This window comes from Ranitomeya variabilis, chromosome 5 (genome assembly GCF_051348905.1).
Source record: "Ranitomeya variabilis isolate aRanVar5 chromosome 5, aRanVar5.hap1, whole genome shotgun sequence".
NCBI classification, from domain to species: domain Eukaryota; kingdom Metazoa; phylum Chordata; class Amphibia; order Anura; family Dendrobatidae; genus Ranitomeya; species Ranitomeya variabilis.
Genome location: NC_135236.1, coordinates 299,165,866 through 299,290,021, shown reverse-complemented (window position 1 = coordinate 299,290,021; position 124,156 = coordinate 299,165,866). Strand labels below are relative to the sequence as shown.

General features: G+C 47.1%; 1 protein-coding gene and 1 long non-coding RNA gene across 4 annotated transcripts; one reads left to right on the top strand and one right to left on the bottom strand.

The window, feature by feature from the left end:
* The first annotated feature begins 13,129 nt into the window (after positions 1-13,129).
* Positions 13,130-104,372, top strand: GDI2 (GDP dissociation inhibitor 2). Its single transcript, XM_077264471.1, has 11 exons — positions 13,130-13,391; positions 33,067-33,174; positions 33,303-33,402; positions 33,528-33,662; positions 36,537-36,735; positions 61,352-61,483; positions 84,441-84,540; positions 90,104-90,275; positions 90,415-90,559; positions 96,740-96,794; positions 103,472-104,372. The coding sequence occupies exons 1-11, from the start codon at positions 13,347-13,349 to the stop codon at positions 103,619-103,621; spliced, it is 1,341 nt and encodes a 446-aa protein (XP_077120586.1). The 5' UTR covers positions 13,130-13,346; the 3' UTR covers positions 103,622-104,372.
* Positions 20,567-54,003, bottom strand: LOC143775852 (uncharacterized). 3 transcript variants are annotated; one of them, XR_013215719.1, is made up of 4 exons: positions 53,821-54,003; positions 36,060-36,173; positions 31,198-31,312; positions 20,567-20,660 (listed from the first exon to the last, which is right to left on the bottom strand). It is a non-coding gene; the product is annotated as an uncharacterized LOC143775852 (long non-coding RNA). The 3 variants fall into 3 exon arrangements; XR_013215718.1 differs by lacking the exon at positions 20,567-20,660 and adding an exon at positions 52,660-52,699 and having other exon boundaries at positions 30,843-31,312; XR_013215717.1 differs by lacking the exon at positions 20,567-20,660 and having other exon boundaries at positions 30,843-31,312.
* Positions 104,373-124,156: the final 19,784 nt, after the last annotated feature.

Sequence of the window (124,156 nt, the reverse complement as noted above, 5' to 3'; positions counted from 1 at the left end):
GTCCGTTCCTGTGAGGTCGCAGTTGTTGAGGACAAATGATGGGTGCTGGTCTGATTTTCTCTTTCTCCTCTGGAACACCATGGTGTTGGTTTTCTTTAGGTTGACCGGTAGAGCCCAGGTGGAGCTGAATTTCTCTAGGATTTTCAGGTTGTCCTGGAGACCTTTCTCGGTTGGTGACAGCAGCAGCAGGTCATCTGCATACAGCAGGAATTTCACCTGCGTGTCGTGGAGGGTGAGACCTGGTGCTGAGGAGGATTCCAGGACGGTAGCCAGCTCGTTGATGTAAATGTTGAAGAGTGTTGGACTTAGGCTGCAGCCTTGTCTGACCCCGCGGTTCTGCTGGAAATAAGCCGTTCTTCTGCCGTTCACACTCACGCTGCAGCGGTTCTCGGTGTAGGAGCTTTTGATGACATCATAGGTCTTTCCTCCTATTCCGCTCTCCAGCAGTTTCAGGAATAAGCCCGGGTGCCACACTGAATCAAAGGCCTTTTTAAAGTCCACAAAGCAGACGTATATCTTCCCATTCTTTGTATTGTAGACGTGTCTCTGAATGAGGCTGTGCAGAGTGTAGATGTGGTCAGTGGTTCGGTGGTTCGGCATGAACCCTGCTTGGCTCTTGCTGAGGACGTTGTGCTCGGTGAGGAAGGTGAGGATCCTCTTGTTCAGGATACTGTTGAACAGTTTTCCCAGGTTGCTGCTGACACATATGCCTCTGTAGTTGGCTGGGTCATACCTGTCCCCACTCTTGTGGATGGGTGTGATGAGGCCTTGGTTCCAGGTACGAGGGAAGTAGCCAGCGCTCAGCACAATATTGAAGAGTTTAACCATTGCAGCCTGTATTTCTGGTGGGCTGTACTTCAGCATTTCTGGTAGGATTCCGTCCAGGCCACTGGCTTTTCTACATCTTATGGAGGAGAGTCTCTCGGCTACTTCCTGTAGTGTTATAGGTGTATCCACCGGGTTTTGGAAGTTTTTGATTTTTTCCTCCATTGCTTTTAGTTTCGCCATTATGTTTTCCTGTTCTTGGCTTAGCTCTTCCTTTGGAATGTCTTTATAGAGGTCTCTGAAGTATTGGAGCCAGAGGTTGCCATTTTGGATATGGGTGTTGTTTTTCTTGTCTTTGGTGCCCATGTGGTTCCATAGTTCCCAGAAGGAGTTGTCTTGGAGGGCGTCTCGGAGTTGGTTAAGCTTGGTAGAGATGTAACTCTGCTTCTTCCTCCTGAGGAGGGTTTGGTACTGCCTTTGTATGGAGTCATAGGCTTCCCTCAGACCCAGGTGGTTGGGGTCTCTGTGTTTCTTGTTGGAGGCTGTTCTCAGGGTCTTCCGTACAGCTTTACATTCTTTGTCAAACCAGCCATTGACCTGTGTTTCTTTTGGTCTCTTGTAGTCGACTTTTTTAAGGTCGGACAGTCTGGCCATTGCGTAGAATATATTGTTGAGGTCCTTTGCGGCTTGGCTCACTCCCTCTGGGTTTGGCTTGTACTTAAGGTTGTAGAAGTGGTGCAGCATCCGCTGTATTTCAGGTCTGCTGGAAGCTTCTTTATACTTTAGTGCCGACATTTTGGACCATTTATAGGATGGAGGCCGGGTGAAGAGGCCGCTCTGCTGTGGCTTGAGTGGATGGTTTCTCTGTAGATTTCATGTACAGAAGAAGTTGGCTGTGGTCTGACAGGTGCGTTTGTGGGGTGACTATGAGGGCGCTGACATCTGCCAGGTTCAGATCTGTAATGGCATAGTCTACTACACTCCTCCCTACATGGGAGTTTAGTGTATACCTTCCTAAGGAGTCACCCTTGCTTCGTCCATTAAGGATATGAAGTCCTAAGCTTCTACATACGTTCAGGAGCTTTCTGCCACTTTTGTTGACTGTAGTGTCATAGCTGTTTCTCTCAGTGTGTACAGGGTCTTGGTCGTCATTCTCTGCTCCAAGTATGTAGATGTTTCCATCCGTGGTCAGGAAGTCTCTCTCTCTCCCTGTTCTTGCATTGAGGTCTCCAAAGATGAGAACTTTGCCCAGGGCCTGATAATGGGTGGCTTCTCTTTGTAAGATCTCGAAGCAGTCTGGATTGAAGTAGGGGGACTCTGGCGGTGGTATATAGGTGGCACAGAGGTGGACATCAGACTGGCAGGTGAGGATGGAGCTGCTGATTCTGATCCATATGTGGCTGCCTCCTTTCTTCACCGGTTTGATGTACGGGTGGAGCTCCTCTTTATACCAGATCAATACTCCTCCTGAGCCCCGGCCCTGTTTGGTGTTTTTATTTTTCTGGGCATGGACCGAGAATTCCTTGTATCCAATAGGCACCAGGGATTCGTTTTCGGCTCTGGTCCATGTTTCCAGGAGGATCTGAATGTCTATATTTTTCAGTCTTTGTATAAAATCAGGGTCCTTTGTTTTAGATCCAAAGGTTGAGGCGTTGAGACCCTGAATATTCCAGCTGCTGATTGTAAGTGAAGACATTCTTCAGTGTATTTTGTGTGTATATACCTTGTAATGAGTATAGCTGTGTGGGACAAACTGGATTTCTGACTGTTTTATAGAAGTGCTTGGTTCCATCCAGTCACATTAGAATTCTGCACAGTGTATATATATATATATATATATATATATATATATATATATGTGTGTGTGTGTGTATGTATATATGTATATGTATATATATGTATGTGTATGTGTGTGTGTGTATATATATATATATATATATTAATATTAGATGGTGGCCCGATTCTACTGCATCGGGTATTCTAGAATATGTATGCGTAGTGTATAGCACAGCCCACGCAGTACATTGTGCAGCCCACGCAGTACATTGTGCAGCCCACGCAGTACATTGTGCAGCCCACGCAGTACATTGTGCAGCCCACGCAGTACATTGTGCAGCCCACGCAGTACATTGCGCAGCCCACGCAGTACATTGCGCAGCCCACGCAGTACATTGCGCAGCCCATGTAGTATATTGCCCAGCCACGTAGTATATTTCCCAGCCACGTAGTATATAGCACAGCCCATGTAGTATATAGCACAGCCCATGTAGTATATTGCCCAGCCATGTAGTATATAGCAATGTGGGCATCATATCCCTGTTAAAAGAAAAAAGAAATAAAATAAAAATTAGTTATATACTCACCTTCCGGAGCCCCCGGATCCAAGCGAAGCGGTTACCGACGCTGCTCGTGCGCTCCGGTCTGAAGAGTGCATTGCGGTGTCGCGAGATGATGACGTAGCGGTCTCGCGAGACCGCTACGTCATCATCTCGCGAGATCGCAGCATGGACCGGTTACCGGAGCGTCACGAGCGGGAAATGCCTGTTGTCGATCCGGGGGCCGACGGACGGTGAGTATATAACGATTTTTTATTATTTTTAACATTAGATAGTTTTACTATTCATGCTGCATAGGCAGTATGAATAGTAAAAAGTAGGTCACACAGGGTTAATAGCAGCGGTAACGGAGTGCATTACACCGCGGCATAACGCGGTCTGTTACCGCTGCGATTAACCCTGTGTGAGGGGAGATTGGAGGGGAGTACGGAGCGGGCACTGACTGCGGGGAGGAAGGAGCGGCCATTTTTCCGCCGGACTGTGCCCATCGCTGATTGGTCGTGGCTGTTATGCCACGACCAATCAGTGACTTCGATTCCATGACATAGGCCGCAACCAATAAATATCCGTGACAGAAAGGACAGACAGACGGAAGTGACCCTTAGACAATTATATAGTAGAGATATATATATATATATATATATATATATATATATATATATATATATAATTACATACTCGGGATGGGTCATATTAGTACAGAATTGGGGACATTACCCCTGTAGCAATATCAGCAGCAGTTCCCCCCCATAATAGTGCATCATAACATTTTTTGCTTCAATTTTTTTTTCTATTTTCCTCCTCTAAAACCTAGGTGCGTCTTCTAGTCTGAAAAACATTTGAATCCATTTACAGAATTTGGGACCAGAAAATTTTTCCAAGCAAGCACAGAGGAATGGCCATTCTGATTACTCAAAAGCCTAGGCAGCATCAAGTGAAGCCAGGGCCCAACTCTCCTGTATTAATTAACTATATTGGACTATACTGTAATGAACGAGCCCGTATGTGAGCGCACTACAAAAAGCGAGCCTGTATGTGAGCTAACGACAAGGAACAAATCCATATGTGAATATACAAGGAGTGAGCTAGTATGTGAGTGCAAAATAAGGAGCAAGCCCGTATACGAGCGCACTACAAGAAGCCCATATATGAGAGCACAAGGAGTGAGTCTGTACATTGACGCACTACAAGGAGCAAGCACATATGGGAACACACTACAAAGAATGAGCTCACTACAAGGAGCGAGCTCATGTGAACGCACTACAAGGAGAGAGCTCGTACGAGCGCACTACAAGGAGAGAGCCAGTATGTGAGCACACTACGAGGAGAGAGCCCTTATGTGAGCGCACAAGGAGCGAGCCCGTATGTGAGCGCACTATAAGGAGCGAGCTCATATGTGAACGCACTACAAGGAGAGAGCTCATGTGAGCGCACTACAAGGAGCGAGCCCATATGTGAACGCACTACAAGGAGAGAGCTCGTATGTGAGCGCACTACAACGAGAGAGCTCATATGTGAGCGCACTACAAGGAGCGAGCCCTTATGTGAGCGCACAAGGAGCGAGCCCATATGTGAGCGCACTACAAGGACCGAGCCCTTATGTGAGCACACTACAAGGACCGAGCCCTTATGTGAGCGCACTACAAGGAGCGAGCCCTTATGTAAGCACTTCAAGGAGCGAGCACTTATGTGAGCGCACTTCAAGGAGTGAGCCCTTATGTGAGCGCACTTCAAGGAGTGAGCCCGTATGTGAGCGCACTACAAGGAGCGAGCCCTTATGTGAGCGCACAAGGAGCGAGCCCTTATGTGAGCGCACTACAAGGAGCGAGCCCTTATGTGAGCGCACTACAAGGAGAGCCCGTATGTGAGCATACTACAAGGAGCGAGCCCTCATGTGAGTGCACTAAAAGGAGCGAGCCCTTATGTGAGCGCACTACAAGGAGAGCCCGTATGTGAGCATACTACAAGGAGCGAGCCCTTATGTGAGCGCGCTACAAGGAGCGAGCCCTTATGTGAGCGCGCTACAAGGAGCGAGCCCTTATGTGAGCGCACTACAAGGAGAGCCTGTATGTGAGCACACTACAAGGAGAGAACCCGTATGTGAGCGCACTACAAGGAGCGAGCCCGTATGGCACACTACAAGGAGAGCCCGTATGTGAGCGCACTACAAGGAGCGAGCCCTTATGTGAGCGCACTACAAGGAGAGCCCGTATGTGAGCATACTACAAGGAGTGAGCCCTCATGTGAGTGCACTACAAGGAGCGAGCCCTTATGTGAGCGCACTACAAGGAGAGCCCGTATGTGAGCATACTACAAGGAGCGAGCCCTTATGTGAGCGCGCTACAAGGAGCGACCCCTTATGTGAGCGCGCTACAAGGAGCGAGCCCTTATGTGAGCGTACTACAAGGAGAGCCTGTATGTGAGCACACTACAAGGAGAGAGCCCTTATGTGAGCGCGCTACAAGGAGCGACCCCTTATGTGAGCGCGCTACAAGGAGCGAGCCCTTATGTGAGCGTACTACAAGGAGAGCCTGTATGTGAGCACACTACAAGGAGCGAGCCCGTATGGCACACTACAAGGAGAGCCCGTATGTGAGTGCACTATAAGGAGCGAGCCCTTATTTGAGCGTACTACAAGGAGAGCCCGTATGTGAGCGCACTACAAGGAGAGCCCGTATGGGAGCGCACTACAAGGAGAGCCCGTATGGGAGCGCACTACAAGGAGAGCCCATATGGGAGCGCACTACAAGGAGAGCCCGTATGTGAGCGCACTACAAGGAGCGAGCCCGTATGTGAGCGCACTGCAAGGAGCGAGCCCGTATGTGAGTGCACTGCAAGGAGCGAGCCCTTATGTGATCGCACTACAAGGAGCGAGCCCTTATGTGAGCGCACTACAAGGAGCGAGCCCTTATGTGATCGCACTACAAGGAGCGAGCCCTTATGTGAGCGCACTACAGGGAGCGAGCCCTTATGTGAGCGCACTACAAGGAGCGAGCCCTTATGTGAGTGCACTACAATGAGAAAGCCTGTATGTGAGCGCACTACAAGGAGAGCCTGTATGTGAGCGCACTACAAGGAGAGCCCGTATGTGAGCGCACTACAAGGAGAAAGCCTGTATGTGAGCGCACTACAAGGAGAGCCCGTATGTGAGCGCACTACAAGGAAAGCCCTTATGTGAGCGCACTACAGGGAGCGAGCCCTTATGTGAGCGCACTACAAGGAGAGTCCGTATGTGAGCGCACTACAAGGCGAGCCCTTATGTTAGCGCACTACAAGGAGAGCCCGTATGTGAGTGCACTACAGGGAGAGAGCCAGTATGTGAGCGCACAAGGAGAGAGCCAGTATGTGAGCGCACTACAAGGAGAGCCCTTATGTGAGCGCACTACAAGGAGAGCCCGTATTTGAGCGCACTACAATGAGCGAGCCCTTATGTGAGCGCACTACAAGGAGCGAGCCCTTATGTGAGTGCACTACAAGGAGAGCCCGTGAGCGCACTACGAGAGAGCCCGTATGTGAGCGCACTACAAGGAGAGCCCGTATGTGAGCGCACTACAAGGAGAGCCCGTATGTGAGCGCACTACAAGGAAAGCCCTTATGTGAGTGCACTAAAAGGAGAGCCCATATGTGAGCGCACTACAAGGAGAGCCCGTATGTGAGCGCACTACAAGGAGCGAGCCCTTATGTGAGTGCACTACAAGGAGAGCCCGTGAGCGCACTACGAGAGCCCGTATGTGAGCGCACTACAAGCCCTTATGTGAGCGCACTACAGGGAGCGAGCCCTTATGTGAGCGCACTACAAGGAGAGCCCGTATGTGAGCGCACTACAAGGAGCGAGCCCTTATGAGAGCGCACTACAAGGAGAGCCCGTATGTGAGCGCACTACAAGGAAAGCCCTTATGTGAGCGCACTACAGGGAGCGAGCCCTTATGTGAGCGCACTACAAGGAGAGCCCATATGTGAGCGCACTACAAGGAGAGCCCGTATGTGAGCGCACTACAAGGAGAGAGCCCGTATGTGAGCGCACTACAAGGAGAGAGCCCGTATGTGAGCGCACTACAGGGAGAGCCCGTATGTGAGCTCACTACAGGGAGAGCCCGTATGTGAGCTCACTACAGGGAGAGCCCGTATGTGAGCTCACTACAGGGAGAGCCCGTATGTGAGCTCACTACAGGGAGAGCCCGTATGTGAGCTCACTACAGGGAGAGCCCGTATGTGAGCTCACTACAGGGAGAGCCCGTATGTGAGCTCACTACAGGGAGAGCCCGTATGTGAGCTCACTACAAGGAGAGAGCCCGTATGTGAGCGCACTACAAGGAGAGAGCCCGTATGTGAGCGCACTACAAGGAGAGAGCCCGTATGTGAGCGCACTATAAGGAGAGAGCCCGTATGTGAGCGCACTACAAGGAGAGCCCGTATGTGAGCGCACAAGGAGAGAGCCCGTATGTGAGCGCACTACAAGGAGAGCCCGTATGTGAGCGCACTACAAGGAGAGCCCGTATGTAAGCGCACTACAAGGAGAGCCCGTATGTGAGCGCACTACAAGGAGAGCCCGTATGTGAGCGCACTACAAGGAGAGCCCGTATGTGAGCGCACTACAAGGAGAGCCCGTATGTGAGCGCACTACAAGGAGAGCCCGTATGTGAGCGCACTACAAGGAGAGCCCGTATGTGAGCGCACTACAAGGAGAGAGCCCGTATGTGAGCGCACTACAAGGAGAGAGCCCGTATGTGAGCGGACTACAATGAGAGCCCGTATGTGAGCGGACTACAAGGAGAGCCCGTATGTGAGCGGACTACAAGGAGAGCCCGTATGTGAGCGGACTACAAGGAGAGCCCGTATGTGAGCGGACTACAAGGAGAGCCCGTATGTGAGCGGACTACAAGGAGAGCCCGTATGTGAGCGCACTACAAGGAGAGCCCGTATGTGAGCGCACTACAAGGAGAGCCCGTATGTGAGTGTCACGATATGGTATGAAATATCATATAAGTAGTTTCTCTTGCTAGCAAGCTGTGGGCTAAAAAAGCCCCCCTTCCCTTTCACTCAGCCAAGAGCTGCCTTGCCAATGTACATTGGGGAAGAGCGTTTTATTGCCTAAAGGAATTTTTACGACCTAAAGGAATTTTTACGACCAGGTTAGAATCTTCCTCCGGCAAGAACTGGATTCTACGTCTCTAGAACACATGGAAGTTCTTTGTTTTGTATTTGTAAGATATTACACTAACCGTTTAAGTTAAGAACACGAAAATATATATTCTTACTTCCCCTCGCTGGATCTACCCATCCCTCGAAACACGGGCTTCTAACTCCATCTAGTAAAGAAGTAGGGATTTGTCTGTAAATATGTATCCCAGATAGGACATATTTGATCTCATTAGAATGCCCACGTTAATCCGAGATGAATGCTGGGTTGGTTACGACTATGACATGTTTTGTAGCGAAGTTATAGAAAGTAGATAAATTTAAGATTGAAGTACTCAGAATGTAGAGAGGAGGGTCTGGATAAGCCAGCCTTTCTGTGATGTCACTAGCTGCAGGTTTTAAGTTTGTGGCAGGCTCCCCAGCAGGACTTCTTGTCTTTTCCTGTAGAGCCCTGAGCACGTCCAATGAGCTGGGACGTATGGTTGCCTGCAATGCAATGAACTGAGAATATGTGTTATCTTTTCTCCTTTAATCCCCTTTATGTTATAATTACCTTGTACATATTTGCAATTGTCTCATTTGTAACATCTTTGTAAAATATTTTGATAAAGCACTGCCTACATTTTGTGGGGTATAATAATAATAATAATAATAATTTTATTTATATAGCGCCAACATATTCCGCAGCGCTTTACAACTTATAGAGGGGACTTATACAGACAACAGACATTACAGCATAACAGAAATCACAGTTCAAAACAGATACCAGGAGGAATGAGGGCCCTGCTGCTCGCAAGCTTACAATCTATGAGGAAAAGGGGAGACACAAGAGGTGGATGGTAACAATTGCTTTAGTTATTTGGACCAGCCATAGTGTAAGGCTCGGGTGTTCATGTAAAGCTGCATGAACCAGTTAACTGCCTAAGTATGTAACAGTACAGACACAGAGGCTATTAACTGCATAAAGTGTATGAGAACATGATGGAGGAACGTGATTATGTTGTTGTTTTTTATTAATAGGCCACACAGGGGTATATTATTTCATGGCAGTTCTTTCTCCATGCTCTAAAAACGTACCCTAAGTCTTCTGAAGGGAATTTACGCTACTGTTTTGGGTTAGCTTCGGACCCGTTTAATCGAAGCTGGTGGCAGTAATACCGTGTACTGTGCAGGCCTTTGGGTGTTGTAGCGACTGCGGCATTGATATTATTGTTTCTGCCTGAGTGGGAATAGTTTATCGCGTCGCTGCAGCGGGCCCAATAGCCAGTACAAAGCAGGCAGCCTTTCTGGCGACTACTTACCCTAGGTGCAGTACCTAATCTGACCTGACAGTAAGGGGGGAGCCAGAGAGCTGCAAGTGTTAAGTGGAACTGTAAGCGGGATATACACAAATCCCTGCAGTTGATGGTATATGGAAGAGCAGTGGGATACCTAAAATAAGCCCCTGCTGTAAACTAAGAGGTCCCTAGCCTTGTGTGTTTTTTCATCACATTGTGGCAGTGGAGGGATAACTAAGATAAGCCCCCTGCACATGTGATAGCCGTCTGTTGGTCTAAAGTCACCCTAATCCGTGACATATTGGTGACAGTGGTCAGGAATCCCTGTGGATTTCGTGACCAATTGGTGGCAGCGGCTAAGGGATTGTGACAGTGAGCGCACTACAAGGAGAGCCCGTATGTGAGCGCACTACAAGGAGAGCCCGTATGTGAGCGCACTACAAGGAGAGAGCCCGTATGTGAGCGCACTACAAGGAGAGCCCGTATGTGAGCGCACTACAAGGAGAGCCCGTATGTGAGCGCACTACAAGGAGAGCCCGTATGTGAGCGCACTACAAGGAGAGAGCCCGTATGTGAGCGCACTACAAGGAGAGAGCCCGTATGTGAGCGCACTACAAGGAGAGAGCCCGTATGTGAGCGCACTACAAGGGGAGCCCGTATGTGAGCGCACTACAAGGAGAGAGCCCGTATGTGAGCGCACTACAAGGAGAGCCCGTATGTGAGCGCACTACAAGGGGAGCCCGTATGTGAGCGCACTACAAGGAGAGAGCCCGTATGTGAGCGCACTACAAGGAGAGCCCGTATGTGAGCGCACAAGGAGAGCCCGTATGTGAGCGCACTACAAGGAGAGCCCGTATGTGAGCGCACTACAAGGAGAGCCCGTATGTGAGCGCACTACAAGGAGAGCCCGTATGTGAGCGCACTACAAGGAGAGAGCCCGTATGTGAGCGCACTACAAGGAGAGCCCGTATGTGAGCGCACTACAAGGAGAGCCCATATGTGAGCGCACTACAAGGAGAGAGCCCGTATGTGAGCGCACTACAAGGAGAGCCCGTATGTGAGCGCACTACAAGGAGAGAGCCCGTATGTGAGCGCACTACAAGGAGAGCCCGTATGTGAGCGGACTACAAGGAGAGAGCCCGTATGTGAGCGCACTACAAGGAGAGCCCGTATGTGAGCGCACTACAAGGAGAGCCCGTATGTGAGCGGACTACAAGGAGAGAGCCCGTATGTGAGCGCACTACAAGGAGAGCCCGTATGTGAGCGCACTACAAGGAGAGCCCGTATGTGAGCGCACTACAAGGAGAGCCCGTATGTGAGCGGACTACAAGGAGAGAGCCCGTATGTGAGCGCACTACAAGGAGAGCCCGTATGTGAGCGCACTACAAGGAGAGCCCGTATGTGAGCGCACTACAAGGAGAGAGCCCGTATGTGAGCGCACTACAAGGAGAGCCCGTATGTGAGCGGACTACAAGGAGAGAGCCCGTATGTGAGCGCACTACAAGGAGAGCCCGTATGTGAGCGCACTACAAGGAGAGCCCGTATGTGAGCGCACTACAAGGAGAGCCCGTATGTGAGCGCACTACAAGGAGAGCCCGTATGTGAGCGCACTACAAGGAGAGCCCGTATGTGAGCGGACTACAAGGAGAGAGCCCGTATGTGAGCGCACTACAAGGGGAGCCCGTATGTGAGCTCACTACAGGGAGAGCCCGTATGTGAGCTCACTACAGGGAGAGCCCGTATGTGAGCTCACTACAGGGAGAGCCCGTATGTGAGCTCACTACAGGGAGAGCCCGTATGTGAGCTCACTACAGGGAGAGCCCGTATGTGAGCTCACTACAGGGAGAGCCCGTATGTGAGCGCACTACAAGGAGAGCCCGTATGTGAGCGCACTACAAGGAGAGCCCGTATGTGAGCGCACTACAAGGAGAGCCCGTATGTGAGCGCACTACAAGGAGAGCCCGTATGTGAGCGCACTACAAGGAGAGCCCGTATGTGAGCGGACTACAAGGAGAGAGCCCGTATGTGAGCGCACTACAAGGAGAGCCCGTATGTGAGCGCACTACAAGGAGAGCCCGTATGTGAGCGCACTACAAGGAGAGAGCCCGTATGTGAGCGCACTACAAGGAGAGCCCGTATGTGAGCGGACTACAAGGAGAGAGCCCGTATGTGAGCGCACTACAAGGAGAGCCCGTATGTGAGCGCACTACAAGGAGAGCCCGTATGTGAGCGCACTACAAGGAGAGCCCGTATGTGAGCGCACTACAAGGAGAGCCCGTATGTGAGCGCACTACAAGGAGAGCCCGTATGTGAGCGGACTACAAGGAGAGAGCCCGTATGTGAGCGCACTACAAGGGGAGCCCGTATGTGAGCTCACTACAGGGAGAGCCCGTATGTGAGCTCACTACAAGGAGAGCCCGTATGTGAGCTCACTACAGGGAGAGCCCGTATGTGAGCGCACTACAAGGAGAGAGCCCGTATGTGAGCTCACTACAGGGAGAGCCCGTATGTGAGCGCACTACAAGGAGAGCCCGTATGTGAGCGCACTACAAGGAGAGCCCGTATGTGAGCGCACTACAAGGAGAGCCCGTATGTGAGCGCACTACAAGGAGAGCCCGTATGTGAGCGCACTACAAGGAGAGCCCGTATGTGAGCGGACTACAAGGAGAGAGCCCGTATGTGAGCGCACTACAAGGGGAGCCCGTATGTGAGCTCACTACAGGGAGAGCCCGTATGTGAGCTCACTACAGGGAGAGCCCGTATGTGAGCTCACTACAGGGAGAGCCCGTATGTGAGCGCACTACAAGGAGAGAGCCCGTATGTGAGCTCACTACAGGGAGAGCCCGTATGTGAGCGCACTACAAGGAGAGCCTGTATGTGAGCGCACTACAAGGAGAGCCCGTATGTGAGCGCACTACAAGGAGAGCCCGTATGTGAGCGCACTACAAGGAGAGAGCCCGTATGTGAGCGCACTACAAGGAGAGCCCGTATGTGAGCGCACTACAAGGGGAGCCCGTATGTGAGCGCACTACAAGGAGAGAGCCCGTATGTGAGCGCACTACAAGGAGAGCCCGTATGTGAGCGCACAAGGAGAGAGCCCGTATGTGAGCGCACTACAAGGAGAGCCCGTATGTGAGCGCACTACAAGGAGAGCCCGTATGTGAGCGCACTACAAGGAGAGAGCCCGTATGTGAGCGCACTACAAGGAGAGAGCCTGTAGCTGCAGTGTTATTTCTATAAATACATGTTTCTTACACCTTTCCTTTGTCTGTGTCCCATAATGCACCATGCTGTAGGTATAACCTATTCTGTGTATTTTTTCCGTAGGCTTCATTGTACAATAACGCATCTTTTCCCTGAACCGTAGGCACAGTGCGTGCAATCAGTGGTGGGGCAGTCTTCTCCCGGCGCACGCACTAGTCACTTCTGCATGTGGCAGGATTTCATTCCCTTGTCCCTCCCTATGGAGTGTGGATGTGGATCACTACGCGCTCAGCAGCGTGCTGTCACCGCTGTGGACGGGGCACGGCATCTTCTTGAGGAAGCCCCGCCCTAAGTCCTTCATCGTCCAATCCATTCATTAGGTAGAGACGTTTCCGGAAGTGACACCTCTCTATAGCGGCGAGTCTGTGAGGCTGCCCTAAGACTCCCTTCTTGGCTCCTTTCTGATTGGTTAACTAGTGACGTTCGAGCACGTAGGGAGTGGTGTCCGTGCGCGCTCCCGCGTTCTCTTTGCCTGCGCTTCCGCATCCGCCGTAAGCGCAGTGTGTGAGCGCGCTCCCGACTTTTCTTTGCTGACAGACGCCCGAGTCACCCGCAGCCGAGCACCATGAATGAGGAGTACGACGTTATCGTGCTGGGGACCGGCCTGACGGTGAGCATGGGTGCACTTCTCCCTGTGCCCGCCACACGGGCCACACCCCCGCCTGGTGGCCTCCAACTTCCTGGCCACACTTCCCTCACAAGGCCTGGAGCTTCAAGGCAGTGCCCGCCCGTGAGGGCGCATCTGTGGGTCTGTGTGTGGCTGGAGAACGGAGCATGTGCACTTATGTCTGTAGGAGCAGTACTGGGGAGCGGTGTGTATTGTCAGGGAGGCGCCCACGGGGAGCAGTGTACTGATGGGAGAGGTGCCTGTGAGCAGCGACACACCATTATGGGGGTATGTTTGGGTGGCGGTGCTGCGGTGGGGGAGGTGCCTGGAATTAGCACTGCTTCGGCTGGTGGGGTGGCTGGGGGTAGCTGTGCGCTCGTAGGGTAGGCGCTTGTGCATAGCGGTGCTATGGTAAGAAAGGTGCCTGGGGGGATGTGCCTGGGGAGTGGTGGTGCACTGGAGGGAGGGGGAAGTTCCCAGGGGAGGTGCCTGGAGGTGGTGATGCACTGTTGTAGGGGAAGTTGCCCGAGGGCGGTGGCGCATCGTTGGGGAAAGGATGTGCCCGGGGGTGGTGCACTGGTGGGGGGGGATAAGTGCCCAGGGGTGGTGGGGCAAGGTGCCAGGGGTGGCGGCGCTCAGGTGGGGGGTTTGTCTGGGGGTGGCGGTGCACTGTTGGAGGGGAAGGTTCCCGAGGGCAGTGGTTCATTGGTGGGGGAGGGATGTGCCTGGGGGTGGTGGTGCACTGTTGGGGGGGAGGTGCCCGGGGTGGCGATGCATCGGTGGAGAGGAGAGGTGCCTGAGGGGTGGCAGCGGCGCATCGGCAGGGGGGAGGTGCCCGGGGTGGCGATGCATTGGTAGGGGAGGTGTCCTGGGGTGGCGGGTCACCAACCCAACAGCCGCGAGACATGCTGGCGTGGGGACTAGAACATGTTTCTAGCACACGAGCATGCTGGGATAACACCTTACCTGAGCATGCCCGCTCACCACTACATGTTACACATGAGCTCCTTGCCATTCCTCCAGCCGGATCCTTCTCACATTTCTAGGAATAGTGTTGTGAGGCCCTTGCACACATCAAATGGTCTTTGATCCTGTGAAAACTGGCCTATTTAGTCAGCCACCAGTTGTTCAAGTTCTCCCACATAAAAAGATGAGAGGCCTGTAACTGACAATCATAGGTAGACCACAACTATGAGGGTATGTGCACACGTCAGGATTTCTTGCAGAAATTTCCTGAAGAAAACCGGAAATTTTCTGCAAGAAATCCGCATGTTTCTTTTCGCGTTTTTTTTCCCGTTTTTTCCACATTTTTTTTTTAGCATTTTGCAAGCGTAATTAGCTTGCAGAATGATAAATTTTTCCAAGCGATCTGTAGCAGCTACTCGCCCTCACCCTCTGATGGCCCCCGATCTCCTCAGCTGTTGCTCTGTGTAGTACCTGCGATGACGTCACGGTCACATGACCGCGACGTCATTGCAGGTCCTTCACACAGAGCATCTATAGGAACGGAAGAGAGAGCATGCACCGATGAGAGGCGGGAAGACTCCGGGGCCATCAGAGGGTGAGTATATCACTATTTTTTTTTAATTCTTTTTTTTTTTTTTTACCAATTATATGGTGTCCAGTCTGTGGAGGAAAGTCTCCTCTCCTCCACCCTGGGTACCAACCGCACATAATCTGCTTACTTCCCACATGGTGGGCATAGCCCCGTGCGGGAAGTAAGCAGATCAATGCATTCCTATGTGTGCGGAATCCCCGCGATTCCGCAAATTAATGAACATGTTGCTTTTTTTTTCTGCAATGCGATTTTTTTCGCAGAAAAAAAAGCAACATTTGCACAAGATATACGGAATACACTGAAAATAATGGGAGGCATATGTAAGCGTTTTTTTTTGCGATTTTTATCACGTTTTTATAGCGATAAAACGCGAAAAAAACACAATCCTGAACGTGTGCACCTACCCTGAGAGTCAAAATGAGAAAACAAATCCAGAAAATCACATTGTATGATTTATTTTGCAAATTAGGGTGGAGAATAAGTATCTGGTCATTAACAAAAGTTCATCTCAATATTTTGTTTTATATCCTTTGTTTGCAATGACAGAGGTCAAACTTTTTCTGTAAGTCTTTCCAAGGTTGGCACACACTATTGGTGGTATGTTGGCCCATTCCTCCATGCAGATCTCTAGAGCAGTGATGTTTTGGGCCTGTCGCTGGGCAACATGGACTTTCAACTCCCTCCAAAGGTTTTCTATGGGGTTGAGATCTGGAGACTGGCTAGGCCACTCCAGGACCTTCATATGCTTCTTATGAAGGCACTCCTTCGTTGCCCTGGCGGTGTGCTTGGAATCATTATCAGGCTGAAAGACCCATCCACATTTCATCTTCAATACCCTTGCTGATGGAAGGAGGTTTGCACTCCAAAATCTCACGAAACATGACCCCATTCATTTCATGTACAAGGATCAGTCGTCCTGATCCCTTTGCAGAGAAACAGCCCCAAAGCATGATGTTGCCACCCCCATGCTTCACAGTAGGTATGTGTTCTTTGGATGCAACTCGGCATTCTGTCTCCTCCAAACACAACGAGTTTTGTTTCCACCAAACAGTTCTACTTTGGTTTCATCAGACCATATGCCATTCTCCCAATACTCTTCTGAATAATCCAAATGCTCTCTAGCAAACTTCACAGGCCAGGACATGTAAGCAGGGGGACACGTTTGGCACTGCAGGATCTGAGTCCCTGGCGGCATAGTGTGTTACTGATGGTAGCCTTTGTTACAGGGTCCCAGCTCTTTGCAGGTCATTCACTAGGTCCCCCCGTGTGGTTCTGGGATTTTTGCTCACCATTCTTGTGATCATTTTGACCCCACGGGGTGAGATCTTGCATGGAGCCCCAGATCGAGGGAGATTATCAGTGGTCTTGTATGTCTTCCATTTTCTTATTATTGCTCCAACAGTTGATTTAATCACACCAAGCTTTGTTCCTATTGCAGATTCATTCTTCCCAGCCTGGTGCAGGGCTACAATTTTAATTCTGGTGTCCATCGACAGCTCTTTGGTCTTCATGATAGTGGAGTTTGGAGTGTGACTGTTTGAGGTTGTGGACAGGTGTCTTTTATACTGATAACAAGTTCAAATAGGTGCCATTACTACAGGTAATGAATGGAGGACAGAGGAGCCTCTTAAAGAATAAGTTACAGGTCTGTGAGAGCCAGAAATCTTGCAGGTTTTTAGGTAAACAAATACCGTACTTATTTTCCACCATATTTTGCAAAATAAATCTTGCCAAATCGGACAAGGTGATTTTCTGGATTTGTTTTCTCATTTTGACTCTCATAGTTGTGGTCTACCTATGATGTCACTTACAGGCCTCTCTCATCTTTTTAAGTGGGAGAACTTGCACAATTGGTGGCTGACTAAATACTTTCTTTTTTTCACCACTGTAAATGTTTCAGATCACCAAACAAATGTAAATATTAGACAAAGCTAACACGAGTAAAAGCAAAATGCAGTTTTTAAATGAAGGTCTTAAGGGAAAAATTAAAATCAAACCTACAGGGCCTGTGTAATATTGATTCGCCTAAACCACCCTTAAAACATAAATTATCACATCCAAATTCCGTAGTAACACCTGTTCTCAATCAAGAAATCACTTAAATAGGACCTGCCTGACATCATGCTGCGATCCAAAGAAATTCTGTAACAAATGAGAAATAAAGTAATTAAGATCTATCAGTTTGGAAAAGGTTTTAAAGCCAAAATTAACCCAAGAGTACCGCAATAACTCATGCAAGAGGTCACAAAAGACCCCTCAACAACATCCAAAGAACTGCAGTTCAGTTAAAGGGAATCTGTCACCCTATTTTAGGCCTATAAGCTAAGGCCACCGCCATTAGGGGCTTATCTACAGCATTCTATAATGTTGTAGATAAGCCCTTGATGTAGCCTGAAAGATAAGAAAAACATGTTGATTATACTCTCCCAGGGGTGGTCCTGGTTCGGTCCGGTCCGATGGGCTTCTCGGTCTGGGTCTGGTACCTCCTATCTTCATACAATGACATCCTCTTCTTTGCTTCCTGCCGCGGCTCCGGCGCAGGCGTTCTTTGCACTGTTGAGGGCAGAGCAAAGTACTGCAGTGCACAGGCCTGGGCCTCTCTGACCTTTCCCGGCGCCTGCGCACTGTAGTACTTTGCTCTGCCCTCAACAGGGCAAAGTACGCCTGTGCAGGAGCCGCGGCAGGAAGCAAAGAGGATGCTCTAAAATTGTCCTGTGCAGGAATGGCCCCTGTCCAGGAGGTGAATGTGTGTTGTTTTCCCCAGTAGTGCACAACTTCTTTAAATGCAGAAGTCATCTAATCCTCTATGGCTGCTCTTCATGTGCCGTCAGCAGAAGACGGACACGATTTACAGCAGCAGATCTTCCAGTGGACCGCCTTTACTACAGAACTTTACTTTATATTTGCTTCTTATGAACTAGCAGGCCATGTATACATTTGCAGTGTTGCTTCCAGCATCACTTGCAGATTTCTGCCTGACTTCTCTTTGTATTGTGTGGCACTCTTGTTGAAGATAGTCTTTGTGTAGCACCAGTAGGAAATATATCCTGCATGTACACATGGCTTTACCCCACTGCACCTAAGTTCAGATGTTTGGTCCCCACATCTTATTTGTGTAATGAGCCATGATTACTTCAGTCGTCCTATCATACAGGTCAGACTACTGTACATACACGAGCTGAGTGTAGGGCAGTAGCTTATTCATAATCACTGAGCTGGAGATTAGGAGGATCCCGATACCTGGCCCGCATGTCACAACACATGACTAGATCTCAAAACCTTTGTACCTTAATGTCATCAGCTGTGTCTGATCATGACTTTCCACTCTTTATGCCACATTAAAATAGGAAATACAGGGTGCCAATAACTCCCATCGTGCACACATTTTTCTTGAGATGTTCAACTGTGATGGCTCTGACCATTTAGTCTGTCATCTTTTATTCTTGGACGTTAGTTGCTTAATAGAAGTCATTGTTGGAATAGGTTTAGTGGGATTGTTAATAACCTCTTATTTGTGTCCTGTGAGGTGGAGTCCAGGAAACTGGTCATGCAGCTGGCATCGTGCCACATCCTATGTGTTTTGACTGCATAATGGAGTGTTTCATCCAGAGCTGACGTTGCCCAGATTTCACTCAAATCTCCATTATAAGAGTTAATTAGTAGAAGTAGGATGTGTTAGGGAACAGTTCATTTCTGTTGGTACAATGTATATTGCAAGTTTGGCTTGTGTAAGTGTATGATCCATGCCCCTATCATGTTACATCGTGCCCACGTCAGATCCAGTTTGTGAGAAGGTAGTTGCATGTCTTCTGTCTGTGATGTCTGACTATGAAATGCTTACCAGAGTGCAGAACTCTGTTTAGATAGTGAGAATTCTTTGTAAAGCGGGAGGACTTGTGACCACCTTGTTACTTTTCAGTTTGAAGAACATAGGATCTGCAGATATACGAGAGCTGCAAGTGCCCGATGGTACTGCTGCCGCATAGTCCGAGCTATGTAAATCTGCTTCGTTTTTCTCTATTCTCACCCATCATTGTCCTAAAAGATCTGTCATTTGTGATTTCTGTCGCGAGGCGCAGTTAATCTCTAGGTTTCTAAAGCCCACCGTACAGTATAGATGGATATCACACAAATGGCTGTTTGGTTGATAGTGGCCTTCCCCATACGCAGGAGCACTCTCCTTGACTGAGCGCTCCCCTGTTCTTTGTGCGAGAACCACAACCCAAGTAACCTGGCAGTGGCCTCTCTGCCAGAGAGCAAAAGAGTTGCCAGATCCTTCACTCTTCTGACTTTAGATGTGCCCCACATTACACATTATACTATCACAGTCGTACTGATATCGTTGGGTTCGAACAAAATTAGTCTAGTCTAATATTTTGGGGGGGGCTGTAAGTTCCATCTTTTTTTTCAGATGGTCTTTGGGAGCATCTATTTCTATTATCATGGTATGCCTTATTGCCATTGTGATCCCTCCTTCTCGTTTCAGCATACGTTGGCATGTTTCTGGGATACTGTAAATGTTTAGCTGCAGACGTTTCTCTCAGTGATATCCATGCATTCTGACAGGGGTTCCTAGACTGGCCTCAGAACTGATGAGTAAGATCTCTGGCGGTGTAATAATTAACAGTAATCCATGTTAATAAGCTATTATAGTGACTCTCCAGCCTGCTGAATTGCATTTGTTAACTTGTACAGTGTGAAAGGTGCCCCTATTCTCTCCCCCCCCCCCCCCCATATATTCAAAGGGGTTGTCTGGACAAAATGAAAAGTTCCATAGGGTGCTTAGAGCTGACAAAAAAAACTTTTCCACCGGCACCCACCTGGATCCAGCACAGGCCACTCCATGGACTGCTGCAGCCTGTGATCAGTTGCAGTGGTCACGTGACCTGAACAGCTATCATCAGAAAAACATCCAGTGACATGTTGCTCAAGCCACAGGGTCAGCAGTCCTGCTGCTGGTGGAATGGTGACTTCTCCTCTTCCCGTGTCAGCGAATAATATGGAGCCTGTACTGGCTCTAGGTTACTACCGGTAGGGGAGAATTACTTAATTTTTTTCCAGCTTTTGCGGGATGATATCACTGACCTCTGCCCTATTGGAGACTGCGCCAACAATCTCTAAGTCTACGAGCCCATGATCAGTAATATTGGCTCTCTGGAAGCAGCGTGCTTTCACTGCGTCCAAAATGCTGCAGTGGATAGGATTAATAGAAATCCAATGCCCTTAAAGTGCTTCTTTAAACTGCGCAAAATAACCTGCGGGGTGTGTTTTCTTGCCGCAGCATGTCAAGTTCTCTTGTGGGAACTCTCCATCTTCTGTGTGGAACTTCCCCATAGATTTGCATTAGACACGGAAAATCTGCAGTTAAAGAGCACATGTATTGTAAATGCGTTTACGCAGGTGTGTTTAGTCTGTTTGGGCCTAATAAACTTTAAAAAAAAATTACGTGGGGTACCCCCAATACTGGCTCTTCTCCCGGCTGTTTCCGATTGCCCTGGTGTAGTGGCAATCGGGGTAGTGGTATTGATTTGTCAAAAATCTCACCTGGCATCAAGCCCTGGGGTTAGTATAGGGAAGTGTGTATCAGACACCCAGTAATAAAGAATAAAAGACTTCGCCATACTATTCCTCAGTTTATTGAAAATAATTGAAAGAAAAATCTCATGCAGATCTGCTGTAATCCAATGAAACTGATGTAGTCCAGAAATGGACACCTGAAAAACATAAGACAGAAAAACATAAGACAGAAATAGAAACAAGACTGTCCCTACTTCACCAGTTTATTACCCAAAATATTGCCTTGAAACTCCAATGTAGTCCACATTCCTCACATTCGGTGTCTGTGAATAGCAGTGAAGTGACTGCTATTCACAGACACTGGGCACTCATGATCGTTGTCGTCACTACCCGGCGACTGTGAATAGCTGTCACTACTGCTATTCACAGACGCTGGAGCTGCTTATCTTGTTTTCTCTAGTCACCTTCCACGACAGCAGTATCGGAGGATGTCTCCCCGCCCTAATAGGGGACAGGAACAGAAAGAGGTTAAATACCCCTCCCCTTCCTGCAACCACCAGTGTTTTTCCTGTCCCCTATGGGGCATGAAGAGGTTCTCCGATAGTGCTGCCGTGGCCGGCGAACGGGAGTACTGGTTACCTGACAGCCGGGCAGTCGCGGTCGGGAGCTCCGCTCTCCTCCTCCTCCAGACTGCTCCCATCTCCGCGGTCCCCGCGTGACTTGGGACCTCCGCCCGCTCTCCCTGCGCCACTTTCGGGTGGTAATGCAGAGCGGTGTAGTGCTCCGGGGTCCTCCTTCAGCTCCCCGGCTTCCTCCTCTCCCCATGCTGCTGCTGGGTTGGCGCGCGCGCGCTGGAAGTGACGCGCTCCGGGACTTCCGGTTTTTCGAACTGGAGCTTTGGCGCGCGCCGGCCGGCGTCCTGAGCCTGGGAACATCAGCGGCGACCAGGGCGTGCGTCTCGGACCCCCCCCCTCCCCAGGGACACTATCGAGGGAGGAGCACCAAACTCGCTGGAATCTCGGTAAGACTACTTATTCCTGACTGGGGAGCCCTCCTAGTGAGACGTCTGTCTGTGACTGTACCTCTGACGTTATGGACGGCGACAAACCCTCTCACTCTGCCACTGCAGAGCCCAGCGCGCACCCCTCTACTGTAAGTAGTGGGATGATGTCCCTTGCTGTCCACTCGTTAAAGTTTAAGCGGCTCAGTCCACCTCTCTCTCGTTCCAGGGAGACAAGGTCACTGGCACTAGGAAGCCCAGCCGCAAGTGTGGTGCTTGTGCAGCCAAGCTCCCCTCAACATACACAAAGAAGCTCTGCCAACCATGCACAGACGAAGTGCTGCGTAGCGAGCAGCCTTCTTTAATGGATAGCATCAGAACCCTCATCAGGCAGGAGGTTCAGTCCTCTATGGCAACCTTCTCTCAAGCCCCGACTCCGCAGCCTCCCCCTCCTAAGAAAAGGAAATTGGTCCGGGTAGCCTCAGACTCTGACTCTGGCGAGATACATACCTCAGGTTCAGAGTACAGCTGGGAAAAAGAGGGTTCTACTTCTACTTCTGCTCCCAAATCTGATAGTAGGAAGTACCTCTTCTCCGAGGATTTGGAAGAGTTAATTTCCATGGTGAGAGGCACCATGGGGGTAGAGGAGGAGATGGAGGACCATTCCGTGCAGGATGATATGTTCGGGGGTCTGAAACCTAAGTCGGTAAAGGGATTCCCCATACATGAAAACATCGAGAACCTTATCCTCCAGGAGTGGAGCCTGCCAGAAAAGGGGCTGAACGTCCCATCTGAGTTCAAAAATCGCTTTCCCCTGGAGGGAGATTGTTCTTTATTTGATATGCCCAAGGTGGATGTTCAGGTGTCAAAGGTAACTAAGAAAACGGCCCTACCCTTCGAAGATTCCTCCCAGCTGAAAGATCCTATGGATCGTAAAACTGAGAGTTTACTGAGGAAATCTTGGGACACCTCAACTAACTTATTGAAATCCAACGTGGCCTCAACAGGTGTGGCCAGATCGTTGTTTCTTTGGCTTCGTACCTTAGAGAACCACCTCGTACAAGGTACATCCAGGGAGGACATCCTTAATTCTCTCCCCTTGCTCCAAAAAGCAACCGGATTCCTCGCGGACGCCTCCGCGGAATCAGTTCGGGTAGCCGCTAGATCCGCTGTCCTTACAAACTCAGCAAGGAGGGCCCTGTGGCTTAAGTCTTGGGGAGGAGACATTACCTCAAAGTCCAAACTTTGTGGTATCCCTTTCCAGGTCCATCATGCCTTTGGACCAGCCTTGGACGACATCCTGGACAAGGCCTCAGACAAAAAGAAGGTCCTTCCAGAACAAAGGAACCCGAGGAAGCGGTTTTTTCGTCCCCCTCGTGAACAACCACCCCAACAGAACTATAGGGGAAAAGGCAAAACGGGGCGATGGAGCTACCCCAAAGGTGGGAAAGCCAGAAACATCTTGGTCCCCCAGCCCCAGCAGTCCTCTGAAAAGCAATGACTGCTCCCAGGTCGGGGGTCGACTCTCGGATTTTCTCTCCAGGTGGCAGGAGATCACCAGGGATCAGTGGGTCCTGCGTACCATACAGGATGGCCTAAAATTGGAATTCGAGAGTCGTCGTCCTCACCATCTAACGATCACTTCTCCACAATCTCCAAAACTTCAGGAGGCTCTGAGGTTGGATATTCTAAGCCTGCTCCGGGAAAAAGTGATTTCCCATGTACCACATCGGGAAAGAGGAGAGGGTCATTACTCCCATCTCTTTCTGGTGAAGAAACCCTCAGGGAAACACCGTATCATCGTAAACCTGAAACCCTTAAATCAGGTGATCTATCAGATCAGCAATCCCGCTGATTGGACAGAACTGGGTAATGGCCACATTGGACCTGAGGGACGCATATTACCATGTGCCAATACATCCAGACCACAGGAGGTTCCTCAGGTTTGTCATTTCCCAAAACAAACGGATCAGCCATTACCAGTTCAATGTCCTTCCTTTCGGAGTATCATCAACTCCACGGGTCTTCACCAAGATCATGTTGGAAGTGATAATCTTCATCCGACAACAGGGGGTCTGCGTCATTCCATACTTGGACGACTTCCTCCTCATTGCCCCATCAGCTTCTCGCCTCAATCAGGACGTGACGAAGGTTCTCAATATTTTAACGTGTCTCGGGTGGATTCCGAATCTGGCAAAATCAGATCTCCGGCCATCTCCGCAGAAGAAATTTCTAGGAGTTCTTCTGGACTCAGAGAAGAGAATGTCCTTCTTACCCAGGGACCGTCGGATCGATCTTGTCCACAAGATCTCCAGATTCAGAGACCAGAAATTCCCAACTCTTAAGAGATTCTATGTCAATCCTGGGTTCTCTAACATCATGCATCCAGGCAGTCCCTTGGGCCCAGGCCCATACAAGGATTCTTCAATCTCACATCCTGTCGTATTCAAGAGGACACCAGATGGCTTTATCCAGGAAAATCCCTCTTCCCACTCATGTAAGATCCTCCCTCTCATGGTGGCGGAACCCCCGGAACCTACAGCGGGGAGTCAGCTGGGATCAGACCCCTCTCCAAGTACTTACAACAGACGCAAGTCAGAGAGGTTGGGGTGCTGTAATCGAGAAATCCCACTTTCAGGGTTTGTGGTCCCCAGAGATGAGACGCAGCTCCTCAAATCTGAGAGAGTTAAAAGCAGTGGAGGAAGCGCTAAAAGCCTCATCGGCCCTCGTCCAGGGTCACCATGTACGGGTGATGTCCGACAACATGACCACTGTCGCCTACCTCCGACACCAAGGGGGCACGAGATACTCAAGCCTAAAGTTAACTGCTGGAAGGATTTTTTTCCTGGGCAGAGAAACACCTCCTGTCCATCTCTGCAGTACATATAAAAGGGCTGGACAATTCTCAGGCGGATTACCTCAGCAGGAGGGACTTTCATCCTGGGGAATGGTCCCTAAACCAGGAGGTATTCCTATCCTTGGTCCAGAGGTGGGGAACCCCCGAGGTGGACCTGTTCGCCAGCAGACAGAATACAAAGTCAGACAACTTTTTCTCCCTAAGCACCTCGAACGAGACTCAAGGACTGGACACATTCTCACATCCTTGGGAATTTACCCTAGCATATGCCTTCCCGCCAATCCCATTGCTATCCCGAACATTGCAGAAAGTCCGGATAGATCAGGTCTCAACGATTCTGATAGCCCCATTGTGGCCAGGAAGAAGCTGGTTCAACGCGTTAACAGACATGTGCCTGGAAGGTCCAATCCTACTTCCCCAGAGACACGACCTGCTTCAACAGGGTCCTCTATTTCATCCAGACCTGCACAGGCTGAAGTTAGCAGCCTGGTTTCTGAGGCCGAGATCCTGAAAGCCAGGGGGCTCTCTCAAGACGTGATTGAAACCCTACAAAAAAGTAGGAAGCCGATAACTAACGCCATTTATGGGAAAATATGGAAGAAATTTTCTTCATGGTGTTTTCCGAACAAACCAGATCCATTTAACCCAGAGATTGCTCAAATCATTCAATTCCTCCAGAAGGGCTTGGAGATGGGACTCTCACCAAGTACCCTAAAGGTCCAAGTGTCGGCCCTCGGGTCTTTCTTTGACCAAGATCTGGCAAATGACTGATGGATCAAACGGTTTATAGCTTCAGCTACAAGAATCCGTCCAAGACGTCTCATCCACACCCCTCCGTGGGACTTGAATCTGGTCCTAAAGAGTCTGACCAGTGACCCTTTTGAACCCCTTTCAGCCTCCAACTTAAAAATCTTGACCCTAAAAACAGTCTTTCTGGTGGCTATCACTACCGCCAGGCGTATAGGGGAGATACAGGCTTTATCAATCCGGGAGCCATTCCTGACCGTAACTATGGACAGCATAATCCTGAAATTAGATCCTTCCTTTATGCCTAAAGTGGTCTCTGAATTCCATAGGAATCAAGAAATCATCTTACCCTCTTTCTGTCCGAATCCATCTAACCCAAAAGAGGAAGTCTTTCATACCCTGGACGTCCGCAGAGTGGTCCTATTCTACCTTCAACAGACAGAAAGTTGGAGGGTGGATCAGAATCTATTCGTCCAGTGTTCAGGACGAAATAAATGCAAGAAGGCAGCCAAAAGTACAATAGCAAATTGGATTAAACAGGCCATTAGCCTTGCCTACTCATCCCAGAATCTGACTCCTCCAGCTTCTCTAAAAGCACACTCCACCCGTGCAGTCTCAACTTCCTGGGCAGAGAGGGGTAGCGCATCTTCAGAGCAGATTTGCAGAGCCGCCACCTGGTCGTCAGTCCATACATTCACCAGGCACTACAGGCTCAACTTCAATAGGGACCTATCGTTTGGCAGACGAGTTCTCCAGGCTGTTGTCCCTCCCTAAAGAAATTAGCGGTTGGTATTGCTCCGATACTGCTGTCGTGGAAGGTGACTAGAGAAAATAGAATTAGAACTTACCGGTAATTCTCTTTCTAGGAACCTTCCACGACAGCACTAATTTCCCTCCCTATCTGATTTATGTATTAGATGTTTCCTGCACTTAAGTGGTAACTAAACATGCTACTGTGTCCAGAAAAAACACTGGTGGTTGCAGGAAGGGGAGGGGTATTTAACCTCTTTCTGTTCCTGTCCCCTATTAGGGCGGGGAGACATCCTCCGATACTGCTGTCGTGGAAGGTTCCTAGAAAGAGAATTACCGGTAAGTTCTAATTCTATTTTATGTTTTTTTCAGTTATCAATTTGTGGACTACATCGGATTTGTTGACTACGTCAGACCTGCATGGGATTTTTTTTTCGTTTTCAATAAATTGGTGAACGAGAAATAGTGTGATGGAGTCTTTATTCAAATAGTGGTTTGTTTGTTTTTTGTCATTTTTATTTTTTATTACCGTATATACTCGAGCATAAGCCGAGACCCCTAATTTTGCCACAAAAAACTGGGAAAACTTAAAGGGAATCTGTCACCGAATTTTGGCCCTATAAGGCTATGTGCACACTTTGCGGCGTCCTCCTGTGGGTTCTCCCGCAGCGGAATTGATAAATCTGCAGGGCAAAACCGCTGCGGTTATCCCTGCAGATTTATCGCGGTTTGTTTTGCGGTTTCCGCTGCGGGTTTACTCCTATACTATTGATGCTGCATATGCAGCAATATGCAGCATCAATAGTAATGTTTTAAAAATAATAAAAATTGGTTATACTCACCCTCTGACGTCGCGATCTCCTTGGCGCTGCACGCGGCTCTCCGGTTCCAAAGATGTTGTGCGAGAAGGACCTTCGTGACGTCACGGTCATGTGACCGCGACGTCACCGCAGGTCCTGCTCGCACAGCAACTGAGACCGGACAGCCGCGTGCAGCGCTGAGAGGTGAGTATAGCATCATTTATATTTTAATTCTTTTTTTTTTTTTTTTACCACAAATATGGTTCCCAGGGCCTGGAGGAGAGTCTACTCTCCTCGACCCCGGGTACCATCTGCACATTATCCGCTTACTTCCCGCATCGTGGGCACAGCCACATGCGGGAAGTTAGCGGATCAATGCATTCCTATGGGTGCAGAATCGCAGCGATTCTGCACAAAGAAGTGACATGCTGCGGGTTGTAAACCGCTGCGTTTCTGTGCGGTTTTTCCCGCAGCATGTGCACAGCGGATTGCGGTTTCCATAGGGTTTACATGTTACTGTAAACGCAATGGAAACTGCTGCGGACCCGCAGCATCAAAATCGCTGCGGATCCGCGGTAAAACCCGCTATGTGTGCACATGGCCTAAACTGCTGCCACCGCCATCAGGGGCTTATCTACACATTCTGTAATGCTGTAGATAAGCTCCCGATGTAACCTGAAAGATAAGAAAAACAAGTTAGATTATACTCACCCAGTGGCGGTCCCAATGCGGGGCACGGGTTCGGCGCCTCCCATCTTCATACGATGTTGTCCTTTTCTTTGCTTCCTGTCGCGGCTCCTGCGCAGGCGTACTGATTTGCCCTGTTAAGGGCAGAGCTAAGTACTGCAGTGCGCAGGCGCCGGAAAAGGTCAGAGGCTCGGTGCCTGCGCACGGCAGTACTTAGCTCTGCCCTTAACAGGGCAAATCAGTACAAGTACTGCCGTGCGCAGGCACCGAGCCTCTGACCTTTTCCGGCGCCTGCGCACTGCAGTACTTTGCTCTGCCCTTTAGGCTACTTTCACACTAGCGTCGTACGATGCACGACGCATGCAGTGAAAAAAAAAACACAACGGGGGCAGCGGATGCAGTTTTTCAACGCATCCGCTGCCCCATTGTGATGTCCGGGGAAGAGGGGGTGGAGTTCTGGCCGCGCATGCGCGGTCGGAAATGGCGGACACGACGCACAAAAAAAGTTACATGTAATTTTTTTTGTGCCGACGGTCCGCCAAAACACGACGTGTGGCAATGCGTCGCTAATTCAACCCTATGGAGAAAAAACGCATCCTGCAAGCAACTTTGCAGGATGCGTTCTATCTTCAAAACGACGTGCGTCGTACGACGCTAGTCTGAAAGCACCCTAACAGGGCAAATCAGTACGCCTGCGCAGGAGCCGTGACAGGAAGCAAAGTGGACGACTTCGTATGAAGATGGTAGGCGCCGAACCTGCGACGCCAACCGGACCGAACCGGGACCGCCCCTGGGTGAGTATAATCTAACTTGTTTTTCTTATCTTTCAGGTTACATCGGGCTTATCTACAGCATTACAGAATGCTGTAGATAAGCCCCTGATCGGGGTGGCCGCAGTTTATAGGGCAAAAATTAGGTAACAGACTCCCTTTAATGACTCGAGTATAATCCTAGGGCGGGAAATGCAGCAGCTACTGGTAAATTTCAATAATAAAAATAGATACCAATAAAAGTAAATTGAGACATCAGTAGGTTAAATGTTTTTGAATATCTATATTGAATTAGGAGCCCCATATAATGCTCCATACAAAATACACCCCATATAATAATAATCTTTATTTTTATATAGCGGTAACATACTCCGCAGCGCTTTACAGTTTTGCACACATTATCATCGCTGTCCCCATTGGGGCTCACAATCTAAATTCCCTATCAGTATGTCTTTGGAATGTGGGAGGAAACCAGAGTGCCCAGAGGAAACCCACGCAAACACGGAGAGAACATACAAACTCTTTGCAGATGTTGTCCTTGGTGGGATTTGAACCCAGGACTCCAGCGTTGCAAGGCTGCAGTGCTAACCACTAAGCCGCAGTGCTAACCACTAATCCACCGTGCTGCCCAATGCTATAATGCTCCATACAGTTCGTGATGGGCTCCATATAATGCTCCATACAAAATACACCCCATAAGATGCTCCATACAAAAATATGCCCCATATAATGCTGCACAAAGGTTGATTATGGCCCCATATGCTGCTGCGATTTAAAAAAAAAAAAAAAACAAAAACAAAAAAAACACTCACCTCTTGTCCTGAGCAGGCGGAGACACCGGCACTTGCGATATTCATCTGTCCCCCGTTCCACCGCTGCGCGCCGCTCCGTCTTCTGTCTCTCTGCACTGACTGTTCAGGCAGAGGGCGCGCACTAAACAAGTCATCGCGCCCTCTGACCTGAACTTCACAGCCAGAGGACGCGGAAGACGGAGCTGCACGTGGCGCTGGAGCGGGGACAGGTGAATATCGCAATGCTCACTCTCCTGGCGCGGTCTGCGCATCCCTGCTTCTGATGTGATGGTCTCTCCGGTGCCTGCAGCTTGTTCCTGTGTTCAGCGGTCAATGTTACCGCTTATTAAAGTAATGAATATGCACTCCACCCCTATGGGAGTGGAGTTGCGTCCATAATCATTACTTTAATGAGCGGTACCACGTGACCGCTGAACACAGGAAGAGCTGCCAGCGCCCGGAGACCATCGGAGAAGCAGGGACTGTACCGGGAGCAGGTGAGTGTGATGTGACACAGACGGACCGGTGGGGGTGACTCAAGTATAAGCCGAGAGGGGCACTTTCAGCCTAAAAAAATGGGCTGAAAATCTCGGCTTATTCTCGAGTGTATATACGGTACCTGTTTTAGTAATTGGGGTACACCCTTTCATTACTAACCCCGCGACTTGATGCCAGCTGTTATTTTTGATAAATCACAGCTGTCATCAACTACAATTATCCCGATTGCCACAACTCCAGAGCAATTGGGAAGAGCCAGGCAAAGCGCCAGAATTGGCACATCTAATGTTATGCGACTATTCCGTTATTTATGGTATTTATTAGGTTAATACATGTACAGTAAACTGCACCCGCATGATACTTCGTTATCCATGAGATATATAATATCTACCTCATATCGATCTATTCTCCCATATCTATCTCTTTGCACATCAAATCTAACATACAAAAGAGACGCAAAAATGCAAGTAAGCGGAGTTGCGGGATTCATGCGGAAATTCATATTCGTGGAATCCTGAACAAACACTGATCATGGAAACGTATCCTAATATTATTTTAGCCCATTCCAGGGTGGTTCATACTATCACTTTTCTCTGTCTTGTGGTAGAGTGGTCAGATTATGAAATTACTTCAATTCTTGTAACTTTATGCCATAGTTATTTAACAGAAATAAAACGATGGAATTTCATAGGAAATGAGTCTGTGATATTTTCTTAAAAGCGACTATTGGAAAACCATTTCCTAGTAGTTAAAGGGAATCAGTCAGTAGGATCAACCCTCCTAAGCCATCTATATGGGCATGTGGTCATATGAAGCTGAATAAAATACCTTGATGTCTATCTGATGATTTATTCCAGAGTTTTTGTTGTATGTAAATGAGCTGTTAAGATCTATGGTCCGGACATAGGACCGGAGAATCAGCCTTCAAAGCTCATTTTAAATGAAAGGGGACACTTCCAGTTTTAGACGTGTAACCTAACACAGGCAGTAGAACTAAACGGTCTCCTTACAAACACGTTAACAGCTTCAGCTCTGCTGTATTGCAATGCTGGCTGCTGTGAGATGGAAGATGAAGTGGTGAGAGGAACCTGCAGTTGTGTAAGGTATAATCACACACAGCTCTGCAGTGAGATCAGGAGAGCAGCCATCACACATCACAATGGTAAATGCCCCCTTTCACTTAAAATTTAGCTCTCGTGCAGATCAGTGTCCAGCCCATAGATCTTAACAGCTCATTTACATATTAGGCCTCTTTCAGACTTCCGTTTTTTGCCATCCGTCGCAATCTGTTTTTTTGGTGAAAAAACGGATCCTGCAAAAGTGCAGGATGCGTTTTTTTACCATTGACTTGTATTGGCGACGGATCATGACGGATGGCCACACGTCGCATCCGTCGTGTTTTGGCGGACCGTCGGGACAAAAAAACGTTCAAGTAAACGTGGTTTTTTTTTTTTGTCCGTCGTGTCTGCCATTGCCAAAACTCCGCCCCCCTCCTCCCCGGAGTTGAGAATGGGAGGCGGATGCGTTGAAAAACTGCATCCGCTGCCCATGTCGGGGCACAACTTTCACAACGTCCATCGGTACGTCAGCCCGACGCATTGCGACAGACCCGTACCGACGGAAGTGTGAAAGAGGCCTTAAATAAAAAAAAAAATAAAACTCTTGGATTTCTCTGGAATAAGACATCTGATAGCAAATATCAAGGTATCATTTTATCCAGCTTTGTATAACCTACATGCCCATATAGACTGCTTAGGAGGGTGGATTCTACTGACAGATTCCCTTTTAAAATAGATCTGCATGGAATAGAAATAATTCTCTTCAGAGAACTTACATTGATGCCAGTGGTGGCACATCCTAGTTTTTCCTGGCTCCCCATATGGTACAGCAGTCTGTGATGGACGCGTGCTGTTTTACTACCCGCTTTATTTCACCTGGTGTGTGGCTCCCTAGCACCCAAACATGGAAAGAAGAGACGTAAGAAAGATGAAGGGAACTGACAAACTTTACATAGAAATGAAGTTTAAGCATTAACATTTTACATGAATCCTGTCTGTAATTAGAAAAGAGAAAAACACATTTGGGGAAGTTTAATTTTTCCTTCTATAAAGTTAGAGCAAAATTGGTAAAAACCAGATTGTCACGATGGAACAAACGACTGCTGCGTGCTAAGCTTAAAGGGATTGTCCACTACTAGGACAACCCTGTTTCATTTCCTATATTTGGCCCCGATAAAGTAAAAATGCTCTCCTCCCATGTTGGTGCTTTGTCAGCGGTGTTGACACTTGCTCTCCCAGGGTTCACTTGCGGTTATGACACATGAACTCTGTTCTCAATCACCGCTAGTGTCGCTGCCTCCAAATTGAGAAGTGTTGGTAATCAAGGAGGAGTGAGCGGCCAGCTGCAGCTCTTGCCTCCCCTATATTACTTATACATCTGAAGACTGGGACGGGGACACCAGTGCTGATGGGGTTCACTTTTGATACCAACCGCATCTGAGCCCTGGGAACGCGAGTGCCGGTAGAGCAAGAACGACTCCGGCATGGGAGGCGAGTGTATGGTAAGTATTTTTAGTTGATCAGGCCGAACATGGGGAATTAGAAGGGGTTGTCCTAGTAGTGGACAACTCCTTTTAAGTTGTATTTACAGTGAAAGTGTGTTCCTACGAACTTCAATCATGCAGCATAGACAGGCAAAGCACTCAATATGTCAAGTGAAAGATCATTTTCTGCAGTACATTGTCCTGTGTAAACAGGACTCGCTCTGCTGAGAACAATGGCAGTCCATGTGCAGTGAGCAATTACACCTAATTTATTACGCCTTCATTACCACGGTCTGTGAGGACAGGCTACTAAACCACTGATCTAAAAACTCAGACGCACAAAGAGGACTTAGGGCTTGTTCACACTTTGCAGATTTTGCTGCGGATTTTTCCGCAGCGGATTTGGAAAATCCGCATTGAAAATCCGCTGCGGTTTTCGCTGCGGATTTTCATGCGGTTTCTTCTGCGGATTCCTCTGCGGGTTTTCAACAGCACTTTCCTATTGGTGCATGTTGAAAACCGCTGCGGAATCCGCAGAAAGAAGTGACATGCTCCTTTTTTTCCGCAGCAATTCCGTGCGGTTTTTAAAGGGATTTTCCGCAAAGTGGAAACAGCGGTTTTTGTTTTCCATAGGGTAACATTGTACTGTACCCTGCATGGAAAACTGCTGCGGATCCGCAGCGGCAAATCCGCAGCGGATCCGCAGCAAAAACCGCAAAGTGTGAACATAGCCTTAAAAATCCTCCAGAAAATTGACAAAAAAAAATCAGAGAAAAAAGCAGAGATGGTTACCTGCTGAAGCCGCCAAACAAATGCACCAGCAGAGCGCATCGGACCCGATTAATGATGGCAACAACACAGGTGCAAAAAATACCGATGAAACAACCACTTTCAATCCAGTATTGGTTGTCTGGCATTAGTGCACAAAGAGATAAGCGAAAATAGTCTGTATGTGGCATTGTTCACACAAGCAATGCAGAGCATCTGGTATACAGCCTATTTTTTTAAACCACTGATCTGTAGATATTTGCCAATTAACACCAATTAACGATCAGTCTGTGTAAACAGACCATCAGCCTAGATCAGTGGAATTCTTCCTGACTTCATTAGAATATGTCTAGTGGCGTATGTTGTTGGTAATGTTATGTTTCTACTTTGTAGGAATGCATCCTGTCAGGAATAATGTCAGTAAATGGAAAGAAGGTGTTGCACATGGATCGTAACTCTTACTATGGGGGAGACAGTGCTTCCATTACACCTTTGGAAGATGTAAGCATTCCTGTTTGTTACTTCTCAAACTTCTGTGCATTTCATCCAAAACTCTTCCATTATGCAAGTAATGCTTGTGATGTGTCATGTACAGCCTGATTTTCTTTGACATTTGTGATGTTATCTAGTTATACAAAAGGTTTAACATCCCTGGATCCCCTCCAGAGACCATGGGCCGTGGACGAGACTGGAATGTGGATCTAATCCCCAAGTTTCTCATGGCTAACGGTAAGATTGTGGTATTAGTATTGTAGTTTCTGAATAACAGCTCTATAAGTAGTGATTAGTCCATAGGATTGGCTTTACTCCAGTTCACCCTTCCTTTTGTTTTTTTTTTTTTTTTTTTTTGTTAGGCCAGTTGGTTAAAATGCTGATGTATACTGAAGTTACCCGTTACCTGGACTTCAAAGTAATAGAAGGAAGTTTTGTGTACAAAGGAGGAAAGATCTACAAGGTTCCCTCTACAGAAGCAGAAGCTCTTTCATCCAGTGAGTAACTCAAATCCCAAATAAAAGAGAACTCTAAAAATCGAAAGACATGTAACCACATCCTTGTGTCATGCTGTTCTTCAGATTGTGTGGCCTGTGATATTCCCTTTTTCACCCAAAACCTACCCATTGCAGAGTATTGTACCATAAATCTGACCTTACTAAATCACATAGTGCATCACAAAGTGACCGTACCCCTCACATTTTTGTAAATATTTTTTATATATTTTCATGGGACATTGAAAATATTACACTTTGATACAATGTAAAGTAGTCAGTGTACAGCTTGTGTAACAGTGTAAATTTGGTGTGTCCACTAACGTAACACAGTCAGTAATGTATAAACCGCTAGAAACTAAACAGCGTACACCCCTAAGTGAAAACGACCAAATTGTGCCAAGTGTCACTATTTTGTGTAGTCACCATTAACTTCCAGTATTGCCTTGACACTCTTGGACATGGAGTTCACTAGAGCTTCACAGGTTGTCATCCAGATGGTGAATGATAGAGACTTTGCGCTCCTCCACCTTCCGTTTGAGGATGCGACACAGAGGCTCAATAGGGTTTAGGTTTGGAAACATGCTTGGCCAGTCCTGCACCTTTGCTCTGTTTCTTTAGCAAGGCAGTGGTCATCTTGGAGGTGTTTGGGGTCGTTATGTTGGAACACTGCTTTTCAACCCAGTTTCCGAAGAGAGGGGATCATGCTCTGCTTCAGTATGTCACAGTACTTGTTGGCATTCATGGTTCCCTCAATGAACTGTGGCTCCCCGCACTGCCAGCAACACTCGTACAGCCCCAAACCATGACTCTCCCACCTCGCTTGACTGTAGGCAAGACACACTGGTCTTTGTACTACTCACCTAGTTGCCACCACACACCTGACACCTTCTGAACCAAATAACTTTATCTTGTTTATCTTGGTCTCATCAGACCACTAGAGGTGGTTCCAGTATTTTTCGGACTATTAAGACGCATCGGACCATAAGACGCATCCCAAATTTGGGGTGAAAATTGCAGAAAAAAAGATTTTTTTTATAAGATGGAGGTCAGTCTTATTGTCCGAATTTAAGGTACGGTATCTTACCTGATGGGTGGCAGAGCAGGGTTGCAGGAGGCATGGTGTCGGCAGAGGTGCGGTGATGCTGAGGCGCGGTCGGCGGTACAGCGTGCACCTGAGCAGGGTCCCTTCCTGCTTAGGTGGGCGACGCCACGGCCTGGTGTCCACTGGGGGGTTAAGGCAGTGCTGTGGCGGCGGCAGACGTGCGGTCACCTCCTCAGGTGAGGTGACGCCGTGGCCTGGTATCCAAGGTGAGCAGCAGAGCTGTGTTAACCATCGGTTTCTCGGTGGCGGCGGCCATCTTCCTGAGACCGCGCATGCGCACATTGAGTGCTCTGCTTCCCGGGGCTTCAGGAAAATGGCTGCAGGATGCCGCGCGTGCGCTGATGGGGATCTCAGAGGCCATTTTCCTGAAGCTGAGATCTCAATCGTCGAACTCGGCTTCAGGAAAATGGCCACCGCGATCTCAATCTGCGCACGCGTGGCCTCACGGCCATTTTCCTGAAGCCCTGGGAGGCAGATAACTCAATCTGCGCACGTGCAGCCTCAGGAAGATGGCTGCCTACACCGAGAAAGCCGTGATTCACCCGGCTCTGCTGCTCTCCATGGATACCGGGCAGCGGCTCCACCTCACTTGTTGTGGAAGGGACCCTGCTCATGCCATACCGCTCACCGACCCTCATCATCCCTGCACCTCTGCAGCCGCCACACCACTGCCGGTAAGCCTGCATTGGAACTATAAGACACCGACACCGAAAAATACGGTATGTCCTTAGTCCGTTTGTGGGCTTTCTTGTGCATTATCTTTAGAAGAGGCTTCCTTCTGGGACGACAGCCATGCAGACCAGTGTGATGCAGAGTGCGGCGTAGTGTGAGAGTACTCACAGGCGGATCACTCCACCCCTTTAACCTCTGCCTCAATGTTAGCAGCACTCGTATGTCTACTTTGAAAAGACAACCTCTGGATATGATGCTGAGGATGTGCAATCAACTTCTCTGGTCGACCATGGCGAGGCCACTTCTTAGAGGAATCTGTATTGTTACACCCCTTTATGGTCTTGGCCACCGTGCTGCAGCTCAGTGTCAGGGTTTTGGCAATCTTCTGATACCCAAGGCCATCTTGTGTAGAGCAACAATTTATTTATTTTTCCAGATGCTCAGATTTCTTTACCATGAGGTGCCATATTTCTAGTGACCAGTATGAGAGTGATGACACAACATTTACCATGCCTGCTCCCCAATCACACCTAAAGCCTTGTAACACTGAGTCACATGACACTGGGGAGGGAAAATGGATAATAGGGCACAATTTGTCCATTTTCGCTAAGGGATGTACTTACTTTTGTTGCCAGCGGTTTAGACATTAATGTCGGAGTGAGTTATTCAGAGGGCACACCGAATTTACTGTTCTACTGCTTTATATTGCATCAATGTGTCATATCTTCAGTGTTGTCCTATAAATAGATAATACATTTACAAAAATGTGAGGGGTGTACTCACTTTTGTGACATATTGTATCTGATCCTGTTACAATCAGCAGGTTCACAAGACAACCATTTTGTGTATGTTTCAGGACTTTACCCCCTTCCACCTTACCCCCATTTTCCCCTCTCCCCATTGATAACCCATTTATCGTTGGTGGACTTGCGCATGCATGAGGAATTGGGAGATGGCTGATGAAGTTAATGATTTGCCTATTTTAACTTTTTTTTTTTTTTTTTTTTACAAAATGTTGGTAAACTGTTTGTCTTCCATGTTATGCACTTGTATGTACTGAGGACATGATTCTTCTGTCACTCTCTACCTAATTATTAAAGGTTTGATGGGTTTGTTCGAAAAGCGACGGTTTAAGAAGTTTCTAAGCTTTGTCGCAAGCTTTGATGAAAATGATCCAAAGACACTGGAAGGGGTTGACCCTAAGAAGACGACTATGCTAGAAGTTTACAAGAAATTTGATTTGGGACAGGATGTCGTGGATTTCACAGGCCATTCTCTGGCTCTCTACAGGACTGATGAGTGAGTGCTTTTTTTTTTTTTTTTTTTTAAATTTATTTTTTTATTCCCTTTAACCACTTCCCGACATTTGCAGTACATATACGTTATGATAGGGAAGGACTTCCAAATCAATGCAGCCTATGTACGTCATGGTGATCGCCTGCGCAGTGCTTCTGTATTGCTATACCTTATAACTGTGATCAGACTGCAGAAAGTGAAAGTCCCATAGTAAAAATAAGTGAGCAGTTGTAAAAATATATATGTTTTTTTAAATATCAAAAATAAAGAAATTAAATATACCCATAAATAAATATTATGAAAAAAAATTAGATAAACAATAAAAGTATACCTATTTGGTATCAGTGTCTGGAATGACCAGACCTATAAAACTATTCCACTAGTTAACCCCCTTTAGTGAACACCTTAAAAAAGCATTTTTTGCCTCAGTTTTTTTAATCGTACTGCAGAGCAAAAAATGGAATAAAGCGTGATCAAAAAGACGAATGTAAATAAAAAATGGTATAGCTGAAACGTCATCTTGTCCCGCAACATTCAGGCCACCATACGGCTCCATCAGCCCGAAAATAAGTTGTAGCTCTCAGAATAAAGAAATGCAAAAATACTTCTCAGTCCCCCATGACAGCACCACCAGAGTGAGGGGATCCGCCCTTCAGGGACAGGAAACCTACAGGATAAAAGGGCGGTACCTCTCCCCTGCATCAGTTTGGTTTCCTGTCCCTGACTGGGAACCTACAAGGATCGGTACCTGTGATATCCGAAGACCAACCGAGGAGTTCGGAGCCGGCCAGTCCGAGTTCTGGCAGCGGGGATGCCCCTGCCACGGCTGGTACGGTGTTCGAAGCAGTCACTGCTCGGACCGATGGGTCTGGAGAGTGAGCGGGGGGAAGCGCAGCCGCCACTCCTGATAAAAGATAGGGGCTTCCGGGACCTGGTGCACACGAGGAGGCCGGGACTTCAAAGATGGACGCCCAACTGGAAATGGTAAACAACTTCCGGTTCGGGGCAGGCGCAGTGAGTGCATGAGATGCACCAAGATGGCGCTGCCCCGGAACCACAATGCTTCATTTCCTAGTCCCTCACAGTGCGTGCATGCGCGAAAGAAAAAAAAAAGAGAAAGCGCTTCCTCAGCAATGCAGCCACATGGGGAGGGGCTAGTAATAGGCGCCATGCTTTAACCCCTTCATGACCCAGCCTATTTTGACCTTAATGACCTGGCCATTTTTTTGAAATTCTGACCAGTGTCCCTTTATGAGGTAATAACTCAGGAACGCTTCAACGGATCCTAGCGGTTCTGAGATTGTTTTTTCGTGACATATTGGGCTTCACGTTACTGGTAAATTTAGGTTGATAATTTTTGCATTCATTTGTGAAAAAAATGGAAATTTGGCTAAAATTTTGAAAATTTCGCAATTTTCAAATTTTGAATTTTTATTCTGTTAAGAGAGTTATGTGACACAAAATAGTTAATAAATAACATTTCCCACATGTCTACTTTACATCAGCACAATTTTGGAAACAAAATTTTTTTTTGCTAGGAAGTTATAAGGGTTAAAATTTGACCAGCGATTTCTCATTTTTACAACGAAATTTACAAAACCATTTTTTTTAGGGACCACCTCACATTTGAAGTCAGTTTGAGGGGTCTATATGGCTGAAAATACCCAAAAGTGACACCATTCTAAAAACTGCACCCCTCAAGGTGCTCAAAACCACATTCAAGAAGTTTATTAACCCTTCAGGTGCTTCACAGCAGCAGAAGCAACATGGAAGGAAAAAATGAACATTTAACTTTTTAGTCACAAAAATGATGTTTTGGCAACAATTTTTTTATTTTCCCAAGGGTAAAAAGAGAAACTGGACCCCAAAAGTTATTGTACAATTTGTCCTGAGTACGCTGATACCCCATATGTGGGGGGGAACCACTGTTTGGGCGCACGGCAGGGCTCGGAAGGGAAGGAGCGCCATTTGACTTATTCAATGAAAAATTGGCTCCAATCTTTAGCGGACACCATGTCGCGTTTGGAGAGCCCCTGTGTGGAGCTCCCCCACAAGTGACCCCATTTTGGAAACTAGACCCCCCCAAGGAGCTTACCTAGATGCATAGTGAGCACTTTGAACCCCCAGGTGCTTCACAAATTGATCCTTAAAAAAAAAAAGTACTTTTTTTTTCACACAAAATTTCTTTTAGCCTCATTTTTTTCATTTTTACATGGGCAACAGGATGAAATGGATCCTAAAATTTGTTGGGCAATTTCTCCTGAGTACACCGATGCCTCATATGTGGTCACAAACCACTGTTTGTGCACACGGCAAGGCTCGGAAAGGAAGGAGCACCATTTGACTTTTGAATGAAAAATTAGCTCCAATCGTTAGCGGACACCATGTCGCGTTTGGAGAGCCCCTGTGTGCCTAAGCATTGGAGCTCCCCCACAAGTGACCCCATTTTGGAAACTAGACGCCCCAAGGAGCTTACCTAGATGCATAGTGAGCACTTTGAACCCCCAGGTGCTTCACAAATTGATCCTTAAAAAGAAAAAAGTACTTTTTTTTCACACAAAATTTCTTTTAGCCTCAATGTGTTCATTTTCACATGGGCAACAGGATAAAATGGATCCTAAAATTTATTGGGCAATTTCTCCTAAGTACACTGATAGCTCAAATGTGGGGGTAAACCACTGTTTGGGCACACGGCAAGGCTCGGAAGGGAAGGAGCGCCATTTGACTTTTTGAATGAAAAAATAGCTCCAATCGTTAGTGGACACCATGTCGTGTTTGGAGAGCCCCTGTGTGCCTAAACATTGGAGCTTCCCCACTTGTGACCCCATTTTGGAAACTAGACCTCCCATGGAACTAATGTAGATGTGCGGTGACCACTTTAAACCCCCAAGTGCTTCACAGAAGTTTATAACGCAGAGCTGTGAAAATAAAAACTAATTTTTATTTCCTCAAAAATTATTTTTTAGCCCGCAATTTTTTATTTTCACAAAAGTAACAGTAGAAATTGGACCCCAAAAGTTGTTGCGCAGTTTGTCCTGAGTACAGTGATACCCCATATGTGGGGGTAAACCACTGTTTGGGCACACGTCAGGGCTCGGAAGGGAAGTAGTGACTTTTGAAATGCAGACTTTGATGGAATGGTCTGGGGGCATCATGTTGCGTTTGCAGAGCCCCTGATGTGCCTAAACAGTAGAAACCCCCACAAGTGACCCCATTTTGGAAACTAGACCCCCCAAGGAACTTATCTAGATATGTGGTGAGCACTTTGAACCCCCAAGTGCTTCACAGAAGTTTACAAAGCAGAGCCGTGAAAATAAAAAATCATTTTTCTTTCCTCAAAAATTGTTTTAGCAAGCAATTTTTTTATTTTCACAAGGGTATTAGGAGAAATTGGACCCCAATAATTGTTGCCCAGTTTGTCCTGAGCATGCTGTTACCCCATATGTGGGGGTAAACCACTATTTTGGGCGCACGTCGGTGCTCAGAAGGGAGGGAGCACCATTTGACTTTTTGAATACAAGATTGACTGGAATCAATGGTGGCGCCATGTTACGTTTGGAGACCCCTGATGTGCCTAAACAGTGGAAACCCCTCAATTCTAACTCCAACACTAGCCCCAACACACCCCTAACCCTAACCCCAACTCTAGCCATAACCCTAATCACAGCCCTAACCCCAACACACCCCTAACCACAACCCCAACACACCCCTAACCCTAATCCCAACCCTAACCCAACCCTATCCCCAACACACCCCTGACCCTAACCATAACCCTAACCACAGCCTAATCTTAACCCTATTTCCAACCCTAGCCCTAATTCCAACCCTAACCCTAAGGCTATGTGCCCACGTTGCGGATTCGTGTGAGATTTTTCCCCACCATTTTTTAAAAATCCGCAGGAAAAAGGCACTGCGCTTTACATGCGGATTTACCACGGATTTCCAGTGTTTTTTGTGCGGATTTCACATGGGGATTCCTATTGAGGAACAGGTGTAAAACGCTGCGGAATCCGCACAAAGAATTGACATGCTGCGGAAAATACAGCACAACGTTTCTGCGCGGTATTTTTCGCACCATGGGCACAGCGGATTTGGTTTGCCATAGGTTTACATGGTACTGTAAACCTGATGGGAAACTGCTACGAATCCGCAGCAGCCAATCCGCTGCAGATCCGCAGCCAAATCCGCACCGTGTGCACATGCCCTAGCCCTAACCCTAGCCCTAACCCTAACCCTAGTGTAAAAAAAAATATTTTCTTTATTTTATTATTGACCCTACCTATGGGGGTGATAAAGGGGGGGGTTTATTATTTTTGTATTTTGATCGCTGTGATAGGTTCTATCACAGCGATCAAAATGTACCTGTAACGAATCTGCCGGCCGGCAGATTCGGCGGGCGCACTGCACATGCACATTTGGAAGATGGCGGCGCCCATGAAGCACACGGACGGACACCGGAGGTCGGTAAGTATGAGGACGCGGGGGGGGGGGGGGATCGGACTGCGGGGGGAGCGGACAGGAGGACGGAGGGGAGCGGAGGACAGCAATTACAGGACGGAGGACCGTGGGGACAAGATCTGTGGCGGTGGAGGGGGGCAGATCGCGATCTCCAGCCATGGCTGATGCTATTGCAGCATCAGCCATGGCTGGATTGTAATATTTCACCAATTTTCATTGGTGAAATATTACTATCGCTCTGATTGAAAGTGAAAGTGAAACGTCACTTTCAACAGCCAATCAGAGCGATCGTAGCCACGGGGGGGGGAGGGGGGGGGAAGCCACCCCCCCCCCCCCCGGGCTCAAGTACCACTCCTCCTGTCCCTGCAGGTCGGGTGAAATTACAGTTAACCCTTTCACCTGGCCTGCAGGAGCGCGATCCGACCATGACGCATATGCTGCGTCACAGGTCTGATTGGCACAGGTTTTCATGACGCATACGCTGCGTCAAAGGTCGGGAAGGGGTTAAAAAAGCAGTGGGAAAGGGAACTCCTTGCTGCATGCCGTCCCAAGGTAGTACCATGGAAGACAAGCGACCAGTAGCTCCAGCCGAAGGATGTCACGATACAGGATCCTACCCCTCCTCCAGAACCGGTACCTGTGGCTGTGTCAGATTGGTGAGTGATCTTCGTGAAAGTTCACTGTTGTAATTGGGGTTCCCTCTTCTCTGTTTATCTTAGGCAAGGAAGAGAACGAGGAAAACAAAACACAGAACCTGTCCCTTGTGCAAAAAAGCTTTACCGCAATCCTGGGATAAGAAGTTGTGTGACTCCTGTATAGGACGAGTCCTTTGTAAGGAGACCCCAAACTTCGCCTCTGAGTTACAATCTGTAATTAAGTCAGAGGTAGAAACTGTGTTTAAATCCCTTAAAGGTGAAAAGAAAATTATTAGGAAAGAACCTGTTGCTTACTCTCACTCTGACTCTTCCAGCTCTGAGATTAGAGACTCAGATACACGGGACTCCTCCCTCTCTTCCTCAGATACCAAGAGTGGAGGTCGTCATTGCTTCCCCCTAGATGAAGTTGATGCACTAGTAAAGGCAGTAAGGTCGACTAAGGGGGTATTGGCCCCTCGTCCTGACAAAACGGTCCAGGATATTATGTTTGGAGGACTATGCCAAAAAAAGCGTAAAGTTTTTCCCCTTAATGAAAACATACAAGCGTTAATTAAAAAGGAGTGGGGAAAAACCAGAGAGGAAGAACTCATCGGTCCCCTTTATAAAAAGAAAATATCCCTTTGAAGAGGAGGCTTCTACTTCATGGGATAAAGCCCCCAAACTCGACGTTGCGGTAGCTAAGGCCTCAAAAAAATTTGCACTACCCTTTGAGGATATGGGGACTCTGAAAGATCCTCTTGATAAAAGAGCAGATACTTTCCTTAAAGGGGCCTGGGAGTCGGCAGGGGGATGTTTAAGACCAGCCATAGGAGCTGCTTGCATGTCACGATCCCTAATGATTTGGGTTGACAGCTTAGAGAAACAGCTGAGGGATGGGGTGCCTAGAAATAAAGTATTAGAATGTATTCCTATGATAAGAGGAGCAGCGGCGTTTTTGGCCGATTCATCGTCCGACTCAATTAAGCTAGCATCTAAATCTGCAGCCCTTTCGAATGCGGCACAGAGAAAATTATGGCTAAAGAGTTGGCCAGGTGACCTACAAACTAACTAAAAACTTTGTTCAATCCCATGTGAGGGCAAGTTTCCTTTTGGAGAGACTCTGGATGATATCCTGCAGAAAGCAGGTGACAAGAAAAAAGGGTTCCCCAACCTGGGTCCAACATTCACTAAACGGCCCTTTCGGAATCGGAAATTTTTTAGGAAAAGGCCTCCAAGCAAGGGAGCAAAATAGATGGGATGATGGGAAAAGAGACAAGGGGTTCCTTTTCGGTAATTCCTCACGGGATAGGACCCCCAACCCCCCCCCCCCCCCAAGTGACAACTCCCCCAGGGTGGGAAGGAGGTTGTCTCAGTTCTCCCCTGCCTAGGAGAAAATTTCAACCAGCCCTTGGATACTAAACTTAATAAAAATGGGGCTTTGAATAGACTTTTTATCCCTACCCCCCCGAAACTGTGGTAACACCGCTGAGGTCCTCTCCCCAACAACAAGAAGCTCTAGAACTAGAAATCATAAAACTGATAGACAAAGCTGTCATCCAGGAAGGTCCCCCCCCCCCCCCTCTCTCGAGAGAGAGAGGGAAGGGATTTTACTCCCCATTATTCCTGGTTTGCAAGCCGGACGGGTCCTTCCGGACTAAAATAAACTTACGGAAGTTAAACACTTATGTAAGAAACCAGAGATTCAAAATGGAGTCAGTCAACAATAAAAAACTTGTTTCCAAACTGTTTAATGATAGTACTGGATCTCAGCGTTGCGTATTATCACATCCCCATCCACGAGAACTCTCAAAAATTCCTCAGAATGGCAGTAGTCATGAAAGGAGAGATAAGGGAATACCAATACAGAGCTCTTCCCTTTGGCATATCAATTGCGCCCTGCATTTTCAGCAAACTGATAGCGGAGATGATGGCCCATCTGAGAGAGAGAGACATCTTGATTGTTCCATATTTGGACGACTTTCTGATTGTGAGCAATTCGGCCCAACTCTGCCGTCAACAATGTGACAGAGTGATAGATACTCAAAAAAATTTAGGCTGGCTTGTAAACCTTCAAAAAGCAAAACTAGAACCAACCAGGGTTCAGGAATTTTTGGGTTTCACCTTGGACTCTATTTCTCAGGAATGTCGCCTCCCAGTCCAGAAAAGACAAAAGATAATAAATCTAGTGTCAGAAGCTCGCTCAAAAACCCTTCCATGACTCTGAGAAAGGCGATGTCATTACTGGGGTCCCTCTCTGCTTGCCATCCAGCAGTTCAGTGGGCACAACTCCACACGAGACATCTCCAGTGGGACGTTCTGAAAAAATCAGATTATGCTAAAAGGATGTTTAGAAGGTCACACGACTCTAAATTTAGCCAGTATTCATTCCCTAGCTTGGTGGATGAATCCCAACAACCTATCAAAAGGGATCCCCTGGGTGATAGAGGTATCTCGGATAGTTACCACAGATGCAAGTCCCACAGGGTGGGGGAGCTCACCTACACAACAGGGTCACTCGGGGTATGGACAAGTAAGGAACTTGGGGCTTCCTCAAACCAAAAAGAATTATGGGCAGTGAGTCATGCATTACTGTTTTTTCAAGACAAATTACTAGGGCATCATGTCCGAGTATTTTCGGACAACAGAGTAGTAGTAGCCTACCTAAACCACCGGGGGGGGGGACCAGGTCTCAAACACTAATGAAAACCACCTCTGAAATTTTCAGCCTAGCACAGAACAAATTCCTATCCCTTTCAGCCCTACATATAAAAGGAGTAGAGAACCAGAAAGTGGACTTCCTAAGCAGTACCCAATTAAAACAAGGGGAATGGTCTCTAAATCAGGACATCTTTGACAAAATTACGGATCTGTGGGGAATCCCTGTAATAGACCTCTTTGCAGACATGCACAACAGGAAGATGAAAACCTTTTGTTCCCTAGACCCCAGGGGGAATCCTCAAGCTGTAGATGCATTCACGATTCCTTGGACACAGTCTTGCGTATGCCTTTCCTCCAACTATCCTCATCCCAGCCGTTCTGCAAAAAGTCAGGGAGGACAGAACCAGGCTCATCCTAATAGCCCCCTTCTAGCCCAAAAGGGCCTGGTTCTCCTGGCTGAGGATGCTATCGGTCACAGATCTCTGGGTTCTTCCAGACCTCCTTTCACAGGGACTGGTGTTCCACCCTCAGTCAGAGAATCTCCACCTGACAGCGTGGAATTTGAGCGGGCACTATTGAGGGAAAGGGGGTTTTCTGACAAGTTAGTTTCTACACTAATGAAAAGTAGAAAGCCCGTAACCACAACAATCTATGGTAAAACCTGGAAAATTGTATCCACCTCTGGGGTAAAATTGCAAGACTGGGTTCCAGTTGCTGAAATATTAGAATTTCTACAAAAGGGGTTAGATCTAGGCCTTTCAGTAAGCACTTTAAAAGTACAGATAGCAGCCCTAGGAGCACTGTACTGTGAAAACATAGCGGCCAACCCTTGGATAATACGGTTTGTCAGAGCAGCCGCAAGGTCCAGACCAGAAACTATACATATATTACCAGCCTGGGATTTGAATCTAGTCTTGTCAGCTTTAATAGAATCCCCATTCGAGCCTATAGTCAATACCCCTTAAGATTCTATCATTTAAAACTGCACTCCTGATAGCCCTAACATCAGCCCGCAGAATAAGTGATCTCCAAGCCCTATCTGCAAACCCTCCTTTTACTCAAATCCTGAATAAGGTTGTACTAAAAACAGACCCTGCCTATCTACCAAAAGTAGCATCCACATTCCATAGGTCTCAGGAAATAATCCTTCCTTCCTTCTGTCCAGACCCTAGAAATAAGAAAGAAGAAAAGTTCCACACATTAGATGTGAAAAGGTGTCTAGTTCAGTATCTAAATTCCACCCAGCAGCATAGGAAGGAAGGGTCTCTTTTTATCTGCTTCCAGGGACCCAGGAGAGGACTCAGAGCCTCTAAAGGCACTATAGCACGTTGGATAACAGACGCGATGGCCTTAGCGTACTCATCCACCAGGAACGCTGTTCCAGAGGGTCTGAAGGCCCGCTCTACAAGGGCTATGGCGACCTCCTGGGCCGAAAGGTCCGAGGTACCATTAGAGCAAATTTGTAAGGCGGCCACCTGGTCATCACTTTCAACCTTTTTTAGACACTATCGCTTAGACCCAGCCTCTTCATCTGACTTAATCTTTGGAAGAAGGGTTCTGCAGGCTGTTCCTCCCTAAGCAATAATCTCTGCAATTCTCTCTGGTGGTGCTGTCATGGGGGACTGAGAAAAGCATAGTTACTTACCGATAACGGTATTTCTCAGAGGCCATGACAGCACCTGCTTATTTCCCCCCTCGTCACGTGTGCGGTGAGCACATTCCTTTGTATGAAATGTGTTTTTTCTATGTAGACATGGTGTTCACTTGTTAAGCAATATGATAAAATTGTATATTTCTTGTTGTGACGAACCTGGAGGAACTCCAATGCTCTGTAAACAAAACTGATGCAGGGGAGAGGTACTGCCCTTTTATCCTGTAGGTTTCCTGTCCCTGAAGGGCGGATCCCCTCTCTCTGGTGCCTGTCATGGTCTCTGAGAAATAGTTATCAGTAAGTAACTAACTATGCTTTTTTGTGTAAAAAGCGCCGAAACATATACTATATTAATGAGGTATCGCTGTTATCGTATTGACTCGAGGAATAAAGCGGACTATTTTACCACAGACAGAACAGCATAAAAAAACAATTCCTGCATTTTTGTCTCCCAAAAATTTGAATAGAAAGCGTTAGAAAAAAAAAAAAAAATGCCATGAGCCCTGAAATGGTAGCAATAAAAACCTCAACTTATCCCACACAAAGAAACAAGCAGTCACATGACTTTGTCAGCAGAAATGTGGAAAAATTATAGCTCTCAAAATATGGTGGTGCAAAAATCTACCGTATTTTTCTGACCATAAAACACTTTTTTTTTTTTCCTCCAAATTTTGGAGGAATGTGTGGGTGCGTCTTATGGTAGGGATGTAACCTGGGGAGGGGGCAGCAGCGAGTGGGATTGCACTGGGAGGCAGGAGGCAGAAAAATGTCCCTGCCCGGCTTCAGGAATCAGCGCTGGGGAAACCACATGGTCCCGATCATTAACCCCTTCACCCCGAAGCCTGTTTTCACCTAAGTGAAAGGGCCAATTTTTACAATTCTGACCACTGTCACTTTAGGAGGTCATAACTCTGAAACGCTTCAACGGATCCTGGTAATTCTGACATTTTCTCGTGACATATTGTACTTTATGATAGTGGTAAAACTTCTTCGATACGACTTGCATTTATTTGTGAAAAAAACAGAAATTTGTCAAAATTATGAAAATTTAGCAATTTTAAAATTTTTTGTTTTTATGCCCTTAAATTAGTTATATCACATAATATAGTTAATAAACATTTCCCACATGTCTGCTTTACATCAGCACAATTTTGGAAACATAATTTTTTTTTGTTAGGAAGTTATAAGGGTTAAAAGTTGACCAGCGATTTCTCATTTTTGCAACAAAATTTGCAAAACCATTTTTTTTACGGACCACCTCACATTTGAAGTCATTTTGAGGGGTCTATATGACAGAAAATACCCAAAAGTGACACCATTCTAAAAACTGCACCCCTCAAGGTACTCAAAACCACATTCAAAAATTTTATTAACCCTTCAGGTGCTTCACAGGAATTTTTGGAATGTTTAAAAAAAAGTGAACATTTAACTTTTTTTTCACAAAATTTTTACTTCAGATCCAATTTGTTTCATCTTACCAAGGGTAACAGGAGAAATTGGACCACAAGTCGTTGTACAATTTGTCCTGAGTACGCCGATACCCCACATGTTGGGGTAAACCAATGTTTGGGCACATGGCAGAGCTCGGAAGGGAAGGAGCGCCATTTGACTTTTCAATGCAAAATTGGCTGGAATTGAGATCGGAACCCATGTCGCGTTTGGAGAGCCCCTGACGTGCCTAAACAGTAAAAACCCCCCACAAGTTACCCCATTTTGGAAAGAAGACCCCCTAAGGAACTTATCTAGATGTGTGGTGAGCACTTTTAACCCCCAATTGTTTCACTAAAGTTTAGAATGTAGCGCCGTGAAAATTTAAAAATCATTTTTTCTTTCCACAAAATGATGTTTTAGCCCGCAATTTTTTTTTTCCCAAGGGTAACAGGAGAAATTGGACCACAAAAGTTATTGTCCAATTTGTCCTGAGTACGCTGATACCCCATACATGGGGGGAAACCACTGTTTGGGCGCACGGCAGAGCTCGGAAGGGAAGGAGCGCCGTTTGAAATGCAGATTTAGATGGATTGGTCTGCAGGCGTCATGTTGCATTTGAAGAGTCCCTGATGTACCTAAACAGTAGAAACCCCCCACAAGTGACCCCATATTGGAAACTAGACCCCCAAGGAACTTATCTAGATGTGTTGTGAGAACTTAAAACCAACAAGTGTTTCACTACAGTTTGTAACGCGGAGCCGTGAAAATAAAAAATATTTTTTTTTCCACGAAAATGATATTTTAGCCCCCACATTTTTTTTCCCCAAGGGTAACAGGAGAAATTGGACCACAAAAGTTGTTGTTCAATTTGTGCAGAGTACACTGATACCCCGTATATGGGGGGGGGGACCACTGTTTGGCGCATGGCAGAGCTCGGAAGGGAAGGAGCACTGTTTTACTTGTTCAAAGCAGAATTGGCTGGAATTGAGATCAGACGCCATGTCGCGTTTGGAGAGCCCCTGATGTGCCTAAACAGTGTAAACCCCCCAATTCTAACTGAAACCCTAACCCCAGCCCTAACCCTAGCCCTAACCCCAACCCTAACCTTAGCCCTAACCCTAATGGGAAAATGGAAATAAATACATTTTTTTTAAATTTTATTATTTTTCCCTAACTAAGGGGGTGATGAAGGTGATGATTTACTTTTATAGCGTTTTTTTTGGCGGATTTTTATGATTAACAGCCGTCACACACTAAAAGATGCTTTTTATTGGAAAAAATAGTTTTTGCATCACCACATTTTGAGAGCTATAATTTATCCATATTTTTGCCCACAGAGTCATGTGAGATCTTGTTTTTTGCGGGACGAGTTGACGTTTTTATTGGTAACATTTTCGGGCACGTGACATTTTTTGATCACTTTTTATTCCGATTTTTGGGAGGCGGAATGAACAAAAACCAGCAATTCCTGAAATTCTTTTAGGGGGGGCGTTTATAGCGTTCCACGTGTGGTAAAATTGATAAAGCAGCATTATTCTTCAGGTCAGTACGATTACAGCGATACCTCATTTATATGATTTTTTAATGTTTTGGCGCTTTTACACAATAAAAACTATTTTATATAAAAAAAATAATTGTTTTTGCATCGCTTTATTCTGAGAGCTATAACTTTTTTATTTTTCTGCTGATGATGCTGTATGGCGGCTTTTTTTTTGCGGGACAAGATGACGTTTTCAGCGGTACCATGGTTATTTATATCCGGCTTTTTGATTGCGTGTTATTCCACTTTTTGTTCGCCTGTATGATAATAAAGCGTTGTTTTTTGCCTTTTTTTTTTTTTTTTTTTTTTTTGCGGTGTTCACTGAAGGGGTTAACTAGTGGGATAGTTTTATAGAGTGGGTCGTTACGGACGCGTCGATACCAAATATGTGTACTTTTATTGTTTTTTAAATTTACATAAATAAATGGATTTAGTGGGAAATGTTTTTTTTTTTTTTCCTTTATTTGGGGATTTTTTTTTTTTTTTTTACTTTCTACTATTGTCCCAGGGTGGGACATCACTGTATTACATCAGATCGTTGATCTGACAGTGTGCATAGCACTCTGTCAGATCAACGATCTGACAGGCAAGTGTAGGAGGCTTTCCGGCGCCTGCTCTCAGCAACAATCAGCAGGTGCCGGCTAGCCAGGGCATTTCATGACCCGGAAGGAGTCCCGCGGCCATCTTGGATCCGGGGCTCCTTCCGGATCACCGGAGCAACGCGATCTCATCGCGTTGCTCCGGTGGGAGAGCGCAGGGAGCCCCCGTCCCTGCGCGATCCCCCTCTATGCCGCTGTCACTACTGACAGCGGCATCAGAGGGGTTAAATGCCTGCGATCGGCGCTAGCGCCGATCGTGGGCATGGCTGCGGGGTGTCAGCTGTCATATACAGCTGACACCCGCACCCGATCACCGCGGCGCTCAGCGTGAGACCGCGGTGATTGGTGCGCCGTACTAGTACTGCTGCTGGCACAAATGCAGTGCCAGCAGCGCAGTACTAGTACGGCGCATGTCGCGAAGGGGTTAAAGTGCAGTGAATATTCATTATCTGAGCAGGGAGCAGCAAATGAATATTCCTTCACAGGGACACACATGGTTTCCCTAGCGCTGGATTCCTGCAGCAGCTGGGGAGATCTGTGTGTCTGGTGGAGGAGGCAGCAGCAGGGGCCAGAGGGGACAAGATCGCTGCATACCTGCCTTCCAGGGCTGTGCTGGATGCTGAGTGCTCCAGCACAAGGACCTGTGTGATGTCATGAAGAGGGTGGGCTAGAGCATCACATGGCAGCACAGAGCCCTCCCTCTTCTGATGTCATCACAGATCCTGCAGACACCACACTACAATCTGCAAGCTTACTCCTGTGCTGTTGAGAGGCAACAAGAGGGAGCGCTCTGTGGTGTCATGGGATGCTCCGGCATTTTACCTCACCACAGCTAGCTGGCTGCCACAATTGAAAGGTTAGTCACTACAACACACAATAAAGCACTCTGCCACTTCTGTGGTGAGCTACAACTCCCAGCATGCCATAGGATCTGCAGGACATGCTGGGAGTTATAGTTCTCCCAATGGGATCTCAAAGCAGCACTCCAGTGTTATTTTTCAGTGCTGGAGTGGTGCTTTAAATATAAGCCCAGTGCCCCCATTCTTATACTCACCCTCCAGTGTCTCCATATAGTACTTTACAGACACCACACTGGTCCCGCAGCACCATCTTCTACCCGCAGCTTCCAATATAATAACATACTATTATATGTAATAACAACACATATAATAGTATGTTTGTTATTAAATATTTTACCACATTTTTTGCTTCAAATATTTTTTTGCCTATTTTCCACCTCTAAAACCTGGGTGCGTCTTCTAGTCCGGTGCGTCTTATAGTCCGAAAAATACGGTAGTTTTTGAAAACAAAGAAAAGCATCTTTTAGTGTGACAGCAGCCAAAAATAACGCTTTTATAAATCTGGTACCGTTGTAATCTCAATGACCAGAAAAATAGTCGCCTAATCACGTAAACCGCACGAGGAACAGGGCAAAAAATAAATGAACCAGTTCTTTACCTGCTGTTGATTTGTTCATTCTGCCTCCCAATGATCGCAGTAAGGCTACTTTCACACTAGCGTCGTTTTGCATACGCCGCAATGCTTCTTTAGGAGAAAAAACGCATCCTGCAAAGTTGTCTGCAGGATGTGTTTTTTCCCCATAGGTTTACATTAGCGACGCATTGCGCCGTATGGCCGCACGTCGCAACAGTCGTGCGACGGTTGCGTCGTGTTTTGGCGGACCGTCTGCACAAAAGTTACATGTAACTTTTTTTGCGCATCGTGTCCGCCATTTTCGACCGCGCATACGCGGTCGAAACTCTGCCCCCTCCTCCCCGGACATTACAATGGGGCAGCGGAAGCATCGTAAGACTGCTTCCGCTGCCCACATCGGGCATCACTTTCACAACGCGCGTCGGCACGTCGGGCCAACGCATAGCGACGGCCCCGTTCTGACGCTAGTGTGAAAGAAGCCTAAGGCTCAGCTCACATCTATCCTGCAATCTGCGCTGAGCGCTTACAACGGGGTTTCCGTGTAAATCTCTGAAATAACCGTTTCTGATGGAATACCCCACGGAAGATTCCCTATAATGAGGCGGTGTCCATCTTTTTAGACTAGTATAAAAGCGTGGTCGACCAGTTTTGTGCACTTCTGAAAAGGACACCCCTCAACAGAGGCCAGACGGAGTCCAGAGTAACTCTGCTGTCTCATTATAGGGAGTGGATCCCTATGTGGTTTCATCTGAATTGCGTCACTCGAAGATTTAAAGGGAAACCCAGATGTAATTGCACAGCCTAGAGCGCCGGATAACTGTGATCCAAATTATGTAAAATCTTCATAATAAAAGCTTCAACTCTATCCACCTAAAAAAGCAAGATCTCGCTCACGTCCGCCATCTGTTAACAGAAATAACATTTTTGTTGGAAAATTGTTATATTTTTAGCCCCATTTTTTCCCACCAGGAGAGCAGAAGAAAATGGACTCCAAAATTTGTTGTACAATTTCTCCGGAGTACGCCGATACTTCCCCATATATGGCCAAAAAATACTTTCGAGGCACAGTGCAAAGCTCAGAAGGGAAGAAGCGCCATAATGGAGTTTACATTTTGCTGGACTGGTTTGTGTGCCATGTCACATTGGCAGAGCCCCTGAGGTGCCAGAACGGCAGAACCCCTACCCCCCCATAAGAGACCACATTTTACAAATTATACATGTCAATGAATTCATCTAGGGCTGCAATGATATAGGCAACAAAGTTGTGTGACATAATTTTATACCACTGGGCAATGTTACTTTTGGGTATTTTGTCTCCTAAGTCACTTCAATTTAACCCCTTTCTGCCAGCTGACGGAATGGTACTTCAGCTGCCAGTATCCTCCGCTTTGAGGTGGGCCCCGGCAGTGAGCCCGCCTCAAAGCCGCAACTTGTCAGCGCGAAATGTGTTTAAAAATATAAAAGTTCAAATCACCCCCCTTTCGCCCCATTCAAAATAAAATAATTTAAAAAAAATCAAACCTGCACATATTTGGTATCGCCACGTTCAGAATCGCCTGATCTATCAATAAAAAAAAAAGATTAATGTGATCGCTAAACGGCATAGCGTTTAAAAAAAGTAAATAAATAAATCAACTTCAAAATTACATTTTTTTGGTCGCCGCAACATTGCATTAAAATGTAATAACGGGCGATCAAAAGAACGTATCTGCACAAAAGTGGTATCATTAAAAAGTCAGCTCGGCATGCAAAAAATAAGCCTTCACCCGACCCCAGATCATGAAAAATAGTGACACTACGGGTATCGGAAAATTGCGCGTTGTTGTTGTTGTTTGTTTTTTAGCAAAATTTAGATTTTTTTTTTTTAACACTTGGATTAGAGAACCTAGACATGTTTGGTGTCTATGAACTTGTAATGACCTAGAGAATCATAATTGCTGGTCAGTTTTAGCATTTAGTGAACCTAGGAAAAAAGCCAAACAAAACAAGTGTGGGATTGCACTTTTTTCAATTTCATCGCACTTGGAATTTTTTTCCCGCTTTCTTTTACAAGACATGGTAAAACCAATGGTACCGTTCAAAAGAACAACTCATCCTGCAAAAAATAAGCTCTCACATGGTCATATTGACGGAAAAATAAAAACGCTATGGCTCTGGAAAGAAGGGAAGCGACAAACAAAAATGAAAAAACGAAAAAAGCTCCGGGGGTTAATACATTTTTTTTTTTGTCAATTTTGTTGGAAAAATGAGAAATCTCTGATCAAATTTTATCCCTTAGAACTTACTAACATTTTTTTCATAAATTGTGCTGATGAAAAGTCGATATGTGGGAAATGCTATTTATTAACTATTTTGTGTGACACAGATCTGATTTAAGGGCATAAAAATTAAGTTTGAACATCTAAAATTTTCAAAATTGTTGCCAATTTTATTAATTTTTTTTCACAAACTTATAGAAAAAAAATGTTGCCACTGTAATGAGGTACAATGTGTCTCGAAAAGTGTCAATCGGTGGGATCCGGAGGTATCACAAAGTGACACTGGTCAGAAATGTAAAATTTGGCCCAGTCATAAAGGTGAAAGCAGGCTCTGGGTTAAAGAAGCGTTCCCATCAAAGTTTGTATCCTCAAACCACAGTCATCACATAATATAGCACTGTGTGCTTACAATTGCTCTTGTTACCTTTCTACCCAGCTTAGTTCTTCTTTTCTCTGCTCTATGTACAAACAGGACGTTTCTTCTCCCCGCATAAATCATTCCCCTCCAACTCCTGACGTGGCTGCTCTGCCCTTTTCAAACACCCATATCCCTGCCAGTGACTTTTGATTCATATAGGGAAAATTGACGACCTGTTGCTATGTAGAACTTAGAAGGATTCACCAAGTCCTTTTGTAATCACGTGATGTCATAGACCTAATGGAAAAAATAATTAGCTGGGTTAAAGGGCAAAATGAGCAATTGTAAGGACACCGTGCTATATATGATTGCAATATATTAAGAGGCTGAAAACTTTGATGGGAGGAGTGCTTCTTTAAAGGGAATCTGTCACCAGGTTTTTGTACCATTGAGAGCAGAATAAAATGGACAGACCCTGATTCTTACTTGTATTATTTATATTTATTTTTATTTTTTTTACAAAATACCGGTTTTCTCTGCTGCAGAACTACCAGTTCTCTAAATGCTGATTTCTGTATAACCTCACCCTCATCACCGCTTTGCAAATTTGTGTACACTGTGCATAGGCAGAAAGCTGTCACTGTGGTGGGGGTGGGGTTATACAGAGCTCATGAATATGGAGGATCACACTTTTGGATCTGGTATATTGACAAATCCTGAAGAGGAGATTGTGTTAAGATTCGGGACTTTTTTAAAATTTGTTTTATAGATTGGTGGGCTCTGACAGTTTATCATGACTCTCATGTAAGATAATCTCCTAAAGCATAGATGGCACACAGTCTGGAGCTGGCTGTGTCTTCACTTCCATGCGGATGCTGGCTTATTAGACCTCGCCATGCGTCTTGTATCCTAGGTAGAACCAGTGGGTGGAGGTCCTTTCATTGGCTGCATTACTTTTTGGTTTAGGAACACAAGTGGCTTTTTCTTTATCGCCTCTCATTGGGGGACACAGGAACCATGGGTGTATGCTGCTGCCACTAGGAGGCTGACACTATGCAAATAAAAAGTTAGCTCCTCCTCTGCAGTGTACACCCCACCGACTGGCATTATACTCTTCAGTTTAGCTTAGTGTCAGTAGGAGGTGGACACGGGTCTTTCATTAGACCCTTATCTACCTCAATGTGCGTCGTTTTTCTTTCAGGTTTCCGGAAGGGATACAGGGTGGACGGTCACACCTGTAGTCCCACATTATGGACTATGAGTACGGTGTGTACTGCCACCCCGTATCCTCATAGATCCCTTTCCATGACCAAGAGCCTAGCACACAAGCGGGCTTAGAAGTCCGGTCCTGGCTCCGTCCCCCACCCACTCGCCCACCAGAGCCTGTCTGTTGCGGAGACTAGGACGTCCATCAGCTCCCTGGACGTCTCATTCCCTTTTAAGGTTAGTATCGGTGTGGGAGGTTTGAGGTAAGTATTTCCCATCCCAGATATTTCAAGGGGGGGGTCCTACTAGGGGCACCCAGATACCTGGTCGTCGCGTGCACAGATTGTCGCAGCACGACCCGGGTTTACAGATTTATTGCGCACAGGCGCGTTTCTTCTGGCTGCGGATCCTCTCCCAAAGCCTGCCTTCTATCGGACGCGGGGCACCTACTGGCTGCTGCGCCGTTTCCTTCCGGCGCCGCGGTTCTACCTTCTCCACCGTCCAGCGCTGTGATTCAGTCATCACAGACTGCCATGCGCTTCTCCCCACGGCGCACTGCCCCGGCGCCGCGTTTCTTCATGGGGCACACCAGCGCTGCAGCCCTGACAGGCTGGCGCACCGCTTCTCGGAGCCGTGCGCCGCAGGGGTTTTTTCTTTGCGGCGCTCTTCAGCGGCACGGCCTGGTAGGCTGCTGCGCTGCCTGTGTATCTTGCGGCGCACTATTCCGGCGCACTATTCTGGCGCCGCGGCCCCTTCCTCGCTCCTAATTTAGGCCCCGGCTTCGGCCGGGGCCTACTTCCGCTTTCGCGCTCCCCCACTTCCGCTTTCAGCGGGCGGGCTTTTTCCCGCCCGACATACTGTCCTGCCCACCGGCGCCTCTGTGTCTGACTCCGCCCCGTTCCTTCAGGGACAACGTCTGTCTATCCTCACCGCTTCTCAGGAGCAGGAACTCACGCAGCGCGCCCCGCACTTTCGCCACCGCACTCTTCTGTGGGCACAGCACACGTTCTGCGCAGACTACAGCACCTCAGGGCAGGAGTTCCATCTTTTCATCAGAGTCCCACCGCAAGCAGGTCATCTCCCAGGACCGGGTCTGTGAGTAGCTGCACTGTAGACTGACACTCCCCTCTGCCCACACTGTCCCCTAACCCGTAGGCATTTTCTTCAGGGACCTCTCAAAATGTCTAACCCTAAAGGGGGCCGCTCTCGTCCTCCTACTTCTTCCTCTTCTACCTTTGTCAAGTACTTTGCATGTTCGTCCTGTAACAGCAAACTTCCTCCAGGTCAGTCCTCTCCGCTCTGTCAGGCCTGCAGCAACCCGATTGTTCCCGCCGCCCAGGATCCCCCGGCCGATCCGCCCGAGAGTGACACCCCCATCCCAGGCTGGGCTTCCTCTCTGTCACAATCGGTGGCCGACCTAACTCAGGTGTCTCAAATTTTGTGTCCTTGCTGGATCTGTTACCCCTGCAGACCCCCGCTGTAGCCATCGGGTCGCAAGAAGCTCTGTCCGAATCCTCCATGGCTAGCCGCAAAAAGTCCAGACAGGAACGACGGTCTGAGTCCTCTTCTCGTTCCATCTCGCCACTCGGTCCTCCTCTGCGGTCGGCGTCCTCCCGATCCTCCTCCCCTGAGTCAGGCGAGGCTTTCTCTGATGCGCCTTCGGAGGATGTTTCGGAGCTGGATTCGAACCAAATCGCTACCATGAGGGATATGGTTCAGAATCTCATTGGAGTGATAAATCTATCCTGCGGCATCAAGGAGTCTTCTATGGAACCTGCAGATCAGGTGGTTTCGTTTAGACGGGCTAAACCACCTTCCAAGTTTTTCGCTTCTCACCCGGAATTCCAGGAGCTTATGACCAGAGAAAGAGAGAACCCGACCAGACGCTTTCAGAGAGGAAAGCGACTTGGCGTCTTATATCCCTTCTCTCCGGAGCTCACCGCTAATTGGACTGCCTCCCCTTCGGTGGACCCTCCAGTTTCCAGACTGTCCACCAACACAGTCCTCCCACTGTCCGGCGGAGCATCTCTGAAGGCTTCTAACGATAGAGTTATAGAATCTTTCGCGAAATCAGCCTTTGAAGTGGCCTCAGCTAGTCTTTGCCCGGCCTTTGCTTCCACTTTGGGTTTCAAAATCCATATCCAAATGGGCTAAACAGCTCCGCCAGGGCATTCTAGACGGGGTTCCATCCGGACAGCTAGCGGAACTTGCCAACCAGATTTCTCACGCAGGTGAAGATCTGGTCTCCGCCTCCCTGGACGCCGCGTGTTGTCCGGCTCAGGCGTCCAGCAACGCGGTTGCCATCCGCCGGACCGTTTGGCTTAAGGCTTGGCAGGCGGACTTGTCTTCTAAAAAGTTCCTTACCAGCCTGCCTTTTCAGGGGTCTCGTCTTTTTGGTTCTCAGCTGGACCAAATCATTAAGGACGTTACAGGGGGCACGAGTTCCCTTCTTCCCCAGGCCAAGCCTTGACGCCCTCCTCCTAGACGTCAATTTTGGTCTCCTCGGCGCTTCGCGGCATCTAATTCTTTCTCCCAGCAGCAACAGAGGCCACAGACCCATCAAGAGAAGAAGACGGTATCCTTTAGGCCCACTCCTTCCTGGCGTCCTCGCTACTCCCAGGGTAGATCCTCCAGGTCCAGGACTGGAAGAACCACCTCGGCATGACTCTCTGCTAGTAGCCAGCCCACCTCCCAGGCTGGGCGGCCGTCTCCTCTTCTTCAGGGACATCTGGATCTCCTCGGTAGAGGACGCTTGGGTCAGGGAAGTTGTATCCTCGGGATACAAGATAGAGTTCCTTTCACGACCCTGGGATCGTTTCTTCGAATCCCAACCTCCAAGAGACCCCGCTCTAGTTCCGGGTTTCTTCGCAGCCATCGCGTCTCCCCTCAAAGCCGGGGTAATCGTTCCCGTCCCAGAAAAAGAACGGTTCACAGGTTTCTACTCAAACCTTTTTGTGGTACCGAAAAAAGACGGCAGAGTGCGTCCCATTCTGGATCTCAAATTGCTGAACAGGAGAGTCCGTCTCAAGCACTTCAGGATGGAATCCCTTCGTTCGGTAATTGCTTCCATGGAGGCTCACGAATTTCTGTGTTCCATAGATATTCAGGATGCCTACCTCCATGTTCCAATATTTCCAGGACATCACCGATACCTGCGTTTTTGCAGTGCTTCAGGAACCTTTTCAGTTCGTCGCCCTGCCGTTCGGTCTTGCAACCGCCCTGAGAGTTTTCACGAAGATCATGGCGGCGCTGGTGGCCATCTTGAGGGTCAGAGGCCTGATTCTGTTTCCATACCTCGACGACATCCTCATCAAGGCTCCGTCCTTTTCTCAGGCCCACGAAAGCCTGTTCATCGTTCTCGACACTCTAGCCCGTTTCGGGTGGCTGGTCAACCGGAAGAAGTCCTGTCTTATTCCTTCTCAGCACATCATCTTTCTGGGCATGCTCTTCGACACTCGTCGGACCAAGGTCTTTCTCCCCGAAGACGAGATCCATTCTTCGTCGGGACATACTTGTGCTCCAGGGCTCTCGGTCTCCCTCCTTCCGATCGGCCATGAAGGTTTTGGGGAGGATGGTAGCAACATTGGAAGCGGTTCCCTTCGCCCAGTTTCACTCCCGACCTCTTCAGCAAGCCATCCTGTCTCAGTGGAACAGGTCTGTCTTCTCCCTGGACCGCCCGATCTGACTCTCTCCCCGGGTCAAATGGTCTCTCAACTGGTAGCTCACGTCACCTTTCGTCTCCCAGGGCAGGTCCTTCCTTCCAGTTCACTGGCAAGTGGTGACGACGGATGCCAGCCTGCTCGGCTGGGGTACAGTGTTTCGCCACCTGACTGTACAGGGCCTCTGGTCGGTGCAAGAGTCAACGTTGCCGATCAATGTCCTCGAGATCCGGGCCATTTTTCTGTCCCTTCGTCACTGGGAAAGGATTCTCAGGGGCCTTCCTATCCGAATCCAGACGGACAATGCCACGGCGGTGGCATATGTCAACCATCAGGGGGGAACTCTGAGCTCCTTGGCCGAGGTATCAAAGATCCTCCTCTGGGCAGAGGCAACAGTTCCGGTGATATCCGCGGTGCATATCCCTGGCGTGGACAATTGGGCCGCCGACTTCCTCAGCCGCGAGGGTCTCGCGGCAGAAGAATGGTCCTTACATCCGGAGGTCTTCCATCAGATTTGTCTTCGATGGGGGACTCCGGACGTGGACCTCACGGCGTCGCGAATGAACAGGAAGGTTCCGCAGTTCGTCTCCAGGTCTTGCGATCCTCTCACAGTGGGCGTCGACGCTCTGGCCATTCCTTGGTCACAGTTCGTGCTGCCCTACCTGTTCCCACCCCTTCTATTACTTCCCAAACTGTTGAAGAAGATCAAAGCGGAAGGGGTGCTGGTCATTCTAATCGCTCCGGATTGGCCCAGGAGAGCTTGGTTCGCGGAGCTCGTCAATCTTCTCGTGGACGCTCCCTGGCGCCTTCCAGACAGGCCCGAACTGCGGTCTCAGGGCCTGATCTGCCACCCGAATTCTCGGTCGCTCAGTTTAACGGCGTGGCTGTTGAGACCGCAGTTCTAAGAGTCCGGCCTTTCGGCCTGGGTGATTCACACCATGATTCAGGCTCGGAAGCCTTGGTCTTCCAGGATCTACTATCGTACCTGGAAGGCTTACTTCCGTTGGTGCGAGTCCAACCGCGTTTCATCTATGTCCTTTTCCCTGCCTTCCATCTTGGCTTTCCTTCAGGCAGGACTGGATTTGGGCCTTGCTCTTAGTTCCCCAAAGGGCCAGGTTTCTGCGCTTTCCATCCTTTTTCAGAAGACTTTATCTTCCCGACCACAGGTTAAGACCTTCCTTCAAGGAGTAGCCCACGCGGTCCCTCCGTACAGGGCCCCTGTGGATTCATGGGATTTAAACCTGGTACTGGACGTTCTGAGGGTTTCCCCCTTAGAACTGACAGGGGAACCTCCCTGAGAGGCTCAATCTTGGAAGGTGGCTTTTCTTGTGGCAATCACTTCTATCCGCCGCGTTTCTGAGCTGGCGGCCCTGTCTTGCCGTCGTCCGTTCTTGGTCATCCACCAGGACAACGTGGTCCTCAGGCCTCCGCCTTCTTTTCTTCCTAAGGTGGTTTCCACCTTCCACCTCAACGAGGACATCGTTCTACCTTCTTTTTGTCCAGCTCCGACTCATCCTCTGGAGCGATCGTTGAACAAGCTGGACCTTGTCAGGGCAGTGAAGATCTATCTGGATAGAACGTCCACTTTCCGGAAGACGGATTCTTTTTTCGTCATTCCTGATGGTTCGCGCAGAGGCCAGCCGGCTTCTAAGACGACTATTGCTCGCTGGATCAGAACGGCTATTCTAGAGGCTTACCGGGTCAAGAACAGAGTGCCTCCTCCTCCTGGGATCAAGGCTCACTCCTACCCGGGCAGTCGACGCCTCCTGGGCGGTGCACCACAGGGCTTCCGCCCTACAGCTTTGCAAAGCGGCAACCTGGTCTTCCATCCACACGTTCGCCAAATTTTACAAGGTCCATACCTACGCTTCGGCGGACGCCAGCCTAGGCAGAAGGATCTTGCAGGCGGCAGTGGTGAGTCCTCTGACCTGATGGAAGTCTGTTTTTCCCGCCCTTGGGACTGCTTTGGGACGTCCCATGGTTCCTGTGTCCCCCAATGAGAGACGATAAAGAAAACAGGATTTTTGGTTGCTTACCGTAAAATCTGTTTCTTGGAGCCTCCATTGGGGGACACGGCTCCCTCCCAATGTTTCTCAGTTTCTGTTTTATGTTCTATGACTGTTTTCATGTTTACAGTTCTCAAGTTTGTGGTTATGGTTTTTCAACCTTGTTCATTATCTCCTACTGCTTTCTCACTAACTGAAGAGTATAATGCCAGTCGGTGGGGTGTACACTGCAGAGGAGGAGCTAACTTTTTATTTGCATAGTGTCAGCCTCCTAGTGGCAGCAGCATACACCCATGGTTCCTGTGTCCCCCAATGGAGGCTCCAAGAAACAGATTTTACGGTAAGCAACCAAAAATCCTGTTTTTTAGTTCTTGTTTTATTTTTAATTGTATCCTTGGTCCTGCAGACATAAAATAAAGCAATTTTTGTTTGCGATATAGAAATATTTGTCGCTCATATAGATGTATTCAACAACTTATTTATTGAATGAAGAAATTTCAGAAAATTAAGACATTTCGGTCAATACCTAATATTTGTTTGGGCTGCTGTTGAGGCCCTGGCATTACCGTGCTCCTGGCTATTGAGACCCCAGAGGAAGAGAGTTCAGATGACCTAAACCATGCTTATTACACAGACTAGTACTTATTGACAAACTATATGATGACTTTGCTTTACATGGAGACATTCCCAATGATCAAAATTATTTTTCAATTTTTCCCCTTTTAGATATCTGCAACAGCCCTGTCTGGAGGCCGTCAACAGGATTAAGCTCTACAGCGAATCTCTGGCACGATATGGCAAAAGCCCTTATCTGTATCCACTTTATGGTCTTGGAGAGCTGCCACAGGGGTTTGCAAGGTTAGAAATCTGCTCTCAAACTGCAAGCAATCATCTTATTTTACAATGAGTATGTTAGGATGCAAAATAGGGATTTTCTGTGGGGCGTACGTGTTAATGGAGCTTTTCTATCCCCCATTAAAATGAATTATGTATATCAGATTGGTGGAGGTCCTGCTGCTAACAGCTGATAGAAGTGGCTGCAGCACTTCAGCACAGTATTATGAGGCAAGGCTCTAGGTATCATTTTAAACAGTATAACGGCGCCCACCTAACGCTGTAGATCACTGTGTACATTCCCGCTGTCAGGTTCCCTTTAACTGGGCTGCAGTATCAGGCATAGCCTCTAGAAAATTAGAGCCTTGCCTGATAGTACTGTGCTGAAGTGCTGCAGCCACTTCAGTCAGTTGTTTGCCAGCAGCAGGACCGCCACCAATCTGATATACATAATTAATTTTAGCTCTGTATAATCAATATTGACATCTGATAGCAGTATTTCTGTAAACTGTTTTCAATCTGTGCTTGTAGTCGGTGAATGGACATTTTCTAGTTTACGACCAGAGATTTATAACCCTATCCTTATCATGTACAGGTAAGTTACCAGATATGAGTTACCAAACAGATTTTCTGCCTTTCAGTGTAGAAAATGTTTCCATTTACTGCAGCACAGGATTTGCAAATGGCGAACAAGACGTATAGCATCCAATTTGAGGGCATCGGATGTGATATGCTAATGACACCTGATTGCAGTCTGCTGTTTCACTTGCACCGATAGACTTGTATGAGTGAGTGTGATCCGATTCTCGGATGCAATCGTAATATGCTGCCACTGTTTCCTTATGCCGAATTAACATGAGAAAATAATTGCAGACCTGAGCTGCCACGTAGAATAACACTGGGCCAAGTGCTATATGATGTATTATTGCATAGCACCCGGCTGTGTTATACACTCTTGTGAGTGAGCCATTAACTTATTAAATGTTTGGGGTCAAACTATGACAGTGGTACTAATGGTGTGCCAACATTAAGATGCATCATTATATATGCCCATGTAAGTAATGTCTGTTGCCTCCATTGCCTGTTGTATGTCGGACTGCACTGGGATGACATCCAAGTGCAGTCTAATGTTTCACATGCACTCATAGTAAGTTCTCAGATGCCGAATGAACATGAGAAAATACTCTAGTATTAGCTGCCACATAAAATAACACTGGTCCAAATGCTGCGCATTGTTTTATCACATAGCACTTGGCCATGTTATACCCTCATGTGAACAAGCCCTAAACTCCAGAGCGTGTCATTTAGTGGCTCTGTCAAACTGCGTAGAATTAATGGGGCAACACGCATCAATTAGTCTGTTTCTTTAACCCCTTCCTGACATCAGACGTACTATCCCGTCGAGGTGCGGTGGGCCCGTATGACCACCGACGGGATAGTACGTCATACGCGATCGGCCGCGCTCACGGGGGGAGCGCGGCCGATCGCGGCCGGGTGTCAGCTGCCTATCGCAGCTGACATCCGGCACTATGTGCCAGGAGCGGTCATGGACCGCCCCCGGCACATTAACCCCCGGCACACCGCGATCAAACATGATCGCAGTGTACCGGCGGTATAGGGAAGCATCGCGCAGGGAGGGGGCTCCCTGCGGGCTTCCCTGAGACGCCCGGAGCAACGCGATGTGATCGCGTTGCTGCGAGGGTCTCCTACCTCCTTCCTGGCTGCAGGTCCCGGATCCAAGATGGCCGCGGCATCCGGGTCCTGCAGGGAAGGAGGTGGCTTTCCGAGTGCCTGCTCAGAGCAGACACTGGTAAGCCTGCAGCCCTGCACAGCAGATCGCAGATCTGGCAGAGTGCTGTGCACACTGCCAGATCAATGATCTGTGATGTCCCCCCCCCTGGGACAAAGTAAAAAAGTTTAAAAAAAATTTTTCCACATGTGTAAAAAAAAAAAAAGAAAAAAATTCCTAAATAAATAATAAAAAAAATATATATATTATTCCCATAAATACATTTCTTTATCTAAATAAAAAAAACGAAACAATAAAAGTACACATATTTAGTATCGCCGCGTCCGTAACGACCCAACCTATAAAACTGCCCCACTAGTTAACCCCTTCAGTAAACACCGTAAGAAAAAAAAAAAAAAAAAACGAGGCAAAAAACAACGCTTTATTACCATACCGCCGAACAAAAAGTGGAATAACACGCGATCAAAAAGACTGATATAAATATCCATGGTACCGCTGAAAACGTCATCTTGTCCCGCAAAAAACAAGCCGCCATACAGCATCATCAGCAAAAAAATAAAAAAGTTATAGTCCTGAGAATAAAGCGATACCAAAATAATTATTTTTTCTATAAAATAGTTTTTATCGTATAAAAGCGCCAAAACATAAAAAAATGATATAAATGAGATATCGCTGTAATCGTACTGACCCAAAGAATAAAACTGCTTTATCAATTTTACCAAACGCGGAACGGTATAAACGCCTCTCCCAAAAGAAATTTATGAATAGCTGGTTTTTGGTCATTCTGCCTCACAAAAATCGGAATAAAAAGCGATCAAAAACGGTCACGTGTCCGAAAATGTTACCAATAAAAACGTCAACTCGTCCCGCAAAAAACAAGACCTCACATGACTCTGTGGAGCAATATGTGGAAAAATTATAGGTCTCAAAATGTGGAGACGCAAAAACTTTTTTGCTATAAAAAGCGTCGCTGGTTTCACACTTGCGTTTTTGTCTGCAGCGTTTTTTGCACAAAAAAACGCATGCGTTTTTTCCCTATATTTAACATTGAAAACGCATGCGGTTTTTTTGTACGCGTTTGGTCGCGTTTTCAAACGCATGCGGTTTTTTTCTGCATGCGTTCATTTTCAGAAATACAACCTGCAGTATTTTCGTGTTTTTAAGCACATGCGTTTGCGTTAAAAACGCATGCATTTTTATCGAAAAAAAACAGAAAACACACTGAAAAGCCACCCACCACCATCAAGGTGATAAAGGGATCCTAACCCTAACTCTACCCCTAACCTCACCCCTAACCGTTTAATGAACATTTTCTGACAGTCATAGTGCCACGTATTTCAGTGCCACGTATTTCAGTGCCACGTATTTCAGTGCCACGTATTTCAGTGCCACGTATTTCAGTGCCACGTATTTCAGTGCCACGTATTTCAGTGCCACGTATCACGTATTTCAGTGCCACGTGTTTCAGTGCCACGTATTTAAGTGCCACGTATCACATATTTCAGTGCCACGTGTTTAAGTGCCACGTGTTTAAGTGCCACGTGTTTAAGTGCCACGTGTTTAAGTGCCACGTGTTTAAGTGCCACGTGTTTAAGTGCCACGTGTTTAAGTGCCACGTGTTTCAGTGCCACGTGTTTCAGTGCCACGTGTTTCAGTGCCACGTGTTTCAGTGCCACGTGTTTCAGTGCCACGTGTTTCAGTGCCACGTATCACGTATTTCAGTGCCACGTATTTCAGTGCCACGTATTTCAGTGCCACGTATTTCAGTGCCACGTATTTCAGTGCCACGTATTTCAGTGCCACGTATTTCAGTGCCACGTATTTCAGTGCCACGTATTTCAGTGCCACGTATTTCAGTGCCACGTATTTCAGTGCCACGTATTTAAGTGCCACGTATTTAAGTGCCACGTATTTAAGTGCCACGTATTTAAGTGCCACGTGTTTCAGTGCCACGTGTTTCAGTGCCACGTGTTTCAGTGCCACGTATCACATATTTAAGTGCCACGTATTTAAGTGCCACGTATTTAAGTGCCACGTATTTAAGTGCCACGTATTTAAGTGCCACGTATTTAAGTGCCACGTGTTTCAGTGCCACGTATCACGTATTTCAGTGCCACGTGTTTCAGTGCCACGTATCACGTATTTCAGTGCCACGTGTTTCAGTGCCACGTATCACGTATTTCAGTGCCACGTATTTCAGTGCCACGTATTTCAGTGCCACGTATTTAAGTGCCACGTATTTAAGTGCCACGTATTTAAGTGCCACGTATTTAAGTGCCACGTATTTAAGTGCCACGTATTTAAGTGCCACGTATTTAAGTGCCACGTATCACATATTTCAGTGCCACGTATTTCAGTGCCACGTATTTCAGTGCCACGTATTTCAGTGCCACGTATTTCAGTGCCACGTATTTCAGTGCCACGTATTTCAGTGCCACGTATTTCAGTGCCACGTATTTCAGTGCCACGTATTTCAGTGCCACGTATTTCAGTGCCACGTATTTCAGTGCCACGTATTTCAGTGCCACGTATTTAAGTGCCACGTGTTTCAGTGCCACGTATCACAAATTTCAGTGCCACGTATTTAAGTGCCACGTATTTAAGTGCCACGTGTTTCAGTGCCACGTGTTTCAGTGCCACGTGTTTCAGTGCCACGTGTTTCAGTGCCACGTGTTTCAGTGCCACGTGTTTCAGTGCCACGTATTTAAGTGCCACGTATTTAAGTGCCACGTATTTAAGTGCCACGTATTTAAGTGCCACGTATTTAAGTGCCACGTATTTAAGTGCCACGTATTTAAGTGCCACGTATTTAAGTGCCACGTATTTAAGTGCCACGTATTTAAGTGCCACGTATTTAAGTGCCACGTATTTAAGTGCCACGTATTTAAGTGCCACGTATTTAAGTGCCACGTATTTAAGTGCCACGTATTTAAGTGCCACGTATTTCAGTGCCACGTATTAGTGCCACGTATCACGTATTTCAGTGCCACGTGTTTCAGTGCCACGTATTTAAGTGCCACGTATCACATATTTCAGTGCCACGTATTTCAGTGCCACGTATTTAAGTGCCACGTATTTAAGTGCCACGTATTTAAGTGCCACGTATTTAAGTGCCACGTATTTAAGTGCCACGTATTTAAGTGCCACGTATTTAAGTGCCACGTATTTAAGTGCCACGTATTTAAGTGCCACGTATTTAAGTGCCACGTATTTAAGTGCCACGTATTTAAGTGCCACGTATTTAAGTGCCACGTATTTAAGTGCCACGTATTTAAGTGCCACGTATTTAAGTGCCACGTATTTAAGTGCCACGTATTTAAGTGCCACGTATTTAAGTGCCACGTATTTAAGTGCCACGTATTTAAGTGCCACGTATTTAAGTGCCACGTATTTCAGTGCCACGTATTTCAGTCACGTGTAGGGTTAGGGTTAGGGCTAGGGTTGGGGCTAAAGTTAGGGTTAGGGTTTGGATTACATTTACGTTTGGATTAGGGTTGGGATTAGAATTATGGGTGTGTCAGGGCTAGGGGTGTGGTTAGGGTTACCGTTGGGATTAGGGTTAGGGGTGTGTTTGGGTTAGGGTTTCAGGTAGAATTGGGGAGTTTCCACTGTCCAGGCACATCAGGGGCTCTCCAAGCGCGACATGGCGTCCAATCTCAATTCCAGCCAATTCTGCGTTGAAAAAGTAAAACAGTGCTCCTTCCCTTCCGAGCTCTCCCGTGCGCCCAAAAAGGGGTTTACCCCAACATATGTGTTATCAGCGTACTCGGGACAAATTGAACAACAACTTCTGGGGTCCAAGTTCTCTTGTTATCCTTAGGAAAATAAAAATTTGGGGGGCTAAAAATCATTTTTGTGGGAAAAAAAAGATGTTTTATTTTCACGGCTCTGCGTTATAAACTGTAGTGAAACACTTGGGGGTTCAAAGTTCTCACAACACATCTAGATAAGTTCCTTGGGAGGTCTAGTTTCCAATATGGGGTCACTTGTGGGGGGTTTGTACTGTTTGGGTACATCAGGGGCTCTGCAAATGCAACGTGACGCCTGCAGACCAATCCATTTAAGGCTGCATTCCAAATGGCGCTCCTTCCCTTCCGAGCTCTGTCATGCACCCAAACAGTGGTTCCCCCCCACATATGGGGTATCAGCGTACTCAGGACAAATTGGAAAACAAATTTTGGGGTCCAATTTATTCTGTTACCCTTGTAAAAATACAAAGCTGGGGGCTAAAAAATCATTTTTGAGAAAAAAAAAAAATTATTTTCACGGCTCTGCGTTATAATCTGTAGTGAAACACTTGGGGGTTCAAAGCTCTCAAAACACATCTAGATAAGTTCCTTAGGGGGTCTACTTTCCAAAATGGTGTCACTTGTAGGGAGTTTCAATGTTTAGGCACATCAGGGGCTCTCCAAACGCAACATGGCGTCCCATCTCAATTCCAGTCAATTTTGCATTGAAAAGTCAAATGGCGCTCCTTCCCTTCCAAGCTCTGCCATGCGCCCAAACAATGGTTTACCCCCACATATGGGGTATCAGCGTACTCAGGACAAATTGTACAACAACTTTGGGGGTCCATTTTCTCCTGTTACCCTTGGTAAAATAAAACAAATTGGAGCTGAAATAAATTTTGTGTGAAAAAAAGTTAAATGTTCATTTTTATTTAAACATTCCAAAAATTCCTGTGAAACACCTGAAGGGTTAATAAACTTCTTGAATGTGGTTTTGAGCACCTTGAGGGGTGCAGTTTTTAGAATGGTGTCACACTTGGTTATTTTCTATCATATAGACCCCTCAAAATTACTTCAAATGAGATGTGGTCCCTAAAAAAAAATGGTGTTGTAAAAATGAGAAATTGCTGGTCAACTTTTAACCCTTATAACTCCGTCACAAAAAAAAATTTTGGTTCCAAAATTGTACTGATGTAAAGTAGACATGTGGGAAATGTTACTTATTAAGTATTTTGCGTGACATATGTCTGTGATTTAAGGGCATAAAAATTCAAAGTTGGAAAATTGCAAAATTTTCAAAATTTTCGCCAAATTTCCATTTTTTTCACAAATAAACGCAAGTTATGTCGAATAAATTTTACCACTAACATGAAGTACAATATGTCACGAGTAGTGTTGAGCGATACCGTCCGATACTTGAAAGTATCGGTATCGGAAAGTATCGGCCGATACCGGCAAAGTATCGGATCCAATCCGATACCGATACCCGATACCAATACAAGTCAATGGGACTCAAGTATCGGACGGTATTCCTGATGGTTCCCAGGGTCTGAAGGAGAGGAAACTCTCCTTCAGGCCCTGGGAACCATATTAATGTGTAAAAGAAAGAATTAAAATAAAAAATATTGCTATACTCACCTCTCCGAGGGAACCGGCAGCGTTGTTTGCTTAAAATTCGCGCTTTTCTTTCCTTACGTGAAGTCCCGGCTTTGTGATTGGTTGCGTCGCAGTCACATGGGCGACGCAACCAATCACAGCAAGCCGTGACGTAATTTCAGGTCCTTAAGGATTTTAAAATTACGTCCCGGCTTTGTGATTGGTTGCGTCGCAGTCACATGGGCGACGCAACCAATCACAGCAAGCCGTGACGTAATTTCAGGCCCTTAAGGATTTTAAAATTACGTCCCGGCTTTGTGATTGGTTGCGTCGCAGTCACATGGGCGACGCAACCAATCACAAGCCGTGACGTCACGGGAGGCTGGACACGCGCGCATTTTAAAATGCGCGCTTGTCCAGCCTCCCGTGACGTCCCGGCTTGTGATTGGTTGCATCGCGGTCAACCAATCACAAGCCGGGAGGCTGGACACGCGCGCATTTTAAAATGCGCGCTTGTCCAGCCTCCCGTGACGTCCCGGCTTGTGATTGGTTGCGTCGCGGTCAACCAATCACAAGCCGGGAGGCTGGACACGCGCGCATTTTAAAATTTTTAAAATGCGCGCGTGTCCAGCCTCCCGGCTTGTGATTGGTTGACCGCGACGCAACCAATCACAAGCCGGGACGTCACGGGAGGCTGGACAAGCGCGCATTTTAAAATGCGCGCATGTCCAGCCTCCCGTGACGTCACGGCTTGTGATTGGTTGCGTCGCCCATGTGACTGCGACGCAACCAATCACAAAGCCGGGACGTAATTTTAAAATCCTTAAGGGCCTGAAATTACGTCACGGCTTGCTGTGATTGGTTGCGTCGCCCATGTGACTGCGACGCAACCAATCACAAGCCGGGACTTCACGTAAAGGAAAGAAAAGCGCGAATTTTAAACAAAGAACGCTGCCGCTTCCCTCGGTAAGGTGCAGGCTGCGTCGGAGAGGTGAGTATAGCATATATTTTTTATTTTAATTCTCTCTTTTACACATTTTTACATTAATGTTGTTTCGATACCGATACCCGATACCACAAAAGTATCGGATCTCGGTATCGGAATTCCGATACCCGCAAGTATCGGCCGATACCCGATACTTGCGGTATCGGAATGCTCAACACTAGTCACGAGAAAACAATGTCAGAATCGCCAAGATCCGTCAAAGCGTTCCAGAGTTATAGCCTCATAAAGGGACAGTGGTCAGAATTGTAAAAATTGGCCCGGTCATTAACGTGCAAACCACCCTTGGGGGTGAAGGGGTTAAAACACTTCACTCTGGTTATTTTTTGGGGGTGCTTCTTCGCTACCCAAGCTTAAAGCACTCCCGTGAATATTTTTGTATTACTTTGAAGGTGTGTATGTGTGGTGTGTAGTGAGTGTATTAATCTACTCACCGCTGCCTTCTCTGAGATCCAGCGCCATTCTGCTCCTCTTCTCAGTGACATTACTGTTCTGCAGACTCTCTGGGTCACACTGCGGTCTGCGCGACCTTGAGTTGGCTCCATAGTATGACTAATAGTCTCCTGGCTCACACATTTGGAGGCCCGGCTAGTTTGAAGAGTGGAGACATCACTTAGAAGTGGAGCAGAATGGCGCTGTATCCCAGCAAGAGCAGCGGTATGTGAGAACACTAACACGCGAGCAATCACACGATTAATGAGAAAAAGTCATGGCAGTGTTTAACCCCTTCCTGACATGTGCCGTACTAGTACTGCTTTGCGGGAACTACGTTAGTGACGACCGATCTTGTTTTAGAAAAAAAAAGTACAGAGTACTTTTATAGGCAGGGAGGTAGCTTTTTTTTTTTTTTTTTCTTGCATAAAAAGTGCATTAGGGGAGCGTAAGTCACATTGTTGGTGACGTCTGTTTTTATTTTGTAAAAAAGAATTTGCGTCGGATAAATTTATAGGGAGGGCATTAGTGTAGTGAACTTCTGTTTTTTTTTTTTGTTCTTCAAAATCTGATTTTTCTTTGCATTTTTTCTTCTACATTTTACCTCTCTACTCTTTTTTTTTTTTTTTCTTTCTCTGTTTTGTTATAATAAAGAGTACCCTATACACAAGCCCCACACATTACACGTGTAAAAGCACCACTTACATACACGTCCCCGGGGTTTGGGAAAAACATAAAAATGGCCCATTCGTCAACAAGGCGCTATTCACCAGAGGAGGCTTATGCCATCCTTGCGTCTGACACGGATACAGCCAGTGAGGAAGATCCCACATGCCTCTATTCTTCCTCCTCCTCCTCCACCTCCACCTCCTCCATCATAAATTTTACACCAGCGTCCCACTCTTCAAGGCCCTCTCTGCCAGAGGTACAGCTGCATGTGGCACCGTACGAAAAAATCAGCTAGGCCTCCCTAAGCCGCTAATTGGGCAAATGCTGAGAAAAGGGGAAAGCAGAGCCCAATGCAGCGACAACATGCTGGTGGTCAAGTATAAGAACAAATGGGATGTCTTTATCCTGACCACCATATACCGTGACAACAGCACCCTTGTCACTGTTCGTGGGACCACAGCACAAGTCCGAAAGCCAGATTGTATCTTGGATTACATGGGGGGTGTGGATCTTCAGATCAGGTCCTCCAACCATACAGTGCCATGCGAAATGCCAAAGTATGGTGCAAAAAATTGGCCATGCACATTGTACAGATGGCACTGTACAATGCTTTTGTGCTGTCCCGATCTGCAGGCAATACCAGGGACCTTCCTTCAGTTTCAGGAGGAAGTCATCAAGGCCCTAATGTTTGGCACTCAGGGAGGTGAGGGTCCCAGGACTTCTGAATCTGATAGTGCCTGTATTGTCCCAAGTCAACATTTCCCAGGACACGTTCCCCAAGCAGTGAGGACAGGCCAATCACAAAAACTGTGCAGAGTATGCTCCAAGAGGGGAATCCGAAAGGACACAACTTACCATTGTGAAGCCTGCCCTGAGAAACCTGGCCTTTGCATTAAAGGGGTTGTCCACTACTTTCAATTAACCCCCCAATGTATCTCCCCGGGGCCCCTAATGAATTTTGCAAATACCTTATGTTGCAGTTTTTGCCTGTGAGCTGCGCTATGCCGGCGGCTGAGTCGGGGTCACGTGACCCCCAGGCTGCAGCCGCCGCTAATTTCCGCCGACATCACGTCAATTTCCAGACTCTGGAAATTGACGTGACTTCAGCAGCAGGCGTGACCCAGCCTCCACAGACAGCGGTCACTCATCAAGAGTGACTGGGCTGTAGGCGGTGCTGGGTTCAGACTGCGGGGCTGTGCTTGGGGCGGGGCTGTTCTGTGCTCTGCTGGCTGTGCTGGAATCTGAGGCCGGTGCCGAGATCTACGTGCTGCGGGGGGTCTGCTCGGTGGGACTGTGGCCGGCGCTGGGATCTCCTGGCAGTGCTGGAAAGTGCGGGCGGGGCAGGGGGGTCTGCGGGGCTGTGCGGTGGGGTCATTGGTGTGTGTGTGTGTGTCTGTGTGCAAGCATCGTCCGATGGGACTACAAGTCCCATCGGGTTATGCCTGCTACAGTGACAGCGAGTGACACATTAGCCAATGATGGGACAGCAGTAGTCCCATCATCCGGCTAATGTGTTGAATGTATAAAAAAACAAACATATTACATACATACATACATACATACTGCATACTACGTACAACATGCATACTGCCTGCAGCCTGCATGCGACGTGCGTGCGACGTTTTACGTGCGTGCGACATGCGTGCTCACCATCACTTGTCACCTTGATCCCCGAAGCCATTGTCACCTGTTAAAAAATATTAAAATAATAAGCAAAATACTCCCTGATCCGCAGAAATCCAATTAAAACGAGTGTCCCACGATTATCTCCCGTGGAGAGCATCAGCTGATGCGACCGCTCTTCAGGGGCTCCAGGAATACAATGACGGAAGGTATCCTTCCGCACTGTATTCCTCCGCCACTGTAAAAAATAGTCCCTAGTCTCACTTGTTGCACTGCTGTGTGAGAAAGTTCCCACGCAGCAATGCCATAAGTGAGACCAATGAACTCAGGTAACCTCTTCAGTGATGCACTGCAGGAGCCATTGTCTCCTGTCAGTATGTCACTGGAGGTATATAGAGCGGTGACATCACCCGATGTCACTGTCCTATAGGGGAGATCGTCGTGGGAAACTCATTAATTGGACTGCGTTGGACAGGGAGTATACGGTTTATTATTTTTAAATTTTTTGCAGATGATCGAGTATGGTTAAAGTAAGAATATTAAAATACTTTTTTCTGTCTTTTTTTTGTTTGTTTAACCCTTTCACTACTCTAGGATTAATAATGGATAGGCGTCTTATTGACATTACATTAGCAAGGTGACATTGACCCCTTATTACCCCATATCCCACCGCTACTCGGGAGTGGGAAGAGGGGCTAAGTGCCGGAATTGGCGCATCTCATGGATATCCATGGCCCCTCTCTAGGCTATGAATATCAGCCCGCAGCAGTCTGCGTATCATTTCTGGCTATAGAATATACGGGGACCCCACGTCATTTTTTTTTTTTTTTTTGGGGGGGGGGGGTCCCCCTATTTTAATAGCCAGTAAAGGCTACGCAGACAGCTGCGTGCTGATATTCATAGCCTGGGAGGGGCCATGGGTATTACACCCTTCCCAGGCTACAAATATTGGCCCCCGGCCGTTGGCTTTTCCCCTCTGGCGCAGAAAATTGCGCGGGAGCCCACGCTGTTTTTTTCCGGACAGAAAAAACTTTCCTGTGTACGTTTTCTCCATCCGCCAGAAAGTCTTTTGACGGATCCGGCAAAAAACGGATGAAACGTGAGGCCATCAGGCGCAATCCGGCGCCAATACAACTCTGAGAAAAAAAACGGATCCGGCGAAAAAAAACGGATCCGTTTTTTTTTTCAAAACTTGCCAGATTATGGCTGACGGCAAAAACCTGATGTGTGAAAGTAGCCTAGCTATCCATATATCTGTCTACATCTATCTCTCATTCTGTCTGTCTGGAATGGAGTGTGGGTTGGACAAATGTAAAAGAGGAGGCTGGACAAGACATTACATCACAAATCCTTTTTTTTTTTGTTCAATAATGTGTCTTTATTTAGCTTTCAAAAACCGCGCAAAAAACGCATCTGCGTTTTCTGCCAAGAGCTGCGTATTTAGGCTATGCTGACACGCTGCAGATTTGCAGCGTTTCCTCAGCTGCGGGTCCGCAGCAGTTTCCCATGCGTTTACAGTACAATGTAAACCTATGGGAAACGCAATCCGCAGTGCACATGCTGCGGAAAAAACCGCGTGGAAACGCAGCGGTTTTACACCTGCTCCATAATAGAAAACCGCAGGTGTAAAACCGCAGTGGAATCCACACACAAACCGCGGTAAATCCGCAAGAAAAACGCCGTGTTTTTGCCCTGCGGATTTATCAAATCCGCTGCGAAAAAATCCGCAGTGGACCATTCTACGTGTGCACATACCCTTAGTGCAGAAAAATCCGCAGGCAAATCTGCAACGTGTGCACATAGCCTTATGCAGTTTTTGGTGCGGTTTCAATGCATTTTTTTTATTCGTTTTTGCGCGGTTTTTCTGCGTTTTTGTGTGTTTTTGTATGCGTTTTTGAAAGCTAAATAAAGATGTATTATTGAACAATGTAGTTTCCAAAATGGGGTCAATTGTTGAGGATTTCCACTGTTAAGGCACATCAGGGGCTCTGCAAACGCAACATGTCCGCAGACCATTCCATCAAAATCTGCAATGCAAAACGTCACTCCTTCCATTCTGAGCCCTGCCGTGTGCACAAACAATGGTTTTCCCCCACATATGTTGTATAAGCGTATTCAGGAGAAAATGTGCAACAACTTTAGTGGTTTATTTTCTCTCGTTACCTTTGTGAAAATAAAAAAAATGAAGGCTAAAAGATCATTTTTGTTTGAAAAATGTGATTCCCCCCCCCCCACGGCTCTACGTTATAAACTTCTGTGAAGCACCTGGAGGTTCAAAGTGCACACCACACAGCTACATAAGTTCGTTAAAGGGTCTAGTTTCCAAAATGGGGTCACTTGTGGGGGTTTTCCAATGTTTAGGCACATCAGGGTCTCATCAGACGCAACATGGCGTCCACTCTCAATTCCAGCCAATTTTGCGTTCAAAAAGTCTTAAAAGGTGCTCCTTCTCTTCCGAGCCCTGCTGTGTGCCCAAACAGTGGTTTTCCCCCACATATGGGGTATCGGGGTATTCAGGAGAAATTGCTCACCAACTTTAGTGGATCATTTTCTCCTTTTACCCTTGTGAAAATAAACAAATTGTTGCCAAATTATCATTTTTGTGACTAAAAAGTTAAATGTTCATTTTTTGCTTCCACATTGCTTCAGCTCCTGTGAAGCACCCGAAGGGTTAATAAACTTCTTGAATGTGGTTTTGAGTACCTTGAGGGGTGCAGTTTTAGGAATGGTGTCACTTTTGTGTATTTCCTGTTATATAGACCCCTCAAAGTGATTTCAAGTGTGAGGTGGTCCCTTAAAAAAAAAAATGGTTTCCTGAATTTTATTGAAAAAATGAAAAATCGCAGGTCAACTTTTAATCCTTATAACTTCCTGACCAAAAAATATTTTGGTTCTAAAATTGTGCTGATGTATAGTACACATGTGGGAAATGTTATTTATGAACTAATTTTTGTGACATATCTCTCTGATTTAAGGGCATAAAAATTAAAAGTTTAATTTCGCCAAATTTCCATTTTTTTCACGGATAACCATAAGTAATATCGAAGAAATTTTACCACTATCATAAAGTACAATATGTCACAAGAAAGGAATCTCAGAATCACTAGGATCCGTTGAAGCGTTTCAGAGTTATGACCTCATAAAGTGACAGTGGTCAGAATTGAAAAAAATGGCCTGGTCAGGAAGTTGAAAACAGGCTTCGGGGTGAAGGGGTTAAGTGAGTTAATCTACAATTCTTGTACAGGAATGGTGTTATCAGATCCCCATTACTAGTATCCAGCAACATTTATAGACATAACTGTTTATCACTCATGGTAATTCTGCTTCATGCCACCTGTCTTAGCCATGGTTTTTTTTTTGTTGTTTTTCTGTGCTATGTTGTGCATTAGGCTACTTTCACACTAGCGTCGGGCTCGGCCCGTCGCTGTGCGTCGGGCCGAAGTTCCCGACGCTAGCGTCTCCGCCGCACAACGGGGGCAGCGGATGCATTTTTCCAGCGCATCCGCTGCCCCATTGTGAGGTGCGGGGAGGTGGGGGCGGAGACGTTTACGACGAAGCAAAAAACGTTACAAGCAACGTTTTTTGCTCCCGACGGTCCGCCACTGCATGACGCATCCATCGCACGACGGGTGCGACGTGTGGCAATCCGTCGTAATGCGTCGTCTAATGTTAGTCTATGGGGAAAAAACGCATCCTGCAAACACTTGCAGGATGCGTTTTTTCACCAAAACGACGCATTGTGACGGATTGCAGTTAACGCTAGTGTGAAAGTAGCCTAAATGTGATTCTTCAGAATTTGTATTAGTCTATGCCTGATGAAGAGACCTGTGTAGTCTCGAAAGCTTGCAATTTGTTACTATCTTTTCAGTTAGCCATTAAAAGGTATCAACCACTGAGGACTCTTAATTCTAAACATTTTAGTATCCAGCAAGGCATTTAAGTAGTAACATTATGCAGCGGCTTCAATCCTCTCCCATGTCTGTGGCTAATTGCCTTCCTATACTAATAGAAATCTCCTACCTACCCATAAATTGTCTCCCCAGTTTTGGCAGGATTCTAATAAGTCGCTACTAGTGTTGAGCATTCCGATACTGCAAATATCTGGTATCGGCCGATATTTGCTGTATCGGAGTTCCGATACTTTTAAGATATCGGATACCGGAATCGGAAGTTCTTATAGTGCAATGATGCAAGATAATGGAGTGTGGGCGGTGCGTGGGGCGGAGACTGCGTGTCTGTCTGTGCGGGTCTGCCCGGGGGTCTGTGCTTGTGTGCAGGCATCGTCCGATGGGACTACAAGTCCCATCGGGCTATGCCTGCTACAATGACAGTGATTGACACATTAGCCAATGATGGGACAGTAGTAGTCCCATCCGGCTGATGTGTTGAATGTAAAAACAAAAACACACATACTACATACATGCATGGAAATGATGAGGAATCCAGCTCAACGAGGTAGTGAAAAAAAACCCTTCCTTTATTCACTTCAAATCATATTCAGTGGAGGATAAAACATCAGCAACAACTTGGATTAAAATGCGATATCAACGCGTTTCTGGTGAACAAGCACCCAAGGGTGCTTGTTCACCAGAAACGCGTTGATATCGCATTTTTCATTTTCATTTCCTTGGTTCTTCTACACCCTGACACAGCGGTTCCGTGCTCTGCGTTCCACAGGATATCGACTATGCTGAGCTGGACTTTGTTTCATTTTATACTACATGCATGCATGCATGCATGCCTGCGACATGCCTGCATGCATGCTGCCTGCATGCATGCTACCTACCTGCTTGCATGCTACCTACCTACCTGCTTGCATGCTACCTACCTGCTTGCATGCTACCTACCTGCTTGCATGCTACCTACCTGCATGCGACATGCATGCCTGCATGCTGCCTACCTGCTTGCATGCTACCTACCTGCATGCATGCTACCTACCTGCATGCATGCTACCTACCTGCATGCATGCTACCTACCTGTATGCATGCTACCTACCTGCATGCATGCTACCTACCTGCATGCATGCTACCTACCTGCATGCATGCTACCTACCTGCATGCATGCTACCTACCTGCATGCATGCTACCTACCTGCATGCATGCTACCTACCTGCTTGCTACCTACCTGCTTGCTTGCATGCTACCTACCTGCTTGCATGCTACCTGCATGCATGCATGCTACCTACCTGCATGCATGCTACCTACCTGCATGCATGCATGCTACCTACCTGCATGCATGCTACCTGCATACATGCATGCTACCTACCTGTATGCATGCTACCTACCTGCATGCATGCTACCTACATGCATGCTACCTACCTGCATGCATGCTACCTGCATGCATGCTACCTACCTGCATGCATGCTACCTACCTGCATGCATGCTACCTACCTGCATGCATGCTACCTACCTGCATGCATGCTACCTACCTGCATGCATGCTACCTACCTGCATGCATGCTACCTACCTGCATGCATGCTACCTACCTGCATGCATGCTACCTACCTGCATGCATGCTACCTACCTGCATGCATGCTACCTACCTGCATGCATGCTACCTACCTGCATGCATGCTACCTACCTGCATGCATGCTACCTACCTGCTTGCTTGCATGCTACCTACCTGCTTGCATGCTACCTGCATGCTACCTACCTGCATGCATGCTACCTACCTGCATGCATGCATGCTACCTACATGCATGCTACCTACCTGCATGCATGCATGCTACCTACCTGCATGCATGCTACCTGCATGCATGCTACCTACCTACATGCATGCTACCTACCTGTATGCATGCTACCTACCTGCATGCATGCTACCTACCTGCATGCATGCTACCTACCTGCATGCATGCTACCTACCTGCATGCATGCTACCTACCTGCATGCTACCTACCTGCATGCATGCTACCTACCTGCATGCATGCTACCTACCTGCATGCATGCTACCTACCTGCATGCATGCTACCTGCATGCATGCTACCTACCTGCATGCATGCTACCTACCTGCATGCATGCTACCTACCTGCATGCATGCTACCTACCTGCATGCATGCTACCTACCTGCATGCATGCTACCTACCTGCATGCATGCTACCTACCTGCATGCATGCTACCTACCTGCATGCATGCTACCTACCTGCATGCATGCTACCTACCTGCATGCATGCTACCTACCTGCATGCATGCTACCTGCATGCATGCATGCTACCTGCATGCATGCTACCCATACATATAGACATACAGTACATATAACAGAGTACATACTCACCATCACTTGTCACTTTGATCCCCGAAGCCAGTGTCACCTGTAAAAAATATTAAAATAGCAAACAATATACTCCCTGATCCGCAGAAATCCACAAGTGTCCCACGACGATCTCCCGTGGAGAACGGCAGCATCAGCTGATGCTACCGCTCTCTAGGGGCTACAGTAATACAATGACGGGAGGAAGGTATCCTTCCACACTGTGTTCCGCCGCCGCTGTAAAAAAATAGTCCCTAGTCTGACTTTTGGCATTGCTGTGTGAGAAATTTTCCCACGCAGCAATTGCCATAAAGTGAGACTCTGAACTCGAGTAACCTCTCAGTGATGCACTGCAGAAGCCACTGTCTCCTGTCAGTGTGTCACTGAGGGTCCTATAGAGCAGTGACATCACCCGATGTCGCTGTTCTATAGGAGAGATCGTCGTGGGACACTCGTTATTAATTGGACTACGGCGGACAGGTAGTATACGGTTTATTATTTTACGTTTTTTGCAGGCGCTGAAGTATATGGTAAGTATGGTTAAATGAATATTAAAATACTTTTTTCCTAATGTGTGTTTTATTAACCATTTACTAGTATTGGATTAATAATGGATAGGCGTCTCATTGACGCCTCTCCATTATTAACCCAGCCTAATGTCACCTTACAATAGCAAGGTGACATTAACCCCTTATTACCCCATTTTCCACCGCTACATGGGAGTGGGAAGAGAGGCACTAAGTGCCGGAATTGGCGCCATTTCTGGGGCGGCTGCGGACTGGTATTTGTAGCCGGGGGGGGGGGCAATATCCATGGCCCCTCTCTAGGCTATGAATATCAGCCCGTAGCTGTCTGCATAGCCTTTCTGGCTATAATATTAATATTCTTCATTTAACCATACTTCAGCGCCTGCAAAAAACATTAAATAATGAACCGTATACTACCTGTCCGCCGTAGTCCAATTAATAGCGAGTGTCCCACGACGATCTCCCCTATAGAACAGTGACACTGCTCTATAGGACCCTCAGTGACACACTGACAGGAGACAATGGCTCCTGCAGTGCATCACTGAGAGGTTACTAGAGTTCAGAGTCTCACTTTATGGCAATTGCTGCGTGGGAAACTTTTTCACGCAGCAATGCCAAAAGTGAGACTAGGGACTATTTTTTACAGCGGCGGAGGAATACATTGTGGAAGGACACCTTCCTCCCGTCATTGTATTCCTGTAGCCCCTAGAGAGCGGTCGCATAAGCTTCTGCCGTTCTCCACGGGAGATCGTCGTGGGACACCCATGGATTTCTGCGGATCAGGGAGTATATTGGTTGTTTGTTGTTTTAATATTTTTTTCAGATGACACTGGCTTCGCTGAACAAAATGACAAGTGATGGTGAGTATGTACTGTTATATGTACTGTATGTCTATATGTATGTAATGTATTAATGTACTGTATGTAGTATGTATGTATGCAGTATGTATGCAGTATGTATGTATGTTTTGTTTGTTTTTTTTTTACATTCAACACATTAACCGGATGATGGGACTACTACTGTCCCATCATTGGCTAATGTGTCAATCACTGCCATTATAGCAGGCATAGACCGATGGGACTTGTAGTCCCATCGGACGATGCCTGCACACAAACGCACAGACCCCCGAGAGGCCCGCACAGACCCCCGAGAGGCCCGCACAGACCCCCGAGAGGCCCGCACAGACCCCCGAGAGGCCCGCACAGACCCCCGAGAGGCCCGCACAGACCCCCGAGAGGCCCGCACAGACCCCCGAGAGGCCCGCACAGACCCCCGAGAGGCCCGCACAGACCCCCGAGAGGCCCGCACAGACCCCCGAGAGGCCCGCACAGACCCCCGAGAGGCCCGCACAGACCCCCGAGAGGCCCGCACAGACCCCCGAGAGGCCCGCACAGACCCCCGAGAGGCCCGCACAGACCCCCGAGAGGCCCGCACAGACCCCCGAGAGGCCCGCACAGACCCCCGAGAGGCCCGCACAGACCCCCGAGAGGCCCGCACAGACCCCCGAGAGGCCCGCACAGACCCCCGAGAGGCCCGCACAGACCCCCGAGAGGCCCGCACAGACCCCCGAGAGGCCCGCACAGACCCCCGAGAGGCCCGCACAGACCCCCGAGAGGCCCGCACAGACCCCCGAGAGGCCCGCACAGACCCCCGAGAGGCCCGCACAGACCCCCGAGAGGCCCGCACAGACCCCCGAGAGGCCCGCACAGACCCCCGAGAGGCCCGCACAGACCCCCGAGAGGCCCGCACAGACCCCCGAGAGGCCCGCACAGACCCCCGAGAGGCCCGCACAGACCCCCGAGAGGCCCGCACAGACCCCCGAGAGGCCCGCACAGACCCCCGAGAGGCCCGCACAGACCCCCGAGAGGCCCGCACAGACCCCCGAGAGGCCCGCACAGACCCCCGAGAGGCCCGCACAGACCCCCGAGAGGCCCGCACAGACCCCCGAGAGGCCCGCACAGACCCCCGAGAGGCCCGCACAGACCCCCGAGAGGCCCGCACAGACCCCCGAGAGGCCCGCACAGACCCCCGAGAGGCCCGCACAGACCCCCGAGAGGCCCGCACAGACCCCCGAGAGGCCCGCACAGACCCCCGAGAGGCCCGCACAGACCCCCGAGAGGCCCGCACAGACCCCCGAGAGGCCCGCACAGACCCCCGAGAGGCCCGCACAGACCCCCGAGAGGCCCGCACAGACCCCCGAGAGGCCCGCACAGACCCCCGAGAGGCCCGCACAGACCCCCGAGAGGCCCGCACAGACCCCCGAGAGGCCCGCACAGACCCCCGAGAGGCCCGCACAGACCCCCGAGAGGCCCGCACAGACCCCCGAGAGGCCCGCACAGACCCCCGAGAGGCCCGCACAGACCCCCGAGAGGCCCGCACAGACCCCCGAGAGGCCCGCACAGACCCCCGAGAGGCCCGCACAGACCCCCGAGAGGCCCGCACAGACCCCCGAGAGGCCCGCACAGACCCCCGAGAGGCCCGCACAGACCCCCGAGAGGCCCGCACAGACCCCCGAGAGGCCCGCACAGACCCCCGAGAGGCCCGCACAGACCCCCGAGAGGCCCGCACAGACCCCCGAGAGGCCCGCACAGACCCCCGAGAGGCCCGCACAGACCCCCGAGAGGCCCGCACAGACCCCCGAGAGGCCCGCACAGACCCCCGAGAGGCCCGCACAGACCCCCGAGAGGCCCGCACAGACCCCCGAGAGGCCCGCACAGACCCCCGAGAGGCCCGCACAGACCCCCGAGAGGCCCGCACAGACCCCCGAGAGGCCCGCACAGACCCCCGAGAGGCCCGCACAGACCCCCGAGAGGCCCGCACAGACCCCCGAGAGGCCCGCACAGACCCCCGAGAGGCCCGCACAGACCCCCGAGAGGCCCGCACAGACCCCCGAGAGGCCCGCACAGACCCCCGAGAGGCCCGCACAGACCCCCGAGAGGCCCGCACAGACCCCCGAGAGGCCCGCACAGACCCCCGAGAGGCCCGCACAGACCCCCGAGAGGCCCGCACAGACCCCCGAGAGGCCCGCACAGACCCCCGAGAGGCCCGCACAGACCCCCGAGAGGCCCGCACAGACCCCCGAGAGGCCCGCACAGACCCCCGAGAGGCCCGCACAGACCCCCGAGAGGCCCGCACAGACCCCCGAGAGGCCCGCACAGACCCCCGAGAGGCCCGCACAGACCCCCGAGAGGCCCGCACAGACCCCCGAGAGGCCCGCACAGACCCCCGAGAGGCCCGCACAGACCCCCGAGAGGCCCGCACAGACCCCCGAGAGGCCCGCACAGACCCCCGAGAGGCCCGCACAGACCCCCGAGAGGCCCGCACAGACCCCCGAGAGGCCCGCACAGACCCCCGAGAGGCCCGCACAGACCCCCGAGAGGCCCGCACAGACCCCCGAGAGGCCCGCACAGACCCCCGAGAGGCCCGCACAGACCCCCGAGAGGCCCGCACAGACCCCCGAGAGGCCCGCACAGACCCCCGAGAGGCCCGCACAGACCCCCGAGAGGCCCGCACAGACCCCCGAGAGGCCCGCACAGACCCCCGAGAGGCCCGCACAGACCCCCGAGAGGCCCGCACAGACCCCCGAGAGGCCCGCACAGACCCCCGAGAGGCCCGCACAGACCCCCGAGAGGCCCGCACAGACCCCCGAGAGGCCCGCACAGACCCCCGAGAGGCCCGCACAGACCCCCGAGAGGCCCGCACAGACCCCCGAGAGGCCCGCACAGACCCCCGAGAGGCCCGCACAGACCCCCGAGAGGCCCGCACAGACCCCCGAGAGGCCCGCACAGACCCCCGAGAGGCCCGCACAGACCCCCGAGAGGCCCGCACAGACCCCCGAGAGGCCCGCACAGACCCCCGAGAGGCCCGCACAGACCCCCGAGAGGCCCGCACAGACCCCCGAGAGGCCCGCACAGACCCCCGAGAGGCCCGCACAGACCCCCGAGAGGCCCGCACAGACCCCCGAGAGGCCCGCACAGACCCCCGAGAGGCCCGCACAGACCCCCGAGAGGCCCGCACAGACCCCCGAGAGGCCCGCACAGACCCCCGAGAGGCCCGCACAGACCCCCGAGAGGCCCGCACAGACCCCCGAGAGGCCCGCACAGACCCCCGAGAGGCCCGCACAGACCCCCGAGAGGCCCGCACAGACCCCCGAGAGGCCCGCACAGACCCCCGAGAGGCCCGCACAGACCCCCGAGAGGCCCGCACAGACCCCCGAGAGGCCCGCACAGACCCCCGAGAGGCCCGCACAGACCCCCGAGAGGCCCGCACAGACCCCCGAGAGGCCCGCACAGACCCCCGAGAGGCCCGCACAGACCCCCGAGAGGCCCGCACAGACCCCCGAGAGGCCCGCACAGACCCCCGAGAGGCCCGCACAGACCCCCGAGAGGCCCGCACAGACCCCCGAGAGGCCCGCACAGACCCCCGAGAGGCCCGCACAGACCCCCGAGAGGCCCGCACAGACCCCCGAGAGGCCCGCACAGACCCCCGAGAGGCCCGCACAGACCCCCGAGAGGCCCGCACAGACCCCCGAGAGGCCCGCACAGACCCCCGAGAGGCCCGCACAGACCCCCGAGAGGCCCGCACAGACCCCCGAGAGGCCCGCACAGACCCCCGAACAGGATGTACAAGGAAATAAAGGGCTTATTTTCAGTCCCATATTTGTCCAATTGACTTGCACTGGTTTCCGGTATCGGCGATATCTGATATTTTTTAGATATCGGCCGATTCAATCCGATCCCGATATTTCCGGATATCGGAAGGTATCGCTCAGTTTAATTCTATTGCCTCTGACCGTCCCCTTTGGCACAGATCCTTCCATGCCTATTGACCATTCCAGATCTTCACTTATGGATTGCTCCTGGGAGTTAAACGTTTGTGTGATGGGTACACTGTCATTTGCACAGTTGTAGGAGATCTTTGGTATCCCTCGCCCACACAAGTTTAGGTACTTTCAGCTGAGCCATACCTTGAATGCACCGTTCAATACATCCACCATCTCTCATCGTATTAACTCATTGAAATTCTTAGATCCCAGGGCCCTAAAGGGCTGCTCTCGACACCTTGTTGGTCAAGGTTGCTTCTTACCCGATGCCAGAAGAGGCAAGATGGAGAGCTAATTCCCCCATTGTCGGCAGAGTTCCGGCAGGATGTTATTTGTTGTTATCTTTACCAATAAGATGACCCAGCTGTATTTTATCTATCAAACCTGTTGGACTCCTTTTTGTCTACACAAGATGGGCAGGACCCCTTCTGCAGAATGCCCTCGTTGCCATCTCTGATCCTTATTGGCTAAAAGAACATTTGCTCTCTACTGGATTACGTTAGATTTTTAATGTTATATTTAACATGCTGCAAAACAATCATGGGCTTTCTGTTTATAATAATTGCATATTTGTTTTTACTGCAGATTAAGTGCCATTTATGGAGGAACCTATATGTTGAATAAGCCGATCGAGGAATTGGTGACAGAGAATGGAAAAATTGTTGGTGTCAAATCTGAAGGAGAAGTAAGCTGAATATCTGATTACTTGTTTGTATCTGCTGGTCAGTGTTAGTAAATTCTCAGGTAAGGGCACTAAATCATGTATTTTCTAACTGCTGTAGCTCCTTAGAGATGAAGACGTCGGTAAGCCCTGTTGGTGGCACAGTTCCTTCTGACTGCCAGGGTTTTATCATCTGATGGTCCCGATTTTTTTTAACCTCTTCCTGACATAGGTCGTACCAGAACTTGACTGAATCATGGGCTAGCTATAGTTGCGATGGTAACCATTTCAGGGCCTTCTGGTGCATATGGAGATTTTTGAAGAAACCAAAGATTTGGCAAAACCGGAGCACAGATATTTAATGTAACCTTACCATGCTTGTATAGTCATGTCAATGCAGTAAAAAAGTGATGCACAGTGCCCCATAGATGACACCAAAACGTAAAGTTAAATACTAGTAAAGCCACAGATATTTTCAATACTTCAGATACATACCCTAGAAAACGTTGTTTCCATGTTCGCAGGGTGTGTCTCTCCAGAAGTGTAAGCTGGGCAAAATGTCCAGGGCACTAAAATGCATCTGCTGGGCGGTTTTAAAGGAAATCTGTGACATTTCACCAAACTAATCTATTATGGTCATACAGGCTATAAATTGCTGAAAATCTTCCTACCTGTATATGAGATGCCTGTTGTTGAGAAATCCTCTTTTATCACTTTATGTAAATGACGTCTTCCAGGTTATGGGGAGGCCGGTGCCTGGAGATAACTCTGCCTCCAGAGCTTATTGTAAATGAAGGGGGAGTTACCAGTGTGATGGCCACTCTCTGCTCTCCGGATATTAATGCAGAGCTGTGTGATTATACCTGACACATCTGCAGTCCAATGGGCGGTCTTATCAGTGATGGACAGCTTTCTTTCTATAAGTATGTATACAGAGACCTCTGTCAGTCACAGAGCAGTGGATTAAATGGTGAACGCACAGGTTATACTGAATCTTTTCTCACAAAACTCTTATTATCTCTTATTAATCTGCTCTGTAATGATGCCAGCAGATTCAAATGCTTTTTCATGGTGATAGGTTCTCTTTCAGCTTCCATCTTGCAGGCAGACAGGGTTGTGATATTGTTGCAATACAGAAAAAAGTGTTTGTAAAAAGACAAAATTCAGTTCTCCTGTTATGTTAGTTACTTGTGTCTGTGGTAACTCCCTCTTCATGTAAAATAAGCTCTGGGGGTAGAGTTATCTTCCAGGCAACATCGTCCTCAGAGCCTGGAATAGCTCATTTGTATAAGGCTATATGCCCACGTTGCGGAATCATATGCAGATTTTTCTGCACAGTTTTTGAAAAATCTGCATATTTACCGCCGTTTTTTGTTCTGATTTCACCTGCGGATTCCTCTTAAGGAGCAGGTGTCAAACGCTGCGGAATCCGCACAAAGAATTAACATGCTGCGGAAAATACTGCGCGAAAGGCTGTGTTGTATTTTCCGCACCATGTGCACTGCGGATTTGGTTTTCCATAGGTTTACATGGTACTGTAAACCTGATGGAAAACTGCTGCCAATCAGCTGCAGATCTGCAGGCAAATCCGCACCGTGTGCACATAGCCTAAAAGATGATTTCTCAACAACAAGGTATTCGATATGAGGCTTACAGGGATGACTTTTTCCAGCAATCTATAACCTGTATTCCCATATTAATAGTTTAGATAGGTGGAATGACTGATTCCCTTTAAAACCAGGATACTTTATACAGTGGCTCAAGTGGTTTCTGGTGTTTTGGCACCTCGGGGCTCCACAAATGAGATGGCATCCATTATGGTAAAATCGGAACTTCAAAAGCCAAATGTTGCTCCTTCTGTTCTAAGCCCCGCTTTGTACTAAGACAGTAGTTTCCATTCATGTAAGGGGTGTTGCTGCACTTGGGAGAAATTGTGCAACAAATTTTGGAGTGCATTTCCACTGTAAACATGAAACATTTGGATCAAACTCAACATTTTAGTGGAAAATGTTTTAATTCCACATAGCATGAACTTCTGTGACTTACCGTATATACTCGAGTATAAGCCGAGATTTTCAGCCCAAATTTTTGGGCTGAAAGTGCCCCTCTCGGCTTATACTCGAGTCATGATCGGTGGTGGGGTCGGCGGGTGAGGACTGTCATATACTCACCTAGTTCCGGCGTTCCTGTCGCTCCCCCTGCCCGTCCCACGGTCTCCGGGTGCCGTGGGACCGCTCATTAGAGAAATGAATAGGCTGCTCCACCTCCCATAGGGGCGGAACCGCCTATTCATTTCTCTAATGAAGCGGTGCCGGTGACCGCTGATAGAGGAAGAGGCTGCGGCACCGAAGACCAGCTGTCCGGGGGAAGGAGCAGGACGCCGGGAGCAGGTAAGTATGTCATATTCACCTGTCCTCGTTCCACACGCTGGGCGTCGCGCCATCTTCCCGGCGTCTCTCCGCACTGACTGTGCAGGTCAGAGGGTGCGATGACGCATATAGTGTGCGCGCCGCCCTCTGCCTGATCAGTCAGTGCAGAGAGACGCCGGGACGGGACGCTGAGGAGCTGCAAGCAAGAGAGGTGAGTATGTCGTTTTTTTTTATTATTGCAGCAGCACAGCTTTATGTGGAGTATCTATGGGGCAACGGTGCAGAGCACTATATGGCACAGCTATGGGGCAAGGGTGCAGAGCACTATATGGCACAGCTATGGGGCAACGGTGCAGAGCACTATATGGCACAGCTATGGGGCAAGGGTGCAGAGCACTATATGGCACAGCTATGGGGCAACGGTGCAGAGCACTATATGGCACAGCTATGGGGCAAGGGTGCAGAGCACTATATGGCACAGCTATGGGGCAACGGTGCAGAGCACTATATGGCACAGCTATGGGGCAACGGTGCAGAGCACTATATGGCACAGCTATGGGGCAACGGTGCAGAGCACTATATGGCACAGCTATGGGGCAACGGTGCAGAGCATTATATGGCACTGCTATGGGGCAACGGTGCAGAGCACTATATGACACAGCTATGGGGCAACGGTGCAGAGCACTATATGGCACAGCTATGGGGCAACGGTGCAGAGCACTATATGGCACAGCTATGGGGCAACGGTGCAGAGCACTATATGGCACAGCTATGGGGCAACGGTGCAGAGCACTATATGGCACAGCTATGGGGCAACGGTGCAGAGCACTATATGGCACAGCTATGGGGCAACGGTGCAGAGCATTATATGGCACTGCTATGGGGCAACGGTGCAGAGCACTATATGACACAGCTATGGGGCAACGGTGCAGAGCACTATATGGCACAGCTATGGGGCAACGGTGCAGAGCACTATATGGCACAGCTATGGGGCAACGGTGCAGAGCATTATATGGCACTGCTATGGGGCAACGGTGCAGAGCACTATATGACACAGCTATGGGGCAACGGTGCAGAGCACTATATGGCACAGCTATGGGGCAACGGTGCAGAGCACTATATGGCACAGCCATGGGGCAACGGTGCAGAGCACTATATGGCACAGCCATGGGGCAACGGTGCAGAGCACTATATGGCACAGCCATGGGGCAACGGTGCAGAGCACTATATGGCACAGCTATGGGGCAACGGTGCGGAGCACTATATGGCACAGCCATGGGGCAACGGTGCGGAGCACTATATGGCACAGCTATGGGGCAACGGTGCAGAGCACTATATGGCACAGCTATGGGGCAACGGTGCAGAGCACTATATGGCACAGCTATGGGGCAACGGTGCAGAGCACTATATGGCACAGCTATGGGGCAACGGTGCAGAGCACTATATGGCACAGCTATGGGGCAACGGTGCAGAGCACTATATGGCACAGCTATGGGGCAACGGTGCAGAGCACTATATGGCACAGCTATGGGGCAACGGTGCAGAGCATTATATGGCACTGCTATGGGGCAACGGTGCAGAGCACTATATGGCACAGCTATGGGGCAACGGTGCAGAGCACTATATGGCACAGCTATGGGGCAACGGTGCAGAGCATTATATGGCACTGCTATGGGGCAACGGTGCAGAGCACTATATGACACAGCTATGGGGCAACGGTGCAGAGCACTATATGGCACAGCTATGGGGCAACGGTGCAGAGCACTATATGGCACAGCCATGGGGCAACGGTGCAGAGCACTATATGGCACAGCCATGGGGCAACGGTGCAGAGCACTATATGGCACAGCCATGGGGCAACGGTGCAGAGCACTATATGGCACAGCTATGGGGCAACGGTGCGGAGCACTATATGGCACAGCCATGGGGCAACGGTGCGGAGCACTATATGGCACAGCTATGGGGCAACGGTGCAGAGCACTATATGGCACAGCTATGGGGCAACGGTGCAGAGCATTATATGGCACTGCTATGGGGCAACGGTGCAGAGCACTATATGGCACAGCCATGGGGCAACGGTGCAGAGCACTATATGGCACAGCCATGGGGCAACGGTGCAGAGCACTATATGGCACAGCCATGGGGCAACGGTGCAGAGCACTATATGGCACAGCCATGGGGCAACGGTGCAGAGCACTATATGGCACAGCCATGGGGCAACGGTGCAGAGCACTATATGGCACAGCTATGGGGCAACGGTGCAGAGCATTGTATATATGGCACAGCTTTATGTGGAGTATCTATGGGGCAACGGTGCAGAGCATTATATGTGGCACAGCTTTATGTGGAGCATCTATGGGGCCATAATGAACGGTGCAGAGCATTATATGGGGCAGCTTTATGTGGAGCATCTATGGGGCCATAATGAACGGTGCAGAGCATTATATGTGGCACAGCTTTATGTGGAGCATCTATGGGGCCATAATGAACGGTATGGAGTATCTATTTTTAATTTTGAAATTCACCGGTACCTGCTGCATTTTCCACCCTAGGCTTATACTCGAGTCAATAAGTTTTCCCAGTTTTTTGTGGCAAAATTAGGGGGGTCGGCTTATACTCGGGTCGGCTTATACTCGAGTATATACGGTACTTGAAGGGTTTAAAAACTTCCTGACTGCGGTTTAAAAAAAAAAAAAGTAAACTATTTCGATAACTACTTAAAAAAAAAAAAAAAAAAAAAGAGAACCTTATACTAATCTGTCACACAGTTAGTGATGTTAGCGGGCATGGCTGCAGCACTTTTACATGTGGGGGGGGTGTTGTGTTTTTTTTTTGTTGTTTTTTTAAATCCACCATACAGTTCACTTTACTGGGCTTACTGTTTAGTGCTGATTTCTGTTTTTAAGGGGCGTGTTGATAATGCAGAGCACCCTGAGGACTCGCTCTCAGAGAATCCCGTGAGCGACTTTTGTAAATAACATTATCTAGTGTTTGACAGAATATATTTAACCTTAAAACTTTAACTGTTTAAAAACATTTTTTTGGAATATCACGATCTGTATTAAAAATAAAAATCTGGCAATTTTCACACAAGAAATTGGGTCGGTTCTAGGCTTATACTACAGTCATGCCATGTGAAGGGGTTAATAGAGGTGCCTGCACAAATATGGTAAGATTTTCTTCCTAGTAAACCTCAAATATTTCATTCATTCTTCTAGGTTGCCCGATGCAAGCAGTTGATTTGTGATCCCAGTTATGTTCCAAATTCTGTCACTAAACTTGGCCAAGTTATTCGTGTAATTTGTATCCTGAGTCACCCAATAAAAAACACAAATGACGCCAATTCTTGTCAAATCATCATTCCGCAAAATCAAGTCAACAGGAAATCTGGTAAGATAAAACATGTACTGAAAAACATTGAGCTTCTATTGAATATTTTATTTTTTTTGTGATCTGCTGTAATAGGCGTGCAATATGACCTGCTTGTTTTTATCTAATTTCTTTCTCACGACTCTTCATCTCTTCCAAGATATCTATGTGTGCATGATTTCGTATGCACACAATGTGGCTGCACAAGGAAAGTACATAGCTATAGTCAGCACTACTGTAGAAACCAATGACCCAGAGGGGGAGATCAAACCTGCCCTTGAACTCCTGGAGCCCATAGAGCAGAAGTAAGTGAATTTATTACTAATATCTACTGTAATATAGTGTGTGTGTGTGTGTGTATATAGATCGATCTGTCTGATCCTGGAATTTAACCTTTTTCTTTTTTTGAGGGTTTGCATCAGTTCATGTAAAGAAGATGCCTACATTTACAAACATTGTTTGCGTCACAATAAAAAGAAAACCAAAAAGTAGACCAAATAACTGAAAACTTCAATGTGCATAATTATTCGCTCCCCAAAAGTCAGCACTTTTTATAGAGCCTCCTTCTGCGGCAATTACAGCTGCAGGACACTTTGGATAAGTCTCTATAGGAATTTTGCCCATTCCTCAAGGCAAAACTGCTTCAGCTTCTTCAAGTTAGATGGTTTCCACTGATGCAATCATAAAATCTGACCTCAGTTTCTCAATTGCATTAAGGTCTGAGCTTTAATTAGGCCACTCCAAAACATTTACACATTTCCCCTTAAGCCACTCGAGTGTTGCTTTAGCAGTATGCTAAGTCATTGTTGTTGAAAGGTGTCCCAGTCTGCAATCGCTGACAGATGGAAACAGGTTGTACTCAAGACTATTTTGCCTGTCACTGCTGCTGTAAAACATCCCCACTGCATGATGTGGCCACCACCATGTTTCACTGTGGGGATGGTGTTCTTGGGATGATGAGCTGTTGGTTTGGCGCCAGACATAATGTTTACCTTGGTGGCCAAAAAGTTCAATTTTGGTCTCATTTGACCACAGCAGCTGCCTCCATACATTTGAGGAGTCTCCCACATGTATTTCAGCAAACTCAAAACAAGCCTTACTATTTGTGTGTAAATAAAAGCTTTTTTTTCTGGCCACTCTTTTATAAAGGCTACCTCCTATGGAGTGTGTGGCTATGTGCGCACGTTGAGTATTTGTTTGCAGAAAGTTCTGCAAGGATTCTGCATCTCTTGAACGTGCATTTTTGCCGCATTTTGTGCATCTTTTTTGCATGCGTTTTTGTACAGCAATGATGGCTTTTTTGAGCTAAATAAGATTGAAATAAAGTTTTGTGATGTAATTTCTTGGTAAAACACCATTTTTTTGTTTTGTGGTTTTTTTCATGCTTATGCAGTGGCATCAGGATAATGGGATTAGGGCTTGGTGTCTGCAGCTGTCATGGACCTAGCTTAGTAATGAAAAGGGGTCAGCCCGACACCCTCATTACTAAGCCAATAAGTAAACACAAACACACATTATCACCAGCCTATGTAGGAGCGTTAACAGAACGAACGTACATAGGCTGTAACCAAACAGCAACTAATAATTTTAACGAAAATGAAAATTGCGCGGGCTCCCGAGTAATTTTCATAACCAGCAGAGGGAAAGCTGAGGGCTGATGCTAATATTCTAGGAAGGAGCCAGTAGCCAGTGGCCCCCTCCCAGACTGAAAACATCAGCTCTCAGCCTCTCCAGAAAAGGCACATTTACAAGATGCGCCAAATCTGGCGCTTAACCTCGCTCTTCCCACTTGCCATGTAGCTGTAGCAAGTAGGGTTCATATTTGTGGGCTTGATGTCACCTTTGTATTGTCAGGTGACATCAAGCCCACAGGTTAGTGATAGAGAGGCGCCTACAAGACATCCATCCATTAGTAACCCCGTAGTGATGATATGATAGATAGAGATATATATATATATTGTCTAAGGGTTTTTCTGTCTGTCCTGGAAATCCCGCGTCTGATTGGTCGAGGCCGCCAGGCCTCGACCAATCAGCGACGGGCACAGCATGGCGACGATGTCAAAGGTTGCCTCGACCAATCAGCGACGGGCACAGTCTGCCGCGAATTTGCCTCGACCAATCAGCGACGGGCACAGTATCGACGTAGATGTCATAATGGTTGCCATGGTGACGATGTCATAAAGGTTGCCTCGACCAATCAGCGACGGGCACAGCATGGCGACGATGTCAAAGGTTGCCTCGACCAATCAGCGACGGGCACAGTCTGCCGCGAATTTGCCTCGACCAATCAGCGACGGGCACAGTATCGACGTAGATGTCATAATGGTTGCCATGGTGACGATGTCATAAAGGTTGCCTCGACCAATCAGCGACGGGCACAGTCTGCCGCGAATTCTGGAATCATCGTTGTCCATATACTACGGGGACATGCATATTCTAGAATACCCGATGCGTTAGAATCGGGCCACAATCTAGTTGTATATAAACAACCAGAATAAAATCATTTATTTGAAATGACACAGAATCCTTTAACCCCTTCATGACCCGGGGTATTTTTGTTTTTGTTTTTCGCTCCCCTCCTTCCCAGAGCCATAACTTTTTTTTTTTTTTTCCCGTCAATATTTTCCATGTGAGGGCTTTTTTGCGAGATGAGCTGTACTTTTGAATGACATCATTGATTTTAGCATGTTATGTACTAGAAAACGGGAAAAAAAATTTCAAGTGCGGTGAAATTGCAAAAAAAGTGCAGTCCCACATTTGTTTTTTGTTTGGCTTTTTTGCTAGGTTCACTAAATTCTAAAGCCGGCCTTGAATTTTGATTCTCCAGGTCATTACGACTTCATAGACACCAAACATGTCTAGGTTCTTTTTTATCGAAGTGGTGAAATTCAAAGCACTGGGAAAAAAAAAATTGCGCCATTTTCTGATACCCGTATCGTCTCCATTTTTTGTGATCTGGGGTCAGGTGAGGGCTTATTTTTTGTGCGCCGAGCTGACGTTTTTAATGATACCATTTTGGTGCAGATACGTTCTTTTGATCACCCGTTCTTCCATTTTAATGCAATGTCGCAGCGACCAAAAAAAACGTAATTCTGGCGTTTCGAATTTCTCGCCACGCCGTTTAGCGATCAGGTTAAAGGGAACCTGTCACCTGAATTTGGCGGGACCGGTTTTGGGTCATATGGGCGGGATTTTCGGGTGTTTTGGTTCACCCTTTCCTTACCCGCTGGCTGCATGCTGGCCGCAATATTGGATTGAAGTTCATTCTCTGTCCTCCGGAGTACATGCCAGCGCAAGGCAATATATATATTTTTTTTAATCAGACGATTCTGAATGCGTTGATACTAAATGTGTATTTGTCTTTTTTATTTTATTTTGAATGGGGCGAAAGGGGGGTGATTTGAACTTTTATATTTTTTTATTTTTTTCATAATTTTTTAACTTTTTTTTTTTGTTGCCATGCTTCAATAGCCTCCATGGGATGCTAGAAGCTGGCACAACTCGATCGGCTCAGCCACATATGAGCGAAGCTCAGATCGCTCCTATGTAGCTGAATTCCTGCATTGCTATGAGCGCCGACCACAGGGTGGCGCTCATAGCAATCCGGCATCAACAACCATAGAGGTCACCGCCGGAGCCCGCATCAAAGCAGGGGATCTGACCTCGGACGTACTATCCCGTCCGAGGTCACAAAGAGGTTAATAAATCTTAAACCATACTCACCGAACGCCTAATCCACCGAAGCCAATGTCTCTTGCAACATAAATAAAATAAACCACAGTATTCCTCATCTGTCTGCCGAGAAGATAATCCATATTGTCCCACGACGATCCTGATCACTTTGATGTGACTGTCCTCAGACAGCCGGCGATACACTGCGCGAGCAGTTAACTCCTGTCAGTGTATCACTGAGCTGCTGTGAGAAGGTTAAATAAGTAAGTGCAAGTCATATCGAAGAAATTTTACCACTAACATGAAGTACAATGTCACGAAAAAAACGTTTCGGAATCAGCGTGATCCGTTAAAGCGTTCTAGAGTTATAATCGCCTAAATTGACAATGGTCAGAACTGTAAAATTAGCCTGGTCATTAAGCTACAAATTGGCTCACTAAGGGGTTAAAAAAAGGTACAAAAGTTGGTTATGCCCTTGATATGGCAGTAACCTACCTCAACAGAAGTTATAAAAAATCCAAATGGCAGTATATTAGTATATAATACCAAAGAAAAATTTCATGGACAAAGATTCATGAGAAAACAGGACATTGATATGTACTCTTATTAAATAATTAAACCCATGGATGCGCAAAAAAAATTCACAACACCATGTCAGTATTTAAGGTATAGCAGCTTTGACTGAAATACAAAAAACGCAGCTGGTTGTGGACTACTAGAAGGTTTAAACCATAAAGTGATTATCCGAAACGAAACTGCATAAGGGAGAATAAGAAGCAAAAAATGGAAAAGCTATTAAAAGCAAGAAAACCATGCTAGTAAATCAAAAATATTTGAAAAAATATCAAGGTTCAAACCTGCTGGTATTAGGGTATTAAGATGTAAAATTTCTATTTGGAGCCATTTTTGCCAGTAGAAAATTTGTGGAGGAGCAGACCCCACGCGTATTGCCAGCTACATCCGTGGCTTCTTCAGGGAAAATGTCTGCTCCATGCTGCACATGATCAAAATATATACCTTGCCATGGAAGAAAAGACAATTGGTCACACATGAACAATAATTACTGGCTGATGGAAGAGGAGCGAGAGCAAATCCATTCAGCATGGCCTGTGTCAGTGTTCAAAGAACCCAGTGTCAATAAAGTTGGTTGACTGTACAATTTTGCGCATGTGTAAAAGACGACATGTTTGCGCATGTGCCTTATCAAGTAACAAAAAGGCATGCCGTGCACATGCATCGTATGGCTAGCAATGGAGCATCCACCATATCAGAAGCGATGGTGCGCCTGCGCCCTGACCCCTTGCACAGGCTCTTAAGTCAGCTTTTTTTTACCGCGGGTCACGCTGACATCTGACAGCATGACCCTGCAGTGCGCTGACCGACAGTCTTATAAGGCTACCGCCGGTGGCAGGTCACAGCTGTGGGGCCACGCTGACATATGACAGTGTAACTCGCAGCGCTCTGACTGAAGTTCTTACCGGCCCGCGGACTGAGACAGCCGTCGGCCACTTCCTCCACCAATCGGCGTGTGAAACAGCTGACGCGATGACGTCATTTCATTGTGTCTGCTGTGTACTGCGGAGAGTCGGTGCACGAGAGGCAGGGAGAGAAGTAGAGCATCGGGGAATGGGACTCAGGTGAGTGTTGATTTTTTTTTTTTTTCTTTTTCATGTGTATGGGATGTTTAAGTGGGCATGGGGAGGCTATGGCTGACATACTGCACATGGTGCTGCACATGGGGGTGACATGCTGCACATGGGGGTCCACATAGGGGTGACATGCTGCAGGCTATGGGGGCATCATGCTGCACATGGGGAGGCTGTGTGGGGCTCTTACAGTATATAGGGGGATGTCAGCATACTTCTGCTAAATATTAAGTGCTACAATGAATATTAATATAATTATCAATAATATAATAATTGTAATATATCAACATTAATACTGAGTAGAATTAATTTCGGCCTATTGGTTCAGCCCTCCACAATAGTCATGGTCTCTCCTAAGGCCCCTTGGGAAAATTAATTACCCTCCCCTGCCATAGGAAGACTGTAAAAACGCAAACAAAAACTTCAGCAAATCCGCAAACCTTTTTATACCTGTGTTTTGCTGCGGATTTGACTGACTCAATTGAAGTCATTGGGTGAAATGCACGGAGAATTGACATGCTGCAGAAAAAAAACGCACTGCAAATACTCCAAAAAAAAAAATAAATTACTGATTATGTGCACAGCACTTCAGGATTGTCCATTGAATTACCTCACATAAGGATTTAATTGTGTTTTTGGCCCATCTCTGCTCAGAAAAAAATGCCACAAACACATCAAAAACACACCGTGTACACCGCATACGGCTTATTTTGGTCGCATGGACAGACACTCCAGTCTCTGCTTGGAAACTCTGCAGCTCTTTCATGGTTACCTTTGGTCTTGGCTGCCTCTCTAACACTTTCCTTGCCCCGGCTGAGAATTTTGGTGGGTGGCTCTTGGCAGGTTTTGTTGTGGTACCATGTTCTTTCCATTTGATGATGCTTTGGTAGCATAGGGGTGAATACATATGCACATGCCGATTATTAGTTATTTGATCCATTAAGTTTAATTTGTGCCTATATTTTTCTCACTTCACCGACTTAAACTATTCAGTGCTGATTCATCACACAAATCTGATTACAAAAATGTTTGAACACAGGTTGCAATAGGTAAAAAGCCAAGGGGGGGTGAATACTTTGTGTGTCTGTGTCATCCTAGATACCAGTTCTCCATTTAAGTATACTTTAATCAAAATAAGTTAATGTAGTTTTTTTTCTCCTCATTTAGGTTCGTTAGCGTCAGTGACATTCAAGCTCCAACTGACTTGGGAACAGAAAGTCAAGTAAGTTTTATAGAAACATACACTAGTAATTATAACCTGACCATTCATATTACGAATTCTTAAAAACTACCCTACTAAATATTGTGACTTATTGTTTAATCTGTAATCTAATCTAGGCAAAGTATGTGTGTGTATATGTATATGTATATATATGTGTATGTATATATATATATATATATATATATATATATATATATATATATATATATATATATATATATATATATATATATATATATATACACACATACACACACACACACACACACCACACACCACACACCACACACCACACACCACACACACACACACTCTCATGGCCAAAAGTATTGACACCCATGCAATTCTGTCAGATAATACTCAGTTTCTTCCTGAAAATGATTGCAAACACAAATTCTTTGGTATTATTATCTTCATTTAATTTGTCTTAAATGAAAAAACACAAGAGAATGAAGCAAAAAGCAAAACATTGATCATTTCACACAAAACTCCAAAAATGGGCCAGACAAAAGTATTGGCACCCTCAGCCTAATATTTGGTTGCACAACCTTTAGCCAAAATAACTGCGACCAACCGCTTCCGGTAACCAACAATGAGTTTCTTACATTGCTCTGATGGAATTTTAGACCATTCTTCTTTGGCAAACTGCTCCAGGTCCCTGATATTTGAAGGGTGCCTTCTCCAAACTGCCATTTTTAGATCTCTCCACAGGTGTTCTATGGGATTCAGGTCTGAACTCATTGCTGGCCACCTTAGAAGTCTCTAGTGCTTTCTCTCAAACCATTTTCTAGTGCTTTTTGAAGTGTGTTTTGGGTCATTGTCCTGCTGGAAGACCCATGACCTCTGAGGGAGACCCAGCTTTCTCACACTGGGCCCTACATTATGCTGCAAAATTTGTTGGTAGTCTTCAGACTTCATAAAGCCATGCACACGGTCAAGCAGTCCAGTGCCAGAGGCAGCAAAGCAACCCCAAAACATCAGGGAACCTCCGCCATGTTTGACTGTAGGGACCGTGTTCTTTTCTTTGAATGCCTCTTTTTTTTCTCCTGTAAACTCTGTTGATGCCTTTGCCCAAAAAGCTCTACTTTTGTCTCATCTGACCAGAGAACATTCTTCCAAAACGTTTTAGGCTTTTTCAGGTAAGTTTTGGCAAACTCCAGCTTGGCTTTTTTATGTCTCAGGGTAAGAAGTGGGGTCTTCCTGGGTCTCCTTCCATACAGTCCCTTTGCATTCAGATGCCGACGTATAGTACGGGTTGACACTGTTGTACCCTCGGACTGCAGGGCAGCTTGAACTTGTTTGGATGTTAGTCGAGGTTCTTTATCCAACATCTGCACAATCTTGCGTTGAAATCTCTTGTCAATTTTTCTTTTCCATCCACATCTAGGGAGGTTAGCCACAGTGCCATGGGCTTTAAACTTCTTGATGACACTGCGCACGGTAGACACAGGAACATTCAGGTCTTTGGAGATGGACTTGTAGCCTTGAGATTGCTCATGCTTCCTCACAATTTGGTTTCTCAAGTCCTCAGACAGTTCTTTGGTCTTCTTTCTTTTCTCCATGCTCAATGTGGTACACACAAGGACACAGGACAGAGGTTGAGTCAACTTTAATCCATGTCAACTGGCTGCAAGTGTGATTTAGTTATTGCCAACACCTGTTAGGTGCCACAGGTAAGTTACAGGTGCTGTTAATTACACAAATTAGAGAAGCATCACATGATTTTTCGACCAGTGCCAATACTTTTGTCCACCCCCTTTTTTATGTTTGGTGTTGAATTACCGTATTTTCCGGCGTATAAGACGACTGGGCGTATAAGACGACCCCCCCAACTTTTCCAGTTAAAATATAAAATCTTCTTAAAAGTCGGGGATCTTCTTATACGCCGTATGTCGTCTTATAGGGCCGGTGACTAATGTGCCTTTTGGGTGGGAGTGGTCCCGATGACGACGAGGGGGCGTCTCACAGGAAAGTGTGAGTGGAATATCCCCCATTACCTCATCGTAGCGCTGAAGCGTGGGGTCTCTGCTGGGAGCGGCGGCTCCTCTTTGTGCCGCGTGGGTGCTGTGGGGCGGCGGCTCCTCTTCAGTGTGGGGCCTCTGTGCTGTGGGGTGGCGGCGGCGTATTTTCATGCGGTCAGTCGGCGCTCCTCCGGCATCTTAAAGCCTGGAGGCCCCGCCGGCAGCTCCATTGCTACGATGCGGTGGCCTCCGGGAAAATGGCCGCTAGGGGCGGCGCATGCTCAGATTCAGATCTCGTCCCGAGATCTCGGGAGACGAGATCTGAATCTGAGCAGCGGCCATTTTCCCGGAGGCCACCGCATCATAGCAATGGAGCTGCCAGCGGGGCCTCCGGGCTTTAAGGAGATGCCGGAGGAGCCCCGACTGACTGCATGAAAATACGCCGCCGCCGCCCCACAGCACAGAGGCCCAACACTGCAGAAGAGGAGCCGCCGCCCCACAGCACAGCACCCACGCGGCACAAAGAGCAGCACAGAGACCCCACGCTGCAGCGCTACGATGAGGTAATGGGGGATACTCCACGCACTTTCCTGTGAGACGCCCCCTCGTCGTCATCAGGACCACTCCCCCACTCACCCACCATATACACCCGGCGTATAAGACGAACCCCGACTTTTAAGAAGATTTTCAGGGGTTAAAAAGTCGTCTTATACGCCGGAAAATACGGTATATCCAATTTGGCTTTAGAACAATTCTTTTTGTGTTTTTTTTCATTTAAGACAAATTAAATGAAGATAATAATAACAGAATTTGTGTTTGCAATCATTTTCAGGAAGAAACTGAGTATTGTCTGACAGAATTGCATGGGTGTCAATACTTTTGGCCATGACTGTGTGTGTGTGTATGTATGTGTGTGTATATATATATATATATATATATATATATATATATATATATATATATATATATATATATATATATATATATATATATATATATATATATATATATATATAATATATTTTTATTTTTTTTTTATATTTTCTGTAACCATTGATCTTGTTTAGGAATTAAATGCATTTATAATTTCATTTTGGCTTTTATATATAGTCAGAAGATTCACTAATCACTTCTGTAGATATGCACATTTCTTCTTTCATAGTTTCCTTTGCACAATCCTGCATCTGTGGTCAGTCCTCAGATGTTCCCCTCTTTATTAAGTGGGGAATCTGATGTTACATTTATCCAACTAAAAATCCTGTGCCTGTTAGTGGGAACCTGTCAGGTCCCTGTGCCCCCAGGAGTTGTCTACCTAGCTATACACCCTGCATAAGACCCTGCATTACATTAAACACACAAACCGATCTCTGTAAAAAGTACTTCTAAAGTCTGTTCATGAAATGGAAATGAACCCTTGACAAGTCATTGAGGTGTTGTTGTCCCCAGACTAAACGGCCCACTTAGCATGTTGTCACAATCCTGTGGGTGTGATAACATAACTTACAAGAGTCTGCATCAACGTCAGCACTAGCACTATACAAATCTGACGCATTTATGTGGCTTTATTCCCTCACATCATTGACCCTCTGAAGCCAGAAGACTTCACTCTGCATGACTGGAAGTCTCTTGCTCAGGGGCCTGATAACATGCTTAGTGGGCCGTCTAGTCTGGGGAAACTAATGTCGCATCAACTAGTCAAAGGGTTAATTTCCATATCATAGATGGAGAAAAAAAAGTATTTCTAAAGTCCAAAGACCTTTGTGTCCAAAGTAATAAGGGACTGTTACGCAGGGAATTTGGATGGGCAGATACAACTGCTGGCGGTTCTAGGGGCACCGGGGATCTGACTGGTTCCCTTTTAAGAATTGTTTTTCTAGAAGCTAGATGAGAACTACAACTGAGCGTAGAATGAGGGAAGCCGCTTGGGGGCTGTCATCCTCTTCCCATTCCCTGCAGTGTTAGAATTTTCTGAAGACCTTTAATTTCTTTAAGGCTACGTTCTGATGATGAGCTTTTGGCGAGTGTGACACTGCACATTTTTGCACCTATTTAAATTGGGTTACTTGCATTTTTTTCATTGTTTTTGCATACCTTTTTTATCACGTTTTTGGTGTCCTGCTTTGAATAAACTTTTTTTTTTTTTTACTTCCTGGTATTTGCCTTTGACAAAACTGATATACTTGAGTGCGGATTATATGTTTCCACTGTGGAAATGTAATAAAAACGCATTTGCGTTTTTTACCTGCAGATTTTCCACATCTAATGCAAGTCTGGAAAATCCGCAAAGACAACTCTGCGTACCCGTTATTGTAATATCTGGTGCCTGCATGCAGCTAAAAGCAGCAGGGAGAAATGTGACTTTTTATTCTCCCCGTCTGCATTCGGATTGTCATGGAGCCCTGACTGACAGCTGAGCCCCAATGTAGAGTCCGTGTCAGTCAGGGCCAGGTCGCAGTTACAGCGGCCGCTCTGTATTCTCAGAGCGTGACTAAACCAGCGGCGCCCCCGCATCCATGACTGAAACCAAATGCTGACGGGGAGAATATAGTTAATTTTGTCGCTCGTGCATGTGTCGGCCAGCATGACAGCGCGATTAACCTCTGCATGTTAAATGTTTATTCTGGTGATTGGTTCCTTTTAACCCCTACCTCATGCTGTCTTCAGATTACATATCAAAAACTTGCTGACAGATTCCCCTTAAGGCCCCGTTCACACATCCAGTATTTGTAAGCCAACACCTGGAATGGTTAAAAAATGCCGAAGTGGTGGGTGACCTGTTTCTATTATACACATGGAGAGCAGTAACAAGTTTTTTGTTTTTTAAATCTTCTGGAGGTCAAGTGCTGTATTTCACAGGCAACATGTTGCCTTGAATTTGCATTGTGTAACTCCTTTTTTAATTTTTCACCTTTTAGTGGTGCTACAGGAAAATAAAACGCTGAGGGTAGGTCATCCTGGAGGGTCTGCTCCAAAACCTGCCTCACAAAGCGCTTACTAAATGTGCAAAAGAATAAAAAACAAAAAAAAAAAACAGTTTGATTTTTTGAGCTACACTTCATTACTTCAGGTTTCCAAAGATGCCAATTGGTTAAAATAATTATGCTGCCCTCTCTTCAGGTGTCTTCTGCTCTGAAGATGCTCTATACTGTTGCAAGTGAATGGGGTGACTGAAAATATGGTTAGATGATGTCTGGTCATCTTTTTAAGCATTTTTGCTCCTAAATCCACTAGCTGTTTTTTATTAATACCTGGAGTTAAAAAGTCTAACAAAAAAGGTGAAAAATAAATGCATCTTCCTCTTGAAAAACTCTGGAAAATGTTGTGTGCAAAAACCCGTATTGCCAAGTTTCCCCCAAATAACACTAATAGGCTGGGGGTCCCATTGGGCAGTAGGCGGGGAGGAAGCTTTTATTTAGTCTATTGCCAAGGTCCTCTTCTATGGAGAAATATTTATTGAAGTCGATAACCCCCCTTAGTGATGTTAGACATAAAGGAACTGAAACTTGCTATAAGATGTGTAGCTGTGTTACTAATTCTGTCTTCTAAAGCATCATCTACAAATAAAAGGTCATAGTGGTGGAGCAGAGGGCTGCTGTAGTGCACAGGTATGGCCACCATGACATGGCACATTAATGTCCTGCATTGGTTGCTGTAGGCAGTGGCAGCCTGACTGCTTTCATTGGGAAAAAAAACAAAAAAACGCTTATTGGCGTTTGTTTTACCCCCTTCCTGACTGGGCATTTTTTTATTTAATGTACTTTGCAAGCGGGGAGAAAAAAAATCTAAATGCAGGGAAATGGCAAAAAGCAGTTCTGCAACTGCTGTTATTTATAGCGTTCTGTATATGGTAAAAATGATCTGGTAGATTCTCAAAGTCCGTATGATTATTGCAATTCCAAACGTGCATTTATTTTTTTTTTGTGGTGAAAAATGAAAGTATTAAAAAAAAATAAATGTCCTGACTGTTTCCAAGACTCATTATGTTTAATTTTGTTAGTGATGGAGCAGTGTGAGGTCTTGTTCTTCACATATTGAGCTGACGTTTATATTAATATCCATTTTGGGTAGACTACATGTTCTGATCACCTTTTTATTGCAGTTAATTGCTCTGTTGCCACTTACACCACACGTTTTTACATTTTTTTTAATGAGGTGGAAAGCTATTCAAACGTTTTGTCTATTTTCTTTTTTTTACTGTATGTTGTAGACTTTTTAAGGGACTTGCACCTGTGATCATCCAAACAATTGTACCATGTATTATTCACAGCAATAAGACAGTATTGCCAAAAATATAGTCTCTTATGAATGCTAGCCACAGGATGGCCTAATCATGATGGGCAGGGGGAACGTCTTTAGCAATCCTCGGCTGTCATGCGAACCCACATATGCATCACCAGGTGCACCGATGGGCAGTTAAAACAGGGTGGTCTCCGTAATTTCAATATTAAATGCCTCTTTCACAATTGACAGCAGCATATAACAGGTTAACAGCCACATCCATCATCTTCTGTCAGATGCAAGCTCAGCCTCTGAGCCCGCATCAAATCAAGGAGCTGACGGGATGTACCAGTATACCATATGTCGGTAAGGTGTGAAGGGTTAGTCTCATGAAGACACTGATGTATATAGGGAGGATTTTACTGAGGAAATTAGAACCTTTCTTTCTAACATCAGTGGCCCATTCATTCCTAATTTAATTTCTGATCGTCTCTTTAGATCTTTATTTCACGCACATATGATCCAACAACTCACTTTGAAACTACCTGCAATGACATCAAGGATATCTACAAGAGGGTGACTGGATCAGAGTTTGATTTTGAGGAGATGAAGCGCAAGAAGACAGACATCTTTGGGGAGGACCAGTAGACTCCTGCACCATATCTGGGAGAATTCCTGAATCTGCTACAAAATACACATTTGGGATATTATGAACACCGTATGAAACTCAATATTGCAAGGCCTGCTTTTTGTAAAAACTGAAAACCAAGAATACCGCACTGGTGACTGCTCTGAGCCCCGCTTCTGTTTCACTTCCTGATGAGGCTGCTGTCCATAAACCAAATCTGTTCTGCCATTTCTAGATTATTATTTGAAGGAACTGATCTTTTTCAGTTTAACTGTAGAAGTAACTCATGCTCTGAAGTTCTATGCCTTCACTACTGACATTTTATCGTTGTTTTAATGTAGATTCTGCTTTGATGTACTGAATAATGCTTTCTTTTTAGAAATATCAGGTTTAAATGAAATATGTATCCTATGATCGGTTTAATCTGATTTGCTGTCAGAAGCTTTGTAAGTATCTTGTGCAGCATCTCAGTTACTGCCATCGTCTCACTGTGTTACTTTCTGATCAGGTCTGTTCTGCAATATGGAGCTCCCAGTGTGTTATTCTTGTGAAGTTTTCAATTTCCTGACACCAGCTCAGAAAAGTATGGCTGTAGCCACCTCTGTTTTCTGCAGACTGATGTCCGTAGTATTATGCAGGCAATGCTTTCATTTAATTCAAATGATAAAAAAAATGAAAAGCAGTATTGATTTGATTTGAGTCCTAACTTCAAATGTTGCTTTAAATGGGGATTGAGTTAATGCAAAAGTAAAGCCAAATTGTGAAAACGTATGGCGTTTCATTGCCTTTGTGGTTGTCTTGTGTTACATTACATCAAAAGTGACTTTCACTTTCCAGCAAGGTAATAAGAGTATTTCTCTTTACCACATGTACTTTAAACTATGGCCAACACTGGTGTTGTATTGAATTGTTACATTATACTTTTCACTGTACCATTAAATTGCACTCTCTAAACTTTTTCAGATTTCGCAGTGATCTAACATAAGTCTATAAAGATGTACCAGTTACTCATATAATTCCAATAAAAAGGTGCCCTGATATCGGCATCTGTCCTAGTTCTTGGCTGCTCCACATCTGGCGGGTGTCTGACACTGAAGTACACAGATGCTGAGAAGTAGAACAAATTATAGTGTAAAAGGTTGTGCAGTTAGCAGAAAAACACAGTGGGTTTATTACAGGAAACTAACAAATCTGTCACTTTCCAAGTAGCCTGTATGTCCCCGTCACCCCAAAACATCCATGCTGCATAAAACTATGGGGGTAATTTGGCAGCAGTATTTTGTGATGTACGGTAAGCCGGAAATGAGACCATTTCAAAGGTAGGAGAGAGGTAATGGTGTAACCAAGCTGTACTAAGTCCCAGAATTACTTCCTATAGTTGTGATTTAAAGGGGTTTTCCACGTTTTAGAAAACACCCTTCCACAGTCATAAGTTTGTTTTTATACTTTTTTTTATTTTTATGTAAGACAAAACCGACCTGCTTTACTCCCCTCCTCTGGCTTCAGTGCTGAGTCTCCTCTGTTCCTCTGTGTTCTGCAGCTCTGCTGTAGTCCTCTCACCACTTCACACTTTTAGTCCATGTTGATAACTTTTTTTTTTTCACCGGACGTCCCTCATGACAGCACGACAGGAAGGTAGTCCCATATATCCTTCAGTGATTGGAAACACACAAGAGGTTAAAAGCCCCCTTTCCGCCTCAACCCCAGTGTTTTTCCTGTCCCTTGCAGCAGGGCTGTGGAGTCAGAATCGTGGAGTTGGAGTTTGAGCCCATTTTGGTGGAGTTGGAGTCTGAGTCAGTATAAAATGCAGTTTGTGGGGAATATTTTTATCATAAGAATTTGGAAAAGTTATGAAATGTCCTATAAATGTCTGTCATATTCCTGATCTAAGGTCTAGACTTTTAGCTGAGATGAATCTGTGCTGCAGTTTGTTTATGATAAGTAGTGAAGCTCCTCCTCTACAGATAAGGGGAAAAATAACAAACACACGGGGAAGGAATCTCAGAACTTGTGGAGTGAACAGGAAAGTAGGATTAAAGGTACCGTTACACTAAGCGACGCTCCAGCGATATAGACAACGATCCGACCTAAACTAGATCGCTGGAGCGTCGCTGTTAGGTCGCTGTAGAGACGTCAAACACAGCAGCTCCAGAACGATGCAGGAGCGATCCAGTGACGTAACGGTGACTCGCTTATCGTTCACGCTCCATGTAAAAACATTGCAGGCATCGTTGCTTTTGCTGTCAAACACGACGATACACGCCGATCTGACGACCAAATAAAGTTCTGGACTTCTAGCTCCGACCAGCGATATCACAGCGGGATCCAGATCGCTGCTGAGTGTCAAACACAACAAGATCGCTATCCAGGACGCTGCAACGTCACGGATCGTTGTCGTTCTCGTTGGAAAGTTTAGTGTGAAGGTACCTTTACACTAAACGACTTACCAACGATCACGACCAGCGATACGACCTGGCTGTGATCGTTGGTAAGTCGTTGTGTGGTCGCTGGTGACGTCACCGCTGTGCTCTCCTTTACGGCCAGCGCTGACAGAAGCTGACGGCGGGGGACGTGACAGACATCGGAATGTGAGTATGTAGTGGTTTTTTTTTTTTTTTTTTACTTTTACAATGGTAACCAGGGTAAATATCGGGTTACTAAGTGCGGCCCTGCACTTAGTAACCCGATGTTTACCCTGGTTACAAGTGAACACATCGCTGGATCGGCGTCACACACGCCGATCCATCGATGACAGCGGGTGATCAGCGACCAAAAAAAGGTCCTGATCATTCCCATCGACCAATGATCTCCCAGTAGTAGTCCTGATCGTTGGTTGCTGTCACACATAATCAGATCGTTAGCGGGATCGTTGCTACGTCACAAAGTGTGACGTTGCAACGATATCGTTAACAAAATCGTTGTGTGAAGGTACCTTAAGGCAAGTACTTCTTAAAGCATATCTAAACTGTCAAACTGCATAAATCAATAGTCCAGTATATGTTGTCTCTGTATTCTTGATGTTTTGTTTTTCCTCTTAGCTCATGTTTGGCTGCCCTTATGACTTATATACACTATACATAGAATATAAGGGGAAAAACTGTTTCCTAACATCTCAAATTTAGAAATACAGCAACAGGATCGATGAGGACATGTGTGTTCTGCAATATGATTCAGCACAAACATGCTCCCTCCCCTCTTCAGACTGTGAAGAAATATGATGTGAAGCATTTAGTGAGCTGTACCCTGAAACAAGCCTGACATTGAAAGTTCAGCATAAAGCTATCTAACATATTTTACAAACTTTACTCATCTGTCCTAATGATTTATGCAAAGATTGTTTTATTTATATCCTAATTTATACAGTGCATGATTCCCTATTCTTGCAAGAATTACAATATACCTTATTTTTTACAGGACAAAATTATTTTGAGTGAATTTACATAATTACAAAATGTCTAGGAAACGTCTTCTGAAGTCAGCTGTATTTGAGCATTTTATAGTGACTCAAGATAAACATTTTGTATGTCAGTGTATAAGTGACCCAGATGAAATCAAATGCTGTGATGCTAAAATTAGGCAGTGATAAAAATGCTCCTTCAAGAGCTTCCAATGCAAGAAGAACATGTCCCTCTTGCAAAGTGAAGAAATTGGCTATTGCTGTCAGAACCCCTAAAATTGATTCCATTTTGAAGAGACGTGCTAGAAAAGAGGCAAGGGGCAGCACCTATTTAAGGATTGAGCTGAAACCCTTCCTTGTAGATATGGCCAACCCTCAGGTAATACTACATGAAGGTCAATGGACACAGGTGGCTGAATTGAAGGAATTTCTTCATCACTCATTTACATTGACTAAAAAAGTTAATCACAGATAGCATTGCTGCTTCAATGAAATGGAGCGGGACACTGCTATTAGAAACTAAAATACTTCATGTAGCTGTTTTTGTGGACCTGAGTCGTTGTCTATTGCTGGATGATGAACAGCTTATTAAAGGAAAAGAAGCTCTGATTGAGGTAGCAGTTAGCATGAGTGGGCTACAGGATGGCCAAGAGCAAGAGGACTCCGGTCCTGCAAGTGCTGCTGCTGTTTCTTCATCCTCATCAGCGGAGTTTGATTTTGAAAAGTATTTGGATGACATGGAGCAGGCAAAGCGTCGCCACAGGGAAAATATTCCAGTCCCATAGAAAACAGATTGACCATATTTCAGCAACGTTTTTCACTTGCTCTCAAAGTAGAAGAGTTTAATCGTTCATCAAAACTGACTGTGCACGGGGCAATTCCTTTATACCCTGAAATTGTTAGAGATGTTTCCCATGTTGTTACTGCTTTGCCACCAACCCAAGTTAGTGTGGAAAGGTTGTTCTATAACCTTAAAATAATTAGGTTAGATTTGAGGTCCTCTATAAAGGAGGATCTGATGGAGGCGATACTATTTCTCAGAACAAATTCATAGACTGCACAAATGTTATTCAGTAAGTTTTTGTTAAACTTTTTTTACACTTAAACTTTTTTTACTGCATAGTGTATAATAAATTGTAAATATGAAAGTTTTTTGTTCTAAAGTTGTATTCCAATAAATATATTGTACTGTATGTTCTAAATGGTTTGATTATTGTTAAAATTAAATATGAGCCATGTATGAAGGAGTTGGAGTCGGTGTCATGGAAATTGAGCAGTCAAAGTGGGAGATTTAGCCTACCGACTCCACAGCCCTGCCTAACAGGACAGAGCGTGCAAGAGGATCTTAGGAGCGTGACACTTACCGGGGCTCAGTGGGATCGGAAGGGATTGGATCTTTTCCCTTCCCGCTGTCAAGAGGCTCCATCGCTGATACCTCATTGGGCAGGAGTCCCTCAGCGTGTCAGAGCAGGGGAGCTCCTACCGTTGCCGCTTCCTTCTCCGTAGGGCTCTCGGCTCCACGCCGCTGGCCGGCTGCTTGCTTCCGGTCGCATGGTGAAGATACGTTCCGCCGGGAACATGTTTCAGGCCAGATTCCTTTTGAGAATGCACACTTCCGGTTTAGAGGGACACTTCTGACCGGATGGGGCAGCGTGGGTTCCAATTGGGAACACATGAGGGCTATGGAAGTAATCTGGAGGACATCTGGCTGAGGTATGACCCTTTTAAAAAGGGTATTCACAGGACAGGTGATGTGCATAGTCTGAACCATGGAGGTTAATCCATCTTGCTCAGAAGCACCAGCCAAGCAGTCCTTGGCCAGTGTAAGTGTCCCCATAGCACCTGCCTTACCTTACCATGTTAGTAGTCACTTAGTAAAACGGGAAATGTTACGTTTTGTGTGTTAGGATAAAGGGACCCCCTTAAGGATCAGCTTTTCTTCCCGGAAAAGGATGTGGAGATGTCCGACTTGCAACACTAAATTAGCGGATTCATATACAAGACAATTATGTCCGGAGTGTGTTGCAAAATTCCTAAGAGAGGAACAGGTATCCTTCCTGATGGATATGCGGGCCATTATCAGGAAGAAGTCCAGAGCACTGTTGCTAATCTTGTGCTGCCACAGCCAGATCTGAGCACCTCCCATCAAAAGAGAGCCTGATGGGAGAGGGAGGAATCCTCAGAGGAATCGTACCCTTACTCATAGGAAGAGGCTGAATTTGAGGAAGAGGGTTTTTTCTAGACGCCATCCTTGGAGAGGAAAAACTATTTTTTTTCTCATCCGAAAATACGGATAACCTATTGAAAGCGGTGAGGGCAAACATGAAGATTGAAGAAACTGGTCCCTTGCATGGTTCAGGATGACATGTTCGGCGGTCTCAGAACACAAAGGAATAGTGTTCCCAGTCAACCAGCATCTTAGAGCCATGATCCTGGAAGAATGGGAAGATACAGAGAAGCGCCTGGTCATCCCTTGAGACTTTGAAGCCCGTCTTTCTTGATGCTTCAGAAATCAAAGAAAGGGAGGAAATCCCTAAGGTGGACATTCCTATCGCCAGAGTGGCAAAAAAGACCGCTATACCATGGAGGACTCTTCCTGCCTGCGGGATGCCATGGACAGGTAGACAGAGGGTCTGTTGAGAAGCTGGGAGTCTTCGGCGCTATTAACAGCAACATAGCAGCCACCTCGGTAGCTAGGTCCATGTGCATCTGGATAGACTTTATCTGGGTGGACAGTTTGTCAAACACCCTTAGAGTGGTTATATCAGAATCTATCCCCAAAATGGCAACACAGTTTATGACTGATGCTTTAGCAGAGTCTGTAAAATTTGCAGCTAGAAGTAACGTACTTTCTAACACAGCGTGGTGAGCCATATGGCTTAAAATGCGGTCATGGGATAGCCAATCCAAAAGCAAGCCGTGCTCCATACCTTTCTCAGGAACACATGTCTTCGGTCCTGTACTAGATGATATTTTAGAGGGCTGCTGATGACCAAAGAAAATTTCCGGAGGAAAGAAACAAAAGATTTCATTCCTTTCGTAGGCCCCGTCAGTCCTCTAGGCAGGACTATAAGGGAAAGGGAAAAACCGGCAGGTGGAGATACCACAAGGGAGGTAAGGGTAGAGTCACCCAATTGTCCTCAACCGCATATAGAAGGTCTTGATGCCAGGAAAGTAAGAGGGAGGCTACAGTTTTTTCAAAGAGAGTGGGGGGCCATAACCGGCAACAAATGGATCCTGCGAACCATAGGAGGTTACAAGATAGATTGCCCCATCTCCCTCCCCATCGGTTTTGCATCACCAAACTCCAATCCCTTTCCATGCAAAGCAGGCTCTGACCAGATGTCAGAAACCTCTTAGAATTGGGGGTGGTCAACCTGGTACCTGTTGTAGAAATAGATCAGGGTCACTACTCCATGTTCTCTGTAAAAAAAGAAAAAAAAAGCCTTCGAGAAAATATCGCACCATCATAAATCTAAAACCCCTGAATCAGTGGGCAAGTTACAAAAGATTCAAAATGGAGACAATAAAATCTGCCATCCAACTGATCTAAGGTGCACACGGTGTTTCTCCCTAAGAGATGCGTATTATCATGTGCCGATTCACCCAGACCACCGCCAATATCTGAGGTTCGCTTTATACCATCATTGTTCAAACCATCATTTCCAGTTCACATGCCTCCCATTTGGCCTATCCTCAGCCCCGCTCATCTTTACGAAAATAATGAAGGTGGCAGCTTTTCTGAGGACACAAGGGATTATCGTGGTCCCCTACCTTGACGACATCCTGCTGGTAGCAGACTCTGTTATACACCTCAAACAGCTATCCCGCACTATAAAAGTTCTGGAGGACCAAGGGTGGCAAATAAACTGGGAAAAATCCAATTTACATCCAGGGACACAGAAGGTCTTCTTAGGGGTCCTCAATTCCCATCGCAGGATGTCCTACCTAGCTCATGTGAAGCAGGATCTGTGCCTTACAGAGGACTGATGACATCCTGCATACCAAGTATTCATTGGAGTCAAGACGCCTTCAAAGTGCAGTCCTTACGTCCTGGAACAGGCAGCACTCGGGCCTAGACAGGAAGGCAGTCCCCAACGGTCTAAAACGTTCCCCGTCATGGTGGACATCCAGGGACAATCTCGGAAGAGGAGTGTCTTGGATCCTTCCCCACTGCATCCGGATTACCACCAATGCAAGTTTGAGCAGGTGGGGTGTAGAGGTAGAGGGTCATTTTCTACAGGGCACATGGGGCCCGGAAGACCAGAGAAGATCCTTCAATTACAGAGAGCTAAAAGCTGTATGGGGGACTCTGCAACGCTGTCGGGACACTGTCAGAGATCGTTATGTAAAAGTCCTGTCAGACAATCACAGCAGTTTTCTTTCTGTGACTCCAGGGAGGTTCATGAGGCCAACTCCTGCACACGTTAGCTGAAAATATTTTTCAGTGGGCACTGGGCAGAAAGAAATGTCCGGTCCATCTCCACCTGCACTTGAAAGGTTCCGAGAACATAACGGCAGATTTTCTCAGCAGGGAGAAACTTTGGTCCTCAGAGTGGGAACTGAACCCAGAAGTATTCCACCAGCTGACCCAGAGAAGGGAAACACCGTGTATAGACCTGTTTGCAACCCAGAAGAACGCGAAGGTGGCAAGATTCTCCTCCATAAATCCAGCCGACAGCCCAGAAGGCATAGATGCCTTAGCTCAGAGTTGGGAAGGTCTTCTGTATGCATTTCCTTTTCCCCTCATACCAAGAATACTGAGAAAAATCCAAGAAGGTCAGGCCACGGTGATATTGGTAGCTCCCTTCTGGCGAAAGAGGAGTTGGGTTCCAATATTGCACTGCATGACTCTGGAAGATCCAGTTCCAAACAGACCCAACCTGCTGTCTTAAGGTCCCCTCTGGCACCAACACCCTCGTCTTCTGCGCCTGACAGTGTGGATCCTGAGCGGAAGATCCTAAGTTCCAGGGGATTGTCAGACAGGGTGATAACTACTATGCAGGCAAGTAGGAAACCAATAACATCAATCTATTCAAGATATGGAAGAGGTTCTGTTCTTATGTGGGGGAATCTGCTTCAAGCACAGCCCGCCCAGACATTCCCAGAATATTGGACTTCCTCCAGGAAGGATTTGAGATGGGCCTAAAGCCTAGTATGCTGAAGGTGCAGATCTCTGCCCTTAGTGGCTTCATGGACTTTCCTTTAGCAGACCACCAGCAAGGTTCTCTCGAGCCATTACCAGATTAAGACCTACAGTCAGAGACTGTTGCTCCTTCGGACCTAAACCTTGTGTTAAAGGGAATTTGTCACCTACTTTTTCATATATTAGCTTCGGCCACCGCCATCAGGGGCTTATCTACAGCATTCTGTAATCCTGTAGATAAGCCCCTGATGTAACCTGAAAGATAAGAAAAACAAGTTATACTAACCTGGGGGGGGGCGGTGCGGTCCAATGGGCGTCGCAGTCCGTGTTCAGTGCCTCCCATCTTCATGCGATGACGTCCTCTTCCTTGCTTCCTGTTGCAGCTCCTGTGCAGGCGTACTGCCCTGTTGAGGGCAGCGCAAAGTACTGCAGTGCGCATGCTCTGGGCTTCTCGGACCTTTCCCGGCACCTGCACACTGAAGTACTTTATCTGTCATGTTGAGGACAGAGAAAAGTACACCTGCGCAGGAGCAGCGACAGAAGCAAGGAAAAGGAAGTCATCGCATGAAGATGGGAGGCGCCGGTCCTCAATGCCCATTGGACCAGACCACCCCCCAGGTGAGTATAATATAACTTGTTTTTCTTATCTTTTAGGTAACCGGGGGCTTATCTACAGCATTACAGAATGCTGTAGATATAAGCCCCTGATGACGGTGGCCGAAGCTTATGTCGGGGCCGTAATACGACAATTAAATCCTCATTCACCAGTCATTCCAAATTAATATGTGTGCAGGGCATTTGGTACCGGATAAGAATAAATCAGACAGGTAGCTGGTTCAAACTTAGTTAATGCCCCGTGCATCCACACATGTCTGCAGCGGTCACACCAACTGGCTTTATTCTAAAAATACACAATACTATATTGAGTGTTAGGGGAAGGCGTGCATTAGGCGGGGTTTAAGCTAGCATCCAGTCTTCCTGATTTGTTCTGACGTCTTCTGGTGAATCCTCCCTTTCTTCACATTCCTGAGTTTCGTTTCTGAGGAAATGGCTTAACCCTTCGGACACTAAAACCTGAAACGAAACTAAGCTCTGGCGGCCATCTTTAAATACAGTTATATCTGCAAGCATAGGAAAAACTTATTGTTTCACAGTATAAGAGTATAAAAGTACAGAAAGATATATAAGAAATATATTTTCACCTTGACAATCCCCCCTAAACACTAAGTTTTTCCCTTAAAGAAGGATCCTTTGAGACTGTCCATGTGATGGGAAAAGGGGAGGTGGATTTCTTCATCCAGACACCTCAGAAACTCTCCCCTAGTGAGAGGCCTCCAGGCATCTGAACCCTTCACTAACCTCACATGAAGTTCTCCCACTGTCCCTAAACTAAATCTCTTGGCATCATCTGAGAATGGGGGGGTTTGTCTATTCTCTTGAGAGGAATATACTTCGGGATCTCCCCTGGATCAGTACCATCGTACTTTGGTGGGTCTACTTCTTGATTGAGGAAGGTGCCAGTCGGAGTTGCTTTGGCAATAACTTTTTATACAAGGGAATAACACAACAGAAAATTATCGATCCAATTACAAGGAGGGCAATTAGTACTAAACAAACTTATTGAAGGAATCCCTTGATCCCACCTAACCAACTGGAGAAGAATAATGTGTCTGCTCCAGCATACATGACACATCGTCTTATTGTCCTAATTTGTTCAACTTCTTTAGAAACCTTCAGGTCTTCCGGATCTACATTTCGCCATTCAGGTCTGGCTGTCTATATTTCGTCTCGTAAGTCTTTGGTCATACCGTCAATGAATGTATTTACCAATACTCTAACATCAAGTGGGTTCATGGGACTGTACTCCATGTCTTCCTATTTCAGCTGTAACCGTCCAAAGTATAGCTCTACACTCTCTCCTTTGTCACATCTGTAGAAGATCTTAATTTGCGTCCTAGCACGTCACCTGTTTTTGTGCTCACTAACTACCTAGGCCTGCCCAGGTGCACTTATACGTCCATCATATGGTCATTATTTGTCTGTAGAATGAGAAAGGTTGGTTCTCAGGGTCAGCCAATTGTTTTTTTTGCGTAGCTAGCTAGTCAGAGGGCCTCCAGGGATAATACTCCTGTATCTGTCTTACCCTACCTGATGTGGTTGGTTCTCTGGTGGTGGGGGCGACATGACATGCTGGTCTGCAGCTCCTTCCCAAAAGGATTACTGTCAGCCTACTTCCAAAAGTTAATGTCCCCACTATCCGCCAACCACAATCCTGTGTCAGCTTCTTATATCACTACATGTGATCTTGTCTGGACAGGATTCAGTGTAATTCTCTTAGGTCGGGTTGCAGCACGGGTCATACAAGTGTTAGGGCCCAAATCCTCAACTATACCCTGGAAGGCATCACAGCTATAATTGACAAATCTTTGTTCACTGTAATATATATATTTGATCCATTCAACATTTTTATTAATCTGCACCTGTGAGATTATAGAAGCAATGCCGGCATAAATCTGGTTCTGGGCTTTAAACTGGTCAGGCACCCCCCTTGGCACTCCAATGGCATCAATATATACTAGTGGATCTTCTTCATAACTCATGTGGAGCTGATCAAAACTTCTCCTCTTTCTGGTAGGTTCATCATCAGGTATCTTTGGTGTACATATATTGTGTATGTTTAATTAGCAAATCAGTATCTAGAGAACTGTTCCCTTTGCAGAAACCTGTCTTGAAGATCCCTACTGGTGTACCTGTGGTGTCTTGGGAATTATAGCAGATATAATTGTCAGCTAATACGGTTACTTCTCCTGGGACCTTTAGTCTGGGTTTCTCATGAATTAGTGGGACATAATCTGGGCAATCAGTGGACTTCAAACCTTTCAACAAATTCATGACACAGGCAATGGTGTTGTCATCAGGAAAAAATAATGCATGTGTGTAGAGATGTGTGTATTCGCAGCAGCACAAGCAATACATCCTACAGAGATATTCTGGACTCTTACATTGTATCTCACCCATTCTAACCATAGGTTTTTCCTTGGGGCTGTTTGTGTTTCTATGGAGAAAACCTCTTGCCAACTGAGACCTGGAATGGGGATCACTTCATTAACTACATTTTGCAAACGCTCACCTGGGCCTGTTTTAGGTGTACTGGTAACGGGGGCTTTGGTTGGTCTGAAACTAATATCCTGGAGCTGTATATGGCCTAAATACGCATAGGGTCCAGCACTAAATACATAATTATAATGCCTTCCTAATACGAACGTCTGCAGATCAGCAGATTGGGTGTTCTCCAGATTCAGGAGGAGGGGGTGACAACTTTTACCCCATTTACAGCCTCTAGGTGGTTGCAGAAGGGCTGTTAGATGCATTCTCTCACGAAGACTCCTACCCGTCCCATCCTTGGGAACATGGCTTCACTAGATTTATATCCCCAATCATCTCCCGTATTCCAGGCAGCATCTGTCTAATAATAACAATTATTGTTGTCATTTCTGGTAACACATATATAAAACTGGATGATCTCCTCTACCACCTGTTCAGTCTCGAGACACTTGACTACATCACAGAAATCAAATCGCCAGATATTCACCGGGGCTGTCAGGTTTACCCAGAGAATAGTGGGACCTTAGTATTTTCGTTTACATTAAGGGCCGAGAAGGTAGGGGCGAGGATGGCCCTCAGTTCCAGGATCAAAAACAACAGCAACATTTCCCTTCAGTCACTACTGTGACTAAACACTGGTTCGGTCTCTTTTACAGTGTGAAGCGTGAATCCAGGTGCTCTTTCCTTCAAGTTTTACTGCAGTGGGGGTGACCAGGATCACCGTGTGAGGTCCTTCAAATCTCGGCTGGAGACAATCTCTGCACACAAACTTTTTCACATACACCAGGTCTCCTGGCACAAAGGGATGGTGTCCAGGAACCTTGTCTGGGTCTGGAAGAGAACTGAAGACAGTTAAATGCACTTTGGCAAGGTGGCCATGTAAGGCCTGCACATAGCTAGTCAAGTCCTGGTACTTGAGCTGCAACTGTTGTGGAAAGAAACATTCAAGACTGGGGCTCCTGCCAAACAGAATCTCATACGGTGACTGTCCTGTCTTCCTGTTTGGGGTATATCTTACTGAAAACAAAGCTAGAGGAAGGCATTCTGTCCATGGTTTACCAGTCTCTGCCATTGCCTTCTGGATTTTAAGCTTAAGAGTTCCATTTAGTCTCTCCACTTTTCCACTACTCTGTGGATGGAGTATGCAATGCTTGACTTACCCCCAGTGCTGCCATTACCTCTGACATGATCTCTCCAGTAAAATGGGAACTCCGATCGCTTTCAATGACTTCAGGAACTCCATACCTGCATATGATCTCAGCCATCAGTTTCTTCGCCGTTGTCTTAGCCGTAGCTTTGGCAACTGGGTAGGCTTCTGGCCAACCTGAAAATAAATCAATGCAGACCAACACATACTCATACGTCCCTACCCTGGGTAACTGAATTTAATCAATCTGCAGTCTCTGGAATTGGTTAAAGGGGCCGGGGAGTGTGTTTGGATGGGGTTTTCACTGTCCTACTCTGATTATGTGTGGCACATATCATGCAGCTCTGTACCTGCCTTTCTGCGCAGGTGGAAAACTCGGGGGCAATCCATTGTTTCTGTAGGGTGTCACACATGGCCGTCTTCGAGTGGTGCACATTCCCGTGCAGAACCTGTGCCATCATTGGGTACAGTACCTGTGGTAGGCAGACCTTTTCACCCCTCCCCCATAGTCCAGTGACGGTATCAGAGCAAGCCCCTATCCTTTGCCACCTATTTGTCTCCTCCTTACTTGCCTGTTCTTGTAACTGGCTAAGATGTCTTTCAACACAAGTGGAGATGGTGGGGTGTCCAGGTGATGTACTTGAGAGGCCACAGGAGTGCTTGCTGCTTTCTTCGCAGCCTGGTCTGCCAGTGCGTTACCCTTTGTCCGTCCATCAGTGCCTTTGGTATGTGCCTTTACCTTTATGATGCCTGCTTGGGTGGGAAGCTGTAGTGCATTCATAAGTTGCTGGACTGCCTCAGCACGTTTAAAGGGGTGGCCATTTGCTGTCAGGAAAGCCCTGGCTCTCCAGATAGGCCCATAACCGTGTGTAATGCCAAAAGCATACCTGGAATCAGTGTAGATGTTTACAGTCTTACCTTCTGCTAGTTTGCTCTGCTTCTTGTGCAGACATATGAGCTGGCATTGACTCTACCTTGATTATCTCATGTTCTGAGACCACAGCATATCTGGTACAGAAGCGTCCTCGGTCATCTTGGTGACGGGATCCATCTACAAAAAGCTCAAAATCAGCATTAGAATAGGCACACTAGAGACCAGCCGTTTCCTGAAACATCAATTCTAGACAATCATATGGTTTGGAAACCTAATCTTGTTCCTCTGGATCCATTTTAGAAAGAAAAAGAGTGTCCTTTTTCATGTCACCTACTCCTCCCCCCTTTGGATCCAGGGGAACTAGGAGAAAAGTAGCGGGGTTCAGGACAGCGCACCTTTTCAAAGTCACATTAGTAGGCATGAGAATAGCACACCGAAGTCGCAGCTGTCCAGCCATGGACATGTGGCTAGGTTGTACCTGGTTAAGGATACCATATACATCGTGGGGTATGGACCATCAGTGGGTAATCCAAAACAATCTCTGAAGACTTGTGTAGCAACAGCTGGACAGACAACACGGCCCGAACACATAAGGGACTTCCTCTTGCCACCGTATCCAGGCGGCCACTATAATAAGCAACAGGTCTCTGTTTGTCTCCATGAAGCTGAATCAGCACACCTGTAGCATGTCCTGCATAGGTGAGCTCTGTCTGCAAGGCAGTCTGCAATACTGTACGGCAGTGCTCGGGTGTCTTGTAATCAGTATCTAGGGCCTGCAGTGTGTAACACTATATCACAGGGCAAATTCCCTCTTTGGGTGGACATAGCGTCTCCTGGATGCAAGGGGCCATGAGCGGCAAGGTAGGCCTGACACTCTTGGGCTATAACTGGCCCCCCCATTTTTTTCTTAACGGGAAACACGGGTGTGTTACCTGGGGAAACACAGGGTATCAGGGCACCATTATCGAATAACATTTGTATTTGCCCCTTGAGGCACTGCTCCTGATCATATTTCAAAGAGTATTGATGGACTTTAGAAAAAGGGGCACCAGGTTTGAGAAACACTTTTACTGGTTCTACAGGCATTATTGGGGGAGAATCTGGGTCTATCAGGACCATCATAACTGTGGGAAGGGCAAGTAGGATACACATCTCTTTATATTCATCTGCATAGGAGTTATATAACGCAAGGACCATCTGACCATCATCTTGGAATTATATTCTGGAGCAGAACTGTAATAATAAATCTGCCCCCAGTAAATTTACCGAACATATAGAAGAGATTACGAACTGAGCAGTAACTTCAGGGAAAGGTCCCACAGGGATAGGTTTTATAAGAGTATATTTATTGGGTCTGCCATCTACTCTAATTAAAACAAGCTCTTGATCTGAGAATTTGCATGGCGGGGCTGGGGAGATAATGAAATTCCCATACGGGGTTAAAGGCGTATTGGAATGTGAAGCTGGACTCACATGTACGAAGGGAGGAGGCAGAAACTAGAGTCTGTTACATAGACAGTAAGAAGCGCTGCTGATTTAACCCCTTTTTTTTTTTTTTTCCTGCTGGACTAAATTCTTTTGAAAACCTTTTACTATTTGCAATGCATCATCCGGAGTGGAAATCTCAATATCGGGTCTACTACAAAAAGGTATGAATGGGCTTTTTATTACAATGGGAATCCCAGATCTTCAAACACTACCATAAGACGCACATAGAACTTCTCGGCAATCCAGTATATATATTGCTGTAAGGGGCACAGGGTTTACAGTCGGGAGTAGAGGCTTAATTTCCTGGGGAGGGACCATATTATCCAGCAGGGAGACCCCCCCCCTATCCCAAACTTTGAATTGCTTGCTTTACTCAACTCTTTTACCAATCTTTCAATTACACTGATACAAATCTCCTTATAAAACCAGGCACTATATCTCACTTTCAAATTCCAGATTATAATATTTCTTCATACTTCAAAACAATGTTGTCGCTTTAAACCAGACACAGATCCACCAGAGAAAATACAGAGAACACCGTTACAGTATGTGCTCTCTCCATTCCAAGGACACAGAGATAAGAGATCACAGCATTCCTCTACACAGAGAAAAAAGACTACTAGAAACAGCACAGAATTCTTCAGCGTACAAGGGAGAATATTGAGCCCAGCTCTTTGCCCCCCTTGCTTCTCCGGCACGTAGCGTAGATAAGGAGAAAGAAGAAGAACTGACAAAGAAATCTCGCAGCGATCTGCTCAGCCCCTCCCCTACAGTACACAGCACTGATACAAAGCTCCGTATCTTCTACAGTCACAAATTACAGCAGTTTTCAGACCTAATTTCTACAAAACTTTCCTATAATCCTCCGTGGTCTGGGCGGAGCCCCAAGGACGGTCCGTACGCACACACAAGGCAGGTCTCCACCCAGGTTGGATTCTGCACAACACAAACAGGACACACCTACACTTCTGGAGAGCTCGTCTCGCCACCATTACAGGGCGGTGGCTGGGACTACATTTTCATCATCAGTGGCACGGCGGCCATTTTACAATCTGTAAGATCACAGTTCACAGGCATTTTATAACCAAACACGGGCTCTACATTATCTGATCCTCCCCTCCATCAACCTATTCTCATCCTTTGTTCTTTAAGCCTCGCGCAACTCGCAGATAAGCTTCTTGACTATCTCTTGCCCTCCCGTGACCATTGTCTTGACTTCCACGGCATCCTCATCTAACTTGTGGGGCACGGACTTCTACTTTAAGATACGCAGCTTGGCTCCCAGGATACTATGGCCTCCTGCAGTAGGCCACTGGCAGCAATCTTCAACACTGAGTTCCACAGTACGGAGCCTCACGTTCGATGTACTAGGAAAAGAGCCTCGCGCTCAATATTTCCGTCCCTAACCTGAACAACAGTGATTACAGACTATCCTGCCACGATATCCCAAACAGTCGGGAGGCAGCCTCCTAATGAGACCCCTCCACAAAAATATAGGTGGTCCCCTCACGGAACGTCTTAGGTTACCTAACTAGACAGGTGGTCCCCTCACGGAACGCCTTAGTTACCTGCCTGGACAGGTGGTCCCCTCACGGAACGCCTTAGTTACCTGTCAGCACAATATCACAGAGGCTGCGTCTCCTATCCCTTTCTCTAAGCTGCCCCACAATCTACAACTGGCTCAATTTTTCAGTCCACTTCACTACTAGACAATAGTCACGGGTAGGATGGTTGAATGGAGTACAATGACCGGTAAAGGAGGTGTGGTGTACAGAGGTCGCACAGGATGCGACGTCTCTCAGTTGCTGGTTCAGAGCGTGGCACAGGATCACGTTTGATCTCACCACTCGATCATTCACCTCCCGGACCCAAGGAGACTACAGACAAACCAATAACGGCTGAGACACTAGCAAGTGTGACATATACAGTGTACATGATCGCCACTTACCGCGTACGGAGGGTGATCAGTCCTCGAGGTCAGCCACTACGGGTATCATCCACAGACATCCAGGCATGGGTCCAGAGGGTCTCGGATCGCTGGCCACGCCCCCCGTTGGTCGCGCCAAATTGTCGGGGCCGTAATACGACAATTAAATCCTCATTCACCAGTCATTCCAAATTAATATGTGTGCAGGGCATTTGGTACCGGATAAGAATAAATCAGACAGGTAGCTGGTTCAAACTTAGTTAATGCCCCGTGCATCCACACATGTCTGCAGCGGTCACACCAACTGGCTTTATTCTAAAAATACACAATACTATATTGAGTGTTAGGGGAAGGCGTGCATTAGGCGGGGTTTAAGCTAGCATCCAGTCTTCCTGATTTGTTCTGACGTCTTCTGGTGAATCCTCCCTTTCTTCACATTCCTGAGTTTCGTTTCTGAGGAAATGGCTTAACCCTTCGGACACTAAAACCTGAAACGAAACTAAGCTCTGGCGGCCATCTTTAAATACAGTTATATCTGCAAGCATAGAAAAAACTTATTGTTTCACAGTATAAGAGTATAAAAGTACAGAAAGATATATAAGAAATATATTTTCACCTTGACACTTATATACGAAAAAGTAGGTGACAGATTCCCTTTAAATACACTGTGCAGATCCCCCTATGAGCCCCAAGAAGAATCCAGCATCAACTTCCTTTCTATGAAGACAGCATTCCTGGTGGCGGCTACCTTGCCGAAACGTTTGGGTGAATTACAGGCAGTCAGTCAGGGATCCCTACTTACAGATCCTAGAGGATAGGTTAATATTTAGGCTTGACCCATCCTTTTTACCAAAGGTAGTAAACTTGAACCAAGAGATTATTCTTCCATCTTTTTATCATTTCCCAAAAAACGAGAAGGAAAGGTAAACGTGAGAAGGGCATTGATATGCTATGTGGAGGTCACAGCTTCTTGGAGGCAGGATTCGAATGTCTTAGAATATGCTGGGAAAAATAAGGGTAAAAAAAAAAGCCTCTAAATTAACTTTGTCTAGGTGGTTCACGTCTACTATAGCACTAGCATACGAGTCAGAGAAAAAAGATCCCCCACTTAAAATTAAAGCCCACTCCACAAGAGCAATTTCTGTTTCCTGGGCTGAAAGAGCATGGGCCTCCATAGAGCAGATTTGCAGGGTGGCAACTTGGTCCAATATAACAGCCTTATGTAAACATAAGTTAGATGTGATGTCAGGTCAGCAATTGTCCTACAGACGAAAGGTCCTACAGGCAGTAGTCCCACCCTAGAATACCATTTATTTGGTATTTGTCCTGTCATGCTGGATTAGATGAAAATGCAAATTAGACCTACCAGTAATTATATTTCCAGGAGTCCATCATGACAGCACCATTACATTCCCTTACCTGAACTTTGAAACTAGTGTGCGTTAACCCCTTTACCCCCAAGGGTGGTTTGCATGTTAGGCAGGCCAATTTTTACAGTTCTGACCACTGTCCCTTTATGAGGTTATACAGGTGCATCTCACAAAATTAGAATAACATCAAAAAGATAATTTTAGTTCTTCAATACAAAAAGTGAAACTCTTTAGATAGTCATTATTTCAAGTGTTTATTTGTTAATTTTGTTGATTATGGCTTACAGCCAATGAAAACCCAAGAGTCATTATACTTTATAACACCAGCTTGAAAAAATGATTTTAACATCTGAAATGTTGACCTACTGAAATGTATGTTCAGAAAATGCACTCAATATTTGGTCGAGGCTACTTTTGCATCCATTACAGCATCAATGCGACATGGCATGGAGGCGATCAGCCAGTGGCCCTGCTGAGGTCTTAGGCTATGTGCACACGCTGCGGATTACTCTGCAGATTTTTCCAGACTGATTTTGGTAAATCCACACTGCTTATTTCCTGCGGCATTACCGCGTTTTTTGTGCGGATTTCACATGCGGTTTTACACCTGCGGATTCCTATTATGGAGCAGGTGTAAACCGCTACGGAATCCGCACAAAGAATTGACATGCTACGGAATAAACAACGCTACGTTTCTGCACTTTTTTCCGCAGCATGTGCACTGCGGATTTTGTTTTCCATAGGTTTACATGGTACTGTAAACTCAGGAAAAACTGCTGCGAATCTGCAGTGGCCAATCCGCTGCGGATCCGCACCAAAATCCACAGCGTGTGCACATACCTTTATGGAAGCCCAGGTTGCTTTGATAGCAGCCTTCTGCTCATCTGCATTGTTGGGACTGGTGTCTCATCTTCCTCTTAGATTCTCTATGTGGTTAAGGTCAGACGAGTTTTCTGGCCAATCAAGCACAGTGATACTGTTGTTTTAAAACCAGGTATTGGTACTTTTGGCAGTGAAACTTCTTACTTCTTGTGTGTCACTGTTCTCCACTGCCCTTATCTAATCTTATACTTGGTTAACCTCATGGTGCCCCAACCCCCCTTACAATGTAGGAAACTGAAAATGTGTTGCAAATTCTAAGGGTACTGTCACACAGTGCAATTTTGATCGCTACGACGGTACGATCCGTGACGTTCTAGCGATATCGTTACTATATCGCAGTGTCTGACACACAGCAGCGATCAGGGATTATGCTGAGAATCGTACGTCGTAGCAGATCGTTTGGAACTTTCTTTCGTCGCTTGATCACCCGCTGACATCGCTGGATCGTTGTGTGTGACAGCGATCCAGCGATGTGTTCGCTTGTAACCAGGGTAAACATCGGGTAACTAAGCGCAGGGCCACGCTTAGTAACCCGATGTTTACCGTGGTTACCAGCGTAAACGTAAAAAAACCAAACAGTACATACTCACATTCCGGTGTCTGTCCTCCGGCGTCTCAGCTTCTCTGCACTGTGAGCGCCTGCCGGCCGGAAAGCGAGCACAGCGGTGACGCGGTGACGTCACCGCTGTGCTTTCCGGCTATGGTGCTTACACAGTGCAGAGAAGCAGAACGCCGGGGGACAGACACCGGAATGTAAGTATGTACTGTTTGTTTTTTTTACGTTTACGCTGGTAACCAGGGTAAACATCGGGTTACTAAGCGCGGCCCTGCACTTAGTAACCTGATGTTTACCCTGGTTACCCGGGGACTTCGGCATCGCTCCAGCGCCGTGATTGCAACGTGTGACCGCAGTCTACGACGCTGGAGCGATAATCATACGACGCTGCGACGTCACGGATCGTGCCGTCGTAGCGATCAAAATTGCACTGTGTGACAGTACCCTTAGTAGTAAAGCTCCTCCTCTAGACTAGATGCTTACTAGGTGTGCGTCTTCCAAGCATCTCACAGCTGCTACTCAGAAGAGGAAGACTGTAAGGCTACTTTCACACTAGCGTCGTACTCGGCTCGTCGCACCGACGCTAGCAGTGAATGCGCCGCACAACGGGGTGCAGCGGATGCATTTTTCCAGCGCATCCGCCACCCCATTGTGAGGTGCGGG

Bases quoted from the DNA above. Each gene is read 5' to 3' on its own strand.
- GDI2 (XM_077264471.1), top strand. From the start codon at position 13,347: ATGAATGAGGAGTACGACGTTATCGTGCTGGGGACCGGCCTGACG. The intron at 84,541-90,103 runs GTAAGCTGAATA...TCATTCTTCTAG, and splicing joins GTGTCAAATCTGAAGGAGAA to GTTGCCCGATGCAAGCAGTT. The intron at 90,560-96,739 runs GTAAGTGAATTT...CTCCTCATTTAG, and splicing joins CTGGAGCCCATAGAGCAGAA to GTTCGTTAGCGTCAGTGACA.